This window comes from Sus scrofa, chromosome 12, assembly GCF_054392235.1.
Source record: "Sus scrofa isolate SSC_HxYL_T2T_F1_AM1 chromosome 12, Sscrofa_HxYL_maternal_Yorkshire_Landrace_v2.0, whole genome shotgun sequence".
Lineage (NCBI taxonomy): Eukaryota > Metazoa > Chordata > Mammalia > Artiodactyla > Suidae > Sus > Sus scrofa.
Window position 1 is genome coordinate 23,749,002 of NC_139394.1, and position 106,287 is coordinate 23,855,288.

At 55.2% G+C, this 106,287-nt stretch overlaps 1 protein-coding gene and 1 pseudogene across 19 annotated transcripts; one reads left to right on the plus strand and one right to left on the minus strand.

Moving 5' to 3' along the window:
- Window positions 1–8,660: 8,660 nt before the first annotated feature.
- Window positions 8,661–9,378, minus strand: LOC100513624 (small ribosomal subunit protein eS19-like; annotated as a pseudogene).
- A 12,707-nt stretch (window positions 9,379–22,085) lies between these two features.
- On the plus strand, window positions 22,086–99,418 carry SRCIN1 (SRC kinase signaling inhibitor 1). 19 transcript variants are annotated; one of them, XM_084983070.1, is made up of 23 exons: window positions 23,212–23,468; window positions 34,252–34,314; window positions 51,711–52,012; window positions 55,624–55,722; window positions 62,583–62,606; window positions 66,568–66,763; window positions 67,364–67,562; window positions 68,014–68,107; window positions 68,614–69,464; window positions 70,513–70,605; window positions 70,854–70,897; window positions 71,200–71,387; window positions 72,540–72,715; window positions 79,608–79,738; window positions 79,878–80,025; window positions 80,365–80,611; window positions 81,650–81,884; window positions 83,706–83,860; window positions 84,173–84,325; window positions 84,931–85,053; window positions 87,618–88,202; window positions 89,216–89,362; window positions 95,692–99,418. In XM_084983070.1, exons 3-23 carry the CDS (start codon window positions 51,734–51,736, stop codon window positions 95,824–95,826), a joined length of 4,302 nt encoding a protein of 1,433 aa, XP_084839196.1. In that variant the 5' UTR covers window positions 23,212–23,468; window positions 34,252–34,314; window positions 51,711–51,733; the 3' UTR covers window positions 95,827–99,418. The 19 variants fall into 19 exon arrangements, 17 of the variants coding, with proteins under 17 accessions (XP_084839199.1, XP_020922731.1, XP_084839196.1 ...); XR_001299583.3 differs by lacking the exon at window positions 23,212–23,468 and adding an exon at window positions 24,360–24,639 and having other exon boundaries at window positions 84,931–86,363; XM_021067070.2 differs by lacking the exon at window positions 23,212–23,468 and adding an exon at window positions 24,360–24,639.
- Window positions 99,419–106,287: the final 6,869 nt, after the last annotated feature.

Consider the following 106,287-nt stretch of genomic DNA (forward strand, 5'->3'; position numbering starts at 1 on the left):
AAAAGGGCATGGCTATGTACCAACAAATCTCTATTTATGAAAATATGTGGCAGGTTGGACTTGGCCAGTGGTCTGGAGTTTGCTGACCCTGGGGTTAAAGAACTCTGAGGGTTCTTGAAAGGGGCTGCTCAGATTTCCTTCAAGGAAGCCTGCCATATGGAGCCTTGTTGATGGACAGCCCCAGCTGCCGCCCCTATGAACCCTTCATTCATTTGTATTGAGGCCGTGTTTCCTCTCTGCTGCTCAGCCATTGGCATGCTGGTGCTGGACCGTTCCCGTGGGATTTGGGACTCTTCTCATGGGTCACTGTGGCTTGGGATGATCTCCAATCACCCTTTCTGAAAGTTTCTCTTCCCACACAATTCTCCTCATCCCTCCTCTGCTCTCAAGGTGTCAGACGTGCCTTGAGGTCGCCATACCTACTAGCTGCTCTGGCTTCTAACCCTTTATCCTTCACAGGCATTTCCCCCAATAAATCTCTTGCACAGCTAACCTTATCTAGAACTCTGCTTTTTATGTTTTATTTATGTATTTATTTTCTTTAGGGCTGCAGATAAAGCAGATGGAGGTTCCCAGGCTAGGGGTCCAATTGGAGTTGTAGCCACTGGCCTAGGCCAGAGCCACCAGATCCAAGTGGCGTCTGCAGCCTACACCGCATTCTTAACCCACTGAGCGAGGCCAAGGATGGAAACCGCATCCTCATGGATACTAGTCAGGTTTGTTTCCACTGAGCCACGACAGGAACTCCAGAACTCTGCTTTTTAGAGAAATCAAACCATCACAGCGCCTTGGCTTGTTTCTTGCTTGGGTCACATGGCCACTGTGGGTTGACATGAGGTTCTGTTTCACATCATCTCACATCAACCCCGGGGTAGATGGAGCCCCCACCAGCTGGATTATTGATGGTTACGCTGGCAGGGCAATGGAACATGGCAAATTGTGCACTAGTTCTTTTTTTTTTTTTTTTTTGTCTTTTTAGGGCTGCATTCGCAGAATATGGAGGTTGCCAGGCTAGGGGTGTATATATTTTTTAAAATATATATATTTAAAAATTAAAAACAGGCTTTCCCAATTCTGGCTCAGCGAGTTAAGAACCCAACTAAGATCCATGAGGAGATGGGTTTGATTCCTGGCCTCGCTCAGTGGGTTAAAGATCCAGTGTTGCCGCAAGCTGGGGCATAGGTTGCAGATGTGGCTTTGCTGTGACTGTGGTGTAGGCTGGCGGCTGTGGCTCTGATGTGATCCCTAGCCTGGGCACTTCCATATGTTGCAGGTGTGGCTCTAAAAAGACCAAATAAATAAACAAATAAATAAAAACAATCAACTTTATACAGTCTTCTGAAACTCCTCCCTCCCACAACATCTGGGTAAAATTTCTTTTGTTTTTGTTTTTGTTTTTGTTTTTTTTAGGGCCACATTTGCAGCATATGGAGGTTCCCAGGCTAGGGGTCAAACCAGAGCTGTAGCTACTGGCCTGCACCACAGCCTCAACACAAGATCCTAGCCGTGTCTGCAACCTACACCACAGATCACGACAACGCTGGATCCTTAACCCCCTGAGCAAGGCCAGGGATCGAACCTGCGTCCTCATGGATGCTAGTCAGTTAACCACTGAGCCATGATGGGAACTCCTGAGTAAATATTTTTAAAGATAGATTCAATATTACAATTGTTTTGGTTTGCAAGGGACAGAACTGTAATTCGAACTGTCTTCAGTGAAAAAAGATTGGCCCTTGGACTTCAGTGATTCATCTACCAAGTTCCTAGGGACAGCTGACTTCAGACACAATTGGATCCAGGTGCCCAAACGTTGTCTTCATGACTCTTTCACCAATACATGGCTTTGGTTACCTTTGTTTGGCTCTTCGCGTTGTCAGGATGGCCATAGAAGTTGCCCGCACACTCTACCAGCTCCTCTTTCTTGAAAGACCCAACCAGTGACAGGGTGTTCTGTAATCTGACCCTCATTCAGATCACACCTCTGCCCTAAGCCAATCAGTTTGCTCGAGGGAGGATGACTACACTGATTGGTCAAGCATCCTGGATCTGGTAGGCGGGGCCAGCCCCACCCAATCACGTTCCAGGAAAGGAAGAGGAGCGGTTCTTCGGAAAATGTGAGGTGGGGGGAGGGCTCTTGCGAGAAGAAAGGATGCCTGTAAACTGAAACGCAAATCCATAGAAAGTAGAGTCGTTTTCTTAAAGGGTTTATTTAACATTTTGGCGAGTACTAATAAATTGCCTCCAAAATGTGGTAAAAGTTTGAATTCTCACCAAAAATGCATAAGGCTCTTTTTCCTGTTTTTGCTTGGGTTTGGAGGGCAGTGGAAGTTTCCTGCCAGGGATCAAACCCACTACTGGAGTAACAATCCTGGATCCTTAACCCGCTTTGCTACAAGAGAACTCCTATAAGTGTTCTTTTTTATCCTCACTCGTGTGAACACTGAACATTATCCATTGTATATATATATTTTTCGCCAATAGAGTGGACAAAAATGGTATCTCATTATTGTTTTCATTTGCATTTCCCTGACCCTAGTGAGTGTGAGCCACTTTTCATACACTTATTAGCCTTTTGCCTTTATTCTATAAATTGTCTTCTCATTACTTTTGCCCTTTTCCTTCAATAGGATTTTCTAACATTTTCCTACTGATTTATATGCACTTGCTGTATATTAAGGATCGTAATTAACCTTATCCATGTCCTAAATGTTGCAAATACTTCCTGCTTAGCGTTCAATTTTTAACTTTGTGGTGTCTCTCACTGTAATCAAATCTGTTGATATTTTCTTTATGGTTTATGAACGTCACGTCTCATAGAAGTCCTTCTCATCACCAAATTAAAAAAAAAATGTTTCTTTCCTGTCCTTTTATAGTTTAACTCTTCGTACTTAGATATTTAATCCAGCTGGAATTCATTTTTAGGTATGGATTTCACTTCGGCATTTCTTTTCCATAGATAGCCACTTGTTCCAACACTGTCTCTTTTCCTTACTGGTTTGACACGCTGTTTTTATCCTGTGCTAAATTCCCATGCGGTAGGAAGTGGAGACTAAGAAGTCTCAGAAGGTAAACTGAATGAGAGAGTGAGGGGGAGGGAGGGATCCAGAGTGACCACTTTTCCCGTCTGGGGAATTGTGCGGAACTTGAGTTAGGAAGAGGAACATGAATGGGAAAGGGGAGTAAGGTGCTCAGGTTGATTTGAGGCATGTTACTTTTTTTTTTTTTTTTGCTTTTTCGGGCTACACCCGCAGCATATTGGAGGTTCCAGCCTAGGGGTCGAATCAGAGCTACAGCTGCCGGCCCACACCACAGCCACAGCAACGAAGGATCTGAGCCACGTCTGTGACCTACACCACAGCTCACAGCAATGCCAGATCCTTAACCCGCTGAGTGAGGCCAGGGATCGAACCCACAACCTCATGGTTCCTAGTCGGATTTGTTAACCACTGAGCCACGACGGGAACTCCGAGGCATGTTACTTTGAAGTGCTCATGGACACAAAGGATCTATTTAATAGAAATGCATGATAGGAATTCCCATTATGGCTCAGCAGGTTAAGAACCCAACATTGTCTCTGTGAGGATGCAGGTTCGTTCCATCCCTGGCCTCGCTCAGTGGGTCCAGCATTACCAAAAGCTGCGGCATAAGTCACAGATGTGATTGGGATCTGGTGTTGGGGCTGTGGCTGTGGTGTAAGCTCCAATTCAACCCCTAGCCTGGAAACCTCCGTTTGCTGCAGGTGCAGCTGTAAAAACAAAACAAGACATAATAAAGCATTATATTACAATAGTCACTATACACAGACTGCTTCTGGACTATTCTATTCGTCTGTTTGCCTGTTCACTTACTTGGTCATCCTACAAATGTTTGTGAAGGACCTGCTCTGTGTCAGGACAAATCCTATTCTTTCCGTAATAGCAGCTGCTTTATGATGCATTTGGATTGGTGGTGATGCAAGCAATTTGCACCCAGTCCAATATCATTTTTTAAAAACACATATTTTTCTCTTGGTACTCATCTACTTTTCCAGATGAATTTTAGAGTTATCTTTTCTAGTTTGAGTCAAAGGAGTTGGATTTTTTTTTTTTTTCAGTCTTATCTTTTCAGGGCCGCAGCTGCAGCATATGGAGGTTCCCAGGCTAGGGGTCAAATTGGAGTTGCAGCTGCCTGCCTACGCCACAGCCACAGCAAGCCAGCATCTGACCCACGTCTGCGACCTACACCACAGTTCATGGCAACGCCGGATCCTTAACCCACTGAGCAAGGCCAGGGATCAAACCCACAACCTCATGGTTCCTAGTCAGATTCGTTAACCACTGAGCCATGAGAAGAGCTCCAGGAACTGGAATTTTAAAGTGGAGTTGTGGAGTTCCTGTTGTTGTTTAGCGGTAACAAACCCAACTAGTATACGTGAGGATGAGGATTTGATCCCTGGCTCTGCTCAGTGGGTTAAGGATCCAGCATTGCCTTGAGCTGTGGTGTAGGTCGCAGACACGGCTCGGATCCTTCATTGCTGTGGCTGTGGTGTAGGCCAGCAGCTACAGCTCCAATTCAACCCCTAGCCTGGGAACTTCCATATGCCTCGGGTGTGGCCCTAAGAAGACAAATAAATAAAATAAATAAAATGGAGTTGCATTGGATTTATAGAGTAATTTGGAGAGAATTGATAGCTTTATCAAAGTCATCTTCTATTGTGAGAAATTGGCAAACATGTCTCCATTTATTCAGATGTAGGGTCCTTGGTAACATTTATTCCTCTATATTTCATAGCTTTAATGGCTATTATGAATAAAATCATTTTTCTAATATTTTAAAATTGGTTTTTGTCGGTAAAAAAGAAAGCTATTGATTTTTCCATATTTTTCTTTTTAACCAGTCATTTTACTGAACTTGCTGATAAGATGCTCTACCAGGCTTCAGTTGAATCATTGACTTTTCTGAGTAGATAATAATATAATCAGCTTGTAGTGATGATTTTACTCTTCTACCAGCAGCTAGATCTCATTTCTGTTTTTCAGGTTAACTCTTTCATTTTCTTTGTTTATTGCTTCTTTTTATTGACCTTTGTATGGCTGTATGGACAAGTAATTGGTGATACAATAAACTACACATATTTAAAATGTACAATTTGGTCAGTTTTCACATATGAATACACCTGTGAAGCCATCACCAAGTGAGGACAATGACAGCATCCATCACCCCTAGAAGATTCCTTGTCCGTGTTTTTCTTCATTGTTGTTGGCCATGGTGTACAGCAGCTTGATGTGGGATCTCAGTTCCCAGACCAGGGATTGTACCTGGGCATCCACAGTGAAAGCGCCTGAATCCTTTCGACTGGACTACCAGGGAACTCCTGGCCTTTTTCAGTCTCTTGCTTCCACTCTTCTCCACCTCCTCCCCTCATCTCTAGTCAACCACTGATGTGTTATCTGTCTCTATAGATTAGTTTGCATTTTCTAGGTATTACATATACATGGAATCACCAAGTGTGTACTCTTTCTTGTCGATTTCTTTCAGTGTAGCATATTTTTTTTTCTTTTTTTCTTTTTACGTCTGTACCTGCATATGACGTTCCTGGGGCTAGGGGTGGAATCAGAGCTGCAGCTGCCACTTACGCCACGGCCATGGCAACACCAGATCTGAGCCACATCTGTGATCTACACCACAGCTTTCAGCAAAGCCAGATCCACAACCCACTGAGTGAGGCCAGGGATTGAACCCGCATCCTTACAGACACTATGTTGGGTTCTTAACATGCTGAGCCACAATGGGAACTTCATAGCATAGTATTTTTTTTTTTTTTTGGTCTTTTTGCTATTTCTTGGGCTGCTCCCGCTGCATATGGAGATTCCCAGGGTAGGGGTCTAATCGGAGCTATAGCTGCCAGCCTACGCCAGAGCCACAGCAACACGGGATCCGAGCCTCGTCTGTGACCTACACCACAGCTCACGGCAACGACGGATCATTAACCCACTGAGCAGGGGCAGGGGTCGAACCCGCAACCTCATGGTTCCTAGGTGGACCCGTTAACCACTGCGCCACAACAGGAACTCCCAACATAGTCATTTTTGATTCATCTGTGTTGTTGCGTGTATCGAGAGTCCACTGCTGTTCATTGCTGAATAGTATTCCATTGTATGGATGTTATAATTTGTTTCCTCCTTCACTTGTTGAAGGACAGTTTGGTTTCCAGTTTTTGTCTGTTACAAACAAAGCTGCTATGAAAGTTTCCATACACGTCTTGGAATGGTCATGTGCTTTCATCTCTCTTGGGTAAATGACTTGTGAGTGGAATTGCTGGTCACAGCGTAGGCATCTGTTTAACTTTTTAGAGACACTGGCAGACTGATTTCTAAGCTGATGGTATCATTGTACATTTCCGTCTGCAGCGTATGAGACTTTCTACTTGCTCCACATTCTCACTAATATTTGGTATTGCAAAACATTTTTTTTAGCTATTTCAGTATTGATATCCCATTGCGATTTTTTTTTTTTTTTTTTTTTTTTTTTTAGGGCAGAACCTGCAGCATATGGAAGTTCCTGGGCTAGAGGTCCCACTGGAGCTGCAGCTGCTGGCCTACACCACAGCCACAGCAACTCAAGATCCAAGCTGCGACTGTGACCTATGCCACAGCTCATGACAAGGCCCGACCTTAACCCACGGAGTGAGGCTAGGCATTGAACCTGCAACCTCATGGATATTACACCTGCCTGTTACCACTGAGCCACAACTCAGACTCTCTCATTGTGATTTTAATTTGCATTTCCCTAATGACGGATAATGAAACCCTCCCATATGCTTATTTGCCATCTGTATATCTTCTTTGTTGAAGTGTCTGTTTAAATCTTTTGCCCTTTTAAAAAACTGGGTTGTTTGTTTTCTTCTTACTAAGTTTTGAGAATTCTTCATATATTCTGGATAAAAGTCCTCTATCACATACATGCTTTGCAAATACTCTCTCCCAGCTTGGGGCTTGTCTTATTATTCCTTAACATGTCTTTCAAAAAGCAGAAAGCCTTAATTTTGATAAAGTCTAATTTTTCAGTTTTTTCTTTTCAAGTGTTTTATCTAAGAAATCTTTGCCTAACCCAAGGTTGCAAAGACTTTCTCCTACATTTTCTTCCAGAAATTTTATTTCATTTTTTTTATACATGGTGTGAAGTATTTTATTTTGTTTGGTATATGGATATCCATAAGACTCTCCTTCTTCTGCCAGACTGCATTTGTATCTTTGTTAAAAATCAAGTGACCAGGAGTTCCCGTCGTGGCGCAGTGGTTAACGAATCCGACTAGGAACCATGAGGTTGCGGGTTCGGTCCCTGCCCTTGCTCAGTGGGTTAACGATCCGGCGTTGCCGTGAGCTGTGGTGTAGGTTGCAGACGCGGCTCGGATCCCGCGTTGCTGTGGCTCTGGCGTAGGCCGGTGGCTACAGCTCCGATTGGACCCCTAGCCTGGGAACCTCCATATGCCGCGGGAGCGGCCCAAGAAATAGCAACAACAACAACAAAAAAGACAAAAGACAAAAAAAAAAAAAAAAAAAAATCAAGTGACTATATATATATATATATATATGTCTATTTATAGGCTTTTTATTTTCTCCCTTTGGTCTATTCATCTATCTTGATGGCACCAAGTACTGCCTTGATTGCTGTGGCTTTCTAATAACCTGGAAGTTAGGTAGTATAAGTCATCCAACTTGTTTTTTCCCTTCCTTCCTTTCTTTCTTTTCTTTCTTTTAATGAGGCAATTTATTTATTTATGCATTTATTTATTTATTTACTTTATTTTTTTAGAGCAAAATTCAAGTTTATTAAAACAGGTATGGCAAATATAATCAGGTCTGCATCTGCTGGTGCCGTGCCAGTGTACTTCTGTACAGAGAGCAAGACATGCCAAGCAATGACTGTTAGCGCCTTGAAGGCAGAGCACACAAGACAAAATAGCTTCATCAAACAAACCAACAAACCAAAAAAAACACCTTCGTAAAAGCAGGGAAAAAAATCACTCCCCCTACAAGGAGGTCGTCGCAGGCTGACCAGCTCCATCCCAACGCTGAGGAGTTCCAAGTGCAAATGGAAGTGACCAATAAGCAGCTCCCACTCCCACACCCACTAGAGGGCCCCCCAGGGGGCAGATGTCGGGGTGGGGGGGTGGCCTCTGCACAGAATGACTCTGCAATCAGGCACTGAGAGCAGGTGGTCATTGTAACACATCCTGGCTCCCTGAGCTCCCCTTCATCAAACACGACCTGGAGAAGCCTTGAGGATGAGGATGGGGCGTGGCTTCTTCATGACTCCCTCCAGCGGCGCCAAAGGGGCCCGTGGTGTCCTTGGCAAGCATTTCTATTTTTGTAGCTCTCAGCACCCCATGTGAGGCTATTTATTTATTTATTTACTTTTTGTTTTTTAGGGCTGTACCTGCAGGCATATGGAGGTTCCCAGGCTAGGGGTCCAATCAGAGCTGTAGCCGCCAGCCTACGCCAGAGCCACAGCAACGGAGGATCAGAGCCACATCTTTGACCTACACCACAGCTCAGGGCAACGCCAGATCCTTAACCCCACTGAGCAAGGCCAGGGATTGAACCCGCATCCTCATGGATGCTAGTTAGATTCATTTCTGATGAGCCATGATGGGAACTCCGATTCACCCAGCATTTATTCTAATGCTTTTCATTGACAGCTGCCACTCATCTGACAATTCTGCCCAGATCTCTCTGTCCCTGAGAAATCAGCTTGCAACCCCCATCTTGGACCTTGTCCATCATTTTCAGCCCTTCCAGAGCTTGGAGGACCTGGCAGGCCACGCTCTTGGAGCCCTGCTGAAATGGCTGGTCACAGTGTGCTTTCTCTGATGTCCCCATAGATCTTGGTCATGGAGCCAACCTAGTGCAGCCCTGGAAATACAGGGGCTGCCCTCTGGAAGCTGTTCTATGTAGAATCGGGTCTTACTGTAGTGGGCAAGCCCTTTATGCTTGGCCAGCTTCATGGGGTCCACCCATCCACCCATTCATGAACTTTCAGCTTCCCTGACTTTTATTTATTTATTTTTTTGTCTTTGGTCTTTTTAGGACCACAACCCATGCATACGGAGGTTCCCAGGCTAGGGGGTCTAATCGGAGCAGTCGCTGCTGGCCTATGCCAGAGCCACAGCAATGCAGGATCTGAGCCACGTCTTCGACCTACACCACAGCTCACGGCAATGCTGGATCCTTAACCCACCGAGCAAAGCCAGGGATTGAATCTGTGACCTCGTGGTTCCTAGTCAGATTCGTTTCTGCTGCACCACGATGGAAACTCCTTCCCTGACTTTTTGAGGAAGGCTGCCAGAGCCCTGACGATCTCCTGCTGGTTTGGGTCTCTTACAGGAACTCCAGGCATCTTGTGGCTTCCTTGCTGCCAGCCAGGGCGAAGGGCTCTCCAATGTACCCCCCCACCCCGCTTCCTTTCCTTTTCACAGTTGTGTTGACTCTTCTAAATAAATTTGTATTTCCATAGGAATTTTAGAATCAGCGTTTCAATGTCTACTAAAAAGCCTGCTGAGAATTTGACTTGGATTGTATTGAATTTATAGATCATTTGGGGGATAATTGTTATCTTAACAGTAGCAAGTCTTCTGATCCATGAGCATGGTATATATCTGCATTATTGAGTCTTCTTTAATTTCTCTAAGCAGTGTTTTGTAGTTTTCAGTGTACAGGTTTGCATACCCTTTGTCCAGACCTATCCCTAAGTAGTTCATATTTTTTGATGTTACTATACAGGGTATTAGTTTTTATTTATTTTATTTTATTTTTAATCTTTTAATCTTTTTAGGGCCACCCTTGAGGCATATGGAGGTTCCCAGGCTAGGGGTTGCATCGGAGCTGCAGCAGCAGGCCTACGCTACAGCCGCAGCAATGCAGGATCCGAGCCATGTCTGTGACTGATACCACAGCTCATGGCAATGCCAGATACTTAACTCATTGAGCGAGGCCAAGGATCGAACCCACGTTCTCATGGATCCTAGTCAGGTTCGTTACCACTGAGCCACGACAGGAACTCCCTGATTTACTTCTTTGCTACTGAAACTTAAACTTCAGTTTTCACATGGGTAAAAAGGTGGAAAGCATGCCTACCTCTTGGGCTGGTTGGAAGGATTAAATGTGCCCATAGTAGATGCTTAATATACACAGTGTCTAGGTGTGCCTTCTACCAGCCTTTCCTAGAAAATCTCTCCAAATGCGCCCCCTACTCCGACCTTGGCCCTTTTAATCCAGCAGGTATCTAGCAGCTCTGCAGTGTTCATATCTTGCTTTGGTCTCCCCTCCCCCAATCAGGAGATGAACCCTTGCCAGCAAACTGGAGAAGGCCATGGTCAGGGTGGCTTGGGGCTGAAAGAACACTCACTCACCCCTGTATCCCTGCCTCTCCCACGGTGGCCCCTCCCCATCCCCAGCCACAGGTTCTTTCTGAATCGTGGCCCCTAAAAGCCTCTTGGGCACCTGCAGGGCGCACGCCAAGCTTCTTAGCTGGGGCTTCACCATGTACAGCCCCTTCTCCAGCGTTAGTTCAGTCCCGCCCAGTCTCTCTTGTTGCCCTTCCTGCTCAGCCCTCCGTGCCATCCCACCCCCACCCCTTGCACACTGGCTGCAGCACCCCTCAGCCACACCCCTTGGCTGGAAAACTCATTCCCCCTTTTCTCCACCTAGCAAAGTCCTGCTGTCCTTTCAAGGGCCACCTCAAACATCAATCACCTCTCCCATGAGGCTTTTCAGACCCATTCCCCTGCAGGAAATGGCTAACCCCTCCCGTCTATCGGAGGACACTGCTCATGGTGGCGGTGGGATTGTGTCCACAGGTGACAGCTGTTCTGCTCTCGCTCCCCTGGGAAGAGGGCAGACAGGGCTGGACTCTCATCCTATCCTGTCCAGGCTGCTGAATACTTGCCCAGTGTCCTCCAGGGCCCCATGTGCTTTTTCCCAGCCCCCATGTGGGCTCTGAGCCCCAGAGGTAGCAGGTGTATCTCTCATCCCTTTCATCCGGCATCTGACTCCACCCTGCTTGGCTGTGTGCAAAGCTGTATTGTACAGATGGGGGTGTTGAAAATATCCGTGACATATTCCAAACTGGCCTACTTTCCTATCACGAGAGAGTCTGAGACTGAGACCGGCGAGGACGAGCGAGATGAGAGTTTGGGACCTGTTCCCACCTGCGTCTTCCTCCCTCAGCACAGTTGTTAGACAGGAGAGGGATTTACAGCCTCTCTCAGCCTTCTCTGCCCTGTTTTGGAGCTGTGTGGTTGGGGTGTCTGTGCAGAGGGAGGTATGGGGGTGATGGGCCCTGGGGTGGGGGAGTCCGTGGAGGAATCAAGGCCTTGGTCCTATCTTGGGAATCTTCCAGCCCAGGAGGCAGGGCAGTAGAGGCCATCTCATTGGCCTTGGGAATGAAGGCTTGGGTTCAAGTCCCAGTTCACCTGTGGAGCCTTGGGCAAGGTTCTTAACTTCTCATCAGCAGAATGGGGCATTCCTGTCATGGCTCAGCAGGTTAAGATCCAGACAGTGTCTGTGAGGATGCGAGTTCGATCCCTGACTCAGCGGGTTAAGGATCCGGCGTTGCTGCAACCTGTGGTAGAGGTTGCCCATGAAGCTCGTATCCAGCATTGCTGTGGCTGTGGTGTAGGCCGGCAGCTGCAGCTCCAATTGGACCCCTAGCCTGGGAACTTCCATGTGCCGCAGGTGCAGTGGTAAAAAGAAAAAAAAAAATCAGCAGAATCCTCACTCGTGCTCCTCAAAGCCTTGATTAAGGGATTGCTTTGAAGACTGTAAAGGGCCCTGCCTTATTCATCCACTTCTCAGCCTTCTCTCCTTGACTAGGCTGTGCCGTCCCAGGGTGGCTTAAGTGGTTACCTGCTCCCACCTTCTGTCTCCCAGCAGGCCTGACAAGGTCTCCACCCTTAATCCTGGCTTAATGATCTCTGACGAAGGAGGCCCTCGCGGTCCTTGCCTGGTGCCAGGACTGTGCATTGGGCGGGAAGTTCACCCTAGGAGCTAACTTCAGTCTCTCTTGTTGACAAGGGATTTCGCGTATGTTCTCTGACTTGACACACGAGGTGATCATTCTTTTAATCTTTCCCTTTTCAGACAAGACATCCCCTCCTTCTCTCGGTTTCTCAAGATGGGCAGGATCCTTGGGGCAATTTTCGAACTCTGAGAAGCTGGACTTTTTCCTTTTTACAGGTTCCTTGCTCAATTTTGGATTCTTCCAGGTGGGGGTGGGGGCAGGGGTTGTGTATGTCTCTGCCTCTGTTTTCCCAGCTGGCACGTCGCAGGAGAAATAAGTGCCCACATTAGGAAAAATTGGTTGCTATGGTGCCATTAATCACGGCAAAACCAGAAATCATGGTTCACATTAAAAACCTGGTTACACACATACCCCTTATCTAGCTATTCTACTTCTAGGAATTTACTTGACAAATACATTCACATTGGGAAAAATAAACTAACTAACAGGCTATCTCTTGCACCACGCGATGGGGCACCTTTCTACGTGCTGGTGCAGAACAGTCTCTAGTTGAGTGTGTGTCATATGCTGCCATTTGGCTCAGAGGATGCAAAGAAAATGCTTAGGAAAACACGGGCAAGCCATGAAAGACTAAAGAATCTGGGATTAGTGCTTGCTTCTGGACTGGACCCGGGTACCTGGGAATGGAGGCAGTGGTGGGGAAACTGTCTGTGACCTACACTGCAGCTCAGGGCAATGCCAGATCCTTAACCCACTGGGCGAGGCCAGGGATCAAACCTGCAACCTCAAGGTTACTAGTCGGATTCATTTCCGCTGCGCCACAGCAGGAACTCTGGCCCTAGTCTTACACCCGTGGTTATTCCTGAGAAAGACTGACCCTGGGTAAAGAGGGTGAAGCCAGGGTTGAATGGGGCAGGGATTGGTATAGAGGCCTAGATCCTGCCTTGTGAAGATGCTCGAAGCTCCCCCAGCAGGGAAGATGAGGACATGGATGAGCAGTCCCAGCCAGGCCCAGGAGAATCAGGACCAGAGAATTCCCAGAATCCACAAGCACAGATGCTCAGAGGCTAGAGAAGACAGAGGGGACCAAGAGGGCGAAAGCTCTGCCCCGGGAGGAGCAGACAGATGGTCACAAATAAAGCTAAGTGGGTGTTAAGAAAACCCAGGGGAGACAGAATGTCACTCAATCGGGTTTGTGTTCATGTGTGTGAGGCGGGCAGCGGTGGAGGTGGGGAAGGCTTTTTTAAGGAAGCGGAATTTGAGCTGAGGCTGGAAGTGGGTGTCAGGTGTCCACAGGTGCAGAAGAAGGAAAGGTGGGGAACCGTATGGGCAACAACCCGGAGTGTGAAGGGAAGACACAGGGTGTGTCTGTGGGGTGTGTGCGTGTGCATGTGCATGTGTGCATTGATGCTGGATGGAGCCAGAGAGAAGGCTGGAAAGATTGGGGATAGGGCCATGGAGGGCATCACATGCCAGCCTTAGAAATGAACTGAGTGGCAGAGTTCCCCTCATGGCTCAGTGGTTAACGAATCCAACTAGGAACTATGAGGTTGCGGGTTTGATCCCTGGCCTTGCTCAGTGGGTTAAGGATCTGGCGTTGCCATGAGCTGTGGTGTAGGTCGAAGGTGCGGCTCGGATCCCAGATTGCTGTGGCTGTGGTATAGGCCGGTGGGTACGGCTCCGATGAGACCCCTAGCCTGGGAACCTCCATATGCCACGGGAGTGGCCCTAGAAAAGGCAGAAAGACAAAAAAGAAAAAAAGAAAAAGAAATTATCTGAGTGGGGTGTTGCTGTCGTGGCTCTCTGCTAAAGAACCTGACATATCCATGAGGATTCGGGTTCGATCCCTGGCCTTGCTCAGTGGGTTAAGTATCTGGTATTGCTGTGAGCTGTGGTGTAGGTCACAGACTCGGCTCAGATCTAGCATGGCTGTGGCTGTGGCTGTGGCTGTGGCCGGCAGCTACAGCTCTGATTTGACCTCTAGCCTGGGAACTTCCATATGCCTAGGGTGTGGCCCTAAGAAGACAAAAAAAAAAAAAAAAAAGAAAGAAATTAACTGAGTGGGTCTGGCATTCTCCCCTGAGGTAAAGAGATCCTCAAGACAGTGCTTCTCAAACTCTGTGATGAACTTTTTTTTAAATTTCCAATTGATTGTGAACCCATGTTATTATTATTATTATTATTTTTTGGGGGGTCTTTTTGGGACTGCACCTATGGCATATGGAAGTTCCCAGGCTAGGGTTCAAATCAGAGCTGTAGCTGCTGGCCTACACCACAGCCACAGCAACTTGTGATCCGAGCTGTGCCTGCAACCTACACCACAGCTCACAGCAGCGCCAGATCCTTAACCCCCTGAGCGAGGCCAGGGATCGAACCCGAGTCCTCATGGATACTAGTTGGGTTGGTTAACCACTGAGCCACGAGGGAACTCCAGAACCCATGTTATTTTTATACGACACAGCAAAAATGACCATGCTCTAGGGTGTGTGGCAATGTCAAATCACTAAAAGCTTTTCCGAAGATTACTCTTCTCTCCACTCATCTTGTGGACCGCAATTGCGTAGCTCTGCCCTAGGGGTCTCTGGATGGGCTGAAGAAGTCATGTCACCCCACCGATTTCTCGTGGCTGGGCATGTATGTTCACGTGTCCAGGGATGGGTGCAAACCTTCTGTCTGGACCTCAAAGTATTTAAGGTCCCCAGGGGACACAATCTTCTGCTGCAGGGAGTGGCCACTGAAGGTCTTCCTCTCCCCACCCCCCCACCCAGGCCACTGCGGGTGGAATCAGAGCTGCAACTGCAGGCCTAGGCCGCAGGCACAGCCTTGCCAGATCTGAGCTGAGCTATTTCTGCAACCCTCCGCCTCAGCTTGTGGCAATGCTGAATCCTTCACCCACTGAGTGAGGCCAGGGATCGAACCTGCATCCTAATGGAAAGTGGTCAGGTTCTTAACCCACTGAGCCATAGCAGGATGTCTCATTGAAGGTCTTTGAGTGGAAGGATCTAGTGGGGCTTTAGATGAGGGGGTGAGGGGGTGGGAGGTGTGGGAGAGTGGGGGGTTTGGGGGTGGAGTGTGGGTAGGGGGGTGGGGATGGAAGAAGGGTGGTGGTGGGAGCAGCAAATGTGCCTGATTGCTTCATCCAGAAAACCCTCCCTTCCCCCTCTGTACCAGAGGAGCGAGCCCAGGGTCTAGCACAGGGGGAAAAGGCTGGGGCGTGTGTGTGTGTGTGTGTGTGTGTGTGTGTGTGTGTGTGTGTGTGAGAGAGAGAGAGAGAGAGATTCCAGAGAGCAGGGGGCCCACTTGGGGGGTGATTAAAATAATCCGAGGGAAAGAAAACCAGAGGGCTTTTTAAAGCTCTGTTTGGAGCAAGATGATGAGGGAGGGGTGGGCCTGCCGCTGGGGCAGATGGCACGATGTTAGCTGAAGACGGGGAGCTGAGCTCCTCAGTGCTTGATCAGGCGTCTGCTGCCTTCTCGGGAAGCAGGAACCTGAAAGGGAGGCTCCCTCGGGATGGGAGCCAGGCAGAGCAGGAGGCAGTCGGCATGGAGTCGGGGTAGAGCAAACAGCATCCTGGGGTCCTGTGCGCATCTTCCAAGGGTTCAGAGTAGATGCCTGGTGTCCCAAAGCATCAGGAAAGGCTGGGACTCACGTGGGCATCAGCTCCTGTTTCCAAAGAAGGTAGGCTCTGAAATCTACAGATGGGTCTCCTTGATAAATTCCCTGGAAAACTCTGACTTCATTACTCTTTTTTTTTTTTTTTTTTTAGGTGAAATTCACATTCCATGAAATCAACCATTATAAAGTGAACAACTCAGCGGCATTTAGTGCATTCACTGTGCTGTGCAACCACCACCTCTCTCCAGTCCCCAAACATTTTCACCATCCCCAAAGGAAACACCATATCCATTAAGCCATTGCTCCCCATGTCTCCCTCCCCCCAGGCAAATCTCTATGGATTTACCGATTCTGAATATTTCATATAAATGGAAACGTATGTGACCTTTTGTGTCTGGCTTCTTTCACTTAGCATAATGTTGAGGTTTATTCATGTTGAAGCCTGTATTGGTACTTCGCTCCTTTTTATGGATGAATAGTATTCCACTGTATGACTATATCATAAATTGTTTATCTGTTCATCCACGGAAGGAAATTTGGGCTGTGGGGGAATATGGTAATTCTATCGTAAATTTTTTTTTTTTTTTTTTTTTGTCCACCTCACGGCATATGGAGTTCCTGGGCTAGGGCTCAGATTTGAGCTGCCGTCACGACCTAAGCTGCAGCTGAAGTGACGCCAGATCCTTAACCCATAGGGCTGAGCTGGGATTGAACCTGTGTCCCAGCGCTCCCAAGATGCAACCGATCCTATTGTACCACGGCGGGGAATCCGATGTTTAATTTTTTTTTTTTTTTTAGGAATTGCAATACTGTTTCCTGGAGCTACTGAACCATTTTACATTCTCCTCAGCAATACATGAGAGTTCCAACCGCTTTCATTATGGAACATGTGATGGCTGTGACCTTGGAAGGCAAGGAGATGGTTACCAGGTGCTAGCACAGGTAAAATAGGTGCCCACCATAGGCTCCCAAGACTGGCTGGCAACCTGGGAAGGCTGCTGGCTGGAGTGGGGGGAGGATAGTATCTTCCCTTTCTTTCCCAAGCAAGTGGATCAGATGGTGAAATCTAGCAGCTCAAAGCCAAGGTGGGTGTGGTCCTGCAGGAGCTGGGCTTGTGGTCCACCTGGACCCCAGCGGCTCACATGATGTCCTCTCAAGGGTAGATACAGACTGCTGCTTTCCTTTCCCTACTCTCATCCCTCTCTTCATCTTTCTTTCTTTTTTTTTTTTGTTTTTTGCTTTTTAGGGCCGCACTCAAGGCATGTAGAAGTTCCCAGGCTAGGGGTTGAATGGGAGCTACAGCTGCCAGCCTACATCAAAGCCACAGCAATGCAGGATCCAAGCCATGTCTGTGACCGACACCACAGCTCATGGCAACGCCAGATCCTTAACCCACTGAGCGAGGCCAGGGATCAAACCTGCAACCTCATGGTTCCTAGTCGGATTCGTTTCCACTGCACCACAATGGGAACTCCTCTTTCTTTTCTTTCTATGCCCCCGTGAGTGAGGAGGAAGGAGGGAGGTGGGGAGCTGAGTGTAGGTTCCCGGACTCTAACCACAAGGCTGTCTCCCCACTTCGGCATCATCCCAAAATGAGGTTAGGGTGCTGGGAACCTCCTTCGCCTTTATTACCAACTTCCCACTGACTTCTGCAGCACCCAGCATGGTGCATGCAGCTGGGAGGCAGGAGAGCCATCCTGCAAAAATCAAGGCTGGAGAAAGGAGGAGTCACCAGAGGCACTTATGGTGGCGGGAACTGGCCTTGGTGGTGGTTTAAAGAAAGGAGAGGTCATCAATCCGTGTCACAAAGGCCTCCTGGATACTCCCAATGTGACTTGCCAGTGGAGCTGCACTAGCAGGCGAAGCCCTAAGCTGGGAAAGTGAGAAGGCGGTGCCTACCTCACTGGTTCTCAAAATGTGGTTCCCACTCAGCAGCAGTGGCGGCAGCAGCAGCGCTTGGGAACTTGGTAGAAATGCAAATTCTCGGGCCCCTTCTCAAACTTATCTGAAACTTTGAGGGTGGGGCCCAGCAACTCCTGGTTTTGGTTTTGGTTTTTGGCTGTGCGGCTGCTTGATGAGGGATCTCAGTTCCCAGACCAGGGATGGATCCCCGGCTGCAGCCAGGAAAGCGAGAATCCTAACCACGAGATCAGGAGGGAACTCCCAACCTCTGTTTTAACAAGGCCTCCGGGCGATTCTAATTCTTGCCTTAGTTTAGGAAACACAGCCCTGGAGTTCCCGTCGTGGCTCAGTGGTGTCTATAGCTCTGATTCGATCCCTAGCCTGGGAACCTCCTCATGCCGAAGGAGCGGCCCAAGAAATGGCGAAAAGACAAAAAGACAAAAAGAAATACAGCCCTGGCCATCATCAAAAAGTCTAGAAACAATAAATGCTGGGAGTTCCCGTCGCAGCGCAGCAGAAATGAATCCCACTAGGAACCATAATGTTGCAGGTTCAATCCCTGGCCTCACTCTGTGGGTTAAGGATCTGGTGTTGCTGTGGCTCTGGTGTAGGCCAGTGGCTACAGCTCCGATTCGACCCCTTGCCTGGGAACCTCCATATGCTGTGAGTGCAGCCCTAGAAAAGACAAAAAAAAAAAAAAAAAAGAAAGAAAGAAAGAAAGAAAAGACTCATGTACCCCAATGTTCATTGCAGCACTATCTACAATAGCCAAGGCATGGAAGCAACTTAAATGTCCATTGACAGAGACATGGATAAAGAAAATGTGGTACATATATACAATGGAATATTACTCAGCCATAGAAAGGAAAGAAATAATGGCATTTGCAGCAACATGGATGGACCTAGAAATTATCGTGCTAAGTGAAGTTAGTCAGACAGTGAGACACCAACATCATATGCTATCACTTATATGTGGAATCTAAAAAAAGGATACAATGAACTCATTTGCAGAGCAGAAACTGACTCACATTTTCGAAAACTTACGGTTACCAAAGGGGACAGGTTGGGGGAGGAGGGATGGGCTGGGGGTTTGGGATGGAAATGTAGAATTAGGTTGGTGGAACAATTATAAATATAATAAAATTCATTGAGTTTAAACAAACAAACAAAACCCACAGCCTTGCCCTGAGGGGGAGCCCTAGTTAATGTCAGGGACCCTGTGAGCCCAGTACTTTTTTTTTAGGGCTGCACCTACGGCATAAAGAAGTTTCCGGGCTGGGGTGGGATCAGAGCTGCAGAGGACTCTGCCACAGCCACAGCCACACTGGATCTTGAACTCACCGAGTGAGGCCAGGGATCAAACCCACATACTCATGGAAGCTATGTCAGGTTCTTAACCTGCTGAGCCACAACGGGAACTCCATGCTCCCAGTCTTATGGGAGAGACAGGACCCTTGCTTGCTATCTGACAGCAAAGTCAGAGCCTTGTGCTCAGAAAATTCCCAAGCCGAGGGGAACCTCTAGGCTTAGAGCACGGTTCCTCCCTGCTGGAAGCACCAGAATGTGTTTCTTTGGAGGGGACTGGCTACAGTTAGGACTCCAGAGAACCCCCCCCCCCCTTTTTCTCTCCACTCTTCAGAAAGTGGGTTTGAAGTGCTAATGAGGAGATCAATTATTGAGCTTCATTAGCATCCATTACAATAACAAGCAAGGGACCACAGAGAATGAACGGAGAAGGGTCTTTGGAGACACACTGCCGTTTACTCCTCTCCTCTAGGTTGGGAGGGGGCCGGGAGAGTGAGGAATGCCGGAGGAGAGGTTTCGGGGGTCTGGGAGGCTAGGCTCTGGTCCAAAGCCTGCAGGTTTGGAGCCAAGGGAAGCAGCCTCCACTTCCTCAGCTCCCAGGACCAAACCAGCCTCGGATGCCGGGGTCACAGCCCCTGGTCACTCTCTCCCGGAACAGGGCTCTTCACAGCCCCCTTCCTGCCTCTGGGTGGAGTCTGGATGGTGCAAATGGGGCTCACGAAATTCGCTAGTGAGACAGTCACCCTCCCGACAGGGTGCTTTCTCGAGGGTCTGGGGTGGGGGACTCCAAGGTGGCAGAGTGAGCAGTCTGGGGTGTCCCAGTTGTCATTTTCACATCCCCCTCTCCCCTGTGCCTTTTTCCCTGGAGGCCTGTGTGCCCCCTTGGCTCACCGCAGACCCCATCTCCCTCTTCCTGCCCAGTCATTTGTCCAAATGCAACCCTGGTTCTGAGCACACCTTGGGGAAGGAGAAGAGAGGCTGGGAATTCTCACCTCCCGGGTGTTCCCTCCTAACCTGGTTCCCGCAGGCTCACAGGAACAGCCACGGAGGCTGGGTGAAGTGAGAAGGTCAAGGCGGGTAGTTACAATTTGCTGTTGCAATCCCTTCAACAAGCCAGCGGGCCCCTCCCAACCTAGCCCAATGCCAGGGATGCAGGGGAGGAAGGCCAGAGGGAAGTTACCTGTTGAGGGATGAGAGTAGGGGCGGGGTGGCACCTGAGGCATCTCAGGTGGAGGCAGCTGGCACATGGCTTGTGCCTGGGCACCATGCCAGCTTCCAGGAGAAATTCTGGTCTCTCAGCTGGAGAAATAATACCTGCGTTCGCTCGCCCTGATCAGAGGAAATGGCTTCCTCAGCCTTCTCCCTCCATCAAGAATCTTTGCTTTTGAGATTGGATGGGGGAGCGCACCTATCTTCCCGGGGACGGGGGGTGGGGGGTGGGCAGAGCATTGAGTGGGGTCATTGAACATCATGGGTGTCCAGCCATCCACCCTCACCTCAATTTGGATCTCAGGGGTCTTTGTTCCCGTTCAGGAGCTCTGTCCCTTCTCACCCTTCCCTGGAAACCATGGAGGCTGCTGTCCTGGGGAGGAGGGGTCAAATGAGCTCCCGGCTATGAAGCTGATCAGAAATGTTTAGACTCTGTCTTTAACAAACGAGTTACACAAATAAAAACTATTATCTGAACCTGATTTAAGCTCCTCTCTGTGGAGGGGGGTCACCTTAGGGTGGGGACAGATGGATGCATTGTCCTGCTGACAGATTTGGAATTATTCCCACTTTCCCGGGCTAATTCACAGAGTCTCCCCTCCCCCAAGTCCCCAAGCCAGTGGCTTCTTGGCATCTAGTGTAAAGGGCAGAAAAACCTCCATGTGACAGGACAAGCACCTTTCCAATCGTCATCCGGCGATAACGGCTAGTTCCTTAACCTTATTTATGTCATTAAATAACCATATGCCTTTCTTTCTTTCTTTTTTTTTTTTTTTTTTTTTTTGCCTTTTCTAGGGCTGCACTCTCGGCATATGGAGGTTCCCAGGCTAGGAGTTGAATCAGAGCTGTAGCCGCCGGCCTATGCCAGAGCCACAGCAGCGCGGGATCCGAGCCGCATCTGCAACCTACACCACAGCTCACGGCAACGCTGGATCCTTAACGTACTGAGCGAGGCCAGGGATCGAACCCGCAACCTCATGGTTCCTAGTCGGATTTGTTAACCACTGAGCCACAATGGGAACTCCTAAATAACCATATGTCTTAACCCATGGCCATGTCCCTGAGCCCAGCTCTCTTCTTTTCCTTTATGGTCATGAGATATGTGTCAGGTGTTAGTCCCACTTCTGGCAGCCCACAGCCTTAAGAGATGGTGGTAGTGATAGAAAAGAGGCTGGGATTTGGAGTTGGGCAAGTCTGGGTTTGAATTTCACCTTTGCTCTTCTTCGATTGGGCAAGTGGTTATGCTTTTCTGAGTCTTGACGCCTTTTGGTCTGAAACGGAGCTGAAAATGGCACTTCCACAGGGTGGCCGAGAGGGTTAAATGAGAGACTGTGGTTAAAGCACCTGCTGATTCCCTCCCTCTTAGGTGGGCACGATGTAGGGAAAGGAGGAGACTTTGCCTCATGAGGGGAGCTGAAGGGGAGACAAAGGGCAGAGTCCTGTGTGGTTGGGGGGGGGGCCTGGATGGAAGAGCAGCACCGTGAGTCTGCAGCCACTGGGCTCTGAGAGGCTTAGGAGGGAGGTGTCCCTGCAGCAGAGAAGCCACCCTCCTCTTGCCGACCCCTTTCCTCCACAGAGCCTCTGCCTCCCATGCCCATCCTGGGCAAGCAGCCAGGCAGGGAACTGGACGGGAGCCCACAGCACGCTCAGAGGCCAAAAGATGGGCACCGTCCAGTTGGCAGAGGGAGAGGCAGCTGGCCCAGGAGGGGAGAAGTCAGGGTGCCGACTGCTGGGGTCGTGTGCCCAGACGGTGTGTCCGGGACGTGGCTCTTGGCTGCCCTCCTGAGCTGTCGGGCTGGAGCTGGGAACGGCCCCTCCTCCTCCTCCCCTGGCTGGGCCACCTAAGTTACTGCAACTGGAGATTAATCTCTAAGGGGTATCTGGGACTTACCCCTAGCCAGGCATGTGGCTGGTGCAGGGCAGGCCCGGGGGTGGGAAGGAAAGCCGGAGAGCCTAGAATAAGGTTGCATCTGAGTAGACTAGGAAGTGGGGAAACCGGTTTGTCATTTGGGCCACTTGGGGTGGGGTCTCCTCTCCTGCCTCTCTGCCTGTCTGCCACTCCGCCTGGTGGCTTACAGCGAAGAGATGTCCTGAGCCCCTTTCTTGCTCATCTATGCTGGCTTTGGGAATGCCGGGAATAGATAAAAGGGGCAGGGGGCTCAGCCCACCTTCTCCTCCCCAAGTGAAGCTTGGGAGAGAAGGGACAGGACAGAGAACCGGAGAGAGAAAGGGAGCCAGGAACCCGGACGGGAGGAGGGGTCAGAGTCACTTGGAGAAGTCTCTGGAGACCACAGGTAGGCCACGGTGGGACAGGGAGGGGGTGGGACGGAGCTGGCGCTCTGTAGGCTTCGGTAAGGTGTCAATGGTGTCACCAAGAGAGGTGTGAGAAAGGGTAGGAGCTGGAGCGCCCTCCTTTGGGGTCCTTCTTGACCAATGGGCAGACTCCCCTCACTCTCAGCATGTACCCCTGCAGTTCTAGCAGACGCCTGCAGGAGGGGCCCTCCCCGAAGCTGGGGGCAAGGAGACAGTCCAGCAGGGGGCGCCGGGTGCGGGGGAGGACTGGATCCCCTCGGGAGAGCCGCGTTTACCCAACGGGTGACGGGGGTGGGGGTGTCCCGGCAAGAGGCAGAGGAGGGTCCAGACTCTCCCGGCACAGGACGGCTGTGGCTTTCGGAAGTCACCTTGGCTGAAGAGTAGTGCCCTGGTCCCTCCCGGCCCCATCCCTTCCCGAATGCTTCTCCATCCCAAGGCGCGCCAGGGCTTGGAGAGCGAGAAGTTCTCGCACCCTCGGGGTGCACCCCCTTCCACCGAGGCCGGTCCCCGGCTTTAGGCATTTGTCTCTATCCAGGCTGGAGGATTGCTTGGGATGGGAGAGGCAGGTGCAGCGGGGAAGGGAACGTAAGCGCACCCCGCACCCTGGGCCCGGCAGCGCACCGCCGGATCCCGCCATGCAGCTGGAGGGCGCGAGGCGCCCGGCTCCTCCTCTCCCCGCTCCTCGCCACCCCTGCGGCCCTTTGTACGCTCCGGCCACACGCGCGTGCCCGCGCCGCGCGCGCTCCCGCCTGCAGCGACACACCCGCGCCGGCCCGCGCGCGCGCGCACACACGCACACACACACACACACACACACACTCTCTCTCTCTCGCACACTCGGTGACACGCCCGCGCGCGCGCGCACCCACACGCCCGGCCGCCGGCGCCCTCCCAGCTGGTCCACCCCGGCGGGGCCCGCGCCCCCGGCCCGCCCGCCTGGCACCGCGCCCCCCCCCGCGGGGCTGGGGCCCAGCGAGGAGCCAGCGAGGCGGCGAGAGGGCGAGCGTCAGGCAGGCCGGCCAGGGGCCCCCGCCCCCCGCGCCCCCGCCCGATGGGGAACGCTCCGTCCCAAGGCATGTCCCTGTCTCTCTCCTCCCTAATGTGCCTCCATGCTTAAGTGGAAGGTATTTCTGTTTTCTTTGTGTGTTTTCCCCTCGGCCGGGGGCGGGGGTGGCGGCCGGGCCGGGGAGGCGGCGGCCGGTGGGGCGAGGGATGCTCCGGGCGCAGGTGTATGGGGGGCAGGGGACCGCAGCGCGCCGGGCTTGGGAGAAGGACCCGGGAGAGAGAAGTGTTAGGACCAGAGAGGGGGTCAGGCATTGGCGAGGCCGGAGACCGGGTGGGGAGGGCCTCGTAAGGCCGGGGAAGGGGGCTCGAGGGGTCAAAATTTAAAAGGGTTTGAATGGAACGGAAAGGGAGGGAGAGAAGAGGAAGGGGGATGGATGGAGAGGAGAGTGGGGGAGGGGAGTGGTCCATCCGAGGTGGAGGAAGAGGAGGATGCAGGGGGAGGCGAAGGAGATGGAGAAGTGGTGGGAGCATCAAAGGCCTCTCCTTCCCCCAGGTCCCATAATGGGGTACACGCCCTTGGATGGTGGCGGTAAGCGCTTGGAGTTTAGCCCTCCAGGGAAGGAAGAGGATGAGTGTATTTTGGGGTTGGCTGTGTTGCCAGGATACAAGCCTGTATTCCCTGCCCCCCTCCCCCTCGCCCCAGTCACCTCGAGGCCCTAGCCCTGGAGACCTCGGAGCCTAGGCAGCAGTTGCAGAAACTGGGGACCCGCTCCCCGCTCGGCTGGCGTGTAGGGAGGGGCCACAAGAGGGAGGGGCTTGGGGAGGGGCTATTTGATCTTAAGCCCTCCCCTCGCAGAGGCCAGAGGGCAGAGGAGGGCGCCCCCAGCTGGGGAGAGCATCTAGGGAGAGAGGAGGTAGGGACTGCTGGAGGCTGAGCGGCAGAGGGCGGGGCCGGGGAAGGGACGCGCTCTGGCCCCCCCCTCCCCTCCCACGCACCCCCTTGCTACGTCAGAACCTCCCGGGCCAGCTCCGAGTCCTGTCGGTGGGGGCAGCAGGATGCTGGTGGAAGCAGAGGGGGCCGGCCGGGTGCCTCCGCAGCTCGGCTGGCAGGGCCTGGCGGGGCGTGTACGGCTGCTAGTGCAAGCCCCCCCGCCCCACCCCTCCCCATGCAGCCCTGGCAGTGCCTCCGGCGCTTTGCCCTGGCCTGGTGGGAGAGGACAGCGGAGGGCAGCTCCCGATCTCCCAGGGAGGAGGCTGGACCGAGGGACCCCGGGGGCCGAGGGGAGCCAGGTGAGCAAGAACAGGGAGTGGGTGCGAGGAGATCCTGGACTGTCAGTCCCTCTCCCCAAATACTAGGGAACCAGGAGGTCTTACAACCCCCAACTTTAAGGGAAGTGGGTTCCCGGCTGCAGCCTTTCAGGAGATGTTGAAGCTACTGCTGTTTTGCTGGGGGAGGGGGGCAGATGAGGGCTGGGGGTGGTGGCGGCGGGCAGATGGCCAGACTTCCATGCTTACGGGTCTGAATTTTCCTTGGTGCTGGATTTGAGCACTTTGGGGTCGAAGAGAATTGCTTCTTTGCAACTCTGGATATCCTGGTCTGGGTGACCTTGAGCCAACTGCTTTGCTGTCTAATTCGGTGCCTCAGTTTCTCTCATTCCCTTTCCTGTCCCTCTTGCTGGTCTTAAAGAATTGATGATGCATTTGATGGAAACTGTCACTGTAAAGAGGTGAGGTTCTGTCATCACTGGTGGCAGCTGTGATGGTGGTAGTTTCTGGCGTGGTTGTGCGTGTGTACGTATGTGGGGGGCAGTTATGATTTACGTGTGAGGTCTTTGGCTGGTTCTAGTTGCTGTTGGGGCCACTGTGGGCAAGTGTCAGGGCCCAGCCTTCAGACAGGAAGGAGGGCTCCGGGCAAGCTGGGAGTTGTGGGGGCAGAGACGTAGCTGGTGGCCTAGTGCAGAAGCAAGGGATGGGGTAAGGGCTCTGGACCTAAGGGGAGGGGGCTCCAAGCATGAGATTCCCCCCTCCACCCAGACTGCCTGGCACCCCGGCACCATTGGCAGCCAGTGCAAAGGCTTTGCCCTGGCTTCCTGCCACCCCGCCTTGGGGACAAGAGGGTCTTTGTCCAGTGCCCCCCCACCCCACCCCCCACCAGCCCTGCTCCTTCCGTCCTTACCGTGATGGCCGGCTCTCTGTGATGACCCTCAGGGCTAGGATGGAAATGCAGGTCCCCTATGTGCTCTGGAGATCTGGAAGAAGCAACTGTGGTCCTCAGTGCTAAGTGGAGACGGGGAGCTCTTCTAGGGGAAGGGCCCCTGGGAATAAGCCATGAGGAGGCTTGGCTCCACCATATGTACTTTTCGCTCGCCTCCCTGCCTAATGCGGTGTGGCGATGGGCGGGTCTGGGGTCTTCATGACCCGATTCCTGCTGGGAATCCAGGGTTCCGGGTTTCTGAAATATGCATAGGATTTAGAGTGGGGTGCTGGGGTGCAGAGCCTCAGATGATCTCTCTCTGTTTCTCTCTGGCCGGGGACCCACCCTGGAAGAAATGTTTAATTAGAACCATTGATTCTGTCTTTGGCTGTGGGCATCGATCTCACCGGTGTGGTCAGAGCTGGGGGGGAGGGTGGCACGGCTGCCGTCTGCCCAGTGCCAGCCTTGGCTTTCGCTGACAAAACCCAAGCTTAGGAGGGAGGGGGCTGGGCTCTTTGAAGTACCAGGTCTGTTTTAGCCCCATCTCCACCCTAGGTTAGGTCTCGGGGAAAGAAAGGAGATGAGGTCGAGGTTGAGGATTTGAACCAAGGGAGCTGTGTTTGGGGTTCGAGGATCATGCCGGATGGTGGACCTGGGGCTTGGGAATGGAAGGGCAGCTTGGTTGGGAGGGAGTCAGGATGCTGTTGAGGGGGGCCAGCTGAGCGTTCAGGGGAAGGAGCTGGGGCCTGCCATAAAAGCTTCTCTTTCGAGGAATCCCAAGCACTTATCTCCTCCAAGCCCTGGCAAGGCGATCCGATTTCTTCCTTCGTTTGTGTCTTCGAGGCCCAGAGAGGGCCAGAGACTGCCTCAGAGGCCCAGTGGGCCTGAGTCTGGCCTTCGAGCCTGGCTGCTCGACCCGGTGGCCTCTGCCTAGGCACGGGGAACTGAGGGTGAGGCTCCCTGCAGCCTCTGATCTGGTCTCTGGGTTTGGTGGGAGATGGGGGACAGGTCGTGCCCCCCAAGCCCCGGCTGCCTGTCGTGGGTGGGCCAGTGCAGGTGCAGGCTTCAATGAGCCACTCAGATGCTCTTTGAAGAATCCCTTGTTGGCTTCCTAGGGCCCATTCGAGCAAAGATAATAAAAATCTGGCCGTCAGCGGGTTTGAGGGCTACATTCGCTTCCCCTTCTTTCATTCCCAGCTCTGAAAAGCGGAGATGAAGGCTTTGGATTTGGCTGGGAAGCAGCGCTTGCCCGCCCCGAGGGAGGGAGGGAAGGAGCGCGGGAGGGAGGCAGAAGAGAGAGGACTGGTTTCCTGGCAGCAGGGGGGTTTGCTGGGGACGTGGGCAGAGGGGCAGGGGCATGGTCCCCGACCCCTGCCAGACAGCCTCGGGCCTCGACGGGACTCCTCTGTCCCACGCCCAGGCTCCAGCCTGGTCCTTCAGTTCTGGAGGCTGGGAGCCCCCCTTCTGCTCCACTGCTCCCACATTCCCCCCCTCTGCCCCTCAGACCCCCCACTCTCTTGCCCCGGTGTCCCATGTCCCTGCCCCTCCATCTCTCCAGCTCTGCCCTTCCTGCTCTCTCTCCCTCTTTGTCTCTGGCCCTCTGCTCCTCAGTCTCCCCTTTTCTCTCCGTCTGCCCCCTCCCGTCTGTCTGTCTTCTTGCCCCAGCATCTGTCCTGCTTTCTAGGACTGTCTAGAAGGTTGAGAAGCCAAGTTGGTGGGGGTGGGGGCCAGGTAGGGGAGCCGCAGCCACGGCAGGGAGGGGCCTGAGTGGACTATTACGGTCTGTCAGGCGCTGTAGTTATCAGAGTCCAGGCGGAAGGGGGCTGCTGAGCACTTAGACATGTGTGTGTAGTCAGGCGCCATCCCCCACCCCACACGCAGCGGGCACCTTGCCCTGACATTGGGCTTCAGATGCTCAAGTTCCCCAGCCGCCTTCTACTGCTTGGCTGCAGAAACCAATGCCTCTGGCCTCTGGCCCCCTCCTTGCCTCTGGGCACCCACTGCCCCAGGCATCATCACCACCCTTGCCCACTGTTCCCCTCCCACCCGCTACCCAGGCTCAGAGGGGGAAGGGAGGGGTCCGGGGGAACCCTGGTAGGGCCCCATGACCCCCTCAGGATCTTGGAAGCCCCCCATGTGAAAGACAAGGCCATCATGGAAAGAGCACCGGACGGAGTAAAGAGACCTCGTTAGGATCCTTCCTCAGAGCCCAAATGTCCCAGTGACCTTGAGCAAGTCCCTTCCTGGCGAGGGCCTCTGTCCTCACCTGTGAAATGAGGGGGCATAGGCTGGCTCATCTCCAAAGGCCTCTTCTGACATTCCACCGATGTTGTGTCTCTCTTCTGGATGATTTGCATATGCTTTGCATATATTAATGGTGCCTGCTTGAAGGGGGAGGGTGCCGCCCACAGGGACCAGAGTCCCACCCACCATTCCGACTCCCCTTGCCCATTGGCCCGGGCTCTCTCTGCGGGAATCTCCCAGAGGGGTGGAAGCTGAGGCCTGAGCCTTCCCTGGGGAGGTGGGTCTGGCTCCTGTGTTCCAGCCATGCTGGAGGCAGGAGGGTCCCCTCGTGGAGCGGACCCTGACTCTCATCACTCCCGCTCCCAAAAGTCCAGACAAGGAAGCCAAGTAGATGTGAATTCGCTGCAGTCAGTCTGTGGCTACCATGGGATATGTGAAGCCCCACCGAGCCTGGCGGAGGGGTTTGGAGGTCTCCTTTCTCCATTCGCAGGGCCTGAGCACCCCCTAGATGTCAGGCCCCTGGGCTCTGGGTATGTGTGGGCTGAACTTGAACCTGATGGATCGGTCCCTGAGAGAGAACTAGAGCCTCGCATCTTGGGCCCTGCCTGGTCAGTGCACCACACGTGAGGCCGCATGCTCCCTGCCAGGGTCACAGGGAGGGAAAAGTTGCTGCCCTGAGTTCTGCCCCCATGTCTGTCAGCCCCGCCTGATGTCACAGGGACAGCCCCAGGGCCTCCTCCTCTGCCACCGTACCTGGCACAGGCCAGTGCCCTGTATCCCAGCCCTCAAACTACCTCGCTTCCTTTCACCCCCATAACGCCCATCACATGGGGCAAGACTCGGGTAAAGATTGGCAGCCTGGAGAAGATAAGGTGGGCCACTGAGTAAGGTGAACATTTCTGAAAACAGAGGCTAAAATCCTTGCTATCACCAAAGAGGACCAGGCCAGAGGAAATGCAGCAAGAGGGATCAAGGTTAGACTTAAGGAGGAACTGACTCAAGGGGCAGATTAATTTCTGGCCATGCAATTGTTGTAAAGCTTAAATGACGTAATAGATGAAAATGTCCTGACATGTAATCAACATTCAATAAATGATCTGAAGGAGGGAACAGATGGCTCTGAACCCAGGGAAGACCCTCTCCTAACCATGAGAGTCAGGACTTTGCAGGGGATGAGGAGTCGGAAGGACAATTCCCAGAAGAGCTGTTTCTCCCACACTCAGGCTGCTGCTTCCCCACCCCAGCCCTCCTGCACCATGCCTGCACTGGGCGCAGGGCCCAGCCACCCTGGGACACCCTGCCTTTGTCCTCTCTGCCGCAGGTGGGCAAACAGAAGGGTTTGGGGGCTGAGAATCCTGTTCTTCTCCCCTTCCCCCTGTCTATGCACAGGACAGCTTGAGAGGAAACGGTCCCAGCCTGCAGGGAATCGAGGTCAGATAGGAATCGAGGTTAGACAGGAAGGAAACCTCCCAGTGCCCGAAGTGGGGCCGCTCCACGGTGGGCTTTTTACATCTTTAACCTCAATGGTGTGTCAGCTAGTGTTGTCCTGAGGGGCAGGGGACCGGCTGACACGACCTTTAAGATGACCTAGAGAGGAGTTCCTGTCGTGGCTCAGTGGTTAACAGACCCAACTAGGAACCTTGAGGATGCGGGTTGGATCCAGGGCCTTGCTCAGTGGGTTAAGGATCAGGCACTGCCGTGAGCTATGGTGTAGGTCGCAGATGCTGCTCAGATCCCGCATTGCTGTGGCTGTGGCTGTAGCCCCGCTTAGACCCCTAGCCTGGGAACCTCCACATGCCAAGGGTGCTGTCCTAAAAAGACAAAACAAAACAAAAACAAAAAAAAGGACATGACCTAGGGAGCTTGGTAGATCCAGTTTAATCTCTGGTGGCTGTGTTGGTTGGCACAGTGCAGTGGGCTCTTGATGGAGAGGAGTTCAGAGCTACCAGGGAAGAGCAGGGGTCAGGGAGGTTGGTCTTTGAGCCCCCACGGCAGAGAGGTCAGGAGCAGTGTAGAGAGCAAGCACTGGGCTGGTGTCACGTTGCCTGCTTCCCCTACTGCTGTGTGACTGTGGCCAAGTTAATTGCCCTCTCTGGTCTTCTGTGTCCTTGGTCTGAGTAGAGAATCTCTAAGGTCCCTTTCAGCCGTCACAGGTTCTACCCACCTCCTCTGTCCTGAGCTGATACATGCCTTGCCACAAAGAGGGAGGAAAGAATACTTCCCAGCTCCATTCAAACCAGGATGAATGGAGATTTGGCCCAAGAGAATATTGGTGCTTACCTGTGCCTGCCCGCCCCTGACAAACAGTCCCTCCTGCTCCAAAGGCACACTTTGCCTAAATCTGTCCTCTCAGCCCAGAGGATGGGTAAAGGAGTGTCTCTAGGATTCAGCTGTCAATTTTCTTCCCACTCCAGAAAGAAAAGGCTTTGCCACACTCCGTTCCAGCCAGGGACTGTATGCCAGTCCATATTTTCTCCTGTGGAAGCGCTTTCTTCCAGCTGGTGGCTCTTCTCCCCCACAACCTCTTCCTGGTTCTCTGTAGCCTCAGCCACCTGGCCCAGTTGCCTGCAGATCCCGGAATGGATTTGCATTAAGATTGGGGAGGAGGAGTTCCCGTCGTGGCGCAGTGGTTAACGAATCCGACTAGGAACCATGAGGTTGCGGGTTCGGTCCCTGCCCTTGTTCAGTGGGTTAACAATCCGGCGTCGCCGTGAGCTGTGGTGTAGGTTGCAGACGCGGCTCGGATCCCGTATTGCTGTGGCTCTGGCGTAGGCCAGCAGCTGCAGCTCCGATAGGACCCCTAGCCTGGGAACCTCCATATGCCGAGGGAGCAGCCCAGGAAATAGCAAAAAAAAAAAAAAAAAAAAAAAAAAAGATTGGGGAGGAGGAGTTCCCATCGTGGCTCCGTGGTTAACGGACCCAACTAGCATCTATGAGAACACGGGTTTGATCCCTGGCCTTGCTCAGTGGGTTAAGGATCTGGCGTTGCCAGGAGCTGTGGTGTAGGTTGCCGATGTGGCTCAGATCCCACGCTGCTGTGGTTCTGGCGTAGGCCGGCGGCTCCAGCTCTGATTTGAACCCTAGCCTGGGAACCTCCATATGCCACAGGTGTGGCCCTAAAAAAAAGACAAAAAGACAAAAAAAAAAAAAAAAAAGCCTGGGGAGGAGTTTGGGTTTTCACCCGCCTGCCTCCCTCACCTCTGCATACATCCTCATCCCAGCACACTGGCTTTTTTTTCACCCTAGCCGCAGAACATGCCAGAGACCCCAGACCAAGGAAGCCACAGGGGGCCCTGAAGACCCTGAGACCCCCACGAATCGGCCCTTGCTAGAAGTGTCTGTGCAGGGCTTAGAAGGTGGAGGGTGTGTGTGTCCTGTCTTCTCCTTCCACCCCAGGGCGTCTGATAATTGCAGACACAGCAGGCATCTGTGGCGTCACCCCAGGCACCAGCATCTGCCTCACTGGGGAAGAATTAACGATCCCAGCTCATTGGGAAGGCATTCCACGGCTCACTGAAGCCCTTGCAGATACAGCCGGGCCTCTCTGCCTCTCCTAGGCTGTCCCCTGCCTACTCTGCCCCCACCTAGTGGCCATGCTGGGCTTCTGAGTCCCCATTCTTGGCCCAGACTCCTTCTAATTGAAAGTTGGCACTCTGAGGAAAAGCCGGGGCTCTTAGGACAGCCAGGGACTCTTGCTTTGCTGCCCCTGACCTTTTAGGCTCTCCCCAGCCTGGGTGCTCAGGCGATTTCTGGATGTTAAAACAAGAGACCCTTGTGGGGTTCCCTCGTGGCTCAGGGTTAAGGATCCGGTGTTGTCACAGCTGTGGCTCTGGTTACAGCTGTGACACTGATTCGATCCCTGGCCCGGGAACTTCCACATGCAGAGGCTCGGCCAGGAAAAAAAAAAAGAGAGAGAGAGAGAGACCAGCGAGGGCTTCCTGGAGCCTCTTCTGTGATGGAGGTGGGAGAGTAGGAAAGGGGGGCTACAACAGTCACTCAAAGATGAAGCTCAGGAGATCTGGACCCAACAGCTCCCGCCTCTCCCCAGATCCCTGGTCCATTTGCAGCCTAAGGTTAGAATGATCTACCTCCCACTCCTAGGATGAGGCAAAAAGAGACTGAAGCAAAGGCTTCTCCTCCGCTTACTGTCCTTAAAACATAATTTATGCTGGAGCATGGGATGGAAAGAGGTTAGACTTTAGGCAGATCTTCCCAGAGGCACAGAATGGAGACAAAAACTGGAGAGGACGGGTGGGAAGCAGTTCAGCTCAGGGCTCGAGGCTCAGGCTCTGGAATCAGACAGCTAGATTTGGGTGGGCTGGCGTCCCAGCCCTGACACTTATTAGCTGTGTGGAGTGGGGCAAGACGCTTCACCTCTCTGAAACTCAGTTTCCTCATCTGTAAATTGGGGCCAACGGTGGTTTCCTCACAGGGCAGGTATCAGGATTAAATGAGGTTATTTATTTATTTATTTGTCTTTTTAGGGCCGCACCTGCGGCATATGGAGGTTCCCAGGCTAGGGGTCGAATCGGAGCTGTAGCTGCCCCCCTACACCACAGCCCCAGCAATGCTGGATCTGAGCCGCATCTGTGGCCTACGCTACAGTTCATGGCAATGCCACATCCTTATCCCACTGAGCGAGGCCAGGGAGCGAACCCGTGTCCTCATGGATGCTAGTGGTGTTCGTTAACCACTGAGCCACGACGGGAACTCCTAAATGAGGTAATTTAGGCAGAGTTTCTGGCACATCGTGAACCTTGAGTAAATAACATCCTTGTCTTCATCCTCTTCTTCTCTGTCCAGTTGAAGGAATGAATGAAGGAATGAATGGGTGACCACTCTCCCAGGAGGAAGGGGTATCCATGAGAAGCCTATTTAGGAGTTCCCATCGTGGCTCAGTGGTTAACGAATCCGACTAGGAACCAGGAGGTTGTGGGTTCCATCCCTGGCATCGCTCAGTGGGTTAAGGATCCGGCGTTGCCGTGAGCTGTGGTGTAGGTTGCAGGCGTGGCTCAGATCCGGCGTTGCTCTGGCTGTGGTGTAGGCCAGCAGCTACAGCTCCGATTCGACCCCTAGCCTGGGAACCTCCATATGCCACGGCTGTGGCCCTAAGAAAGACAAAAAAAAAAAAAAAAAAAAAAAAAAGAAGAAGAAGCCTCTTTGCTCTTATCTAGAACCCGGATTCCCATCTCCTCCTGTCTGGACCTGGGCCCTTGGAACTTCAGTGTAAGGCTGGCGGTGAGGAGTCTGGAGTCTTCATGCTCCCACCTTGTGACCCTCTCTCCATCTGCCCCTTCCATGTCCCATCCCCAGCCCCTGGTGCCCTGTCCAGGCAGCCCTCCAGGGCTCGCTGTGTGAGTGAACATTCTTGATTTCTCGCCCCAGCATTCCAACATCTGGGTACAACAGCTGCCTCTCCCCGGGATGCCTGCGTCTTGGGTAATCGGTGGGAAAATTGGAACCGTGAGATTGGCAGGGGGCTCTGGGAAGGCTTTGCAGCCAGACGTGACGTGGGTATGGATGGGTCTGAGCCAGCCAAGGGTAGGCTGTGCCTGAGAGGGTGCCTGGGCCAGAGGGCCTCCATGCAGGGAGGGTCTCGATGCTGCAGGCCCGGGATGAAGGGCAGCAGACAGGTGTTGCAGCACGAGGGACACAGAGTAGAGGTAGAAGGACTTCCTGCAGAGGGAAAGGGAGGCAGCAGGAGGGGGGCCCTGCCCTGGCAGTTTGAGGACTGGGTGGGCACGAGGATTGGGTGGGATGGGGGCAGGAGGTACCAGGCTTTGGGCAGTTTGGGCAGGGCTGCCCTTTGCCCGCCCAGCCCCCAACACGGCGAGTTTGTGTGCACGCGTGTTGGCTGTGAAGTGCCTCTGTTGCCTCTGCTTCAGCCAAAGGAGGGGGCCTTCCTCAGGGTTAGGGGGTGAGTGGAGCAGATGTGGGGAGAGGGTCTCGGGCTGGGAGGGGGTTGTCAGCCGAGCAATAATGGCAGGCCCATCTGACTCCGAAGCCACCAACCTTCCAGAGTGGGGCGACCTTGGCTGGGGACGGCAGATGGACCCTCCGAGGTGCTGTCATTTGGGATCTTATGTGGGCTCCCAGGAGAGGGTCTGGCCCCGTTTCTGGCCTGAGTTGTTGGCTGTCTGTCCTAGGGACCCCACTCTGGGGACCCCATGTTTTCGGTGTTGTCCTGCTGTCTGTCCTCCTGTCTGTCTCCCACCAGTGTCTCTGCCCCGTCAGCCCCTGCTCTTCCTCCAACACCCAATCTCTATCCTGTCTGCCCCCCAGCCCTCGGTGACCCCCAAAGGGACAGCTCTTAAGGCTCTGCCTTGCTCTGTCCCTGTCCCTTCGTTGCCCTTGGCCCAAGGCCCCCGGCCCGGGCCCATCCTGCTTTGGGAGCCCCGCCCCGGCCCCTCCTCTGGCTCGGGGCCTTCATTCACGACTTTCCTCCTTTCCTATCCCTCACCCAGGGCTCCAGCGTGCAGCGGGAGGGAAGCCTCCAGGACTCTGTTCCCTCTGTTTAAAGTCTCCAGGTTGGTAAGCCAGGAGGGGGGCCTCTCCCCGCCATCCTGCCTCCCACTGCTCCCTAGCCAGATGCCCCACTCCAGCCTCGAGGGCCGGAAATGGGGGAGGGGGCTGTCCCTGGTGGCCCCAGGCCTTTGCCAGGGGAGGGGGGCAGCAGAGACCTGACTCTGGGGAGGGCACCTTGCCTGGCAGAGAACGTGTGTGTGTGCACGTGTGTGCATGTGAGTTCTGTGTACGTGTGCCAGCACATGTGCATGTACCTGTGTGTGTGCTGGCCGCAAAGCTCTGTGTCTTGGGGTCTGGGGAGAGGGGAGGAGGCAGGAGCCTTCGGCTGAGGAGACTGGCAGCCTGGGGACAGGGGGTCAGGAGCAGGGGGCCCTTCTGATGGGGGACAGCCCGGATTCCAGCGTGGGCCAGAGGGTGGGGGATGGGAGGAGATGGGCCCACTTGGACCTCAGTACAGCTTTGTTTAGTTTATAGGCACTCGTGAACCTGTGATCTCATTCCATGTAGTCAATCATTTGTTCCTTCCTTCCTTCATTCATTCAGTGAAGATTGTTGAACATCTTTCCTGTGCTGGGCACTGGGCTAGGCTCAGAGGCCAGCAGTGACCAAGACGGATAAGGTTCTTTCATTAATTAAGTGGTGCACAGACAGAGGTTAAGGGCTTGGCAGAAATCTCCAGCGGTGGGGCCTGGGGTGTGGCTGTGGCCTGGCTGGCTGCCTGGAAAGGGCTGTGACCCTCATCGGTGATGCCCCATCCACCCGGGCTCCCCCTGCTGGCAGCTGCTCTGCACTGCATGTCCCTGTAGAGTGTCCCCTGACCTGCCAAACAGGCAGTGACGGGAGCTCCAAGGCAGTGACTGGGGACTGTGGGCAGCATTGTCGAGCCAGAGCTGAGGCCACCTCAGAGGACCTCTGGGAACCCACCTCCCACTCCTGTGTCCAGGACCAGCGGCCTGGAGCCCTGGACTTGAGAGTCAGCCTGATTGGGGTTCAGATGCTCACGTAAGCCATTGTCTAGCTGTGCGGACGTGGACCAGTCACTTTCCCTCTCTGAGCCTCCGTGTCCTTGCCTGTGCAATGGCAGGCTTGTTGAGAAGAGGATAAGAAATGCATCCGCTGGACCAGAGCCTGGCCCTGGGGCGGCAGCTGCTCAATTTCTGGTTCCCTTTCTGCACCTCCCCCCGCTGCTCCCTGGGGTTGGCAGGCTGTGTCCTGGGTACTGTCTGAGTGCCACCCTGGTCCCCCCTTGGGCAAGGGGCTGCAGAATCTCTGTCTTGGCTCTTTGCAGGCTCCACATCCTCCAGCTCTCTGAAGGATGCTTGGCCCCAATCCGGGCGGGCAGATGGGGGAGGCAGCCCTTCTTGCCACTGTGGCTGCCGCCGCCTTGATGGCTTTTTAATAACTTTGCTCGGAGACAATCTGCAGAGCGCTCGTTTGTCTGCCTCTTAATTAAAATTACCGTTTTCCTAAAAGAGCAACGACGCTGCTCCCTTCCCTCCCCCATCCATGGCTGCTGCCGGGGAGAAGGCAGGAGTGACTTGAAATTCTGTCCCTTTCCCTTCTGTCCCCCTTGTCCAGGTCACACAGGCCACCACCTCCCTTCCCTATGCAAATTGCAAAGGGTCCAAGGCTCAGGGGCAGGGAACTATGGAGGGGACCTGAATGCTTTCCTCTCTCACCCATCCCCCTTCCTCTTTTGGAATACTCCCAGAGGCAGGGAGCTCAGTCCCTTCCAAGCCTTACTTTCTCCATCTGTAAAGAGCCAGAGAAGCCCCTGTCCTGCTTAACCACCCAGAGTGGAATAAGACGTGAGGGTTCTTGGAAATGCGCCGTGAGGGTGCTGAGATTGCCTGCGGTGGAGGCGGTGGGGGGGTTGGCATCGTCTGGGGCCAGAGTGGGGTCAGTGGCTCCCTGCTGACTCTGGTTTCAGTTAGAAGAGACCTCCAGGGTCTTTCTGTGGCTCTGAGAGAGCAAGAGAGTGGAGGCTGCCAAACTATGGGGGGGGGGGTTCATTTAATTGTTACTGAGTTTTGGGAAAAAAAAAACAAAAAACTTCCCTGATAATAATGAAAACACTACTGATCAGTGTTTATTGAATGTTTACTCAGAAATATATGAGTGAGAGTTCCCATCGTGGCTCAGTGGTTAACGAATCCGACTAGGAACCATGAGGTTGCAGGTTCGATCCCTGGCCTCGCTCAACGGGTTAAAGATCTGGCGTTGCTGTGAGCTGTAGTGTAGGTCACAGACGTGGCTCGGATCTGGCATTGCTGTGGCTCTGGCACAGGCCGGTGGCTACAGCTCTGATTCGACCTCTAGCCTGGGAACCTCCATATGCTGCGGGTGCAGCCCTAGAAGAGACAAAAAGACAAATAATAATAATAATAATAATAATAAATAAAAATAAAAGAAATATCTGGGCTGTATATTGGGTTAAGCTCTCTACCTGTGTTGGTTCATTTCATCCTTACAACTGTTCTATGAGCTCCAGGCCGTGGTCTCTGTTTTATGATGGAGGGGACAGACCAGAGAGGTTAAGTAACATGCCCTAAATCACACAGATGAGCCGTCATGGCAGCCTCAGCCCTATTCCCCCTCCTTCCATTTTGCCTTTCCCCCAAGCCTTTCGTGGGTCTAGCCTCGATCCCTCACGCTGCAGGTCGGGTGCTACTGCCTCACTTTCTGCGCTTCCGCCAGCATGGTTCCCCGAGATTCAGAGTCAACTCTGAGGTTCATCTCCGCTTCCCTCCCCCTGCCTTGTTCCTCAGTCCCCCCGCTGCGGGGGAGACTCAGGGGCTCCTGGACCCTGGAGAAGGGTTGGGAGGGGGACTGAAGGTTAGAGAGGTCTCACAGGCAGACCTCATTTTGGTTCCAGCCAGAGTTCCTCCTCACCTGGGCGGGGTCTGAACTCAGGGGGGCCAGGAAAGTGACTCCGTGCCTTGGTTGGGACAGCAGATGCTGCTTGTGAGTCGAGGAAACGTGGGTCTTAGAATGTAGCTCCCCCGACATGACCCACCCAGGAAATGTTTTGGAGGAGCGGGAGGCCGCAGCCCAGGGCGGAGACCCGGCCCTGGGAAGGACCAAGCCCCTGGATGCCTCTATTTCCATCAGCTCCCAACAGGCCTGCTATTTCCCTCTGTGAGCCTCTGCTTCTGCACCTCCTCTTCCAGGAAGGCCCTCCCTTTGTTACCTCCCACTTCTGCTGCTCCCTGAGGTGGCCCTACCCCGCCCCCCCACCTCCCATGGCTCTGTCAGATCTCTCGTGGCATTGGTTCTGGATATAACCGAACCTACTAGTTCATGTTTGCTCTTGTGGCAGCAGACTCAGTGCTTTCAGGGCCTGGAAATGAGTAAAGCAGTGGATGAGGACAAAAGGGAAGGGTGAGGACTGCAGCGAGGAGAAACATAGCTGTGTTCCTTAAAGGCATTAAAATTCAAAGAAACAAAACACCACCAGCCAAACAAAATGCCTGCGCCCCAGTGTGGCCTGAGTGTGATCTTTGCTAAACTGTGATTCATTGACCTTGGCATCCCCCTATTACCCTGCACACAGTAGGGGTGTACTAATTGTTTTTATTTAAAAAATTTTTTAAATTAAAGTCTAGTTGATTTACAATGTGCTGTCAATTTCTACTGTACAGCAAAGTGACCCGGTCATACCTATACAGACATTCTTTTTCTCGTATTATCTTCCATCATGTTCTATCACAAGTGATTGGATGTAGTTCCCTGTGCTATTCAGCAGTATACTAGTTGTTTGTTGAGTGACTACATGATCGTACATGTGTCAGGCACTGCGCTCGATACTTCACGTATTTATTTTTTCCCTTCTTTCCAAGACAAGCACTATTTCTGCCATTTTGACATTGAGGAAACTGACATCCAGAGAAGTAAAATGACTTGTTCAAAGTCACACTTATGGGAAGGAGCTGAGACAGGATTTGAGCCTTGGCTTACTGTGTCCTTCCTGCTCTATTTGGTCCTGAGCATGTGTACCTGTGACACAGGACACACGCATTCACATGTGGGTAACACAGCACACTTGTGTGGCCAGTGGCCACCTGGTTGGCATGCATTGAGCACCTGTGGGCAGGTAGGGTTGAAGGAGGTGAGGGCTGCCGAGGTGGGGAGGGAACAGACACCCCTCTCCAGCACCCCCCTCCTCCCTGAGCTTCCGGTCCCATCCCAGCAGCCTGGGGATGGCAGCGCGGTGACAGGTGCCGAGCTGCAGAGATGACAGCACTGCTGATTCCCCCATAATTACTGTCTGATGAGATGCCAGAATTAGCCACTGTGCGAGCATGGGATGCAGATATGGGGCAGAGTGTTGGGAAGCAGCCGGGCGGTGAGGGAGCCTCTCCTCCTAGTCCTGGGCCTTCTGGCAGGAGGGCAGAGTCTGAGGAGGAGGAAGTAGGTTAACAAGGAGGAAGCACTGTGTGGTTAATATGCATCAGATATTATCATGTGGGCTGTGGTTTTCCAGTTCTCAGAGTGGCTGGTGGCACAGTGGCTGCTGGACAGGGTATCCAGGACCTCAAGGTCACTAACCAGAGAATTATGGGCAGAGCAGGCTGTCCGCTCAGACCTCTGGGCATTCACTTTGGTGCCTGGAGCTGGGATACGGCTTGCTGGGGCTCTGAGGGGCATGGTTGCTAGGAAGGGGCTAAGACTCAGAGCAAACTCTTGGAATCGCATTAGCAAGGCCAGGCAGCAGAGGGCGGATGGAAGTGCCGAGGAAGAGCCAAGGGAGCTGGGCTTGCCAGGGGAGTCATCCATCCCAGGCAGGAGGAGTCAAGTTGGCCCCAAGGCCCAAGGTCAGGGGAGGCCTGAGAGTTAGGAGCCAGAGGCAAGGAAGGCACACTCTGGTCCCAGGGCAGGGCTGGCTGTGCCTTGGGCATTTGTTTCCCCTGGTTCACACGCTGGGGGCAGGGGGAGGGCTGGTGAGAGCAGAAGCAGGGAGGGACTGCTCCGACGTCATCTGGACCACTGGAGCAGTTTTGAAGGCCACCAACTTAACAGGTGGTGACAACACGTGGCTGACCCAACAGAGCACAATGAAGATGGCCCAGAGCTGAAGCCAGGCCGTGGGAGGAAGGACTTGATGTGTTGGGCTCAGGAGAGAAGATTCAGATTCAGGAGCCTCCATCCTGTCCCAGAGGGAGAGGACCTACCCCTAGGTCCCTTCGAAGGCCATGGGTACAGATTCTGGCTCATTTTAAACAACGAGGAGTCGCACCAGATGATGGGCCTCTTGGAAGTCATGAGTTCGCTGTTTCTGGAGGTATCCAAGTCCTGGCTGGATAGTGTTCCTGAAATAGGAAGGACTTGCAGTTCTGCCTCAGCACAGCCTGTGCCCAGGGCTGGGAGGACCCTGTACCAAATTAATGTCTGAGAAGAGGGCCTTGCAAGGTAGGACTCCCCCTCTGCAGCCTGGGCTTCTGTGGCCCCCTGAGCAGCTCTGCTCCCTGCCCCTCCTCCTCCTCTCTCAGCCTTGCCCCGGGGAAGGGTCCCTGCTCTTCTGGTGTGAGGTCTCCCTGAAAAGGATGGGGTTGAGGGTCTCTGTGCTTTACTGGGGAGGTGCTGTTGGAGTGGTCCCTTCTCAGGGTGCTGGACAGACTGAGGGGACCCCTGGGGCTCTGGCCAGTGGCTGAGATGAAGACTCAGGGATGCCCTGGTGGCAGAGTCCACCTCTTCCTCGGCAGGTAGCAGGGTGTAGAGGGAAGAAGGGGGATCTGGGCTGAGGACCCCCCACCCTCACCCCGCAGTCAAGACCAGGCTTCTCCTGGTACCAGCTCTGATCATAGATAAGTCACCCCTTCCTGGACCTCTGCTTTCTCACCTATAAAACGGAGGAGAGCAACCCTCGAGGCGACTCTGAGAACTGAATGAATAGTGGCGGACAGAGCCTCTTGTGGGCTGTCCTGTGGGGGGGAGGGGTGATCAGGAGCGCTGTCATTCACAGCCAGCCTGTGCATTTACCTCAGCATCCAGCAAGCCGGGTACTGAGTTCAAACATCATCACTCCGGATGGAGAAGTGGATTTAACTGAGACGAGAAGGTTGGAGTTTGAGTCTTGCAGATGGAAGGCAAGGCTGTTTATTTCTCCCCTGCTTTCCAACCAGCACTCCACTTTCCCGGGTCCTGCCCTGGTGGGACGATTCAGGTTAGACAGCGCAACTGAAAGATGTCCATGGAATCCCATCAGGCTTCCTAGGTCAGTCTGGACCCAGGAGTCAGGCGGAAAACTCTGAGTGTCCTCCTTCCCTGGATGCCCCCCCATCTTCCAACCTTCCATCTTCCGTCTCTCCTGGTACTAACCTCAACACCCCTAGGGAGGGATCATAATGGGATGCAGATTTGGCTGTTGTTCCCAGTTGGCTTGCAGCGCAGTAGAGGAGCTAAGCTGTCAGGTGAGGACTGAAACTTGCAGCCCAGCAGCCCTGTCCTTTATCCTCCCGCAGCAGGTGGAAGCAGATCCAAGGCCGGTGGGCCCCTCTCCCTGGTGCAGGAGGCTGAGCACCTGTCGAGGGAGACAAGGGCTGGGGTGCCAGGTCCAGGAGGAGCATCCCAGTCCTTGGCATTGGCTGGTTGGGTAAACATTAGTCAGAGTGGAGTGGCCTTTATTTCAAGATAAAATCTAAACACATTAGGGAGGAGACCCTGAACTTGGCAAAGCAGGAGAGGGGCCAAGGAAGCTGTCTGTCTGAGAAGGGGCGGCAGCAGCACTCAGGGTGGGCAGATGGGGTCCCCACTGTCTTTCACCCCAAGTTGGAGATGCATTGAGCAGGCATTTGAGGAAGCCCCCACGTGCACTGCACTCTGTTGGGGGTCTGAAATGTACCTGGTGTGTGTGTATGGGCACAGGGCCCTGTCTGTCCACGTGGCATCTAAGATGGCAGAGTGGTGGGTCATGGTGGCATCTCCGCAGTGACCTGGTCTGGGCTGAGCCCCAGTGTGCCACTCTGCCTGCAGATGCCTGTGGTGGAGGCCTTTGTGACCGGGCACACATGTGTGAGCCTGGGCTGGGCCCCGGGGGTGCGCCATAGTGCACAGGTGTGATGAGCAGAAGTGGCTGCCTGTGGGAATAACCATCATGGCTTAGCAGTAACTAACCTGACTAGTATCCATGAGGTCGGGGTTTGATCCCTGGCCTCGCTCTGTGGGTTAAAGATCCAGCGTTGGGGTGAGCTGCAACCCCGGTGTAGGTTGCAGACGCAGCTCGGATCTGGCTTGTTGCGGCTACAGCTCTGATTAGACCCCTAGCCTGGGAACTTGCATATGCCCACACAGCCTGCGCTGCCCTAAAAAGACAAAAAAAAAAAAAAAAAAAAAAAAGAATGAGAATGCGTGGGTGCCTGTGCTTGGAGTCTGCGTGGTGGCTGAGGGAGCCGTCTGGGTGCTGGGGTTGTGGGGCTGGGAAATGCCTCTTAGGTGAGGCTGATCCCATGAAGGCCGGGGGCTGGGAGGAAGTGGGGGAGGGGCCAACATTTCTCAGCGCCCCCCCCCACCTCCCCCGTGAGTCCCGGGTATTGACAGCACTTCCCTGTTGGGAGATGGGGTGGTGGCTGGGCCCTCCATCCCTCAGCATCAACAGATTGGTCCCTCCCTCCGGGCGCAGGGTGCCTCCTTCTGCGCATGCTTTGAGCCTGAGGCCGCCTTGAGGGCGTGGCAAAGGTCCCTTGGCCACACCCCCTGCCGTGGCGGCAGACCTGGGGGGCTACGCGTCTGCCTCCCTCGCTCCCCACCCTCTCCTTCCCTTCCTCCCGGCCTGTGTTCCTCTCCGCTGCCTCGCCAGGGAGATGTGGCGCTGACAGGACACCTTCCCTGGGCGCGTGACGGCGGAGACGCTAGGCGAGGGTTAGCTTGTTAGCGCGGGCTGTGTGGGCACACGCCAGGGCTGTTCCCAGCTCTTCCAGCGACGGCTTCAGACGAGGGTGATGTGCTCCCCTTTGCCTCTCCGCCCCCTCCCTTCCCGGGGACGCCAATTAGCCAGATCTTCATTAGGAGCTGGAACTCCAAAAACTCTGACAGTGGAGTGAAAGGACGTCAGGCGATTGGGCAGATCCGGAAGGAGCTGTTCCCCTAGGCTGGTGCCTTCTGTGCAGTGTACAACCTACATACCCGTCCCAGTGTTAGTTGTTGTTGTTGTTTTGTCTTTTTGCCATTTCTTGGGCCGCTCCCACGGCATATGGAGGTTCCCAGGCTAGGGGTCGAATTGGAGCCGCAGCCCCCGGCCCACGGCCAGAGCCACAGCAACGCTGGATCCGAGCTGCGTCTGCAACCTACACCACAGTTCACGGCAACGCTGGATTCCTAACCCACTGAGCAAGGCCAGGGATCGAATCTGCAACCTCATGGTTCCTAGTCAGATTCGTTAACCACTGAGCCACGGTGGGAACTCCCAGTTGTTTTTAAACAAATGAAAGGACTGAGGCTCAGGGAGGCTGCTGAGCTGCTCAAGGTCGCACCGTCAGTGGCAGAGCTGAGTTTGAGCCGAGCTTTCTCACCTCCAAATGGAGTGATATCAGGCAATGGCCCTGGCTTTGCCCGTTGTGGGGAGGGCTGCAGGGAGAATTCCGAAACTCGTGTATCTGAAATTCTGGGCAAGAGGCCAGCTTCTTGGCCCTTTTGCAAGGAGGGCTTGGTCTCGTCTGAGGAGTATGGTCTGGATGCCACATGGGGGACCCGGATTTCTGTGTGGGGAGCATCCACTGGGCTGGGGTGCGGCTGGACTGTGACCCACAGCTCTTGTCTCTTTGGGGCTCAGGTTATCTGCTTCGGCTGCTGATTCCTCCTAAGGATGTGGTTAGTCTCTGCCCTCCTGGGGCCTGGGGCCTGGAGAGGGGCTCCCCTGGCAATTGCCTTCTGGGAAGTGGCATAGAGGGGGTGGAAAAGTCCTTGTCCCTGGAGCCAGGATGCCTGGGTTCCATTCCTGGCTCTGCTTCCAGCTCCTGTATGACTGAGTCAGGTTTGCTCTCTGGGCCTCACTTTCCTTGCATGAAAACGCATTTGGCTGCAGGGAAAGCAGACGCAGGCAGGGCTAACCAGAACAGTCTGAAGCCTTCACTCTTCTAAGAGATTCGAGTGGAAGGGAGGGAAGCCTCTCCTCACCAGGGTTGGAGGGCTGCTGTGCTGTGTGCCCTGTGGACGTGGGGAGTCGGAGGGTGAGAGTCGGGGTGGGGGAAGGGCAGCAGATAGCCGGGAACAAGGACTCCACAGTCACACAGAGCCAGCGCGGCTGGCAGAGACACCACTGAGGCCATCTTTAATGGTCTGCAGGTCTCCGCCCCTACTGCTGAGGTGGCTTGTGGTTCTCTTCCCCCCTCCTCGTTCTGTCGACAAGAGCACCCAGTCGGGGCAGAGTGGTGCCTCTGCCAACAAGGGGCCCCCCGTCTGAGGGTGGAGGCGAGGGCCTTGCCCTGAAGGAGCTTCTAATCTAAAGATGTAAACAGGGCCCTCGGGGAGGAGGCACAGGTCGTGCCCAGTCCTTTGGACACGGAGACAAGGCTCCGACCTAAGTGAGTCTCTAGTCTGATGGGGGAGACAGGGGCCTGGCTGTGGGGGGTCCCTAGTCTAAGGGGGCAGACAAAGGAGTCCCACCCTGTCCCACCTTGTCCCACCCTGAGGGAGGATCCGTGGGTCCTGCCCTGGAATGTGCCCCCTTTGAGGGAAGAGGCCCCTTCCCGGGGGCTCCCAGTCTGAGCGAGGGGACAGAATCTGCAGGACAGAGTCAGCCCATGGACGGGTGAGAAGGAAGCAAGGGGGGGGAGGTGGGGGGAGCATCTGGCTGGGACAGCGCCCGCCCTATCCCCAGGGAGCCCAGCACCCTCTCTCTCAAATTCTCTCTCCCTGGGGAAAGCCCCAGAAGCTCTGCTGGGAGCAGCTGAGACCCAGGCAGGTGAGCTCTCCCTCCCCACAGCCCTGTCGAGGTCCTTTAATTAGATTCTGACTCGTTTACCAACTAAGTGGCCTTCGGTGGGTTTTAAATCTGCACAAATTGCTTTGTGTTTTTCTGCCCGTGTGAGGTGGTGACTGGCAGTGCCCTGCGCCCTCCCCTGCCTCCTGGCTCCCTCTGGGGCTCTGTGGTCCCCACCCCACTTCCCCACCTGAATCTAGATGCCCAGCTTCCCTGGGGGCTGGGGGGTGGCAGGGCTCCCTGGGTATGAGGGTAGAAGAATCCAGGGGGCGTCACAGGCCACAGCCCCCCTCTCACCTACCAGCCTGGGGAAGGGGGTCCACACAGCAACTTGTTCGCTCACTCAGCCTCCCTGGTCCTCGGTTTCCCTGCTGTACTGTTGGGAGAACGGACCCACCCCAGGCCCTTCACCGTGGCTCTGTCGGTCAGTGCTGGGGGTTGAGGAGGGGACACGGGTGTCAGCAGCCAAGGACCGTCCTGCCTCTGATACCCTCTCACCTGGCCCGGGTGGTGATCCATCGTGGGGACGGGCTCCGCCTGGCCTCGTCCCTCTTCTGGATCCTCCCTCTCACGCCTGGGCGACCGGGGAGCTGCTTTCCCTGGGGACATGAGGATGACGGCTTGCCTGGCCTTGCCCGCCTGCTCCCAGGCTGCGGGAAGTCACCCTGATTGTCTAACCATCACCCCCATGCTTTCAAGTCTCCCTTTCCTCGCAGGCGTCTCTTCCATGGGCTCCCCTCCCCCTTCTTCTCTGTCATCCCTCCCCACCCAGACAGACTCTCTGGAGGAGGCCTGACCTTCGGGGAAGTGGGTCTGGGTTGCGAGGGAAGGGGGACCCAGGGGGGCAGGTTTGGGGGGTTCCATGCTGAGAGCGGGGACGTGAAGCCCTGTCCTTGATCCTCAGTGCAGCAGCCTCCTCCCCTCTGATCCCCCCTCATCCCAGCGCCCGCCCCCACCTCCGAGGCTCTGCTTGGAGTGACAGGAAGACTCGACAGGGTGCTGGGCATTGGCAATTTGGGGGGATATTACACAGGAATGTTTACAGAAAGGCAATTGCCCGGAAAATGACTTTGGTTGCTGTGGTATGGGGCGGAAAAGATGGTTTGAGAAAACAGACACAGATGGGCTTCTGCTCCAAGGACCCACAGACAGACAGCCAACGGAGTGAGGGCCACGGGCATACAGAGAGCCCAGCGCCAGGGTGCCCAAAGACAGGGAGGCCAGTTTCTCCATGGGGGGAGGAGCGGGGAGGTGGACGGATGATCCCCTCACCTCATCCAGGTTCCTGGAGCCTCTGCCAGGCTTGGCCTTTGTCCTCTGGCCTCTGACCTCCCAGCACAGTGTGCTTCCTGACCGCAGCAACTGCCCAGCAGGATGGAGTTGTCAGGCACAATCGATGGTGGCAGTCGCCTTGGGGCTCCTTCTGGGTGACTTGGGCTCCTCTCGCTTTGGCTGTAGTTGGTGGCACTGAAGGGGGTGGGGCTTGAGCTGCATGTGTTCAAGTGTGTGTGATGACTGGGGGCAGGGAGGCCAAGGTCTTTGGGGTCTGAGCCCGGCCCTCCACCCTTCCGGCAATCTCCATGCACCCCTTCCCTTGCCCTGCTGGTGGGCTTCACTGGGATCTAGCCCAGCCCAGGGACCCTGTGGGCCCCAGGCAGTGGATGGGGGCACGCGTGTGAGGTCTCTCAGGTCCCCAAGGGAGGGGCCTCGTGCAGCCTCCCCATCTCTAGAGAGAGAGAGCTGGGGACCTGAACTCCCGGTCTTGGCTGCAGGGCTCTCAGAGAAGCCCTCTCTTTTCTGTATTTGCTCCTCCGTCTACTTCCTCCCCTTCCCCTCTCTTCTTCCCTCTCCCTCCCCACCGCTCTCCTCCACACCCTCTTCCTTGGGAGATGATGTCATGGGTAAATATTGCCCAGTGGCAGCCAGAGGACAGAGTAGCTGGCGACATCTGGGATAAAGACGCCAGGTGGGGAGGGCCTCAGTGGCTAATGAGACAGTGTCACTCAAACCTTGGGATCTTAATTCTCATCATGAGTTACTGTGATCTCATATAAAAGAATGCAGTGGAGGATAAAAATAAATCGGGCTCATAAATAAGCGTGGAATTTGGAATTGCGGGAACAAATAACAATGTCGCTCTCTTCCTGAGCACCTGCGCCTTTATCCGCAGCCGGCCACTGGGGGGCGCCCACCGCTCCCTGGGTCATCCCAGCCTCTGGTGGGCTCACGTCCTGGTTGCCCAGGCTGGGAAGGCTGCGCCGAGGGTGACCAGAGGCGCCCCCCCTTCCCTCTCTTCCCTTCCCCCTCATTCTATCTGGATCTCACCAGTCCTGGGGTTCAAACCCCGTAGCTTCAGTCTCTTCAGGCTGGGAAGGCTGCGCCGAGGGTGACCAGAGGCGCCCCCCCTTCCCTCTCTTCCCTTCCCCCTCATTCTATCTGGATCTCACCAGTCCTGGGGTTCAAACCCCGTAGCTTCAAACCCCTGAAGCTTCAAACCCCAGCTTCATTATAGCTGGTCTTGCACACTGAGGATACTTGGAGAGATGCAAACACTCCCACCCCAGCTTATCTCTGTGATTCCCCCAGCCCCCATCCCACAGGGGCTCTCAGTCCCAACACCCCTTCCAGCAGTGTACCCCAACTCTGCTCCCCCCCCAGGGTCTCCCCACTTTTCCTCTGCCCTCAGAGCCCCCTGCCTCTCCACCTCACAGCCTTCCATTGCCTATGTCTCTGCCCCGATAGAACCCAGTCCTGCAACCCCTTCGAAGCCTCCCTGTCTCATCTACCCCCCAATCACCCCCCTACACACACACACAAGACCCCTGCCCAGATAGATCCCTCACCAGCCCCCTGCCGGTAAACAAGAAGCATCGATCTGCTCAGAGCTGCTGGTGCCCAGAGCCCACTGCTTGCTAGACTCAAGCAGTCTAGCAACTCTAACCCAGGAAGCTATCTGCTGGGTTTTTTACTGGGCTGCTCAGTCTGGGGAGGGTGAGGGGCCTTGGCGGTGGCTGGAGCAGGTGCAGGGCTAATGGGAAGGCTGGTCCGCTGTCCCAGCAGAACCACGTCAGGGAGTGTCTTTAATTCCAAACCATGCGCTTGCTCCTCAATGTCCTGCCAGCTCCTCCCCCAGGGCCCAGGAAGGTTTAGAGGCCAACATCCCCATTTTACAGATTAGCACCCTGAGGCTCTGAGAGGGAAGAGGCTGGCTGACCGAATGGATGACTAAAGGAATGGCCAACCTTTAGTTGGGGGGCCCCTCGAGGAAGGAGCTGACTCTAAACCCAGGGTGTCTCTGGCCTGGTTTTTTTCCCCCAATGTTCTGACCTCAAGTGCCCAGGGCTGGCTCAGCATAAATTCATGTCTGAGCCCTCAGAGCCCTCCAAGGCCTCTTTCTCCCAAAGGTAACAGGATGGCCCCCAACCCTGAGTCCCAGGCCACTGGGACCCTGCAGAGAGGGGAGAATTCTTGACAGAAAGGGGGCTGGGACTCCTGGATTATGCAGGCACCTCACCTCTTTCCCCGAGTCTCTGTTAAATGAAGCCAAGGATCTCAAAGGATCTTAAACAGACTCTACAGCTTTTCGGGCCAAAGCCCCCCACGCCTCAGGGAGAGCAGACTGTCTCGGCTACCTCTCCTCTCTCTCTGCCACCCCCTATAGAATCCAGTTCCTGCCTCACCATCACCCTGCCCTCCATCACTGCCTGGGCACCTGAGGGGTGAGCCCTGATGCAGCCCCCTCCCCTGCACTGATTTATGGGGCCGTAGTCATCAAAAAGGCTGTGGCATATGTCCCCTGTGTGGAGCCTCCGCCTCCCCGCTGCAGGCTCTAGCAACCTGGACCCCTCCTGCCGGCTCTGTCTCGGCTCCTTTAACTGACCTGGGAGAGCCTGGGTGACCTGGGAACCTTCCCACAGTCCCTGCTCCTCTCAGGCTGGCAAACGGCTTGCCCCACCGTGGATGCACTGAGACGCCCACCCGAGGACCCAGGGAAGGAGGAGCTGGCATGGACGGTGTGAGGGGGCATGAGCATCCTTTCTGGGTCCAGGAGGGCAGAAGGGCAGGAGGGCGGATGAGAATTGGACACCTTTCCCAGGGCACCTATGCATATCCGGAGCCCTGGCAGGCACAGTGAGCCTGGCTGGCTGGCACAGGGGAGATCCCTCCCGTTCAGGCAGGGCTCAGACTGGGCTCTAGAGCTGGGCTTCCAGCAGTGAGGCCCTGGGCAGAGTTCACCCCACCCTGGGCAAAAGGAGGACTACAGAGTGTCCAGGGTGCTTGGCAGGAGGGTCTTTTCCTGCTCGGTTGTGCCCCATGAGGTTGTAAACTTCCAGCTGGTGGTGAGGGGGAGTGGAAGAGAGAGGTTAAGGGTCATGGGAGGCAGCCCCCTGCCTCTGATTGGGGCTGTTTCTTCAGCACCCAGAGGACCTCCATCCTGGCCCTCCTTCTTCTAGATGATTATCAGGTCACTCCCTTTTGGCCATATTTGCTGGCCACCGTGGGTTGCCACCAGCTTCTCAAGGGCAAGGACTAGGTCCCCATCAAGGTCACCCTGGGGGGAGTTCCCGCTGTGGCAGAGTGGGTTAAGAATACAACTGCATGGAGTTCCCGTCATGACTCAGTGGTTAACAAAGGATCCAGCATTGCTATGGGCTGTGGTGTAGGTCGCAGACGTGGCTTGGATCTCACGTTGCTGTGGCTGTGGCGTAGGCTGGCAGCTACAACTCCAATTGGACCCATAGCCTGGGAACCTCCATATGCTGCAGCTACAGCCCTAAATACAAACAAACAAAAAAACCACAACTGCAGTGGTCCGGGTGCTGTGGAGTGTGAGTTCGATCCTCGGCCCTGCGCAGTGGGTTAAAGTGGGTTGCCGCAGCTGTGGCTCAGATTCAATCCCTGGCCCAGGAACTTCTATATGCTGTGAGTGTGACCGTAAAAATACAATACAATACAATACAGATGACCCCAGGATTCCTAGCCTCAATCGGGGGTCAACTTTGGGAACTTCCTCCCTCTGAAGGAACATTTGCACTCTTAATCCCTATGTTCTTGGTCAACTCACTTTGAACTTACTAAATTTTTTTTTTTTTTTTTTTTTGTCTTTCTGCCTTTTCTAGGGCCACTCCCGCGGTATATGGAGGTTCCCAGGCTAGGGGTCCAATCGGAGCTGTAGCCGCCAGCCTACGCCAGGGCCACAGCAACTCGGGATCCGAGCCACGTCTGTGACCCACACCACAGCTCACGGCAACGCTGGATCCTTAACCCACTGAGCAAGGCCAGGGATCGAACCTGCCACCTCATGGATCCTAGTCGGATTCATTTACCACTGCACCACGGCGGGAACTCCCTAAATTTTTTTAAAAGGAAATCTTATCTCACTACCTTCCCAGGAACGTATCCATGATATCAGTAGTTGGACCTTCTGGTTGGTTTTGTAAAAATTCTTATGAAAATAAAGGCATAACTATTAAACTATGGAACAGTGGTCCTTCCACAGCCCCCTCTTGTGTATCTGGACCCCGTTTTGAGGAGCACAGCAGAGGATTGTGACTGTGGTAAGAGGGACACCGCCTGGGGGAGGGAGGAGGGAAGGACCCCAGACCCAGTGCCAGGTGGGAAGACAGCAGGTAAACCAGACAAGGAAGATGCCCAGTGCTGGTGGCGGTGTCATGGTTCCATCAGGAAACACTTGTCTTTTGGCCAGGAGGGTGTGGTGGGAGGGGGTGAGGTGAGCCTATAAATACTGGGTTCAAATCTGGCGTCTCCCACTCACTGTGGCTTTGGGCATGTCACTCGACTTCAAGCTCCTCTGACCTCAGGAGCCCCATCTCGGAAATGGGGCCGCAGTCATACCCCCGCACCCAGGGTGTTGGGAGGTTTGAAGGCCCTTGGAAGCTGTGGAGCCCTGTGTCCAAGGGAGCCATTCTTCCTTTGGCTTTGATGGGAGGTGCTGGGACCTCTGGGTGGGGGGGGGTCTATCCCCAAGATCTCCATGCCTTGGCCACAGCCCAGGGAGGGAGGGGGCAGCAAGGGGTGGCATATCCTGGACTGTGGCTGAATCTCCTCTTTCTTCCTGTGCTGAACAGGAGGGGACAGAGGCCTGGCAGTGGGCTTGATGACCAGTGGGTACGTGGAGGGAGGGGGCCGACAAAGGAACCTGGCTGGGTCCCACCAACCTCAGCCCCTTCTCTTTTTGCCCCAGTCGGCCCTGTGAATGAGCCCCTGCATCAGGGCGACCGCGTCTGCTACAGGGTTTGATGGCCCCCAGACCTAGTGACCCTTAGGGGTGCTGCTTTGAGGATGTTGGCTTGTGAGGCCAGGGATATGCTGGGGGGGGTGTTTGTCTCTCAATGGGGGTGACTTCTGGGGATGAAGGAAAAGGGCACATATGTTTTATGCCCAGGAATATGGCTCAAGTAAGCCCAAGCAACTTCTCCCACCCCGTCACCCAGGTGTGGGTGACACTCTGGAACCACTGTCCCCTGCTGGGTTGTGAGAAGGCCAGCGTTGAGGCTGGAGGGTGGGATATGGCAGAGCTGGGCCTGGGGCAGCCAGGACTCTGGCTGGAGGGTGTGGGGGGAGACCTCAACCCCCGGCCTACTCTTTTTTTTCCGCTTCTGTACTGTCCTTTGTCCCCTGTGCGTCCTTATAGATCTTGAACTTGTCTGCGTTGGGAAAGGAGACAGAAGGAAGGGAGGGGGGCGGAGGGTCTGACAGGGGAGGGGGGAAGGCTTGAGCTGTTCTGTCTGCTTCCTTTAAGTTTGTCTCCGATCCATCTCTCACTGTCCTTTCTGTGCCCAGCCTCTCCTGTCTGTCTGTCTGTCTGTCTCTGGGGAGGGAGGGGAAAGGGGGTCCCGTGCCCCAGCCCCAGGGCCTCCATCTCCTTGGGAACCCAGAGGGTGATCTTTGCCCTCATCCACAGGCTCCCTCCCCCCATCCCCTGGCGTATTTCCTAGTCCTGGCCCCTTTCCAAGCTCGTCTGGGGGAGGAGGCTCCCCCCCACCCCCCCACCCCCAGCCCAAGAATGCTCTGGAAAGAAAGACAGTGCAGCTTCCTCTCCACAGCTTTCAGGAAGCATCTACATGGAAACTCCCTCCCCCCCCCATCGCCTCAGCATAAAGAAGGAGGAAGGGGCTGTAAGGCTAAGGAGGTGCCCAGGACTCCTGCTTCCAACCCTTCCTTGGCCTTAAAGGGCAGCACGTCACCATCAGTCATTACCGTCCAAACCCAGGGGCAGAAGGGCAGAAACCTGGACACGGCCCTGGCTCCCCATCCTCTCCCAGCACTGGACTCACTTTCTACCCCACCCCCACCTTCTACCCTTTCTGCTCCTAGTGGGCGGTGGGCAGCCTCTGCCTCAGCTTACCCCAGGGTCCTCTGACTGCCCCCCCTCCTCGCAGTGACCCCAGTGGGGGATGGGCAGTCCCAGGCTGGGCACATCGTGACCCCCGCCGCCATCCCCCGTCTCCCTTCTCGCAGATCCAGAGCGGAGCAGCCCCCCCATGCTGTCTGCGGACGATGCCGAGTACCCGCGGGAGTACCGGACCCTGGGGGGCGGGGGCAGCGGGGGCAGCGGGGGCCGGCGCTTCTCCAACGTGGGGCTGGTGCACACGTCCGAGCGGCGGCACACGGTGATCGCCGCCCAGAGCCTGGAGGCGCTCAGCGGGCTCCAGAAGGCCGATGCCGACCGCAAGCGCGATGCCTTCATGGACCACCTGAAGAGCAAGTACCCCCAGCACGCCCTAGCCCTGCGGGGTCAGCAAGACAGGATGCGGGAGCAGGTGAGTGGGGCCGGACGGTGGGCTGTGGGCGGGGGTGGTCTGACCTGTGCTCCCCCCGCCTCCCCAGGCTCATCCTGATTCCGAGGGGGGTCTGGGGCAGAGAGGGGAAATGTGCAAGTCCAGGAACCGCAGTGGTCAGCCTTTTCTGGAGCCTGGAGAGGAGTGGGTGGGGCTCAGCTACAGACCTCTGCCTGCGGTCCTGGAACTTGGAGCGTGGGACCGGGCAGAGAGAGGGAGAGAGAGAGAGATCCCAGGCTGTTGGACTGAGCAGAGGAAGGCTGTCTCCGAGGCGGCAGAGGGAGTGGTGGGAGGAGGAGGGCACAGCCTCCTGGACTGACTGTTCTGAATCTGAGCATCCATTCAGCCTGTGGAGTTGAGACCTTGGGGTCGGCACCTCTGTGATCTGGCCCCTAAAGGAAGGTCAGGCCTTGGGAGCTTCAGAAGCCTGGGTCTGATGTGTCCCAGCCAACGGAGCCCAGAATTCCTGGGGCCTTTTCCCTCCCCCACTCGGTTCCTTCCCCCAAACCAAGACTCGCTGTGTAACTTTGAGCTAGAGGACTCCTCTCTCTGTGCCTTGGTTTCTCTCTTGGTCTTCAGGAAGGCTTAGACAGGAGTCAGGGCTCCTACCTCTGGTCCAAGAGCTGTCTGTTTCTCTGTGGGGTACACTGCTTCCTTGGTAAAGCTCTCCCAGATCCTGGGGTTCCTGGATGCCTCTCTGCATCCAAGTATGGCAGTCTTGCCGGTAGGAAAGTTCTTTCTTGGGATTGGCCATCTACCTACAGTGTCACTTTGGTGAGGGGCCTTGACGGCTGCTGCATGTCGGCTGTCGAGACTCAGGCATTGTCCACTCTGGGAGAAAGGGCTGAGGGGAGGATGGTACATCCCCTCAGCATCCTTTCGGTCAAGCCTTGAGATACCAGTCCCTGCACCCACTCCTGTCTGGCTTTGTCCCCCTTTCCAAGTACCGTTGGGCGTGGCTGGGAAAGGGGGCGAGTGTGCCCACCCCCATCTTCACTGGAGGGAACAAGGACACCCTGGTGCATCTCTGGTCCCTTATCTGCCCCTGATGTCACCTTTGATTCTGTCCAGCTTTTACTGCTTTCCGGCTCTGGAGTCCTCCCAGGAGCATAGCTGCAGATGGGAGAGATCTGGCCCACTTGTTCAGAGGCACTGGTGATCTAGATGGGGTGAGAGGATGGTTCAACTTAAGTTGAAGGGGCAGAGTCAGGGAGTTCTTGTCGTGGCTCTGCGGGTTAAGAACCCCACTAGTATCCATGAGGATACAGGTTCTATCCCTGGCCTCACTCAGTGGGTTAAGGATCCCGCCTTGCCGCGAGCTGTGGTGTAGGTCAGCCGCTGCAGCTCTGATTCAACGCCTAGCCCGGGAACTTCCATATGCTTCAGGTGCGCCCCTAAAAAGAAAGGGGGGGCAGTGTCAGTTGGAGGAGGGATTGGAAGAGAGGAGATCAGGTAGACAGGCCTGGTCAGGGAAGGCTTCCTGGAGAAGGAGGTACCTCAACTAGGCTGAGAAGGATGAAGAGGGTCCGAATAGTTGTGGTGGAAGAGAATGCTGCTTTAGGAGGTAGGGAGAGGGTAGGAATGGAGCATAGGCCAGTGTTGGCTTGGGGACCCACATAGAACTTCACCTTCCTGATGCAGAAGGCTCGGGGTGGGAGGTTGCGGGAGGTGTGGGGGCCAAATAGTGGTGACCAGGAGGGCCATGGTTGTCTGTAGATTAGCTGGCATATAAGTGATATATAAGAGGGGGCAAGAGGGGAGGGATGGAGGCAGGGGAAGGAGAGGAGGAAGAAAGTTTCTCTGCGAGGATGAAGGGAAGGGGATGGGGTGGGAGTGGGGTGGAAAGAAAATGAGCAAGGTTTGTTTGCTGCCTGGATCCAAGAGGCAAAGACAGAAAAACCTGGGTGGTGGGGAGATGTTGATAGCTTTGCGGTGGAGGCAGGGGGTGTTTTTAAGAGGGTTGAAAGAGAAAGTTTGCGGAGGGACAGGAATATGGGAGATGCATTTGAGAGGGGGTTAGGCGTTTCACAAGGATGTCTGTCAGGCACCGAACCTACAGCTCAAGACTCTGAAGGCATCACAGCTTCAGGAAGAAGGTTGAGCATGATCTGGGCAGAAATGGACGTGGGACTTGGGGAGCAGAAGTGGTCACCAAACAGAATGGAGTCCGAGAGCGGGGAGGGCCCAGGATGGATGGGGAGAAGGAACTGGGAATGAGGAGAAAGGCCCAGCAGGAAGGCCCCCTGACCTTCCAAAGTTGGGAGGGAAGGGGAGAGAGAGAGAGACAGCCATTGGGCCGGGATGGGCCAGGATCAGTGGGTACCAAGGGTGTGGAGAGCTCCTTTCTCACGCTTTGAGGAGGTAACAGCCGGTGTCAGGGGTTGAGGAGATTGGAGATGGTGAGGGACCGGGACTCCTGGGCTGCAGGCCTGTCTGGGGAGGTTTGGCCAGAAAAGTCATGTAGACAGCCGGGAGGGTGGCCTCAAGGGGCCTCAGGGCTGTGAGGGAAGACGTGGGTGTGTTTGAGGGCCCCCTTTGTGTCTGGCATGTTCACTGGCACGGAGCAGGCGCTGAGTAGCACTTAGTAAATGGGAGTTCCTGTGTGGCTCAGGGGTAACAAACCCAACTAATATCCATGAGAATGGGGGTTTGATCCCTGCCCTGGCTCAGTGGGTTAAGGATCCAGCATTGCCAGGAGCTGTGGTGTGGGTCATAGACGTGGCTCGGATCCCGCGTGGCTATGGCTGTGGCTTGGGCCAGCAGCTGTAGCTCCGACTCAACTCCTAGTCTGGGAACCTCCATATGCCACAGGTGCAGCCCCCAAACAGAAACAAAAACACACCTTAGTAGAGGAATCAAAGCTAGAGCACTCATACACAAACTCATGCCTTTATTCATTCATTCATTCCCTCCCTTAGGGTGGAAGTGGGTAGAATCTAAGGCTGCTTCACTTACCTTGAATGCTTGGTGCCTAAGCCTAATGCTGGCTCTGTGAATGTGTGTGGGGTGACCAAATGAGAGTTGGCTGACTTTGAAGATGCTGGCGGGGAAGAGGACCTGGAGGAATCAGAAGGGGATGGGTCTTGAGCCTTAGGTGTGGTGGGGGAGAAGAAGCGTCGCCTCCCCTAGCCAGCAGGGAAGAAGTCGGTGCCATGGGGGCAGAGGCGAGCTGGGGCGAGGCCCCCTGCAGAGTGGTCCCATGTCTATGGGGTAGGAGGTGACATCTTCAGTGAGATGGGGCTGAAGAGCAGGAAGAGGGGAGCGGGGAGGGACAGCTCCATTTTGGAGGGTACAGAGAGGCAGTCAGGCATTGACTTCACGGGTATCTGTCAGGAAAGGTCTTATCCTGGCCTCAAGGAGCTCCCCCCGCCCCCCGCCCCAGCTTGACAGGAGAAAAGGACCTGGAAACAGGCCCAGGGCCCTGGTGAGAGACCCAGCCTTGGTAAGGAGCCAGCCAGTGTGGCAGGGTCCCCCTGCGGTATGAGCTCTGTGCCCCACTTGTCCCAGGAATCACCCCTGCCCCATCACAGCCCCCCCCTCAGCGGCTCCTGCCCGCTCCCCCTAATGGGGTGTCCCCCCCTTCGCACACACAGGTTGGCGGCTGGACCGTGGACCCCGTGTGCCTCCTCAGCTCCCTCTGCTCCCACCTCCATGGCGACTCCGCCCCCTCCGGGGCTGGCCAGCCGGCCCAGGTGAGTCACCCGCCTCCACCCCGCCCCCCAAACCCATGGCAGACTTGGGCTTTGGGGGGGATTTTTTTGGAGGGGGGATACCCAGGATTTCCATTTTGCATCCCTTTCTCTTACGTAGAGCCCTCCCCCATCTTCGGGAGACTCCTGTGCCCTGTCCTCTCCCTTTCATTATCTGATTCCACCGCTACCTCCTCTAACCTGTGGCCAAGTTTGGCTTTGCGGAAGGAATTTTTTTTTGAGGGGGAATGGTCAGGGTAAAAAAAAAAAAATTTTTTTTTTTAAATCCGTTTCTCCTTTAAAAAGGAGTCCCTCTCTCTCCCCTCACTCCACTGGCTTTCAGGAGTCTCTTGTGCCCTGTTCCCAATTCCCAGCTCCCACTGCAGATTTTCTCATTCCTCCATCCCCCCCCTCCCCTCCATCTCCAAGCAGACCCAACCTTCCCCTGGTGTCTCACCATCAGGAAGTCCATCATGACGTCTCTCTCCCACCCCTCTTGCTACGTCCAATGCTTAGTTTCAAACTCTGACGAGGACCTTGGCATCTAGCCATTTGTTCTGAACTTAGTTCCGGATTCTTCATCATGCCTCAGTTTCCCCCGATGGAAAGATGGACAGGGATGCCCTGAGACAGGATCCAAAAGGGCTCGGGCTCCCAGCTCAAGCCTGGATGTCGCTGTGGGAGGCAAACATGCATCTGAAGGCGCACAGGGGAGGAGAGGTTAGGGAGTCAACAGGTCAGGGACAGCCCAGGGAGGACCTGGGCTTGAAGGTGGCAGAGGAGGTATGGTGGCAGAGAAGCCAGTGAGTCACATAGATGCCCTCTTCTCTCTTCCTCCTGTATCTCACTCCCCCTGGAGAGGGGCAACGAGGCTTGACTTTTTCGAGGAGAATGAAGAGAAGGAAAAATGGGACAGCTTAGGAGAAGACGAGGCTCCAGAGCGTGGACTTTAAGCTGAGTGTATCTCAAGTCTCGCTACCGATTGGCATGCTTGGCATCACTCACAGGGCACCCAGCCCACTTCTTTCGCGGCTCTTAGCCGGATCTTGACTGAACAGAGGTGTGTCTCCTTCCAAGGCTGGATGCGCAAATGGGATGGCCACGTGTGCACTGGAGGTGGAGGTGGGGCTAGGGCAGGGATGGTGATAAGCCAGAGGACAGGTGCGCACCCCAGAGGGAGCAGATGGAGCATCCTGAGTTGGGGTGATGGAGGGAACTGAGGCTGGACTTGGCAAGCTCTGTTCTACCAGGTTATGGGGTTCCAGGCCTGTCCACATCCGGAATCTGCTCTGATGGAGGAAGGGGGAGAACTTGAAAGGACTCTCACCCCAGGGCTTTGTGGGTACAGAGAAGTGGCTGCGCACAGGATTTTGTCATCACTTTATACTTAGCTCTTAGCGCACTTCCCATCCCCCACGGCTGGGTCTGAGGCTCCTTTTTGTAAAGTGGGGGACCAGAGACGTTTGGCAAATGCCAGAGTTAGACAGCAGAGCAGGATCAGAGGCCATCAAGGACATTTAGGCATCCTAGGCCTCCCAGACCCGGCTGGGAATTGCCTCACGGGAGAGACAGCAGGGCAGCTGCACAGCTGAGACCCTGGTGGAGAGAGGCTGTAAGCTCAGAGGGTGGCAGGTCGGCCCCTCTCCTCCTGCAACCCTAGGCCAGACCGTCGGGGGTGGGGGCATGAAGAAGACCCTGGGAGGGGCCCAAAGGCTTGATTCCAAGCCGCAGCCCCTCCCCCACTTCCACTAGGCTGTCTAACCTCCCTCCCTCCTGCTGCAACCCGAGTCCGGGGCGGCGGGCCGGCGTATCGGGTGACCGCGGCGACGCAGCCACCAGCCTCCGCCGTTCCTCGGCGGGGCTGCGCCGGCGGGGCCGCGCCGGGGAGGGGGCCGGAGAGAGGATGTGCGCGGCGGCGCGCCGTGCCGCGCCAGGTGGAGTCGCGGTTACCGGGGCGACCGGGGCCCGGGCCGGCTCGGCGGCGGCGGCGGCGGCGGCAGCGGCGGCTCTCGCATTGCAGCAAAGGGCACCGGCGGCGGCGGCGGCGGCTGCGGAGGAGGCCGGGGCAGGGGAGAGGCCGGGCAGGAGGGAGTAGGGGGCCGCCCTCCCTCCCCCGCCTAACACGGGACCTGGGGCTGGGGGCCCGGTGTATACACCTGTGGCCGCAGGTAAGAGGGAGCGGCTGCGGGGGCCGGGGTCGCTGCCTTGGGTTCCGCGGGGCAGGAGCACCGAGATGGGGTGCCCGCCCCACTGCTCGGAGGGGCGGTCCAGGGGTGGGGGGCGCACAGACCGTTGCGGTTCCGGGTCCCTGAGAAACGCCCCCTCCCCTCCCCCATCGTAATCGCAGCCTTCCGCAGGGCCCCGGCCCCCACCCCGAAATGCGGCGGGCGCCCCAATCGCAGAAAGTCATGACCTTTACGCGGTGCGCCCTCGCCCCCGGCTCACCGCAGGTCCCACAACACCACCCTCCTCCTTCCACCCCCCCCTCCCGCCACACACACACACACACACACACACACACACACACACACGCTCAGCATTGAGAAGGGGTAGGAGGTGGCCGTGTGGATGGGCACACCGGGGAGAGGGCCAGGGGTCGTGCACGTGCGTCTCGGTGGGAGGCTGGCGCCCTGGGGAGGGGGCGCTTAAGGAGCCCCAGCCTGGGGGGAAGGCGGGTGTTTACGAGGACGCGTGTTCGTTCATAGGAGTTGAGAGGTGGGTGTGTGCGCCGGTGCACGCGGGGCCAGGGAGCTAAAGAGCGGGGGTGCGACCCGTAGGTTGCCCTCCCTCTCCTGAGGATGCGTCGTGGTCGTCGTAGTGGTGCTGCTGGTGGGGCTCGAGGTCAGGAAGGGGTCACGCATTCACCTAGTCTGCCGGGGACGTCTGCCCAGCGGAGTGGAGAGACCTCAGCTGGCTGGGCTGAGGCTCCCAGGGGACACGGCCCCGCCCTCCCAGGGCACCGCGAGGGGGAGAAAGGACCAGCTGCAGCCGGACGGACGGAAGAACCCCACCAAGGGCGCCTGGGGTGGATGAGGGAGGGAGTTAACTCCTTAGCCCTCAGGAAGGGAAAAGACTCTTTCCTCTTCTCAGCGGGGAATTTGAGGACCCCTGGGCTCTGCTTCCTTGGCACCTCCACTGGGAAGCTCCCCTTCCTGCCTTTCTCAAAGCCTCCTCTCAAGAGTGGATGGCTGGCTTCCATCTTCTCCTCTTAGATTTTGCAAACACCCCACCCCCTTCTTCCTGCAAGTGATTTCCCCTGAAGGGTCTCCCCTACTTAACCCTGTCTCACCTTGTCACTGTCCTCTGGGAAAGTGAGGACCACCCCGCCCCCACCCCATGTGGGGGAGGGGGACAGCTTCCCCCTTGTACTGGAGGTTTCTGCTGGAGCTGGGGAGCCAGAGCACTCCTGGGTCCTGGCTGCCCTCTGCCCTCTTTCCAGTGTATTTCTGGTGCTGGGACATTCCCAGGGAAAAGCCTAGAAGGCTGAGCGGTGCTGGGTGCCGGCAAATGGCAAGTGGTGCCAGACCAGGGTATGCAGATAGCCCCCTCCCCCTGTGGCTGGTCCTATTTTCTTAATATTCATTCATGGCCAGATACGTGCTGAGAGCCTGTATACCAGGCGCTGTGGAGGACAGGGAGGGGGGAACAGCCAGGAGGAGGGCGAGGAGAAAATGCTGCCGGAGGTTGCACGGGGCGAGTTCTACCTCAGCAAACAGAGGAGGAGCCCTCTGCTCTCAGTCACCCAAGGCTGTCCCAGGGGCTTAACACCCTGGAAAGAGACAGAGACGGGATGGACCACATCCCCAAGGACCTCTCCCCACTACGGTTTTTTTCCCCTCCAAGGACTCCGAGTTGCCAGGAGACTCTGTGTCTCACTCCTGGTGGGGCCACCATGAAAGAGGATCAGCCTTCCCACTTTCCAGAGGTGACAGAGGGGCGGGGATGCGCTGTGTGCTCTACCAGCCCGAGCCCAAAGTCCCATGGCTCTGACCTCAGCCTTGCTCCAAGTTCGCCAAGCAGGAAAACAGCAACTCTCCCATCTTTACCCTCCCGTGGTGCTGGGCTGGCCTGGCCTGTGCCACTGATGCCACACAGTCCCCTCCCTCGGCCCCAGCTAATGATCCCTCCTTTCCAGCTCTGACTGCCCCAGGGATGGTGCCCGGCCTGGGAGCCTGAGGCAGCCCCATGTTGAGGGCATAGCTAGTGTCGCTGTAGCCGGGCTCCCTCCCTGTCTTCCTCTTAGAGTCAGGAGGACCCCAGCCATCCACACATACCGAGTCCGCCCTGTTGACATTTGGGGGCAGAGGGGGGCATCTTCTGCTTCTTTTGAATCAGGAGGTCACCGACCTGACACATGATGTCTGGGGCCAGTGGCTGAGGTGGCCAGAGGCATCGTGACCTAGCTGGTGGGGGAAGGAAGGATGAGGCTTTCTCTTTCTATGTGTGTGTGTAGTGTGTGTGTGTGTGCTGCTTTGTGTGTTTCTGCAGCTAGGGTGGGTTGTGTGTACATACGTGTTAATGGGGGTCCATGTCTCTGTGTGTTTTTGTGACTCCCTAGGGACTGGGGGCCAGTGTGAACGTGCCACAGTGCCTCTGTGGTTCTGACCGGCGTGGTCCTTTTGGGAGCACGTGTGAACAAGTCAGCGTCCCGTGAGGGGGGAGTATGCATGCTTTTGTATGGGAAGGTTGGTCCACGTGCGAATATTTCTGTCTTTGAGATTCCTTTTGGTTCTGGGCTTGTTTCTGACCCTGGAGGGCTTTGCTCCAAGAGCTTGTGTCCCTTTGTGGGTGTGTCTTTGTGGCGAAGTCCTTATCAGAGGATGTCTGAGAGTCGGAGAGTCTGTACACTGTTCTGTGGGTGGCCTGTGTGTACACGGTGTGATCGTGGCTGCAGACCAGGGACGGCAGCCTTTCTGCAGAGCCGTCCATCACCGCCCGGGCTGCAGACATAACTCTCATCCCAAACCTTCCTGTGCCCTCTGCCTGGCTCGGCCTGCCCAGCCTCCCCTTCCCATGGCCACAAGCAGCTGTGGCTAGAGCCTGCTACTCCAGCCCCTCGGCCCCTGTGGGCACCCATGGCACCCATGGGTGGCATGTGCCCACAGACTGTTCCAGGCACAGACTAAAGCACAGACTTTGCTGTGCCCTTCTACTGCCTGGCTTGTGATTATTTTTTCCATCTGTTGGAGCCAATCCTGGGGGCAGAGGCGGGGATGATGGCCCAAATGGGATGATCCCGGTAAGGAAAGTTCTTCGCTCCAGTCCTGGCCTGGAATGACCTCCATCCTAAAGGTCCGAGGCCTCCATCCCAGCAGGGCCCCCCTCCAACTGCTTCTTGCCGCTAATGTATTCAGGCAGCACAGGACACCCTGGCGTGGTGTCCTCCCCCCATCAGGGACCCTCTGTGTCCCTCTCCTCTGCCAGTGACTCTGAGGCCTAGGGAATCTTGTCTGCTGGTGCCAGGCACCCCAGGGGCAGGCCATCTGCTGCCTCTGTTTTCCTGCTGAGGCTGGCACCGGTCAGCAGGGTGCCCTCAGCTTTGCCAAGAACCAACCCAGCCTCCGGGCCACTCCTCCCTTGTCTTTAGCCATCTGGAGGGACCTTCTGGTCTCTGGGGAAGCCAGGGTGACTCTGGGTTATTGTGAATGAGGAGGAAACTGAGACACCCCCGCTCCCCGTTCTAGGGGTACTAGGAGCCCCCCTCTCTCATCAGTCCAGCCGCAGGAAACTGTCGATGCTCCTTTGCTGCCCATGGCTCCCCATCCATGGCCCAGTGCTGTGGGCTGATGGGCATCTGTCCGCTTTCCCCTCTAAGCCAGGTCCATCAGGTTACACAGGCCTCTGTGGCCTGGCCGTGGCCCCAGACTCCCTCTTCCACTCCCAGCCTCCTGGGGTCCAGTTCCCATCCTGCTCTGTTTCACTCAAATGCTTTCTGCTTGTCTACCCAGTTAAGGTTAAATTCTTTCTTTGGGCATTCGAGGGCACTTCTCTGGCCCTAGTCCCTTCTTTGCAGCCTCATCTGCTACTTTCCCGAGCCCCGTGCCCTCTGCCAAGCTGGACTAGTCCCCCATCACACCCTCCACCTGCCTGCCCCAGCCCTCTCCCTCCGCGGGCTCCTCTGCCTCTGCTCCCAACCTCCAGCTGCTCATTTTTTCAAGATCCAGCTCAGGAGTTCCCGTTGTGCCACAGCAGAAATGAATCTGACTAGGAACCATGAGGTTGCAGGTTCGATCCCTGGCCTCACTCCATGGGTTAAGGATCTGGTGTTGCTGTGAGCTGTGGTGTAGGTCACAGACGTGGCTTAGATCTGGCGTTGCTGCGGCTGTGGTGTAGGCTGGCGGCTACAGCTCCGGTTGGACCCCTAGCCTGGGAACTTCCATTTGCTCGCGTACAGCCCTAAAAAGACAAAAAGACAAAAAAAAAAAAAAAAAAAGATCCAGCTCAAATGCCACCTCTTCTGGTTTCCCTGGCTCACCACACCAGATGCCATTTCTCTGACCCCGAGGCGCCGATTCATCTCTGCCGATGTCTCCTGCGTTTCCTCTGTTGTGGTCATCTGTGTCTTTTCCTGCCTGTGACTCTCTGAGGACAGTTTCTGTGACTAGATTGTGTGGCTTAGAAACATCTGGAGTGTTTCTCCCCTGCCCCCGGCAGCAGGCCTGGAGCCTGCTCAGGGCCATCTGGGGTCTTAGTAGAGAATGGGATGAACCAGGCCCTGCTCCCTTCCTGTTCCTGGGAGGGTGGAGGACCTGCATCCCAGGGCTGAGTGCTGAGCGCTGAGCGCCAAGGGTCTCTAACCTGCCCCTGATCCGACTCTCCCCTCCTGGCCCCTGCATAACCATCTCTTCTCTTATTTCCATCAGCAGCCAAACTACTGGAGTTTCAAGGTCAGTGTGCAGTGCTTCTGCTTCCGTGACAACTGCATGTGCTCTCCTGCCCCCACCCCTCCCTGCACATGCTTTGCACAGGGGTGTGCGTCTGCAAGGGACGGGCCGCTGTGGGCAGTGGGCCATGGGGCTGCAGTCTGGGGCTGCTGCTTTGAGAGAGTCTGGGTTCCCCAGCCAGGGGCCTGTAGATCCGGTATGGGAGCATGGGCCACCCCTGCTGGGGATCTGGGCTGGGAACACACAGGCTTCCCCAGGACCCATAGGGTATTTGGGAAGGAGAGAGGCATTTCCCCTGCCTGGAGAGACTGCTGGCTCTGCGCTAGGGACCTGGACCACCGCATGATTGTATTGAGGGAACTGTTCACTGAATTCAGATTTCATCTTCCAGAGACACCCCGTGACTACAAATGGGTCCCTCATCACTTTCTTTTAAACATTTTTTATTTTTATTTTTTGCTTTCTAGGGCCACATCTGCAGCATATGGACGTTCTTAGGCTAGGGGTCCAATTGGAGCTGGAGACGCTGGCCTACACCACAGCCACAGCAATGCCAGTTCCAAGCTTCATCTGGGACCTACACCACAGCTCACAGCAATGCTGGATCCTTAACCCATTGCGTGAGGCCAGGGATCAAACCCACATCCTCATGGATACCAGTCGTTTTTGTTACTGCTGAGCCAGGTCGGGAACTCCCCTCATCACTTTCTTATTTTCCAATATGGGGAGCTTGTCAGTGCCAGGCAAGAGACTCACAGCCCTGTGTCCCCAAGCCTGTGGCTTAAGTGGAGGGCTGAGCTCAGGGGTGGTGCTTCCTGCATCTTCTGGAGAGACTGAACTGTCCACAGCTGGAGGGCTGTCTGCCCCCTCCAAGAGCATCCTGCTGACCCCAGGGGAGCACCCTCTGGTGCTTCTTCCATCTTCTCTGGCGCCCACGCTCAGACCTGAGCCAAGTTAAACCTAGGATGCTTGGGTTCTGGAGTCTCTGGTCCCTCAAATCCGAGGCATCCTGACAGCGAGTGGGAGCTATTCTTTGCAGACTGCCAAAGTGTCACCTTGCTCCAAGCATTTTGTTTGCATGCATCCTTCCAGAGAGAACTCCTTGAACTCCCAGAGAAACACGGGATCAGAGTCAGGGAATCAGGCATACAGCCTTTTCGGGGGAGGCAGTAGAGTGTAGTGGTTCAATGCATGGGCTCCGAGGGCCAGGCTGCCTACTGGTGAATTTTAGTCAGCTACTAACTACCTAGGTGACCTGGGGCAAGTTCCATATCTCCCTGAGCCTTGGTTTCTTCTCTGTAAAGTGGAACTTCTGTATCATAGAGTCATTGTAAAGACAGAAGAAACGCAAGACTGCCTGTCCTAAGCACAGTGCTTGGCTCGTCATGAGCCTTACCTCCTTAGCTGTGATGCCAGTTTGATTCCCAAATCAGAATCACCTTGGCAACGTGTCAATAACTGAACCCCAGGCCCCAACCCCCAGAGATTCAGAATGAGGGGCCCTGGAAGGAGGGTTTTTATAGAGCTTCCATGTAATCCTGCCCCAGCCTATGGATGTTCTTTGGGAACCTCAGATCCTAGCCTGCCTGCCCCCGCTCAAGGTTCCATCTGCCAGATCTCTCACAGGGAGTCAATGGTTCCTCCCAGGAGCATCTCCAGGGACCAGCGCTCACTGCTTCCCGTCTTTGGGAAGCCCTTTCCTATCTTTGGGGAGCTCTGCTTGAATTCCTGTTTTGTTCCCTTGCCATCTCCCTCATAGCCAGGAATTCCTGCTAGATGTCTCACTAAAAAGTGTTGCCCCAGCCCAGGGCTGGAGAGAAGCGCTAATGGGCGCTCTCTCTTCTCAAGAGGGTTCTCTACAAAGGCTGTAAGAATGGAAAGGTGCTGGGACAATCAGGATGGAGACAGGAACTGGCAGGGCAGGGAATGTGGGCTTCTCTTTTCCCAGGGTTCCCTGGGCGGAGGGCCACCTTCTCAGTCCCCAGGATCCTAGCCCCCCTGCATTCTGACCCCTGTTCCATCTTCTTATGTGTAACTCACTTGTGCCCCCAAGCCTTGTGGCCATCCCCTACTCTTCATCCCTGCTTGCTGCCTCATTCTGTCTGAATTCTGTAGCCCCTCATCTCTACTAGCCGGGCAACCACTGACCTTCCAGTTGCCTGGCAACCCCATGACCACCAGACCAGGTCTGGTTCCTCACACTGTGATGAGAGAGAGGGCGCAGGCTGGCCCTGGTATCAGCCCAGAACGGATGAGCTGCAGAGTTGAAGTTAGGGCACAGGGAGCCCCCCCAGTGAAACCAGTTCCTACGCTGCCTCCCTCCTCCCCAGACCCATTCCTGCCCACTGGTCAGGGCACTGCGCTCGAGGCTGGGTGCCCACTAAGGTCCCCAGATCTGACCTGCTACATTCCCATGCCCTGGAGGCCACTTTGGGGACAGCTGGGCACACTGCCCATCAGAGGAAGATGCATTCTCTTTTCAAGAGTGCTGATCAATTGGCACATTAAATCGAGTTAATATGAAGGTGGAGATTAATTAGGGGTTAATCAGGATTTGGGGAAGGAGGGAGCTGAGAAGGAGAATAAAGAATTCTTTTTTAGAGATACTTTGTTTTTTTAAATTTAAAAATGATATATTCTGATGATGCAGAATTCACCCAGCAGAGAAATGTATAAAGTAAAAAGAGAAGGCTCTGTCTCAGCCCCAGGATAACCAATGCAAATGGTTTTAAGTGATTTGTTGTTGTTAAATATAGGCAATTTATTTTATAGAAAAATACAATTGGGCAACATGATTCTTTTCCTTGATAACGTGTACATGAGATATATATATATATATATAAAATATAATGTTACATAACACGGAATGATGTAGTTCTGATTCATTATCTTTCTCCCTTTAAATAAATGAGTTTCCGACAGCACCCATGTTTGAGGGGAGGGGCTGGGCAGACTGGCAGGAGCTGTGGTCCGGAGTGACAGCCTCAGCCTGCAGCTGAAAGTAGGCTTTTGAAGTGCAATTGCCATCGTGGTGTCCCCTTCCCCAAGGGGAGAGTAATTGAACTGTCCCTGGGGCAGAGAAGTCACTGGGTGACACCCTTCCCTAGCCCCAGCCAGATATCACCCTCAGCTGGAGCTTCGGGGCCAAGGGCTGCCATGCTGGGTCCTGGAGGAGGCCTTTCTGGGAGGCTAGCCAGGCAGGTTGGTTGTGTGGCAGCATGTGCCATGCGGGGAGGGGCCGAGGCCTGGCACTTGTGCCATGTGTTCGTGTGAGCTGAGCATGTGCATTGCATGTACTAGGCAGGTAGTCTGTTTGAAGTTGGGGTCCAGCTGGCTTTGGGAGGTTTGGGGTGGTGGCTCGCCTGGTCACCTTAGGTCCAGGACATTGTGCCCAGCTCTGTGAGGGCCCGCGCCTCCCAGATCTGGGATCCTGGGGTTCCTAGCTCTCCGCTTTCTCCCTGGGCCTTGCTTCCTGCCCCCACCCCAACCCTCTGAACTCTGCGAAGGATAAATTCACTGCTCAAAAAACCGCTGCTTAATTAATGTCTGGAACTAATGCCCCAATTTGCTCAACGATTCTGCTGCTCACCTCGGTGACAAATTTGTGTTGTTGTTCTTTGGAAGCTTAAAATAGCTGGCGTGCCCATGGCTCCCACTCAGATGGTTTCTTGTCTGGCTTCCCAGGGTGCCTGAGTCCCTTGCCCACTCCTTACTTGCTGGGTGTCCTGGGAAGGCCAAGGACCCAAGAGGTTGGGGAGCTCTCCTGCAGCCACACAGTGGGTCTGGGATCCAGGAGACCCTCCTGTGTGTGTGTGTGTGTGTGTGTGTGTGTGTGTGTGTGTGTGTGTGAGTGTGTGTGTGTGTGTCTCGCTAGCTGGCTGGGGCTCCCTGGGCCTGGATGGGGCCGGTGGGCGGAGTGAAGGGCCTCATGCCTGGTTCCTGTCGCCCTACCCTGCCCCTGCAGACCCGCAGCTCGCGCCACACTCAGGGAGCCCAGCCTGGCCTGGCAGACCAGGCGGCCAAGCTGTCATACGCCTCGGCTGAGTCACTGGAGACCATGTCGGAGGCTGAGCTGCCCCTGGGCTTCAGTAGGATGAACCGCTTCCGACAGAGCCTGCCCCTCTCCCGCTCAGCCAGCCAGACCAAGCTGCGCTCGCCAGGTACTGCCACCCGGTGGCCCTGGGCATCAGCCATTCTGGCCACTGGCTCCTCCCCCTGCTCTGCTTACCCTGGAACCCTCTCCACCCACCTCTCCTCAACCATCTTTCTATGAAGCCTCTGGATCCCTTCCCCCCTCCTCCCCATCTCCCTATCTCCCCCCACCCTCCAGTAATCTCCTCCCCTCAGCTCCTCTCTTCTCAGCCTTTTCCTCCTCTCTCTCTCTCAGCATCCCCTGCGCGCTCCCTCTCTCTCTCCAACACTCTCCTCTCCCTTTGGCCTCTCTCTCACCCCCTTCAGCCGCCCTCCTTTCCTTCATCCCCTCCTTTCTCACCTCTCTCCCCCTCCGCAACCACTCACTTTGTTTCTGCCCCACCTGCTGCTGCTCCCAATTCCATTCCTTCGTCCAGACTCCAGCCTGCCCCGGGTGGAGGGGGAGCCTTGAGAGGCGGGCAGCATGAGGAGTGCCTGGGTACATCTGCACTCCGGGGCAACGTCCGGCCTCAGACCCTGCCTCTGCGGGACCAGCGCGGCTCCCGAAGGCTCCCCGGGCGGGCGGCGTGATGGTGGTACCGACAGCGAGGGCGGCGTCTCCTTCGTAGGGGTGCTGTTCCTGCAGTTCGGGGAGGAGACTCGGCGCGTGCACATCACGCACGAGGTCAGCAGCCTGGACACGCTGCACGCACTCATCGCTCACATGTTCCCGCAGAAGCTCACCATGGGCATGCTTAAGTCGCCCAACACCGCCATCCTCATCAAAGACGAGGCTCGCAACGTCTTCTACGAGCTGGAGGACGTCCGGTGGGCGTGGCCCCGAGGGATGGGGTGGGCTTCCCCTACACTCCTCCTCTGAGGGGGGCTCGACTCCGCAGGCCATTCGCCAGCCCCCCACCCCCGCCCCAGTCCCAGCCTTTCCCTTCTCCTCCCGGAGCTCTGTTGCCCCGCCTCCTCCTTTGGTCATCCGGGCGCCACCCCTAACCCTTAAATCATCCGTTCCTGCTGGTTGGCCTTGGCTTGGGCGAACCTGAACCTGGCCTCCCCCGAAGCCGAGGAGGTGGATGGGGTGGAAGCTGCTGGGTGTGTGTGTGTTGATGGCAGGCAGCCCGAGGCACGAGATCCGCCGAGCACGGAGTTAGGAAGGGGTTGGGGCTCCTGGCCCCTCTTGCCACCCGTCTTCCCTCTGCCTGGGGTGGCTGCCCTCCTCATTGCAGGGCTGGGGGATGGTGACTTTCTGCGCCCATTCCTCCCCCAGGGACATCCAGGACCGCAGTATTATCAAGATCTATAGGAAGGAGCCACTCTACGCTGCTTTCCCTGGCTCACACCTCACCAACGGGGACCTCCGGGTATGGCTGGGGAGGCCCAGGGCATTGGGGAGGCGGGGCAGATGGGGTCCAGGATCAGAGTCAAGTCACTTGTCACCAGGGACCAGGGCCAGCTTTGAAGAAGAGAATGTGGAGGCTGAAGCAGAGGGTGGCCTCCATTAACCTGGAGTCATGGGGGAGTCCCTCCCCTCATTGCCACTTGCCCCCTTGTTCGATCAGGTGTTCTGGAACACACCTCGAAATCTTCTAGGAGGCTTCTTTCAAGAATAACCCCTTGCGTTTTTGCTTCCCCATCCTCCACCATAGGGCAGGCTAGGGATTGCTCCTCTGGTGACTCTCCATCTGCCACTTCATCTTCCGTGCTGGGAGCCCTGGTGGGAGAGGGGCCCAAGATGCAGCAGGAAAGTGGGAAGGCAGAGAACAGAAGGGACTTCCTAAGCGTCAGGGGGCAGCTGCTGGCTCCTCAAGGGCAAAGGATCCCTTTTGTGACCAGCCCTGTGGGGGTTCCGCGACTGTCTTCTGCACAGAGAGAGATGGTGTATGCGTCGCGGGAGTCGTCGCCCACGCGGCGTCTCAACAACCTGTCGCCGGCGCCGCACCTGGCATCCGGCTCGCCGCCACCCGGGCTCCCGTCCGGGCTGCCGTCGGGCTCGCCGTCGCGCTCGCGCCTCTCGTACGCCGGGGGGCGCCCGCCCTCCTACGCCGGCAGCCCGGTGCACCACGCGGCGGAGCGGCTGGGGGGCGCCCCCGCCGCCCCGGGCGTCAGCCCGAGCCCCAGCGCCATCCTCGAGCGGCGCGACGTGAAGCCGGACGAGGACCTTGCGGGCAAGGCGGGCGGCATGGTGCTGGTGAAGGGCGAGGGCCTCTACGCCGACCCCTACGGCCTGCTCCATGAGGGCCGCCTGAGCCTGGCCGCGGCCGCCGGCGATCCGTTCGCCTACCCTGGCGCGGGCGGCCTGTACAAGCGCGGCTCCGTACGCTCGCTCAGCACCTACTCGGCCGCCGCGCTGCAGTCGGACCTGGAGGATTCGCTGTACAAGGCGGCGGGTGGCGGCCCGCTCTACGGCGACAGCTATGGCTTCCGCCTGCCGCCCTCGTCGCCCCAGAAGCTGGCGGATGTGGCGGCGCCCCCCGGGGGCCCCCAGCCGCCGCACAGCCCCTACTCGGGGCCGCCTAGCCGCGGCTCGCCGGTGCGCCAGTCCTTCCGCAAAGACTCGGGCTCCTCGTCGGTCTTCGCCGAGAGCCCCGGAGGCAAGACCCGCAGCACCGGGGGCTCTTCGACGGCCGGAGCACCCCCTCCTGAGCTCTTCCCCGGGCCTGGGGAGCGCCCGCTCGTTGGGTTCGGGCCGCCTGTGCCAGCCAAGGATACGGAGACTAGGTGAGGGACCCTCGCTAGGCTGGGGGTTGTGCGGGTGGGGTGGGGAGAGGGGGCACGGCTGTGCCCCTGGCAGATTGTGACCTGGACTCTGAGACCCTAGGAGTCCTTGTAGATCCGGAGTAGTCGCCTGGGTGTCTTGGGTGTGGCAGGGAAGACACTGGAGAGGCGTTCCGCCTGCAGGGTCTGAGGGTTGGAGGAGAGGGCCCCAGACAAGGGCCCTGGAGACCTGGGTTTTCATCCAGTCCCTAAGCCTGTTTCCCCAGCTAAAACTGAGGCAGAAGCAGCACTCTTTAGGGCCTTTCCAGCTCAGACACAGAATGTGCTTCCATGAGAGCTGTCCAGCACAGGGCCAGCTGAAGTCCACTAGGGAGGGGGTGCTGGTAAGAAGCGGGGATGGGGAGAGAGGCACAGTCCTTTAAGTAGCCTCTGAAGTGGGGAACTCTTGCCCATCATTCAGCTCCCTGCTTAGGGTGCAGGGCTGGAGGAGGTAACCAGGCACCGACCCGCCCCCCTTCTGTCCTCAAGCAGCACAGCTAAGAAATGAGGACAAATGATTCATTCATAGTCTTCTTGTGGCCTGTGTGCCAGGCACTGCACTGGGCACTGTCAATGTCAAACTGGGCAAGCCAGGTTCCTGCTCTGTCTAGTGGGGGAGACACGGCAAAAAAATACTTGCTCTTCTCTTGGGAGCGTGTACTCCCCAAAGGCTGCTGGGGACCCTGGGATGGCTTCAGAGAAGAGTAGGGAGCAGGGCCATGCCTGGCAGGGGGAAAACATATGCAGAGACCCAGAGAGGCCAGGGCGAGGCCCACTAGGGAGTCAGTGACGAGAGATGAGGCTGGAAGGGGGGGGAGGACTGTCAGATGGGAAAAGGCCTTACTGGTGTTAGGTGGGAGGCTGTGGGCTTGATCCTTAGGCATTGGGGCCCTTTGAATTGTCTGTGTGCCGGTGGTTGGGAGAGAATTATCAGTCTCAGGGATGGGGGGTGTTGGGCAGGAAGGACCCCATACCCGGAGAAAAAGTTGCTCAAAGCTACCCTCTTTCCCAGAGAGCGCATGGAGGCTATGGAGAAGCAAATTGCCAGCCTCACAGGTCTGGTGCAGAGTGCCCTGCTTCGAGGGTCAGAGCCTGAGACCCCCAGGTGAGGTTCTTCTAACACCACTGCCAGGGCCTGCGGTTGGGGCAAAAGGAAGGGAAAATAAGCAGCAGGAGCTCTGGGCTCAGCTCTGCCAATGTCTGGTCATGGTCCCCTGGATGAATCCCTTCTCTTCTCTGGGACTCCATCCTGATATCAGAGGACTGGAGGAGTGTATGATAAGGTCTCACCCACCTTTGATGGTCTGGGCCCAGCCTGGACCCCTGATGGCCCTTTTTTCCCCTGTGCCACAGTGAGAAGATTGAAGGCTCCAATGGAGCAGCCACGCCCTCAGCACGTGAGTGACCCTTCTCCCTCCCCCACGGATCCTTGTCCCCTCTGAGCCTCAGATTCCTAATCTCTAAAGTGGCTACAACACCAGGCTTCAAGGGATGAGCAAGTAGTCACCTTAGGCCAAGAGGTCCTCGCTCTGGTGTTTTACTCCCCATAAAAGGGCTGACCACTAGCTGGGGCAGGGAGCCACAGCCCCATCTCTCTCTGGCTACTGTGTGGGGCCAGGGGTGCGGGAGGACCTTTCCTGGCACCTCCCTGGCTCATGATTTCTTTCCTTTCTCTCACCCTCATCGTCCCTCTCTGCAGCCTGCGGGTCAGGCAGCCGGAGCAGTGGGGCCACCCCAGTGTCCGGCCCTCCCCCGCCCTCGGCCAGCAGCACCCCTGCGGGGCAGCCCACTGCCATCAACCGTTTGCAGATGCAGCTGCATCTGCGTGGCCTGCAGAACAGCACCAATGACCTGCGCAGCCAGCTTCAGCAACTGCGGAAGCTCCAGGTACCACTTCTCGGGCCTTGCCCTGTGCCCCAACTCCTAAAGCCCCGTCCCAAATCCCCGCCCCCCCAAAGCCCCGCTCCGCCAGAACCCTGCCCAGTGAACTCCGCCTCCCTGGGCCCTGGTCGAAACCTTCCTCGAACTCCCCATATCTCGCTGAATCTCCATTCCCTCACCAAGCCCTCATGTCGCCCGTGTCCCCCTCACGAGGCCCTCTTTCCTGAATCCTCCCCGTTCAGTGGAGCTCTCCTGGAGCCCCAGTCCAACCCACTGAGCTCCCTCCTCCTGTCAATATCCCTCAGGGCAGCCCTGTCCCCTCCTGCCCCGCATTCCTTTCTCCCCTCCCCTCCCTTGGGCAGAAGCCCTTCCTCCAGATCCCCTGAGCCCTCCCTTCCTGAGTCCACACAGTCCTCCCGGCCTGCCCCGCCTGGCAGATGGTCCCACCAGTCAGGAGCCTGGCATCGCTGTGCCCGCTCCTCGAGAGGGCCCCAGTGCCCGTCAGGTGAGAGTAATGAGCAGAGACAGGCTGGAGAGGGGGCAGAGACTTGCCATCTGGGCAAAGGGTAGATTTCGCCCACCACCACTGTTGTTCCAACTCGGCCTTAGACCTGGGTTCCAGCCTTAAGTTATTTTCCTGTCCAGGCTACGCAAACTCTATCAAACCCCACGGCTTGGGCCCTTCATTGAAGCCACAGCCAGGCAGCCGCTAGGTGGGCGGGGCCCTACGTAAGGCCATCCCTTGCCCTCCAGATATTATCCCCCGCCCCCCGCAGTTCTCCGGCCTCTGTATTTCCCCGGAATGTAACTTGGTCCTCCGCCCCCACCATCTTACCCCTTCGCTGCTGCTAACCGCTACAGCCAGGCAGCCGCACCTTCCGCACGACCCAACTCGGCACTCCTCCCTCCACTAGCCCCAGGCCGTTCTCCTCCTGCCTCTATTCTGAGCCAGAACTTAGCACCTCGGCCCGTACCCCCCCCCCCCCGCCATCTCTTCGCTGCTACTCCCAGCCACCGCTGAGCAGCGCTATCTTTCTTGGAGCTCGCCGGGCGTCGGCCCGCCTCCTCCCGGCCCACTCCCTGCTGCGCGCCCCCCTCCCCTCCCCTCCCCTCCCCTCCCTTCCCACCCCCGTCCGTCCGTCCATCTGCGTCCCGCAGCTCCAGAACCTGGAGTCGCTGCGCGCGCTGCTGAAGGGCACGGAGGCGGAGCTGAGCATGCGCGTGTCGGAGGCGGCGCGGCGGCAAGAGGACCCGCTGCAGCGGCAGCGCACCCTGGTGGAGGAGGAGCGGCTGCGCTACCTCAACGACGAGGAGCTCATTACCCAGCAGCTCAAGTGAGGCTGGGCCCCGCTGCAGAGGGAGGGACTGGGGGTGCGCCTGGGTGACCCGCCACCTGGTTTCCCGGGAAGACGCGGCTCCCTTCCTTCTGACTCACAGGTGACGTTGGTCTGTTCAGAAGCCTGATTTCCTTGTCCTCTGTAGCCTGATTTCTCTGTGACCCACAAACCTTTGACCGTCTGGCATAATGCCTGTTTTCTTTTTTTCTGGCTTGATGCCTGCTTTTGCTATGTTTTTACTTCTGGTGGTTCACAGTCTGGCTTTCCCATGGCCTGCAGTCTTACTCCCATGGGGCCAGCTGCCCGATTTCAGTCTGCCCTCTGCCTGCTTTCCTTCTGGCCTGTTAGCGGTGCATACTGACCCCCCACTGGCGTATTCAGGTGGAATGTTCCAGTGTGGCCGTGGTCCGCTCCATGTGGACCAGCGGCACTTGCCACCACTCCAATTCCCTGATCTCTGAGACCAGGTATAGCCAAGGAAAACCCTCCTTCTGTCCTAAGTGCAGCTGGAACAGGGCTCTAACTTTTTTTTTCAGATGGGTTGAGGAGTAGAGAACACCTCGCCCCCAAATGCTTAGACATGGAAGGGTTAACAGAAGACAGTCCTGGGATCCAAATTTAGCAAATGGCTGTCTGGCCAAGATTTGATTGTCTGGCACCACGAAGGGAGAAGCCGCCTTCCGCTGTCCATCCACTGAGTGAGCAGCCACAGCCCATCGCAGCCTTTCCTAGTCAGTCCCTGGGTTCTGAGACAGAGACCCTTCTCTTCGGTCTAGTCGCCCTCTTGGCGGCACAGGCACAAGGGACCTGAGATACAGCCCCAGGCCTGAGAAGCTATGCGATCAGGGTGATTTTCTTCCCTTCTCTGTGCTTCAGCCTCCTCCTCTGTGCCCAGTATTAAGAGTTTTGCAGTTCTATCCAGAGAGGGCTTGGGTTCTACTGGCCAGTGACAGGGAGCCGGGAGAGGTTGCTCAGAGGAGCCCAGCTTCCTCACCAGAGTCGTAAGTGGCTGCATCCCTTGCAAGGGGCTCCTTGATAAGGGTCCCTGCTCCTCAGCCTCGTGGCCACGCAGCCTAGAAGTGCGTGTGCATTTCAGTGCCACCCAGGGCAAAGATCCTCGTGACCCCTCGTGACCCCTTGTGGCTGAGATGAAATAAGGGGCCATTCCACTTGAAAGTCAGCTGGTGGCGGCCACGCCATCACTCCAGGTGTGAAAGCTGAGTGACAGCTCCAATCAGATCTCCAAATAGACCGGCGGCTGCCATCCCCCCCTCACCCAGGGAATTCCATTTACCCAACTTTCCTGTCCTCTCTTTGCCCCTTTTTTATTCAGCACAGAGGAGCTGGGTTGGACTTTTCAAAAGGAACTTTACTGAGACATTAAAGGAAAATAAAAGGAAATATAAAAGTACAGAGGCAGAAGAGATGAAAGGACATATTTATGCTCCCGTCATATGTGTCTGGCCCTCCGCTTCCTGGGGGCCTCAGTTCTCCGGGAATACACAGACTCCCTGCCTGCTGCCCTGTTGTCAAGCCCATTGCTCAGACTGTTCACTTGAGAGAGCTTGGGGGCTGATATATTGCTACTGGCAGGATTCTCCATCCCCTTTGAAGGGAGTTCCTGTCTTTTTGGGGCAGGACCTGGGCTGCACACCAGGTCTGCAGTGGCTTCGGTTTGGCCAGGAGGGGGCTCCCCGCCCAGCTCTCACGAGCCATCCTGGCCCTAGTTTAGCCAGCAGGTCCATCCTAACCCCTTCTCTGGCTGCAGCCCCTGTACACTCGCTCTTGCTCTGCTTCACTCTGCCTCTTCCTTTTGCCCTGGCATCTTGCTGGAACTTAGGAAGTTGATTCTATGCTTCATTCAGCTTGGCTCACTCACCTGTCCTTCCAGCCAAGCACTTGAGCTCTGTCTAGACAGCAACCTTTGCTGACCGAGACCTTTTGGCTTCTGCAGCCTAACTTGGCCTAACCCAGGGCCAGCTTTGTAGGCATGTGACCTGTGTAATCACAAAGGGCCTCAAGCTTGTAGGGACCTGTGTTTGGTTTAATGCCGTGCTGTTGCCGTCATGCAATTCTTAATTTTCAAACTAGGGGTAAAATCTTCATTTTGCTCCAGGCCCCTCAAATTATGTAGCTGGTTCTGTCCTGACCTTCAGTTTTCAACTCTTCCAGGACTAAACCTGGGTCTGAAAAGCCCTATCCCTTTCTGATCCCAATATCTAGACTTGGGCTGGACTGGTCTGGACTTATGTGTGGAGCCTGCCCAGGTTATGGGCCCCCAAACTCTGGCAGATGGTATGGTCAGATAATCAAGGTGCTAATTGAACCGAAGGGGGACTAGTCCCTCCTGCCTGAGTGTTGATGTGTTATCTCCTTCTGGAGGCTTATCTGAGTCCTCTTTTAAATGATGGTCTCTTCTCCTGTGGAGTGATGTTTGGGAGTGACCATTTTACAAAGCTGGCCCACCCTGAGCCAATCAGGTGTCCCACGGTGGGCCCACGGAGGGCTGTGGGGTGACATTAGTCCCGTGTGGGGCTGAGAGGCAGCAGAACCCAGTGGCTGAAGTCAGACATGCGTAGATCGTGCTTTGCCAAAAAATAATTGTGTGACAAGTTAGTTAATCTCCCTGAGCCTCTTTTTTCTTTTCGCGCCAAATTATTGTCTTAGGGTAGCTAATTAATTAGCTAGGATAGCCGCTGTAACAATTGTATAATGGTTCAAAAGTAATCCATGTGTCTTTCTCGTGGAACAGTAGTGGTGGGTTAGTGGAATGGCCTTCCCCCATTCAGTTACGCAGGGACCCAGGCTCATGGAGGTTTTGCCAACATCTGTTTGTGCCTTCCAAGATCACCCACAGGGTCGCTGTCTTGCAACCAATAGGAAGCATCGAGGTGCTTACATAGGAGCTTTTTAGGGGCCAGGCCTGGAAGCAGCAGGTACTCCTTCCACTCATATTCCATTGGCTAGACCTCAGTTGAGTGGCCACTCTTTTTTTTTTTTTTCCTTTCTTGATCACCTGCATATGGGGTTCCCAGGCCAGGGATCAGATCTGAGCCACAGGTGTGGCCCACGCCACAGGCGCAGCAACGCAGGGTCCTTTAACCTGATGTGCCAGGCCGTGGATGGACGTGTGTCCTGGCACTGCAGAGAAGTGGCCGATCCCCTTGCGCCCCACTCCCGATTGGCCACGGCTCCCTGCAAGGGAGGCTGGGAAATGTAGTCTAGTGTTTGTCTATGTGTAAACTGGAGGTAATCACGGTTCCCACTCACGGGATTGGTGGTGAGGATTAAACAAGGTAAAGAAAGGAGCAGGTAAATAAGGAGCTGAATGCACACCTGGCAAGCCATAAGCGCTTAGTCCGAGATCGCTCTTTAACTGGTGGTGCTGACTCACAGGCTTTTGTCCTTGGCGCCACCGCGGTCTGTCTTTTCACCCGCTACTTGGATGAAGCTGTGTAAAGCGTGCTGATAAGATGTGCTGATGACACAGAGCTTTGAGGCGAAGCAAATCTGTTGGATGGCAGCCCTGCGATTCAAAAGTTGTTCCTACCTGGATGGTTGAGCTGAAATTCAACAGATGGGATTTGACAGGAGTGTATGGAAAGTGCTGCACGTGGGTCAGGGATGGCAGTGACTCCAGCGCAGAATCGAGATGACCTGCCTGGGGAGGGCTTCCTTCTTTCACCTATTCACTCCTTCTGTAACTATTTAACAGACACCTCTTTGGCTCCAGACACCCTGCCAGGTGCAGGGAATCCGAGATAAACCAGGAACACACGGTGTCTGTCTGCCTGGAGCTGCTTGGCCCAGCAAACAGGAGCTCCGGGCAGGAAGCCGACCCCCAACCCCAAGTGTAGGGAGTAGGGGAGAGGTTCCTATTGAGACCTGAGGCTGAGTGGGACTTAATCACACGTGTGTGTGTGTGTGTGTGTGTGTGTTTGGGGGGGTGTACATGGAGTGTTCTAGGCAGAGGAAATGGCATTATAAAGGCCCAGGGAGGAGTTCCCGTCGTGGCACAGTGGTTAATGAATCCAACTGGGAGCCATGAGGTTGCAGGTTCAATCCCTGGCCTTGCTCAACGGGTAAAGGATCCAGTGTTGCCGTGAGCTGTGGTGTAGGTCGCAGATGCGGCTTGGATCCCATGTTGCTGTGGCTGTGGGGTAGGTCGGTAGCTACAGCTCCGATTAGACCCCTAGCCTGGGAACCTCCATAGGCCGTGGGAGCAGCCCAAGAAATGGCAAAAAGACAAAAAATAAATTAATAAAAAAAAAAAAATAAAGGCCCAGGGAGAGCAGGACTGACAAGGACCTCAGAGAAATTCTGGCTGGTTTTAAATAATAGTAAGCCAGGAGGACAATGGATGTAGTTAGAGGGACAAATAAGAGCAGTCCCCAGGGACACACCCATGGCATTCGCGTGTTTAACCCTTGCAGCAGCCTTGCAGGAAGGAGGGACTCTTACCATCCCCGTTTGTTGAGGGATGAGGAGGTTGAGACCTGGTAACGTGTCCAAAGACCTCTGCTGGGTCTGGCAGAGCTGGGATTGGATTTTGGATCCGAATCCAGAGTCAAATTTTCAACTATTACCCTCACACCCTGCTTGGCTGCGTTGAAGAGTTTGGATTTTTAGCCTCAGAAGTTGGGATCCATTTCAGGTTCAACACAGGGGGCCATGACGTGGTCTGATTTACATTTTAGAAAGATGTAGGGCTTTTTTGGCTTTGTTTCGCTTTTTATGGCCGCCCCTGCGGCATGTGCAAGTTCCTGGGCTATGGGTTGAATCGGAGCTGCAGCTGAGGCCCACGCCACAGTCACCACGCCAGATCCGAGCCGCAACTTTGACCTAAGCTGGGCAAGCTGGATCCTTAACCCTTGGAGCGAGGCCAGGGATTGAACCCTCATCCTCACAGAGACAGCTCCTTAACCCACTGAGCCATGATGGGAACTCCCAAGATGTAGGTTTTAAGGCTATGAGCTCAACATAAATCTGAAAATCGAAAGCAGCTTTGCCGTCAAGGAAAGAGGCTGAGTGTCTGGATTATTTGAGAAAAGGTAAATGGACATGGCGGTGCCACCCTGAAAAAGAAGAGGCTCTTTAGGGGCACATGCAACTGCCTCCAGTTCTCTGAAAAGGTGCCAGTTTCTCTGCTGTGTTCTTGGCATCATGAGAATCCGAGGATGCAGGTTCTGTGGAGGGAGATTTGAGCTGATGTTGCTGAAGATTGAAAAGGGGGACCCGGAACGTCTGTTAGGGAGCCCCTCTGAAGCCTCATCTCTGAGGTCTGGCTTTCTGATTTCACTTGGGTGTGTGGCTTTTTCTTTATTTTAATTTTTAATTAAAGTATAGTTGACTTACAACATCGTGCCAATTTCTCCTATACCGCAAAGTGACTCAGTTGCATATGTATATGTGTGTGTGTGTGTTTTATTTTATCCTCTTTTTTATTTTATCCTTTCTCCCTTGACAACCACAGGTCTGTTCTTTATGTCTGTGAGTCTGTTTCTGTTCTGTCGATAGGTTCACTTGTGCCATATTTTAGATTTCACTCGTAAGTGATATCATATGGTATTTGTCTTTCTCTTTCTGACTTACTTCACTTAGTATGAGAATCTCTAGTTGTACCCATGTGGCTGCAAATGGCATTACTTTATCCTTTCTATGGCTGAATAGTATTTCATTGTGTATATGTCTGAATCCATTCATTTGTCGATGGACATTTAGGTTGTTTCCATGTCTCGGCTATTGTGAATAGCACTGTTGTGAACATATGGGTGCATTTTTTTTGTTTGTTTGTTTTTTAAGGTCACACCCATGGCATATGGAGGTTCCCAGGCTAGGGGTCCAATCAGATCTGTAACCACTGGCTTACGCCAGAGCCACAGCAACATGGGATCTGAGCCGAGTCTGCAACCTACACCACAGCTCATGGCAACACCAGATCCTTAACCCACTGAGCGAGGCCAGGGATCGAACCCACAACCTCATGGTTCCTAGTTGGATTCGTTAACCACTGAGCCATGACGGGAACTCCCCACGTATCTTTTTGAACTATAGTTTTTCCAGATATATGCCCAGGAGCGGGAATGGATCATATGGTAGTTCTATTTTCAGTTTTGTGAGGAAACTTCATGCTGTTTTTCATAGTCGTTCTACCAACTGACATTCCACCAACAGTGTACTTCCCTTTTCTGCACACCCTCTATAGCATTTGTTATTTGTAGACTTATTAATGACAGCCATTCTGACCAGTGTGACATGGTACCTCACTGCAGTTTTGACTTACAGTTCTCTAATAGTTAGCAATGTTGAGTATCTTTTCATGTGCCTACTGGCCATCCATATGTCTTCTTTGGAGAAATGTCTATTTAGGTCTTCTGCCAATTTTTCAATTGGATTGTTTGTTTTCTTGTTATTGAGTTGTATGAGTTGTTTGTTTACTTTGGGGATTAAGCCCTTGTTGGGGTGGCATCGTTTGCAAATATTTTCTCCCATTCTGAGGCTGTCTTTTTGTTTCGTTTATGGTTTCCTTTTCTGTGCAAAAGCTTGTAAATTTGCTTAGGTCCCATTTGTTTATTTTGGGTTTTGTTTCCATAGCCTTGGGAGGCAGATCTATTAAAACATTTGTACGGTTTATGTCAGAAGATGCTTTGCCTGTGTTCTCTTCTAGGAGTTTTATGGTGTCATGTCTTATGCTTAAGCCTTTAAGCCATTTTGAGTTTATTTTTGTGGCTGGTGTGAGGGTGTATTCTAGTTTCATTGATTTACATGCAGCTGTCCAGGATGGCTTTTAATTTCGATCAGACTAGTGGCCTGATTTCCTTCCAGCTACCCAATTGCAGGGGGCTGGGCTGGGGCTGGAGGGGCTGAAAGGGTCTTTCTGTGGCTGCAGTGACCTGGAGAAGTCGGTGGAGAAGATCCAGAGGGACGTGTCCCACAACCACCGACTGGTGCCCGGACCTGAACTGGAAGAGAAGGCGCTGGTGCTGAAGCAGCTTGGGGAGACGCTGACTGAGCTCAAGGGTGAGCTCAGGGGCTAGCGAGTTTGGCACCCCCACCCCCACCCCTGGCACTGACTGCCCCCCCTGCTGCCTGCCACCACTGCCCATCCTCCCAGTCCTCAGATTCTCCCTCCCCAGCTCACTCCTTCCCTTCCCCTCAGCTCACTTCCCAGGCCTGCAGAGCAAGATGCGGGTAGTGCTGCGTGTGGAGGTGGAGGCGGTGAAGTTCCTGAAGGAGGAGCCACAGCGTCTGGATGGGCTACTCAAGCGCTGCCGTGGGGTCACAGACACATTGGCTCAGATCCGAAGGTCATTCTATCCCTGACCTCTTATCTCTGACCTCTGATTTCCCATGGGTCACACACTGGGCCCAGATTGATAGAATAGCCTGACCCTGGATCCCGACTCCCCCAGAGGTCAGTGGTGTGCCTACTGGGTCTGCCCCTCATGTCTGATCTGTGGCCCCTCCCAGGTTGTAGGCTTGGCTCTCCCATGTGCTGGATGCAGTTACTCTTCCCCAGGCCCTTCCATCTGTCCTGCAAGATCCCAGAGCCGTCCTCATACCCCAGCTCCCTCAGGCCCGGCTTCCTGTCTGTGGGGCCCCCACCCTGCTGGCCTCACAGCTGCTTCCAACTCTCCCAACCCCAGGCAAGTGGATGAAGGTGTTTGGCCACCCCCCAGCAACCTCCTGAATCAGTCCCCCAAGAAGGTGACGGCTGAGAGTGACTTCAACAAGAGCTTGGACTTCGAAATGCCACCCCCCAGCCCTCCACTGAACCTCCACGAGCTGAGTGGGCCAGCGGAGGGAGCCCCTGCGACGCCCAAGGCGGGCAACCCCACCAAAGGCCTGGACGCTCCTGGCAAGAGAAGTGTGGACAAGGCTGTGTCTGTTGAGGTGCTGGGCCTGGGATGGGGGCCTGAGCTAGTCTCACACATTCTTCCCTCCACCTTAGGTTGGCAAGTGCCAGCTCATGGGTGCTTTTTCCCGGGGGAGGAGGAAGTCCAACAAGCAGATTGAGGGTGACATTACCCACTAGACGGAAAAGCATATGACAAACCCATGATAATCAAGGCAGTGTGGTGTTAGCATAAGAACAGATTATGTGGGAGTTCCTATGGTGATTCAGTGGGTTAAGAACCTGACATAGGGTCTGTGAGGACACAGGTTCCATCCCTGGCCTGGTTCTGTGGGTTAAGGATCCAGCATGGCTGCAAGCTGTGGTTAGGTTGAAGATGAGGATTGGATCTTGTATTGCTGTGGCTGTGGTGTAGGCCGGCAGCTACCGCACTGATTCAACCCCTAGCCTGAGAGCTTCCATATGCCACAGGTGTGGCCTTAAAAGGAAAAAAAAAAAATTTCCTTTTTTGTTACAGATCACTCAAAAATGTATTCTAAAAAAAAGAACAGGAGTTCCCACTGTGGCGCAGCAGAAACGAATCTGGCTAGTATCCATGAGCATGTGGGTTTGATCCCTGGCCTCGTTCAGTGGGCTGGGGATCCGGCTTTGCCGTGAGCTACGATGCTGTGAGTTAGGCTGAAAGCGGTAGCTCTGATTCAGCCCTTAGCCTGGGAACTTCCCTATACCTCGGGTGTGGCCCTAAAAAGCAAAAATAAATCAATAAATCCGAATAAAAGAAAAAAAATTAAAAACTTTTAAAAAACAAAATAAAAAGAGAATAGGTTAGGTGCTCAATGAAATAGAATAAAATGTCTAAAAGCAGGTCTAAGTCTATCCCGGGAGTATTTATAAGGAAGATGGGCCTCCAGACTCCCAGGGAATCCACGCAATACTCAAGGAGAAGCCAGAGGGCCCTCTGGGGGCCAGACGGGACGGGAGCCTTCCTTTCTGTGCCTTGCATGTGTGGCTGAGGCCCCGTAGGTCCAGGAGCAGGGCAGCCGCTTCAGCCCTGACTGTCACCCCCTCCTCTCCAGGCTGCTGAGCGGGACTGGGAGGAGAAGCGGGCAGCCCTGACCCAGTACAGCGCCAAGGATATCAACCGGCTGCTGGAGGAGACACAGGCGGAGCTCCTGAAGGCCATCCCCGACCTGGACTGTGCGAGCAAGGCCCACCCGGGCCCAGCCCCCACCCCTGACCACAAGCCCCCCAAGATCCCCCACGGCCAGAAGACAGCCCCGCGAACGGAGCCCAGTGGGAGGAGAGGCTCAGGTATGGTGCAGAGTGGGGGCTGGCGAAGAGCCCAGAGGAGGGGAGCCCCAGCCTCACAGCGCTCCGGCTGATGGGAGAGGCGCTTGGGATTGAGAATCTTTGGGGTCCAGCTGCCGGAGAAGGGAGGTGCTGGCCTGACCTTCAGCTATTAAGGCCGGGATGGCGCTGGACTCCATCCAGGCATTTTCCCAGGGCCCTGTGCCGCTGATAGGACCACGCGGGAAGGATGGGCAAGTCCAGGCAGCGGGTCGGCCGCTTGCAATTTCTGTGCCCAGAGCGAGGCTGTGCAACGGGGTACAGCGCTGAGTGATCTGGACACGGTTCCTTTGCACCCCGAGCCTGTAGGCTCACGGGGAGGCAGAAACCCGAACCAGAAAGGGCAATTATCATTCATTCATTTATTCATTCCCGCCACATATACTTGTTAAGCATGTACTATGGGCTAAGCACTGGGGATAAGGAGATAAGACTGTTTTAAGAAGCTTAAAATGTACTGGGAGAATGATACCAACATTTATGTTTATCAAGCACTTACTGTGTGGCAAAAACTGCTCCAAATGCTTTCGCTATATTAATCCTTATAATTTTGCAACAACCCCAGGAGCCAGATACAGTCTTTATTCCCATTTTACGGATGAAGGCACTAAGGCTCAATATGGTTAAGTAACCTGTTCCAGCCCATACCTAGTATGTAAATTATAAATAGGCTGCAGGAGTTCCTTTCGTGGTGTAGCGGAAATGAATCCGACTAGGAGCCATGAGGTTGCGGGTTTGATCCCTGGCCTCGCTCAGTGGGTTCAGGATCCGGCATTGCTGTGAGCTGTGGTGTAGGCGGGCAGCTATAGCTCTGATTGGACCCCTAGCCTGGGAACCTCCCTATGCCGTGGGTGTAGCCCTAAAAAGCAAAAAAAAAAAAAAACGCAAAAAAGAAAGAAAAAAAGAAAAGAAAAGAAGTAGGTTGTAGGTGCTAAATGCAGCAGAGGTGCTGTGGCTGTCCTTGAGGTCCTGGGAGGGCAGGAAGGGCTTCCCATGGGTTCTTGCCTTTGCCTGGCCAGTGAGGGGGGACATTCCAGGGAGAGAGAACAGCACATGCAAACGCCTGGAGGTATGTGTTTGGTGTTGCCCAGCAGGGTCCAGGCCAGGGAGTAGCAATCAGAGCTGAGGCTGAAAGGTTGGCAGGCATGGCGGGTGCTGGGCCAAGGAGCTTGAACATAGTTTGGGGTCATGGGGAACCACGGAGGGGTCAAAGGCAGAGGAATGTCAGGTTTGAGTGACTTTTCTCCAAGTTGCCCAGGAAACCGCCCTCACCCCTGGAGGAACTGGGGAGGGAGAGCCCAATGGGAGGGGCCAGACCCTGGCATTAGTTCTGACCGCTCTCTCTGGATGGAGAAAGGATGAGGCTCTGTGCCAGGGCAGGGCAGAAGGGCGGGCAGGAAAGGAATGGCTTAGAGCAGTGGTTCTCAAACTGGCACGTGCCCGTGAAATCAGCTGGGATCTGCTAGAATGTGGATTCTGATCCAGTAGCTCTGGGTGGTGCCCGAGCTTCTGCATTTCTAACCAGCTCCCAGATGCTGCCGGTGCTGTTGGTCCCTGGACCACCCTTTGAGTAGCAAGGGATGAGAGCGCAGTAAGAGGAGGAGGGGCGGGGCTTGGGGCTGGATCGCCCGGAGAAGAGGGAGAGCCTGGCGCCTTTCCTCTGAGCTCTCCTCTCCCCGCTCCCTGGAGGAGGAAGCAAACGTCATCCTAACCTTGGAGTCAGATGTGGCACATGGACTCCAGGGTTACAGGGCCGCTGACCCCCAGCCCCTTGGCTGCCCGCAGATGAGCTGACGGTGCCCCGATACCGCACGGAGAAGCCGTCCAAGTCTCCCCCACCGCCCCCTCCCCGCCGGAGCTTCCCCTCCTCCCACGGCCTGACCACCACGCGCACCGGAGAGGTCGTGGTCACCAGCAAGAAGGACTCGGCCTTCATCAAGGTACCAGCCTGCCCTTGGGTAGGGAACAAGGGGGTTGAATTGGGGGGATACCAGAGATGACTTCTGGGGACCCTCTGGCGGGGGGTCCCCTGTCACAGAGAAACTAGAAGGAATGAAAGGAGGCCAGCGGGTACTGACTCTGCTTCTGGCTTGGACTTCCTCCAAGGGAAAGGGGCCATCCTGGCAGGGGACAGAGCAAGTGGTAGATGAAGAGCCAGGGCAGGTGGACGATGGGTCGTGACAGGGCCTAGGACATGAGCTGGTGCTGGAGGGGGACAGAGCCCGGCCTTGACGGGGGCCTGGGCCTTGCAGAAGGCAGAGTCCGAGGAGCTGGAGGTGCAGAAGCCCCAGGTGAAGCTGCGCCGGACCGTGTCCGAGGTGGCCCGCCCGGCCTCCACACCCCCCATCATGGCCTCTGCCATCAAGGACGAGGACGACGAGGACCGTATCATCGCAGAGCTGGAGGTGGGTCAGGGGTGCGCCTGGCCCCCGCATCATCAGCCAGGCCCTGCGCCCTTCCCCCCGCCAGGCTGACCCCAGGGCGAAGTGCCTGGACTAGGACAGGGGCCGGACGCCCCCCCGCCCCGAGGCTGCTTCAGGATCCCATCCTTTTCGCCTCAGCTGCTTCTCCACTGTAAAATGGGGGAGGGGATCTAAAGTGTCCCCTTGCATGCTATTTTATTGTCTCTGACACCACCCGGCAATGGCCCCAACACTTCCCATGCTCTGTGACCCCCATCTCCGAGTGCTGTGACAACAGATGCTCTGACAACCTCATATCCATGTGCCTCGAGCCCCTCCCAGTGCTGCAAATCACCCAGACGTGGGTGTTCTCAGCAACCCCCCCACCCACCCAGAGGCTGGAGACCTGGGCCACCAGGGCCTCTGAGAAGGGACAAACGCAGGGCAGAGTGGCCAGCAGCCACGTCCAGGGGCCAAGGAGTGAGGCGGGGGATCCCCAGGGCCAGCCCAGGCCACCCCTCCCCATGGTTCCCGGGGCCAGAGCCCAGCACCCCCATCCTCCCTGTGCCCCCTCCTTCAAACCTGCCCCCCCACCTTCTGCTCCCCAGGTGTTTGAGAGAAGCTCAGTGTCTCCCCTCCCCCCTACGCCCCGCCGCCAGCCGATCCCCACCTTGCTGTCCCCCCAGGACCTGGGGCCCCCTGGGGGCTCAGCCCCGGGCCCCACATGGAAGGTAACGGGCTGCCCCCCACCTCTCACGGCGCTCTCTCTGCCTGTGCCTCCACGCTGCCTCTCCTCACTTCTCACGCTAACCTGCTAGAACACCAGTCACATCCCTGGGTCCTGGCACTGCCACAGCCTCACCCCTGTGGACTGACTCACCCCCTCCCCCGCTCCAAGGACCGGCGCAGAACCCTCCCTTCCCTCTCCAAGACGCCAGCAGCCTGGTATTTGGTGGCCCCTTGGGTCTGCGTTTCCTTACAGGCTTGATTCCGTGCCCGGCCCGTGGTGGCTTGGGTATTTTGTTTGGATCTGTAGCCAGAGTTTAGGTCTGGCCCGAAGCCTGGGTTTTGTCTTGGTCCAAGTTTGGATCTCGCTCCGTACATGATTCAAAATCTGACTTCGTTCTGAGCCCTCGCCTAGCCCCTGAGCCCATAGGCCCTACTCTGCTGCCCGTGCCAGGTGGGGGCGCTCCCACTGGAATCCACGCCTTGCCCTGGGGGCCAGGACTCCCAGGAGAAAGGCCCACTTCCAGCCTCCCTCCTTCCCGTGGCCCCATCTGGTCGGAGAGCTTGGGATGGAAAAAATCCCCTGCCCTTCCTTGGCTGCTGGTTCTGTCTTTTGGCATTGGGAAGTTCTTCCTTCTCTCTAACTGCAGTCCTTGCTGCTGTCCTGCTGCACTTACTTCCTTTTTATTCTGTCTTGGGAGTTCGAGGGTGACTTGCTGTCTGCACCCCAGGGGACTGTGCTTGGGGAGGGGGAGCTGGGGGTCTGCACCCCAGGGGACTGTGCTTGGGGGGTGGCGGTGGTCCGGGACTCTCTCCCTCCTCCCAGTCAGGTTGGAGTAGGGGGGCCTTGTCTCTGGGGAGGGGAGCCTCCCGTGCACACACGTGCCCACCTGCCTCATCTGGTCCCATTGGCCCACAGTGGGTTCTGTGCTGGCCGCCGCCTGACTTCTAGCCTAGCTTGAGGCCCAGTGGTGCTTTGGCTCTGGATCCAGGGGAGCAGATGGGCACCAAATGGGTGGACAGTGCTGTCCGCCGGGCAGAGGGTGGCCACAGAGCTCCAAGGAGCCATCTGGGCTTGAGTAGTGTGGCGGGGCTGCCCTTGGCTGGCTGTGCCCTCAGCACCTTGGCCTGCTGCACCCAGCCACTGCCCCCTTCTGGCCCTGGAAGCCAGTCCTGAAGGGGTCCAGTGGGAAAGCTCCTCCGCTGGCCCTTCGGGCTGGCGGAGCCTCCGCATCCTGAGGCGCCATCAGGCAGTGGAACCGGGCGGGCATGGGCCGCCCTCTCTGCCTTCTCAGTCTGCACATCCCACCTCCAGGTAAGCAGGTGACAGGGCTGGGTGGGCTGTCTTGGGAGGGGGGCTGGGAGAGTCCCTGCTGCCCCCATGCATCTCCCCATGGTTCCTGTTAGTGGAAAGAGCACGGGACTTGGAGTCAGACTGACTGGGTTCAAATCCTGGCTCTGCCACTTGGTAGCCGTGGTGAAGTGACCTTGGGTCAAGTCCATGACACCCCCTGCCACCGCAGTTTCCTCATCTGTAAAGTGATGAGAGTAGGAGTTCCCATCGTGGCGCAGCAGAAACGAATCCGACTAGGAACCATGAAGTTGCGGGTTTGATTCCTGGCCTTGCTCAGTGGGTTAAGGATCCGGCATTGCCGTGAGCTGTGGTGTAGGTTGCAGACGTGGCTCGGATCCTGCGTGGCTGTGGCTTTGGCGTAGGCCAGCACCTACAGCTCCGATGGGACCCCTAGCCGGGGAACTTCCATATGTCGCAGGTATGGCCCTAAAAAGACAAAAAGATCAGAAAAAAAGTGATGAGAGTAGTAGCCATTTCATGGGATACAATAGGGATGAAAGGTGAAGCTGTGTATGGCAATTCTTGGGACAAGACTGCTCAGAATTAGACCAGAATCACCCAAGGGGGGTAGGCCCCCCTCTGTGCTCCCACCAAAGGCAGAGCCGGGGCCGCTCACCCAGAGGCAGATGCTCTAGCTCCCCCACAAGCCTGTGCAGCAGAGGGACTTGCCTGAGCCCCTCCCCTTGTGGCTGTGAAGCCCTCGGAGAAAGCTCCCACCGTAGGCGAGGAGACCAGGAGTCTCTGGCCTGAGACGAGGATGTGAGCCCCTCCATTCCAGGCCAGAGACTGCGGGTCTCAGTTCAGTTCAACAAATAGCTAGTCTCTATCAGACCCTGTTCTGAGCACATGCCCACATGAGCCCACGTCATCCCCCACCAGCCTCACGTCGTTGCCCAGATGGGCAGACTCCTGGCAGAAACTAGGAGACCTGCCCCCAGACTTTAACACGGGCGATGAGATGTAAGCATGGGGCTGTGCTCCTCGGTAAACTGGCACCTTTGCCAGGAAGGGGGAGACTGTAGGCTGTGGGGGAAAGAGGCCAGAGTTCTAGTCCCAGCTTAGCCTCTGGTTTGCTAGGTGAGCTTGACCAAGACCCTCCCCTGCCTCAGTTTCCCCATCTCTGAAAGGAAGGGGCTGGTGCGACCCTCCATTCCCGCCCCGGGGTGTTTTGGGGGCAGGGATCATGCTCTGCCTCATCCTTCTTTTCCCCCCCAGGCTGCCACAGGCCCCAGGTCCTTCTGCGTCCCCCGGATCATCTTGACTGAGTGCGCCCCCAACCCGCCCTCCCCACCAGAGTCCAGGCTTGAGGAGCCAGGTCCCAGGACAGCCCCCACCCCACGACCCCGGACCCTGCCTGGCAGAAGGAGGGGCTGGGATTGTCCACGGACCCTGCCAGGGGTAGTGGCCACGGCTTCCCAGCCCAGGAACAGCTTGATGCCAGAGCAGGAAGGGGCGGCTCTGCAAAGACTGGAGGCCACGGGCTGCAGCCCAGAAAAGGGAGGAGCTGGGGTCCCCTGTGCTCTGGGACTTGCTCCAGCCAGGACCCGGGAGCCCCCCACTGCTGAGACCCCCCCAGAGGAGATGCTTAAGGACTCTGGACACGATGCCCAGCCCTGCAGAGGGGAGCACCCGGGTCAGTGTAATGCTGGCCTGGGCCACACGGGGCACGGTGCCACCACCCAGCGGATGGACAGCCTGGAGGAGACACTTCGGGAGCTGGAAGCCACCCTGAACCAGTTGGGCACAGACCCTGCCACAGGGCCCGCTGGCAGCCCCCCACCCCCGGCCCCTGGTCCCCAGGTGGCTGCCTCCTCCCCCATCTTCTCCTCTTGTCTTCAGGCTCCAGTCTCTTCTGAGCTGGAGGGAGTGGGGGGCTGCAGAAGCACCACGCCCACCTCCTCCTCTCCCTGGCCTTCTCTCAGCACCCGCCACCATCCCAGGAGCCTGGCGTCAGGCCTGGGTTGCAGGCAGAGCCCCAGGGAGGCTGGGAAGCTGGCCTATCCAGGGCTTGGCCTAACCAGCCCAGGCGGGGACCGGGCCTCTCCCCTCTGCTCTGTGTCTGTAAACCAACAAATAAAGTTCTCTCCTCCTTTTCCATCCCCCACACTCCCCTCCCCTCTCCTGTCTGCTCTCTGTCTCTGTTGTTTCTCTGCCTGCGCCTCTGGATGCCCAGAGCCTTTCTGGGCAGGCCTGGTCCCCGTGGGGGGATTCAGGGGGCTGGACCATCCATCTCTAGGGAAACTTTGGCCCATCCTCCATTCAGAGGAAGATGTGGCATGGGACCGCCAGTCCTACTTTGTCTGCCATTATAAAGACCTCTCGGAGCTCTCTTGTGAGGCAACGGGTTAAGGATCCTGCCTTGTCACTGCAGCAGCTTGGGTTGCTGCTGTGGCATGGGTTCGATCCTTGGCTCCAGAACTTATACATGCCAGGAGAGCGGACCAAAAAAAAAAAAAAAAAAAACACAAGATCTCTCTCCCAAATCTCAGGCATGTTCTCCTGGGCCCTGGATGGTGCCCCTGGCCAGAAGTGGGTGGTACCAGGCACCCTCACTTTAAAAGTGGCCCCTCAGAAGGGCACCAGCTGCCCCTGGGCTACTCCAGGTAGCCACCAAAGTTCTCAGGAGCTGTTGGGACTCTGGCTGGGGGGGCCTCGTCCCTTCTCCTGCAAGGAGGCCTTAAACCTGGCCTCAGAGAGTGGGCCTGAGCCCTGGACAGGAACGTGGAGCCGGGAGGGGCTCTCCAGAGTGACCACTGTGCCCAGGGTTCCTGTGGGATCCCACCTCCAACCCCACCCTGTTCCTCTTCCTGCAGAGCGGCGGAGGCAGTGTGCCACCCATGAAGGTGGTGACTCCAGGGGCTTCGCGGCTGAAGGCGGCCCAGGGCCAGGCCAGCAGCCCTGACAAAGGCAAGCACGGCAAGCAGAGGGCTGAGTACATGAGGATCCAGGCCCAGCAGCAGGTAAGTCAGGCACCCCAGGGGTAGGGCCCGGGCCCCCTCCTGACCACCTCCCACTCCCTACTGGCCATGCTGTGCGCTTTTGTCAGTGTTCCTGTGCCCACTGTCCTGCCGGCTGCCCAAAGAGATCCTCCCTGCCAGCACTGCCCCCCCCCCAGTCCCTTGGGGCATCGTCTCCCTCCTGTCCCCAAGCCCACGGCCCTATGTTCTCAGCCAGATCACGGCCCTCTCCGAAGGCCCCTCACTCAGGGCCAGAGAGGCCCAGCTGCTCCTGGAGGAGGTGGAGTGTTGGTTCAGAGCCCGGCCAACACCTGCGTGGGTCTAAGGCCAGGCCTGGGGGTGTGGGAGGAGCCTCCACGCCCCGCCCCCATCTTCCTGCCCCGCCCCTCCTCTCCTCGCCTGTCTTCTCTCTGCTCTCAAGTTCTGCCACTCTCATCTCAGCCTCCTTCTCAGCTCTTAGGCCACCTCCCAGCTGAGGGAGAAACCAATTTTTGCACCTACTTCTCAGTCTTGTGTTTGCCTTGCAGCAGGGTCCCTGCTGACATTAATGTGGAGGGGGAGAAAGGGGAACTGTACTTCGGCCCCCAGATGGGGTGGGAGTGGGGGGGGGTTGCTGCACCCTCTTTCCGATTTAATTAGAGGGCTTGGTGGAGTTCCTGTCCTGGCTCAGCAGAAACGAATCTGACTAGTATCCATGAGGACACAGGTTCAATCCCTGGCCTCGCTCAGAGGGTTAAGGATCCAGCATTGCCGTGAGCTGTGGTGTAGGTCACAGACTTGGCTCAGACTCCGAGTGGCTGTGGCTGTGGTGTAGGCTGGCAGCTACAGCTCCCATTCAACCCCTGGCCTGGGAACTTCCATATGCCGCGGGTGTGGCCATAAAAAGACAAAAAAAATTATTAATTAGCGGGCTTGGGGATGGTATATAGAGTTGACAACCTCATCCGTGGGCGTCTCTGCCCTGTGGCCCATCTGTGGCCTGGTCAGAAGTCTCAGGGTGGGTGGTCGTCGGGCCTAGACGTTGAAAGAGATGTGTGGGGCACTCCTGGGGTTCAGCAGATATTTCCAAGCGGCTCCTGTGTGTCCAGCCAGGCCCATCGTGAGCTTGGGTGGGCGTGGGGGCTGGGAGATGTCCAGATGCTGTGGCTTGAAGCAGGTTCTAGGCTCACAGGCAGGAGGTTAGAGATGGGCAAGTCCCACTGCCTCCTTTACAGACAAGGGGACAGCTCAGAGAAAGAAAGGGACTTCCCAAGGGCCTACAGCAAGGTGGCCTCAGAGCCAGGACGGGGGCCACAAAATCCCAAAGCCCTTCTCACCCCAGGGCTCTGGCAGCCCCGGGCGCTCTGTCCTCTGCCCACCTCTTCAGGCTTCTGTGCCCAGCTTCCCCATGCCCATCCTCCACTTTTTTGCTCCTCGTACCACACGCTCCTCTCCTTAGGCACCGGGCGCCACCCGTCCCTGCCCAGTCTCTGTTCTGAGCTCGAGCCTATCCCAGCTGCCCTCCCCTCGGGGAAAGTCACCCACGCCGAGCTCCCCCTGCCCCCCCACCTCCTCCAGGTCTGAGGCGGTTCTTGCTTCCCGCACCACCGGTCTGATGGTCTCTCTCACTCTCACTCTTTCTAGTAAGCTTTCTTTTAAAAAAAGCATCTCCTCTCTAATGAAATATTGCATGTCCCTTGTGGAAATGTTTTAAAGTGAAGCAATGCTACAAAGAGGCAGGGAAGGGAGTTCTCTTGCAGTGCAGTGGGTTCAGGATCTGGTGTTGTCACTGCAGCAGCTTGGGTCACTGCTGTGGCGCAGGTTCGATCCTTGGCCTGGGAATTTCCACGTGCCTCCACAGCTGAGAAAAAAAGAGGAAAAAAAAAAAAAAAGAGGCAGGAGACAGAAATTACCTTGTGGCTCACCACCCCAGTGCATGCCCCTCTAAGGTGTCCCTGTGATTTCTGTGACCGCCAGCCTCCCGTCCCAGGCCTGCAGGGTGCAGAGGGCTGTTTCTGTCACTCTCCTGGCTTACAAGCCATGCCCTCCAGCCCCTACCCAGTAAGAATGTGGAAACTCCCTCAAAGGCTGCCCTGGCGTTTCACCACCAGCCTTGGCTCCCTCTGCCCAGCCCTCCCAGCCCCTCCACTTGTCCCAGCCACCCTGCATCTCCTGGGCCTCCGTCCTTGAGCCAGGGCACTGCTCCATCCCAGCTCCGCTGTGACCCTGGTCAAAGTCCTCTGCTTGCACAGGCCCTTTTCTCATCTGTACAGTGGGGAGCAAACCCTGGGGCAGGCTTCTGAGCCTGCATAACGCCAAGTGTGGGGAAGAGCTTTGGAAGCCACAGAGCCCGCCCCAAAGGAGGCACCACTGTGCTTGGCTGCTCTTTACCTTTGTCAGGGCCAAGGGCTGGGTGGAGGCCTCTCCCTCATCCCATGGTTCTGATAGAGGATGGGTTTTGTTTTTTAACCTATTTTTTAGGGCCACACCCGAGGCATACGGAGGTTCCCAGGCTAGGGGTCGAAGTGGAGCTACAGCTGCCAGCCTACACCACAGCCCCAGCAACGCTGGATCCGAGCCGCGTCTGTGACCTACACCCAGCTCTCGGCAACGCCAGATCCTTAACCCACTGAGTGAGGCCAGGGATTGAACTGCCATCCTCATGGATGCTAGTCATGTTTGTTAACCACTGAGCCATGACGGGAACTCCCCATGGTTCTAATACTAGGAGCTGGGAGCTGCCTTGACAATGTTGAGCGGGAGGGACCAGAGTGGCAGAAATGGGTAGAGGAGCAGAGAAGGTTCCAGGATAGGGTACCTTGTGCCAGGCACTGTACCAGGATAGTACAGTGCCTGGTACTACAGAGAAATACGAGGAAATGATGGAGGAAAAGCTCTCTGATGTTGTGCTCAAGGTTCAGAGGTGGGATGGGAGCCAGATTCCCAGGGGTGCAAGGATCAAGGGCTTGGTGCGGGCCTGAAACCGGACATCCCCCTCTTCTACCTGGGCTAAGACATCTGTTGAACACCCTCAGATGGCTCAAATGAAGAGACTAATGAAGGGGACAGGAGATGTTGAGGTACCAGGGGAGTTGGACCTCTAGGTGTCACCAGGCCCTGGGGAGAGAGCCCAAGTGACAGAAATACTCTAGATGAGCACATTAGGGGAGCAGCATCGGGCCTCACATGTAGCAATTGGAATGCTTTTAGCTGCAAGCAAGAGAAATTCAAAATGGCTTAAGCAACAAGGAAAAGTATTGTCTCACAAAACAGGAAGTCCGGGGAGTTCCCGTTGTGGCTCAGCAGTAACCAACCCAACTAGTATCCATGAGGATGGCAGTTCGATCCCTGGCCTCGTTCAGTGGGTTAAGGATCCAGCGTTGCCGTGAGCTGTGGTGTAGGTCACAGACGAGGCTTGGATCTTAGTTGCTGTGGCTCTGGCGTAGGCCAGTGGCTACAGTTCCGATTTGACCCCTAGCCTAGAAACCTCCGGATGCCGCGGGAGCGGCCCAAGAAAATGGCAAAAAGACAAAAAAAAAAAAAAAAAAAAAAAAAAGTCTGTCTCTGGATGCAGGTACAGGGACCCTGCACACACGGGCCAGGCCTGGCATGTGGCACTCAGCCAGAGGCCAAATGATTGGAAGGATCTGGGGCTGCAGGCCTGGAACCCCTCTAAAGAAGGATAAGCAGCCATAGTCAAGACGGGCGGGGTTAGAAAACCCAAACAAGGAGCTCTTGGCTGGATTTCCATCAAGGAAAGAATGTAGGCTGCAGACTACAGGGTAGGGAGCAAAGGCCAGATGGCTCCTGTGCTCGTGTGGAGGAAGAAATATGATCAGCAACCTCAAGGGCAAGTTCACTGTCAGCCCGACAGGTGCATGCACTCTCCTTGGTTCCCTTCCAGGCTGCGGGAGGCACCATCTAGCTTTCCCTCTGCGGGGCATCTGCTAGAGGCTGCCCAGCTGCTGGGTGGTAGTGTAGGTGGGGGAGACATGGATGACCCTGCCCAGACCTAACCTGCAGGAAGTCTCTGGCGGCGTGCCATGCCACTCTGCTTCCAGTCCTCTCTCTTTTTTATAAATGAGAGTTGCAATGTTTATTTCAGGTTCTCTCTTTTCTCTCTTTTTCTTTTTTTACCACACCCACAGCATCTGGGAGTTCCCAGGCCAGGTATCTAACCTGTGCCACAGCAGTGACCTGAGCCACAGCAGTGAACACACAGGAGCCTTAACCATCTAGGCTATCAGAGAACTCCTGGGGGAGTTTTTTGTTTGTTTGTTGCTTTTGGCTTTTATAGGGCCTCGTGTGGGGCATATGGAGGTTCCCAGGCTGGGGGTCAAATTGGAGCTACAGCTGCCAGTATACACCATACCCACGGCAACACTGAATCTGAGCCGAGTCTATGACCTACATTGCAGCTTATGGCAATGCCAGATCTTTTATTGATTTATTTATTTTTTGCTTTTTGCTTTTATAGGGCCTCATGTCAGGCATACGGAGGTTCCCAGGCTAGGGGTCTAATTGGAGCTGTAGCTGCACAGCAATGCCGGATCCCTAACCCACTGAGCAGGGCCAGGGATCGAACCCGCATCCTCATGGATATTAGTCGGGTTTGTTTCCTCTGAACCACAATGGGAACTTCCAAGAACTGTTTTTTTTTTGTTTGTTTGTTTGCCTGTGCCCAAGGCCTATAAAAGTTCCTGGGCCAGGAATTGAATCTGAGCAGCAACTGTGACCTATGCCACATCTGCAGCAACACCAAGTCCTTAACCTGCTGCACCACAGCAGGAACTCCCCTTCTGTCTTTTTTTATCAGAGTGGTTCAGTTATCACAGTAGTAGCTAAGCAAGGCCAGGAGGGGCAGTGGATCCAACTACAGGGAGAAACCCCGCTTCGTATAGTCCTCACGCAGTGGATCTCAGAGCTAACTGTGCAGCAGGATCACCTGGGGCCTAAAATGCAGGTTCCTGAGCTCACCTTAGAGATGAAGTCTGGGGTGGGGCCCAGGAATCTGCACTGGTGACACGCTCTCCCCCTCGAGGTGATGCACATGGCTCTGGAACCATATCACACCTCCAGGACCCGTGCGGATGCAAAGAGTCTGCTGGAGGGGGTGGGGGCGGGGTGGGGGTGGCGGGGCACAGCTGCTTCTATCAGAAGTGACCACAGAGGTGTTCCCATCATGGCACAGCAGAAGTGAATCCGACTAGGAACCATGAGGTTTCGGGTTCGATCCCTGCCCTCACTCAGTGGGTTAAAGATCCAGCGTTGCTGTGAGCTGTGGTGTAGTCGCAGACACAGCTTGGATCTTAGTTGCTGTGGCTGTGGTGTAGGCAGACAGCTATAGCTCTGATTAGACCCCTAGCCCGGGAACCCCTATATGCCACGGGTGTGGTCCTTAAAAGCCAAAAAAGAAAAAGAAGTGACCATTGAGAGCAGGACATGTCATGAAAGGATGACGTCACCTTCCATTGCCCACAAGGCACAGCTCAAAGCTGGAGAAACACTTGTGGGGACAGAAGGTGTGCGGGTCTCTAGAGAAGTGCTACCAGGAGGACAGGCTTACTCAGCTGCCACTGTTGAGACCTGCTGAGGCTGGAAGGGGCTGGGGCTGGGCTGCTGGCTGGTTGGAACAAAGAGCCCCCTTCCTCCCAGCTGGGCTGTCCCCTCCCATCTCCTCTTTGCAGCTAAGGGTTCACTTCCTCCTCCCCTCTCCTGCCTTGCCCCACTCCCCATCTGGTCTGGTCCTGGTCCCTGTCCCTGTCCTGGTCCCCATCCCGGTCCTGGGCTGCCCTCCCTTGGGCTTCTCTGGTCTCCCAACTCCTCTCTTTATCAGTAACCGTGGACCTACCCTCCAGCCCAGTTCCCAGGCTTTTTGGTCCAACCCTGTGCCCCCCTCCTCCCATTTCAGGACCACTCTCTCCAAGATGCTCCTCTGATTTTTACTTTTTGCAATTAATTTTCTCTTGGATTTGTGGAGATTTTTCATTTTTTTATTCTTTTATTTTTTTGTCTTTTTGCCATTTCTTAGGCCGCTCCTGCGGCATATGGAGGTTCCCAGGCTAGGGGTCGAATCGCAGCTATAGCTGCTGGCCTATGCCAGAGCCACAGCAGCACAGGATCCGAGCCACGTCTGCAACCTACACCACAGCTCACGGCAATGCCGGATCGTTAACCCACTGAGCAAGGGCAGGGATCGAACCTGCAACCTCATGGTTCCCAGTCAGATTCGTTAACCACTGCGCCATCACGGGAACTCCGAGATTTTTCATTTTTTAAAAAACTTTTAGCTGGTAGCCAGCATGAAGGCTCCTCTTCCGCTGTCTGACCCCTGACCCTTCTTTTTGTTCCAGGCCACTAAACCATCTAAAGAGATGAGCGGGTCAAACGAGACCTCAAGCCCAGTCTCAGAAAAGCCCTCGGCTTCCAGAACCTCCATCCCCGTATTGACTTCCTTTGGGGCGAGGAATTCTTCCATCTCCTTCTAGAAGCTTCCTTATACCCCCACCCCAGCCTGCCACCCCCATCGCTGCCATTTCTCTCTCTCCTCTTCCCTTCCTTCCTACCCCATCCTCCAGACCCTCCAAGGGGTTTACGGCAGATGTGGCCCTGCTCAGCTCTCTCGGCCCATTCCCTGTTGGTGTTTTCGGTTTTTTAAATGACTACTTTTAATTATCTTTTTTTTTGGTCTTTTTCTAGGGCCGCACCCGAGACATATGGAGGTTCCCAGGCTCGGAGTCTAATCGGAGCTGCAGCCGCTGGCCTACACCAGAGCCACAGCAATGCCAGATCCGAGCCTTGTCTGCAACCTACACCACAGCTCACGGCAACGCCGGATCCTTAACCCACTGAGCGAGGCCAGGGATCGAACCCGAAACCTCATGGTTCCTACTTGGATTCGTTAACCACTGCGCCATGACGGGAACTCCCATCTTTTTTTTTTTTTTTTTTTTAATAATTAAAAAAACCCAAGCAAACCAGTAAAATGAGAAACCCACACACCCCCACCTTCCCTCGACTTCCTGTTCAAAATGGCGCACTTCCTGTCATCCCCCCTCTTCCTCTTCCCCGCGCCGCTCCCAAGCCCACCCTGACGTTCCTCCCCTCCCTTCTCGCCTTTCCCCCAACCTTCCCAAGCGCACTCCAAACAAACTCTGAGCCACGGAGACTTGGAGCGACAACGACGACGACGACGAGGCGTTCCCTCTCCCCTTCCTCGGAAACCTTCCTGGAGGCAAACCCGGACATTGGACCGACCCCAGTATCAGGCTGGCAGGTGGGACGTGGGGAGACTCTGGCCCTGGAGGCGCCCCTCCTGTCCACCCTGGGGACGTGACTGAACGCCGAGGCTTCTCTGCTCCCACCGGCTCCTGCCCTGGTGGGCCCGGGAGTCAAGAGGACGGGCCGCAGAGGGAGGCAGGAGGTGGAGGGGCCTCGCTCGGGGTGGCGTGAGGCCGTCGAATCTGTGTGTCCCCGTCCCCGGAAAGGAGCTGGCTTCCCGGAGCCGCCTTCCTGTGGTGAGGAGCTGCCCGGCTTGTGCCCATCAGAGGGAGGGGCCCCTCGGGACTGCTGGTTGTGGACGCGGGCGTTGAGCAGACAGCCGGGCACTGGGGACACTGCCTTGGGAGAGGGCGGCCCCTCTGGAGGGGTATTGTTACTTTTAGTTTCCTAATTTAGCACTTTAAATGGCATTAACTTATTTAATGGGGGTGGGGTGGGCAAGAACGAAGGGCCTAGCAAATGAGCCTTTGAGGCCTGGGGGGCGGGAAGGGTCTGGTCGGGAGGGAAGTTGGGGGAATAAATGGGGGGCAGTGAGGACACAGCTCTGACCCCCCAGGTGGGGGGGACTTGACCTTCAGTCATCCTTTTTGAGACCTGAGGGTTTTCAGGGAAGGAGTGAGATGCATTTTGTAAATGAGGAGCTGGTGACCCTGGGTGAGATCCCTGAGGGTCCCTGAGACCTGACCGACCAGCCACAGCGCCCCCAACCTGTGGGCGCCTGCCTTGCAGTGGCTGCGGCCAGTGAGGCTTTGGGCCCAGGTCCTGAGAAGAGGAGGGAGAACCAATTTTGAGTCTTGGGGCCCGGGCCGCCCCCAGGGCACAGCGAGCAGCCAGCAGGGAGATGATGTGTGTGGGGGAGGAGGAGGGTGGAGTGAGGTCCCCAGGGAGCAGGATTCCTATTTGGAGCACAAAGTGGGATAAGCACAGGAGACGGGGGTTGGGATTAGTCACCCCCCCCTCCCCTCACCGAGGAAGCACAGAAAGAAGGAGCCATTGAAGGGGCAGAACCTCCTAGACCCTGCGGCCTGGTGCTTGAGAGCCAGGGGGAGCTATTGAGGGTTGGGGAGGGAGGGGGAGCCGGGTTGTGTTTCTTCATTTCTTTCTTTTTTGTTGTTGTTTTTGTTGGTTCATCCTTGTTTTCTAGCTTTGGATCATTTTTGTACAAAGGCAAGCAAGCCTTTTTGAAAAATAACAAAAGAGGAAAAAAAAAATCCCTCCGGAAAAAAAAAAAACCCTGAAAAATAGAAAAAAAAAAAAGGACCTCATAAATGATGCAATTACTTTTAATTGCAGGCAACTCTTTACATTTAAGTGAAGTGTCTTAACATTTTATATTGTTTTAAAAATATATTTACATATTATATATATATAATATACGTAATATAAATATATATAAATATTTAAAAAAGAAAAAAAAAAAGGAAACCACGGCGCTCTCTCCCTGGCCGCTGTTTTGGCGGGGGAGGGGGCTGGAGGGTGGGCACATCAGCCTGGCTTCTGTGGTCCAGTGAAACGGTTTGGTTCGATTTGGCTGTACAGAGACCCCTTGACTTGGGAGGGGAGGGGGGAGTGGTGCCCCCTCCTCCCTCCGCTCCATTACTCTTTGCTTGCGACTTTTCCCTTGCCCCCCCCCACCGCCCACCCTCAGCCCGGTGCCCTGAACGTGTGCCCCATCGTCACTGTCCTGAGTTGAATGTCCCTTTGTGGGGGGAGGGGGAGGGGCACGTCCATCCGCAAGAGGACACTTGGAGGGAGCCCTGGGCCCCACCCCACCTGCTCACCTGGAGCCCAGTGGAATTTGCATCTTCCTTTCAGTTTGGTGCCTGCACATTTATGGGCTTCGAGGAGTTGTGCACAGCCTCTGTGTGTGTGTGTGTGTGTGTGTGTGTGCGTGCACGCGCATGTCCATTGCACAAGTCCACTTACTCGTGTGTGTGGAGGGAAGGAAGCATGAGTGTGCACCAGCATGACGTGCCACACGTGTGTGCAGGGAGGCGTGTGCGCTGCAGTGCATGTAACCAGCCTGGGCCTTGGCACGCATCCACCTGCCCACTGGTGTGGAAGAGGTTGGCGTGGGAGGGTGCTCAGGACATGTGTGTGCAGCTGTGAGACCTGTATGCGTGTGGACAGAGGGGTGTACGTGGAGGCATGTGAGCTGCGTGTGCAGGTGTGTGTGTGTGTGCACGTGAGTGTACACCCCGAGGGTGGGAGCACCTGCGTGTGTTCCATTGTCCCTGCACCACTCGCTCCGGCTCCCCTCCAGAGCCCCCAGCCCCTCGGCCCTCTCAGACCTGCAGCACGTCAAGGCCCCCTCAGCTGCATGCGCCTCGCTGCTCTGTCCATCAGTGTGTGCTTGACCAAGAGAAAACCAAGACGTCTGGGGGGACCTCTGTACCTGGTCCCCCTAGCCCCCGCCCACTGTGCTGTGTTACTCGCATGGGGGGTTTCTCTCCCACCCCTTCCACAATATGCTGTTTCCCCAGGAGCCTTTGGCCCCAGGCTCTGAGAGGGGGGGTCCCAGGTTGGGCCCCCCCCCAGGGCAAGCCCCGGCTCCACACCCCACCCTGTCCACCCCGTAGGGCCCGTGTTGGTGTAGCAGTGATGGCTTCTGTGGATATTCTGTGACCTCTGTCAGTGTAACTTGACAATTTCTAAATGGAAAAGGGTTGCTGTGTTTTCTCTGTCTCTCTTTTTTAATGTCCCCTTTCTTCTCCCACTTTCCTGCTCTCTCTCCTTTTCGGTTTTTCTAGCCGAGTGTTTGGGGCTTGAATAAAACTTGTTTCTTTTTCCTCTCCTGGATCTCCTTCCTAGCGGCTGCTGTCTCATTATTTCTCCTCTTCACCCTGGAAGGTGCTGGCGTGGGTGGGGCCAAGGATGGGGAATCCCTGACAACCAGCTGCCTCGCCGGCCACTGAGCCGGCAGCACGCAGGAGGGGCTCAAACGGGGGCCCTGGGGCTGCAGCTGCCCCCAAGAGCCCCTGAGAACCAGCATCATCCGGACACTGGAGCAGAACACCACTAACTCATGGGAGCCAGCTTGGTGCTTCTCCACCATCGGTGAGGCTGCTCTGCAGGTGACAGAGCCAGAGGCGTTAGGTGTCTTGCCCAGAGTCATACAACTGGTTAGATGCAGAGTCCAGCTCTTCCTGGCTCCAAACCCAATGCTTCCCCCACCACCTAAACCAAGTAGGGTCCGATTACCTCCAGCAGTGCCCTGGGTCGGGTCTCAGCCTCCTGCCCTTTGGGTGGGATGACCCCTTAATGGTATCCATCTCTCCTTTCAAGAACATCAACTTTCAAACTTTAAAAACAACAACAACAAAAAACAACTATAGGAGTTCCTGTTGTGGCTCAGTGGATTAAGAACCCAACTAGTACCCATGAGGATGCGGGTTCAATCCCTGGCCTCACTCAGTGGGTTAAAGATCCAGCGTTGTTGCCAAGAGCTGCAGCATAGGTCACAGACATGGCTCAGATCCTGCATGGCTGTGGCTGTGGCATAGGCTGGCAGCTGTGGCTCTGATTTGATCCCTAGCCCGGGAACTTCCATATGCTGCAGGTGCAGCCCTCCAAAGACAAAAATAAAATAAAATAAAAATGATAACTCACAGTAAGGAAGACATTTTATGTCTCAATGGTTTAGACATACACATGCACAAACAACCACTTATTTCATGAAACAGCACCTACTACATACAATGCACTCTGCTGTTTGGTGTTCAGTTGTAAATATTTAATCACAACCCACGGAATTGATTTCCTGACACTTGAATGGGTCAGTACCCACAGTTCGAAAAATACTGATTAGACCCCTAGCCTGGGAACCTCCATATGGCGTTTCCCAGGCTGGGGGTGCAATAGGAGCTACAGCTGCTGGCTTACACCACAGCCACAGCCATGTCAGATCTGAGCCGCATCTGCGACCTACACCACAGCTCATGGCAACACTGGATCCTTAACCCACTGAGCGAGGCCAGGGATGGAACCCGCTACCTCATGGTTCCTAGTCAGGTTCATTTACACTGTGCCACAACAGGAACTCCCCTGTGACCCTTTTTAAATGTCAGCTGGTCTTGCCTTCTCTCGCCCATCCTGTTCGGCCTCCTATTCCCAGAAAGCTCAGCAAGTAGCCAACCCCCCCTTATCTTCCATAATCACCCCATTCACTGACGGCTCAAGATCAAGTAATGAATGAGACAATCAGTGCATGGCAGGAATTACACCAGGCCCTTCATCCATCCTTCGAATGCCTGCTGACTACTCGTTGCTGGGCCTTTCTCCTTGACTCACTGGGTCTGTGGCTCAGCACCTGGGGGCAGAACCAACCAAAACACAAATACCTGGGCAAAATCGTGACAGACAGCGCAGCCCTGCAGGCCTGCAACAGCTGTGGCCGTGAGCAATGGGGACCACCTCAGAGAGTGTGACCAGGCCCGGAGGTCACGTTTGAGGGGAGATCTTAGGAATGGAGAGGGTGGCTGCGTGGGAGCTGGAGGCTGAGTGTTCCACGTAAGAAGGCCCTGAAGTGGGATGTCATCTGTGGGTTCTAGAAAATGGATGAAACCCAAGGAGACGGAGTGGCGAGCAAAGCCTCACCGTAAGAGGTCTTCCAGAACTGTGGGAAAGGGTTTTTTTGGGGGGTGGGGTGGGCTGCACTTGTGTGGCATATGGCAAGTTCCCCAGCCAGGGATTGAATCACAGCCACAGCTGCAACCTACACCGCAGCTGCAGCAACGCCAGATCCTTAACCCACGGTGCGGGGCCAGGGATCAAACCCTCGCTGCCACAGAGACAACACTGGCTCTTAACCCGCTGCACTACAGCAGGAACTCCCAGGAATGTAGTGAAGGGAGGCAGAATTCTCCTTGAAGCCACTGAACCAGTTGGAAAGTTTTAAGTCAGGAATTGATGTGATCTGCAGTTCCCAATGTGGCTCAGCTGGTTAAGAACCTGACTAGTATCCATGAGGATTCGGGTTTGATCCCTGGCCTTGCTCAGGGAGCTAAAGGCTCTGGCATTGCCTTGGCTGTGGCAAAGATCGAGGCTGCAGCTCAGATCCTGTGTTCTGTAGCTGTGATGTAGGCAGCTGCAGGTCAGATTGGACTCCTAGCCTGGGAACCTCCGAGGGTGCAGCCCTAAGACAAAAAGGAAAAAAAAAAAAAGAAAGAAAGTGACATGACCTGACACTGTTTTAGAAGTTAGCTCCGGCTGTGGTGTGCTGTGATGGGGCAGGAGGAAGCTCGGAGTGTTATTTAGGGGCAGGTGTAGGTGACTGCTGCCTGGACCCCCTCAAAGTGAACAGTCTGATGGCCGAGGGAGGGAAACTGAGTCTCAGAGATTTGTAGCTACAAAGTGATGGAGCTAAGACTCCAACTCACAACTTAGCTCTCCTGGTAGCCATGCTTTCTTAGTGCTTTATAATACTCATCCCTGTATTTATTGTCTGTTTAACCCTCACCATGTAGGCTATTGGTATTATTATCTCCAGTCTACTGATGCGGAGAGCGACTGAGCAAAGCAAGGATTTGATTGACATCAGCTTGGCCTCAGAGCTGGATCCTAATTCACAGGAGCAAAGAGACTGCTTCACACACAGAAACCTGGGAAGCCTTGGAGTTCCCATCATGGCTCAGTGGTTAACGAATCCGACTAGGAACCATGAGGTTGTGGGTTCGATCCCTGGCCTCGCTCAGTGGGTTAAGGATCCGGCGTTGCCGTGAGCTGTGGTGTAGGTTGCAGACATGGCTCGGATCCACTGTTGCTGTGGCCGTGGTGTAGGCTGGTGGCTACAGCTCTGATTCGACCCCTAGCCTGGGAACCTCCATATGCCGCAGGTGCGGCTCAAGAAATGGCAAAAAAAAAAAAAAAAAAAAAGAAGAAGAAGACAATAAATAAATAAGAAACCTGGGAAACCTTCATCTTCTCTCCCTCGCTGTCCCTGCATTTCTGAATCCCCTGGGAATGTTTTCCTTTTTTTTTTTTTTTTTTTTTTTTTTTTGGTCTTTTTGTTGTTGTTGTTGTTGCTATTTCTTGGGCCGCTCCTGCGGCATATGGAGGTTCCCAGGCTAGGGGTTGAATCGGAGCCGTAGCCACCGGCCTACGCCAGAGCCACAGCAACGCGGGATCCGAGCCGCGTCTGCCACCTACACCACAGCTCTTGGCAACGCCGGATCGTTAACCCACTGAGCAAGGGCAGGGACCGAACCCGCAACCTCATGGTTCCTAGTCGGATTCGTTAACCACTGCGCCACGATGGGAACTCCTATTTTTATTTTTTTTTTTGTCTTTTGTCTTTTGTCCTTTTAGGCCTGCACCCGTGGCATACAGAGGTTCCCAGGCTAGGGGTTGAATCAGAGCTGTTGCTGCCGGCCTACACCACAGCTCACAGCAACGCCCATTGAGTGAGGCCAGGGATCGAACCTGCAACCTCATGGTTCTCAGTGGGATTCGTTTCTGCGGCACCACGACGGGAACGCCTGTCTTTCCTCTTTGATATCTGAGTGGCTTAAGCAACTGTGGAGCCTGTTCTCAGTACAGGGCAGCTGAGCACTGTCCACAGAGCTGGGGCCTGGGCCGGAGACCACCATGCCCATTAGCTGATATTGGCTCCCTTGACACTCCCTGAGGTTGGCTGATTGACAGCACTCGCAGCGACACCTGGCAGGAAGCTCCATCCCACACCCCCGGCCACAGTGCCAGCAATTTCACTCAAAATCCACAGATTCTCTGCTTCAGCTCAGGCCACCCTCATAGTCCTTCTACTTGCCCAGGTCAGGGACGAATCCCAATTCCTCTTAATTCAACCCAAACAGATCTGAGGTCTTCCCAAAGAAATTTTTCCTGGGAAACATGAGTGTATCCGGATGCCAGTATTGTAGCTTAGGCTGCGGCCTATGCTGTAGCTGCAGCAATGCTGGATCCTTAGCCCACTGAGCCGGCTGGGTATCGAACCCATGCCTCTGTAGCTCCCTGGGCCACTGCAGTCGGACCCTCAACCCACTGCATCATAGCAGCCTCTGTACTGAGAACTTAAGATTTCCTCTCTGAGAAACTTTCTTTTTTAATTTTCATTTTTACTGAGTGAGTCTTATTTATTTATTTATTTTTGGCGTCCCTGGGTAAGCACGAACCATGAATGAATCTTTAAATTCTATAGTGCTTTACAATTTTATTTTATTTATTTTATTTTATTATTTATTTTATATTTTACTTGTCTTTATTTTATTATTTTATTTTATATTTTATTTGTCTTTTCTAGGTCCGCACTCACCACATATGGAAGTTCCCAGGCTAGGGGTCGAATTGAAGCTGCAGCCACTGGCCTACACCACAGCCATAGCATCACGGGATCCGAGCTGTGTCTGCAACCTACACCACAGCTCACAGCAATGCCAGATTCTTAACCCCCTGATCGAGGCCAGGGATCGAACCTGTGGCCTCATGGATACTAGTCAAGTTTGTTTCCAGTGCACCACGATGGGAACTCCTGCATTGTATCTTTTTCTATCCTTTCACATTCAATCTTCTTGTGTCTTTGAATCTAAAGTAAACTTTTTGTGAACATGTAGTCAGATCTTTTTTTTTTTTTTTTTTTTCCTTTTTGGCCATGCCTGCCACATGTGGAAGTTTCTAGGCCAGAGATTGAACCTGCACCACAGCTGTGACCTGAGTCGCTGCAGGGACAATGCCTGATCCTTAACCTACTGTGCTACAAGGGAACTCCTGGATCATGTTTTTTAAATCTATTCTGCCCATCTCTGCCTTTTGACTAGGGTGTTAACTGCCCTTATTCTCAATACAGTTACGGATAAGGTAGAATTTTTGTCTGCCATTTTACTATTTTTTTCATGTGTCTTATATTTGGTTTGCAGTGGTTGTTCTTTTATTCTGTGATTCCTACCTTCTTTTCTGTAAAATAGATGTTTTCTGGTGTATCTTTTAAATTCCCTGTTTGTGGAGTTCCTGTCGTGGCACAGTGGAAACAAATCCAACTAGGAACCATGAGGTTGCGGGTTCAATCCCTGGCCTTGCTCAGTGGGTTAAGGATCCAGCATTGCCCTGAGCTGTGGTGTAGGTTGCAGATGCAGCTCAGATCTGGCGTGGCTGTGGCTGTGGTGTAGGCTGGCAGCTACATCTCCGATTCAACCCCTAGCCTGGGAACCTCCACATGCCGTGGGGGCAGCCCTAAAAGACCAAAAAAAAAAAAAAATTCCCTGTTTGTTTCATTTATAATATTTGGGGACATTACTTTTCTTAGTGGCTTTGGGGATTATAATTAACATTTTTTTTTTTTGGTCTTTTTGCCATTTTTAGGGCCGCTCCTGCAGCATATGGAGGTTCCCAGGCTAGGGGTCCAATCAGAGCTATAGCCTCTGGCCTATGCCAGAGCCACAGCCACACGGAATCCGAGCTGCATCTGCAACCTACACCACAGCTCACAGCAACGATGGGTCCTCAACTCACTGAGCAAGGCCAGGGATCGAACCTGCAACCTCATGGTTCCTAGTCGGATTCGTTAACCACTGAGCCACGACGGGAACTCCTATAATTAACATCTTAATTTAAAACAATATAGTTCAGGTTAATACTAATTTAATTTTCATTTTGTGCAAAATCTTTCCTTCATTATGGCTCCATTCCCTCCTGATTCCTTTGTGCTATTCCTGTCATACAAATCTGATCTTTATATATTATAAGCCTGTCAACACAGTGTTGTAATTATTGCTTTATGCAATTGCTTTTTTTTTTTTTTTTTTTTTTTTGCTCTTCAGGGCCTCACTCACAGCATATGGAAGTTCCCAGGCTAGAGGTTGAATAGGAGTTACAGCCGCCCTATGCCACAGCCACAGCAATGCAGGATCCAAGCTGTGTCTGCGACCTCCAGCACAGCTCATGGCAACACCGGATCCTTAACCCACTGAGGGAGGCCGGGATCGAACCCTCAACCTCATGGATACTAGCCGGTTTTGTCCCAGCTGAGCCACAATGGGAACTCCAGTATAAATGCTTTTCTTTGTAATTCTTTTCATGGCCCTGCTCAGTGAGTTAAGGATAGGGCATTGCCATGAGCTGTGGTATAGGCCGAAGAAGCAGCTAGGATCTGGCTGTGGTGCAGCTCTGATCCAACCCCTAGCCTGGGAACTTCCATAGGTCTTGGATGTGGCCCTAAAAAAAAAAAAATATGTGTGTATATATATATATATATATATATATATATATATGTATATACCATCTTTCATAATGCCTATGTGGTTGCCCTTACTGGTGTTTGTCTTTGTGTGAATTCAAGTTACCACCTAGTCTGTTTCATCTCAGCTTGCAGGACTCCCTTCAGTATATCTTATAGGGCAGGTCTGCTAACGGCAAATTCTTTTTTTTTTTTTGCTGGAGATGTCTTCATTTCTCTCTGTTTTTGAAGAACAGCACAAGGTTTTGATCCATTCCTTTTTTTTTTTTTTTTTTTTTCCCCCTAGACTGCAGCGGCTTGATGTGGGTGGGATCTTAGTTCGGGGACCAGGGATTGAAGTGGGCTGCAGCAACAAAAGCGCCAAGTCCTAACCGCTAAGCCACTAGAGAATTCTTTTTTTTTTTAAGTGTTTTGAGCCATTCTTATCCAAAGCCCTACTGCTTACTACACCTTGAAGGTGGCCCAACGGGCAGTCCCTATG

Coding starts and splice junctions, on each gene's coding strand:
- SRCIN1 (XM_021067070.2), top strand. CDS start 24,516: ATGCAGCCCTGGCAGTGCCTCCGGCGCTTTGCCCTGGCCTGGTGGGAG. Junction 68,108..68,613: donor TCACCAACGGGGACCTCCGG/GTATGGCTGGGG, acceptor TCTTCTGCACAG/AGAGAGATGGTGTATGCGTC. Junction 72,716..79,607: donor CTCATTACCCAGCAGCTCAA/GTGAGGCTGGGC, acceptor CTGTGGCTGCAG/TGACCTGGAGAAGTCGGTGG.